The sequence below is a fragment of the Scyliorhinus torazame genome, chromosome 6, assembly GCF_047496885.1.
Source record: "Scyliorhinus torazame isolate Kashiwa2021f chromosome 6, sScyTor2.1, whole genome shotgun sequence".
Taxonomy (NCBI): Eukaryota; Metazoa; Chordata; class Chondrichthyes; order Carcharhiniformes; family Scyliorhinidae; genus Scyliorhinus; species Scyliorhinus torazame.
The window spans coordinates 178752671-178896849 of record NC_092712.1 but is presented as its reverse complement, the minus strand read 5'-3'; positions in this window follow the sequence as shown (position 1 = coordinate 178896849).

The following is a 144179-nucleotide window of genomic DNA, read 5'->3' as shown; positions in this document are numbered from 1 at the left end:
TCAACCTTACCTGATCCGCCACCCTCAGGTGCGTATCCTGAAGCATGGCCACATCTGCCTTCAGCCTCTTCAGGTGCGCGAAGACCCGGGCCCGATTGACCGGCCCATTCAGCCCCCTTACATTCCAGGGTATCAGCCGGATCAGGGGGCTACTCACCCCACCCCCCCCCCCGCCGACTAGCCATATCCCCTCCTAGGCCAGCCACTCCTATGCCCGCGCCCCCCGCACGGCCCTTTCCCCACAGCGGCAGACACCCGCCTTGACCTCCTTTACCAAATCCAGCTCCCCCTTGGCCATTCCAGCAGCAACCCGGTGCCCCCCCCCTCCCCCCGCCCCCCCCCACCCCCCGTCCCAGCTAGGTCCCCCCCGTAGCTGCATTGCTCCCCCCATTGCATTCCCGTAAGTCAGCTGACTCCTGCTGACCCCGGCCACTCCCGCCGCTCCATCGACCCCCCCCCCCCCACCGTGTGGAACTTCCCCTCCCCCCCCCCTGTCCACCAGCGGGATCTCGTCCATTCCACTCTCAGCGTGGGAGACGAAACCCGCGCTTGCCAGCTCTGGCCTCGCCCCTTCAGCCCTAAACATGGGGGGAAAAAGCCCGTGCTTTCCACTTGCCCGTCCCCGCCTCCCTTGGCGCAGCACCCTTTCCAGGCCCGGTCCCACTACCCCCAACTCAGGCCTCTACCCCCCTGCGGGGCCCCATCTTCCCGACCGACCATCAACCCCCCAAGCAGTTTACTTACCCCCCCCCCCCCGCACGAGCCCGCCCGGCGGACCTAATTAAAACAATGCCCAATCAACCCCCAAAAAACAAAGAACCCCCCCTCGAAACACAACCCAACAATCCCTACCATCCCTCCACCGCGACCCCTCATCCCCGACCCTTAGTCTGAGTCCAGTTTTTCGGCCTGAACAAAGGCCCACGCCTCCTCTGGGGACTCGAAATAGTGGTGTTGATCCTTATAGGTGACCCACAGACGCGCCGGCTACAGCATTACCGAACTTCACCCCCTTCCTGTGCAGCACTGCCTTCGCCCGGTTGTAGCCGGCCCTCTTCTTCGCCACCTCCGCACTCCAATCCTGGTAGATCCGGATCTCCGCGTTCTCCCACCTGCTGCTCCGCTCCTTCTTGGCCCACCTTAACACAAACTCTCGATCAGCAAACCGGTGGAACCGCATCAGCACTGCCCACGGCGGCTCGCTGGGCTTGGGCCTCCACGCCAGCACTCGGTGGGCCCCCTCCAGCTCCAAGGGCCACTGAAAGGCCCCCGCTCCCATCAGAGAGTTCAGCATGGTGACCACGTAGGCCCCCACGTCCGATCCCTCCAGCCCCTCCGGGAGACCCAGGTTCCGCAGGTTTTTCCGCCTCGACCGGTGTTCCATCTCCTCGAACCTCGCCTGCCATTTCTTGTGGAGTGCCTCGTGCGCCTCCACCTTCACCGCCAGGCCCAGGATCTCGGCCTCGTTCTCCGAGACATTCTGCCGGACCTCCCGGATCGCCGTGTAGCCACCTAAATTGGCCAGCTCCCGATTTAAAATGGCGAACGGCAAAGGCTGATGGGAAAGTCAGCCAACAGAGACAGAAACCAACAGCTGCAGGTTTGCTGTATATTTACCTCTGAAAAGGCCAGACAATATCGATACCAGCGACCATCAGCAGAACAAAGTAGCAGCCATCTGCATACTGATGAGCAATCCCCGGGAACAATAAGTAACATTTTGGACACACAAAGCAAAGCCAGACTCCTCGGCGCCAGCAGGAGCCAACACAAAGGAGGTGAATGAGCACCTCAAGACCGCCCATCAATCAGGGAACCGCTCCAGTATTGGAGAAAATCGAACCAAGTGATTGGGACAAAGTCCAATCACTTGGGACCAGGTATAGGGTCCGCCCCGAAAGGCGGGAAGCCCCTGGGGACTATAAGAGTTGAGCCCCAAGTTCAAATCGCTTTCCCTTCACCTCTCTTCACTCTCTTCACCTCTGCGTCCTGCCCGGGTCACCCAGCAACACGAACCAACATTGACCGTGACCGGTGCAGTGACCCCCGACAAAGTAAGTCTTAATTCAACGCTTGCTACGAGATAGGTGCTCCTCGCTACCAATCCGTACCAACTTCGAATCCCGCAGACTCAGAACCCGAACGAAAGGCCATTTGTTCCCCTGACCTGGTGAGCCAGTCTGAAGTTAAGTATAGGCCTGTTAGTTATAGAAGTAGCTTAGACGTAGAATTTGTGCATGAGTAGCGATTACTGTTTATAATAAATGTGCTTTGATTTGAATCTTACTAATCGGTGAACTGGGTTATTGATCATTACTTGGACTTGAACCTCGATTCGATATCATAAAGAGACCTGGCGACTCGAGAGCAAAGGTAATAAAACAGAGCAATTGAACCAAGGAGAAAATCAGCAACAGCCGCCCCTTGGGCCGTCTGGGTCTCGAGCAGCTTAATGATTGAAGCCTTCATTGGCTCCAGCAGCTCTGCTTTTAGTTCCTTAAAATAGCGCTGGAGAATCTCCTGCTGCTCTTGCGCCCACTAGCACCACGCTGCCTGGTCTCCGCCCGCCGCCATCTTGGTCCTCCTCCCTCGCACCTTTCTTTGCTTCAATGCCACTTTTTTAATCGCCCCACTCCTGGTCCACTCCAGTCACTATCGGGGGAATGTTGCTATCCCCTTCCCACACCGGGAAACATCGAACAAGTGCCGTTACGGGCCCTGAAAACAGACCAAAAGTCCGTTTTTAGCAGGAGCTGCCAAACGTGCGACTTAGCTCCACATAGCCGCAACCGGAAGTCTCCGTCAGGACTTTTAACTTACATATGCTTCACCTCACCCTCAGCATTGCTACAAGTCTCATACTCACATTCACTTCCATACTTTCACACCCTTCCAGTTATTCAACTGTGGCATGCTCGGTGCCCAAATACATTATGCCACACTCATTGATGCACTCCTCTCTCTTTTTCAGGATGAGGAAACAATACATAACTAGCGGAATACAGGATATGGCTGCAAATCCTCACCCCTATGGAGTAGACGATACTCAAAAACCATTGATGCAACTACCATTGAAGCATATGACTAGTTGTGGGTCTGAAACAATGGAAGACAGCAAATTGCGAGGACAGTCAATACTGAGGAGGACTGGAACAAATTACAAGAGGACATAAATAAACTTACTGTATTGGCAAATAATTGGCAAATGAAATTCAATACAAATAAATGTAAAGTACATTTTGGTGGGAAGAATGACTAGAAATGTGCAAATTAAAATGGGATATAGGGACAAAGGGATACATCAATCATCAAACCAAGACGTGGCTAATTTCCAGAGGCACCAAATTAATAAGTAGAGAAGTTATGCTGAATCTGTATTGCACCTTAGTTTGACCACAACTGGAGTACTGCTTACAGTTCTGCTTGAAAACGTTTTTTGGAGGCACAGCAAATGGTGCAGAGACGATTTACAAGGATGATAGCAGAAATGTGTGGGTACATATAGCAGGAAAGGATTGATAGGCTGGGGCACTTTTCTCCTCAAAAGCGTTAGCTGAGGGATGACCTAATGGAGATCTTTAAAACATAAAAGGTTTTGGTAGAGCGGATACAGAGAGAATGCTTCCTCCTGTGGGGAAGAGCACAAGTAAAGGCCATAAATATAAGATAGTCACCTGCCATTGCCTGAAAATGAAGTTGTTGTTACTTTCACTGCAATTGGTAAACATGACTGGCTGAGAGATGTTGCTGCAGCTTTTGCGCGAAAAAGCTGCATCGCTTTGTGACAACTTCTCCCGAGAAGTTTAGCTTTCTGACACATTGCTCCTTGGAGAATTGGAGGCAGGTGACTCCAAACTTAAGTTTGGTCCTGACATTTAGCTGGGGTGATAAATGAACAAGTGTGGGGGTGTTTTCTGTAGCATCCAGGAAAAATGGAAAATGTGGATTGATTGACTGATTGATTTATTGTCACAGGTACCGAAATATAGTGAAAAGTATTTTTCTGCGGCCAAGGGAACGTACACAGTACATACACAGTAGACAAAAAGAATAATTGACAAAGTACATCGACAAATTGTGATTGGTTACAGTGCGGAACAAGGGCCAAACAAAGCAAATACATGAGCAAGAGCAGCATACGGCAGTGTGAATAGTGTTCTTACAGGGACCGGTTAATTAGTCTGAGGGAGAGTCGTTGAGGAGTCTAGTAGCTGTGGGGGAAGAAACTGTTCCTATGTCTGGATGTGCGGGTCTTCAGACTTCTGTGTATTCTGCCTGATGGAAGAGTCTGGAAGAGGGCAAAGCCTGGGTGTGAGGGGTCTCTGACACTGTTGTCTGCCTTCCTGAAGCAGCGGGAGGTGTAGACAGAATCAATGGGAAGTTGGCAAGCTTGTGTGGTGCGTTGGGCTTAGTTCACCACACTCTGCAGTTTCTTGTGATCTTGGATGGAGCAGTTGCCATACCAAGCTGTGATGCAGCCAGGTAGGATGCTCTCTATGGCACATCTGTAGAAGTTTCTTTAGCTTCTGTAGGAAGTAGAGATGTTGTTGGGCTTTCTTGACTGTTGTATCAATGTGAGTAGACCAGGACAGACTGTTGGTGATGGTGGCCCCTAGGAACTTAAAGCTATCGACCATCTCCACTTCGGAGCCATTGATGTAGATGGGGGTATGTATCGTGGTACTCTTCCTGAAGTTGATGATCAGTTCCCTGATTTTGCCGACATTTAGAGAAAGGTTGTTTTCGGTACACCATGTTTACCAAGTGATCTATCTCCCTTCTGCATTCTGATTCGTCGTTGTTTGAGATACGACCCTCCGCAGTCGTATCATCCTCAAACTTATAGATCGAATTGGAGTTGAATCTTGCCACACAGTCGTGTGTGTATAAGGAGTACAGTAGAGGACTGACCACACCTCCTTGCGGTGCCCTATGTTGAGGACTGTTGGTGAAGAAGTCAAGGATCCAGCTGCACAGGGAGGGGTTCAAATCCAAGATTGCAGAGTTTGGTTATTAGTCTTGTTGGAATAATGGTGCTGAAGGCAGAGCTGTTGTCTCTGAACAGCAGTCCAATGTGGGTGTCTTTGTTGTTGAGGTTTTCGAGAGTTGATTGTAGGGCCAGAGAGATAGCACCTGCTGTGGAACGGTTGTGGCGATAGGTGAACTGCAATGGATCGCGACCTTCTGGGAGGCTGGCATTGATCCGTCTCATGACTAGCCGCTCGAAGCATTTCGCGTTAACAGATGTCAGGTCGGTAGTCGTTGAAGCAGGCTACCTTGTTCTTCTTTGGTATTGGTATTATGGTGGTCTTCTTGAAGGAGGTGGGAACCTCGGAGTGGAGAAGTGAGGTGTTGAAGATGTCTGCGAATACACTCGCCACATGGTCTGCGCAGGCTCTGAGTGTTCACCCAGGGACTCCGTTGCAGCCCGTAGCTTTCCGCGGGTTCACTTTCAAGAAGGCAGCTCTTACCCTGAGGCTGTAATAGTGGGTATGGGTGTGTCCAGGGCTGTTGGGCAGATGGCACTGATGTATTGGGTGTCTTTTCAAAGCGGGCATTGAACATGTTCAGTTCACCGTGGTGGGATGCTCTTGCCAAATTTGACAACAGGATTTCATTTGTTTTTTGGCCTCTCTTTCCCAGTCGACAGCCAACCAGATTGAAAGACTGTCAGGGAGGAAGGCCTGTGCTAAAAGTCTGCTGCCAGGGAGCAAAGAGGAGGAGAGAGGGAAGAAGAAATTGCAGTTGCAGAGGAGGGACTTTGAAAAAAGCCCAACAAAGCAATATAGAGCTTCCAATCTGAGTACTTGCAGTTGAACTAATCTTTTTATCAATGCAGCCATTTGCAATTTTTAGACCATATGTTGCTCAGTAATACTATAGGCCCAGTACTATGTGTTACATCTGATTTTCCAGCTGAGAATGACTTTGGAATTTTATTGATGTCTTCAGACCCCAATTTGAATAATCTAATGAGATTCCCGCCTGTTCCTGTGGGTATCTGGGTCACATTTCAAGCCCCAACAAAATATCAATAGGGTTTTTTTAATGAATTCATGGGATGTGGGTGCTGTTGGCTAGCCAGCATTTAGTGTTCATCCATATTTGTCCTTGAGAAGGTGGTGGTGATCTGCCTTCTTGAACTACTGCACTCCATGTGGGGGAGGTAGACCAACAGTGCTGTTAGGGAGTGACTTCCACAATTTTGACCCAGCAATAGCGAAGGAACTGTGATCTGAGTTTGCCGTTGTCGTTTCCAGTACCTGTGTCGAGGCCTGATGGTCCGTCCACTTTCATTCCTTATTGACTTTTTTTGCGATTTGGTACAACTGAGTAACTTGCTGGACCATTTCCGAGGACATTTAAGAGTTAACGACATTGCTGTGTGTCTGGAGTCATATGTAGACCGGATCACGTAACAACGGCAGATTTCCTTCCCTAAAGGGCATTCGGGAATCAGGTGGGTTTTTCCGACAATTGACCATGGTTTTATGGTGATCGTGAGACTTCCAGTTCCAGACTTTTATTGAATTTAAATTCCACCACCTGCCGAGATGGGATTTGAAACCAGGTCTCCATTGCCCTGGGTCTCTGGATTACTAGGCCAATGATAACACCACTATGTCAACAGAGCATTCAATAGGGAATTAGACTGTTACATGAAAAACAATAATTTGCAGGGTCATGGGGAGAAGGTGAGAGAATGGCACTAATTGTTCATTCAGAAAGCCAGTACAGACATGATGGACCAAATGGCCTCTTTCTGCACTATAATAATTCTGTTAGTACAGCACTGGGATTTTCAGAGTGGAACTGACTCATTTGTGTTTGCTGGAGGCAATTAAACCCAACCCCTCTTAGGTCCTTGCAAAGTGGCTTTGGTGATTACTTTCAAACCGTACGACTTTGCAATATTCTGGAGATTTAAATTGTAAAAGAACATTCTGGGATTAACAGCACAGATTTAGTTGTATTTGTCCAGCCACAGGTTCAGACAGATATAGTTTAGGAAGCTGTAACTTTGTAACAAAAAATGCAACTGTCCTTTACTGACCACAACATTTCTTCAGAGAAGCGTGGAACAAGAGAGGCTTCTTCTGGTTCCCATTATAAACCTGAGCTCAGAATCCAGCCCTTTCAGTGTCATGTTTCTAGCTAGGATGCCGCATCTCTGCTGGGCAGAATACTTAATGATGGAAAATGAGCAGCTAGCCTGCTTCAGGACAATAAAGTGCACCTGTACTCATTCAGCCATGCTGCATAAAATGTTCAAAGTGGACCAAATACGATGCACCATATTCATTTTAAAAAGCCAAAGCATTGCGATCAAAGCAGATTGAACGTCCTTGAAACCCAGTCATTGCTTTTGAAGTTTCCGCCTGGTATTCTTCAGGTATAATTGATCAAATGCATTTGAATCAGTACATCACATCAGAAAGCTACACCATTACTTTAAGAAAAACATTTTCATCCAAGTACAGGCTGGAAATAGGCACATCACTGCTGACGTGAAAAGGCTGCCACTAGAATTCTATATGAAAACATTTTGGGCGGGGTTGTCCCATGCTGCCCGTAGTAGGTTTGGTGGCAGGTGGGAGCAGAGAATCAAGCACGATGTCAAAACCAGAAACTCCCCAGCGTAAAATCACATTGCAGTTCTCCCAATGGCGAGTTAATGGCTGGTCGGTCTTCCCACTGGCTGGTAGCGTAAATTCCATTTGCATTCATTTGCATCTCATGAATGCTCAGTAAAACAACTGCCCACTGGCATCTCATCAGGTCTTTCAAACTTGTGTTATGCCAGCGTGAAATTAGATAACCCGATTGCGAAAGAGTGGCGTGCACATGGTGGTCCTCATTTTGTAAGAGACTTTGGGTGAGTGCAACACTGCTATACATACTGCACTTCTCCTGATGTGTTGTTCACCACTCTGCTGGGGCAGACCGGTTCCTGCACTCCATCGTGCTGCTGGCTGCATGGACCCACCTGTGTCACCATCATAGATCAGGACTGAAGCTCGGGTTGGGGAGTACAGGGGTCTCCTAACCTACACACCAGTGCCTATCTGGACAGGACTGTGCAGCCACTGCAGCAAAGGTCCGAAGTTCGGCCGGAGGTGGAGTGGGAGTTGAGGCCGGCCGGACCCACCCTCAGATGTGAGAAAGGCAAGGTGGCAATGTAGAAGGAGGGCTGGTAAAGGGGGGAAGGGGGAGATGAAGGGTGAGGACTCATGCCTGCAGGTAGAGGGACAAGGAGGTGGATGAAGTGGATGAACAATGGAAGGCAAAATGAAGGCTGAGGGGACGGAAGCTGGACCTCGATAAGGCTGCCTGAAAAGCTCACAAACAAGGAGATCGAACAGATACCTCTCCTTGACCTCCTTGTTTGTGAGCTTTTCAGGCAGCCTTGTCAGGGTCCAGCTTCCCTCCCCTCAGCCTTCATTTTGGTCTTCGTTTGGTGGAAGAAGATGTCCGAAGACTCCAGATGCAGTAGGTAGATGTCTAAATGGGGCATGGGCTCCTTGCAGGTGATGGTTCGGAGGGATGGTGGTTGAATTGAGGAACAGACTTCTTATTGAAGCTGCTCGTATCTTTCCTCTGGGTTGCTGACAGTCTGTATGGTCTGGTGAAGACAGGTGGGCTGGAGAGATTGATATGAGGGAGTTGGATTGGTGTTTAAATATGGTGCTTGAACCATCAAGTCTGCCAACTGAGAGCAGGCAGACGAATCAGCTGCCAGTCCGCTAGATGACGAGGAGAGGAACCAGCCTGTGCATAATTAATGAGGTTGCAAGCGCAGAATCTGGCACTGGATCCGGCCATGCTGGTCAATAGGAAAGACCTGGCAGAACTGCCCACCACCGCACTTGGTCTCAAAATGGGAGAATTCCACCCTTTATTTCAGCTGCAAGATATGCCATGGGCTGGATTCTCCAATGTTGCAGCTGTGTCCGGAGGGGGCTAGCAGCCGCACCACGTAAAGCCACCGGCTTTACCTGCAGATACAGATGCAGCATGACCCGGCCTGCCAGATAGTGCGCCCCTGTAACTCCACTTGCCACACCCGGATCACCCCCACCCAGCCCACCCAGCCCCTGCCAAAGCCCCTCCTTCCAGTGGAATGGCTCCCCCCCCTTGACTGTGGTGGCGCTGGACACAGTCCGCAGCCGCCACGCGAGGCCCCTGAAAACTGAGAGGACACACGATCGACGGGGGCGGAGCATCGGGGGAGGGCCTCAGGTGATGTCCTGAGGCCGTCCCAACAGTGTGCGGTCTACTCCTCGAGTACGCTGTTTTTGAGGGGGCGGAGCCTCTGAAAAACTGCGCCGCCCTCGATTTTGGCGTAAAAACAGATTCTCCGGCCAATCGCGGAACGCAATTTTGGCGTCGGTAATCGGTGAATCCCGCCAATGGGGGATCTAACGCAATTTACTTTCTTACTGGATCAAAGGTGAACTAACTTTTTTTTAAAATAGTTTTCAGTGAGTTGATTCAGAGACTATTTTTAATTGTTATTGAACCATTATTGTTATTAAAATCATCATGGGCGCGATTCTCCACTCCCACGCCGGTTGGGAGAATCGCCTGGGCCGCCAAAATTTCCGGGGACGCCGGTCCGACACCCTCCCGCGATTCTCCCAAGCGGCGGGAACGGCCCGGTCGAGTTTCGCGGGCCGCAGGCCGGAGAATCGCCGGAGACACCGAAAATGGCGATACTCCGGCACCCCCGCTATTCTGAGGCCCGGATGGGCCGAGCGGCCAGGCCAAAACGGCAGGTTCCCCCCGGCGCCGTCCACACCTGGTCGCTGCCATTGTGAACGGTGCGAGAACGCTGGGGGGGCGGCCTGCAGGGGGGGGAGGGGAATCCTGCACCGGTCTTTACCTGAAATGTGGGGTGGCCCGTGATCGGTGCCCACCGATCGTCGGGCCGTCCTCTCTGAAGGAGGACCTCCTTCCTTCCGCAGCCCCACAAGATCCATCCCCCAGCTTCTTGCGGGGCGGACTTAGAGAGGACGGCAACCACGCATGAGCGGATGATGCCCGTTATGCGGCGCAGGCCGCTTCCTGTATGCGGCGCCGCTTTTACGCGGGCGACAAGGCCTGGCGCGAGTAGATGACGCGGCCCCGATCCTGGCCCATTGTCAGGGCCTGAGTCGGTCGGGACCGGGGCCGTTCCGCGCCGTCGTGAACCTCGACGGCGTTCACGACGGCGCGGCCACTTCGGCGTGGAATTGGAGAATCGCGCCCCAAATATCTGCCAGAGTCCCTCGACAACGGTCTCTGTTGGAGTGAGTCATTTGAAGACATGGGCGCGATTCTCCCCTAACCGGCGGGGCGGGCCGTACTGGCGCCGAGGAGTGGCGATAACCACTCCAGCGTCGGGCCGCCCGGAAGGTGCGGAATCCTCCGCACCTTCAGGGGCTAGGCTGGCGCCGGCGGGGTTGGCGCCGCGCCACCCGGTGCCAAAGGGCCTCCACTGGCCGGTGCAAGTTGGCACATGCGCAGGAGTGCCAATGTGTGCTGGCGTGATCCCACGCATGCGCAGGGGGGTTCTTCTTCTCCGCGCTGCCCATGGCGGACGTTTACAGCGGCCGGCGCGGAGGGAAAGAATGCCCCCACGGTACAGGCCTTCCCGTGGATCGGTGGGCTCCGATCGCGTGCCAGGCCACCGTGGGGCACCCCCCGGGACCAAATCCCCCCGCTCCCCCCCGAGGACTCTGCAGGCCGCCCGCAGAGCCAGGTCCCACCGGTAAGGAGCTTGTTTGATTTACGCAGGCAGGGCTGGCTGAAAACGGACAGCTACTCAGCCCATCGCGGAGCGGAGGATCGCCGAGGGACCACTGCCAACAGCCCCGACCGGCGCGAAGCGATTCCCGCCCCCGCGAAAAGCCGGCCCTGGAGAATCAGCAGGCGTCGGGTCGGGATTAACGCCGCCCCCCCCGGCGATTCTCCTGCCCGCCCATTAAATGTCACTAGGCAGTCAAATAGCTGCCATTGAAGTCAATATTCACTTTCACACCATTTAGCAGACATTGAATTCAGACAGCTGGCTACTTCTACCCTGCGATCAGTGTGTGGCTTTGTTTAGAATCAGCTATTGAAAATCAATTTTCTTGTCTGAATGGAAGGTGACACAATAAAGCATAATGAATTAAAAATAGATTAAACACAAAATCATAGTAAATGAAAAATAGCAGTTGTTTTACAGCTGTAAGATGGCAGTCTATGTATTTGTTAACATTGAGAATATCTGCATTTGTACACAGAAACAGCAGAATACTGTCGGATGCACACTCAGAAGCACAAAATGCAATCCAGGTATTGGATATAATGGATTTTGTGTATCTCACTGTAAATGTCTCGACTGTAATTGTAAGTCATTGCTGTCTGCTGCAAACAATGACAAACAAGGTGTGTGTGTGTGTGTGTGTGGGGGGGGGGGGGGGATCTTCTGGCCTTGTTACACTCACGCTCAAGCAAAATGAGGTCGGTGAATAGTGGTAGAGGCCGAAAACTAGATCCTCGCCAGGCGTCAGTTTGTGATGAAATCGGGATCTCGCAGTAGCATGGCGAGAAACCAATCATCATCACCTAGTCCCATTTCCATATAATTAACAAGAGACACCCTTTATCCAATGGCCTCCTGTCATTCAGCGGACTCCCCAGCAAGTGGTCATGCTGGTGCCAATTAGTACTCCTTTTTAAAAATATGAAGCTGGCGGAAGTGCTTCTGTGGGGAGCTGAGGAGGTGAGTAGCCATCTCTGCTCACAGGCAAAGAGCCCGGGGACGCTGGACTTGATGTCCCTGTGCTCGGCGGGGGTTGGGGAACTCTCATCTGAGGGTGGGGGACCTTCGAGGGGCTGGGCCGCCATGGGAGGATGGGGGGTGCTGGGGGGCAACCGCTCACGGCACCACCATGCCAACCCCTGGAACGTGTGCTGTGCACACGTCCCATTGAGTGTCCATGGCAGCTAGTCCTGGGGCAGTCGGTCATCCCTGTCCTCTTCGAGTGTACACGTGCGTGAGCCTCATCTGGTGGTTGCACGCGAACTGTATGTTGAGGGGTGGAACCCCTTTCGGTTAACATTGGGCACCCCAGATGGCCCAGTGTGTGCAGGGCCACATGCGTGGCATCTATGACCCCCTGGACTTGGGGCTTCCCGGCGATGGTGGAGAATCCTGCAGCCCAGGCATGTTGCTGAGCCTGGTCCATGTCAAAGACAATGTAGTTTTCCGCTCGGGCATACAGGACTAACGTGACCTGCTGGAAGCACCTGTGGGCTGTGGCCTGTGAGATACCACACAGGTCCCCATTTGCGCACCGGAATGATTCTGTGGCGTAAAATTTCAGGGCTGCAGTGACCCTGACGACCACCGGGAGCGGGTGTCCTCCTCTTCCATGTGGTGCCACGTCTGTGCTGTTGTCGTTTGATGCATTGCGGAAGAAAGTGACAGAGGCATCCTACTGGTTGTGCGTAAGAGTGTTTATTGTTCGATACAGGCCCTCACTCTCCAGATGGTGCTGCCGCCACCCACCTCTCCAACCTCCACACTCCACACCCCCCCCCTTACCCCCTACCTACACCATCCACCCCTCCTCCAGCGATCCTTGATGTGCTTGGCCCTCCTAGGTCCACCACTACATCTAGGTGTCTCCACAGGATGCACATCTGAGGTGGGGGCAGCCAGCTGCTTACCGCGTCCTGTGGTCTTCGGTGCCCCTGGCGGGCGTGCTCTGGTGCCGGAGGGCCCCGGCTCACCGGCCGACAGCACATGCACAGCTGTGCCGTCCCACATGCTGACCCCGGGACGCCGCCTCATCAGAGGGGTTGAACTCGCGAGTGCTGGTGGCCACCATCGCCGCCCCATGGGACGGGTCTGAGTTGGCACTCCTCCCGGTCGGAGATGCAAAGCCGAATATATAGCAGAATTGACCGAGGAGAAAGCAGAATTGACCGAGGAGAAAGCAGTCACCAACAGCGAGGTTGGCCTGTGCCACACAGGTGTGGATCCACTGCCCATTCACCCAGATGACCTGTCTCAAGTGAGTTGTTCATGTCAGGCAAAATAGTCCGTCACTCTCACTGACTACATGTCCATTGTCTTGCAGGATTTCCATCTGATGGGGCTGGGCCATCCAGAGGTATTCACCTCCCTGCCACCAAGAGAACACCTCGGAGGAGAGCTATGAGGAGACCACTATCGAAGCATCAGCACTTTCACACACAGCATCGACCAGCGCAGAGACACACACCTCGGTGGGCAACATTTTTGGACAGGCTTCTGGGGTACAACCCGGTGAGCACCACACAGTTGCTGATGCACATAAGGTGGAGGCAGGAACATTCAAGGGAGTCAGCAGTCGGAGGTGTGCTGGATCCCAGAACTCAGCTGAGACCCAGTCAGTTGCTGGAAATGATTATCTCAGAGCTTATGCAGATGCTAGGATATGGTTGTGAGATTCAGGAGGAAATGTCAGCAACATTCTGGTGGGTGCATGGCTGAGTGGAGGAGTCCCAAAGGCTACAGGCACAGGAGGTGATGCTGACAATGCGTGGCACTGAGGCCAACACTGCTCGGGTGGCAACCGCAGTGGAAAGCCTGCAGCATGAGGTCAGTGTCTTGAGTGCTGGTGTCTAAGGCATGGCTCAGTCTGTGACGGTCATGGCTAAAAGCCTCAACATCATGTCTCAGTCGCTGAGGGACATTTCTCAGATGCAGGTGGACATTGCCAAGTCACTGCAGAGTACGATCATGCCACAGAGGAGCATCGCTGAGGGAATCAACACCATGGTGCAGACAACGGGGAGGTGCCAGGCCCAGCGGAGCCGGATGACACAGAGGCCCACGGGCTCACTCCAGCTGCCTCTCTCTCCCGTGCAGTCCCCCAGGGCGCTAGTGTACCCTCACTGAGGAGGAAGCGCTGGAGGCCGACTCGGGGTCGGTCACCAAGGAAACTACGGCAGTCTCCAGTTCTCCCGAATCCCCCCCCCCCTTCATGACACTGGCGCATTTTAAGGGCAGCAGGCAGAATAGGGGGGCACAGCTATGCCAGTGACACTTGTAAGTCGACTGGGGCCCCTCCAGCCCGAGGCGCTCCAGAGGACAACAGCCAAGGGCATCAAAGGCCATAGGGCAGGCTACCTCCACCTCTGATGTGCATCTTGGGAGCACATCTAGATGCAGCAGTATAATATGTAAGATAAAGATGATTTAGGATCACTGAGTGGCCACTGGGGGGGTCTGGGCGGGGTGGGGTGGGGGCTGTTGGAGGTCGCTAGCTGTTGCTAGGGGCAATGGAAATGTCAAATGTGAACTATTAAATCATGTGACAACTGATACATGTGAAACCTCTGTCACATTAATCTTCACAGTGGGCCTGCCTGCACATCCACCCTGTTGTCCTCCGCTCCCCCCAATCCCCGTCCCTCAGGCACAGTAGTTCAAGCTTAAAAGCTCCTGCTTTTCTGAGGATAGTTCAGGCAAACTATTCAAGCTTCAAGGTTTGATTGAATTGTGATATAATAATCATAATCTTAAACAGAGCACGTGTACCCATGGGAATGCACTTGGGAATATTCTGGGCTGGATTCTCCGCAGCCGCGTGCCGAATTTGCGTTTGGCGCGGAGGTGGAGAATCAAAGTTTACGACGGAATCGGGCTCGGTGCCGCTCCGGCGATTCTCCAGGCCCCGAATATCTGCGCGACCGCGGATTACGCCACATGGCTGGGGGGCCATTGCCAGAGGCCCGCCCAGCGATACTCTGCTCCCAGCAGGCCGAGTTCCCAACGGCGTGATTCTAACCACGTATGGCCGGTTGGGAACCTCACGTGGCAGCCGGGGCAGCGATCGAGCTGGAAGGATCCTCGGGTGCGCGGCCGATCGGGGGGGCCTTGTTTCTTGGTGTTGGTCCGCGATCTGAGTCCGCCACAACGCTCGGCGCAGTCGCTGGAAGCTGCCGCCTTGTGCATGCGTGGAATTGGAACTGGATGTGCGGGGGCCCATATCCGCAGCCAAAGCTGCGTGAAGCTACCCGGGTCCCTGCCAGCCCCCTGAAGGTAAGTAAATCGGGATTTTTTTTCTAAGTAACTCGGGAGTGCAACAGCTGCGTTGGGACATAGCCCCATTTTCGGAGAATCCAGCCCTCTGTTTATGAATGGTCAACAGTACCTTTATACAAATAACAGTCCACATATCACATTAACCATGAACAGACAGGGATTGGTGCAAATATTGGTGCAAACACAAAGCCACAACAGTGTGTGGTATTATAGGTATTACGGTACCTGAGAGGCTGAAGTACCATTGGTAGAACCTATATGCTTGCTAGAGAGTATAATAGCTCCACCCTGATAGGCGGGGTTTAAGAACCAGTGCCATCCCAGCAGCCCTCATTCTGTACCTGAGCTGCTGGGGGAAACATCTAGCTTATTAAAGCCTTCAGTTGTACTACAACCTCGTTTTAGTGGTCATTGATCGTGCATCAATTTAATAAGCTAGATTTTAACAAGAAAGGATGGAGCTCCGAATCAAGCCGGAGTGTCGGCAACTTAGCCCCCACGCGGTGAACTCAGCGGCGATCTTTAAGCACTGTGTTTTAAAGGGTATCTCGAGACGGCAGAAAACGCACCCACGGGAGAGCAGAAACTGCACGTCCTGCACTCAAGGGTGAGCCCGGAGATCTACACCCTCATCGAGGAAGCGGAAGACTTCGATGTAGCAATCGAGCTGCTAAAAGGACACTATATTCGCCCGGTAAACCAGGTCTACGCCCGGCATCTGCTTGCAACAAGACTGCAAACCCCTGGGGAATCATTGGAGGAATTCTACCGCGCACTCCTGGTGCTGGGCAGAAGCTGCGGCTGCCCGCAGGTTTCAGCGAGCGAATACACGGAACTCTTAGTCCGGGACGCTTTCGTGGCAGGTATGCTTTCATCTCAAGTCCGCCAGCGCCTGTTAGAGAAAGACACCCTGGGTCTTAGGGAGGCACGGGCCCTTGCAGGCTCCCTGGACGTGCCGTCCAGGAACGCCCATGCCTACGTTCTCGACAGCGCGGCTGCCCCCTGGGCAGCGTGGAACCCCGCAGCGGCCGACCCAGAGACTTCCCCCGTTCACCCGCAGGCCTGCGCTGCAAGGTGGCCTGCCGACCCCCAGGGGCCCCGCTGCTACTTTTGCGGGCAGGCCAAGCACCCCCGCCAGTGCTGCCCGGCCCGCGCATCCACCTGCAGGGGATACGGCAAAAAGGGCCATTTCGTGGAGGTATGTCAGACCCGAGCGGTGGCTGCGGTCTCCAGCGGAGAATCCGGACCGCCACCACAAACCTCTCCACGGGCCCCGTGTGGCCAGCAGTCGCCGCCACCCCCATATCCCAGGGCCACGTGCGGACCCCGGGCGCCGCTACATTGTTCCACGGATGCCACGCTTGAGGGATGGGCGCCGCTATTTTGTGCACCCCAGGCCATGTGCGACCAATGGGAGATGCCATCTTGGATGGGCCACCAGGACCCCAGCTCGGCCGACCACACACTGCCTGAACAGAATTTTCAACTACTGCGATTGGCCTCGGTGACTCTGGATCAGTCTCGACCTCGAACACTCTCAACTGCTACAACGACCGTTTTCATCAATGGGCACGAGACGTCCTGCCTAATTGACTCTGGGAGCATGGAGAGCTTCATACACCCCGACACGGTAAGGCACTGTTCCCTCCTCATCCACCCTGTTAATCAAAAATCTCATTGGCCTCTGGTTCCCACTCAGTGGAGATAAAGGGGTTTTGTGTAGCAAACCTCACAGTCCAGGGAAGGAAGTTCAAAAATTTCCGTCTCTACGTCCTGCCCCACCTCTGCCCGGCTACACTCCTGGGTTTAGACTTCCAGTGTAACCTTTAAAGTCTGACCTTCCAATTTGGCGGCCCTATAACCCCCGTTACTTTCTGTGGCCTCGCAACCGTTAAGGTCGACCCGCCTTCCCTGTTTGCGAACCTCACCCCGGATTGCAAATCCGTCGCCACCAGGAGCAGACGGTACAGTGCCCAGGACAGGATCTTTATTAGATCAGAGGTCCAAAGGCTACTGAGGGAAGGGGTCATTGAAGCCAGTAACAGCCCCAAGACAGCTCAGTAGTGGTGGTAAAGACCGGGGAGAAGCATAGGATGGTCATCAACTACAGTCAGACCAGCAACAGATTTATGCAGTTGGACGCGTACCCTCTCCCCCGCATATCAGACCTGGTAAACAGGATCGTGTATTATAAGGTCTTCTCCACGGTGGATCGCAAGTCCGCCTACCACCAGCTCCCCATCCGCACTAGTGACCGCAAATGCACTGCCTTCGAGGCAGACGGGCGGCTCTATCACTTCTTAAGGGTTCCCTTTGGTGTCACTAATGGGATCTCGGTCTTCCAGCGCGAGATGGACCGAATGGTTGACCGGTACGGTTTATGCAAAGAAACAAAATACACACTAAACCTGAAACAGTCAACATGACCAGCATCCAGATCAACCTGCCGCTCCCTCCCTCTCCCGTGGCTCCCAGCAGCAAACTAACCACAAAGTCACACTGACGCTTAGCAGAGCAGAAGAGTGAAATAGCAACCTTTTCCAGATGCCCGCCACAGCCAAAAGGGGTGGCAGCAGACAAACACACGGCCTCCAGACATTAAATAATAAAAAAGGCAACAATACAGTGAAGTTACCTGCGTCTGAATGAACCCATTGCTCTCTCCTCCTTCCAGCAGTAGACTTACATCAGTGGAAAGTCACTTGGGGATAGCGCAACAATACATTGGAAAGTCACATTGATGCAGAGCAGCGCAGAAGAGTGAGAGAGCACCCTTTTCCGGACTCCCGCCACAAACAAAAGAGGCTGCAGCAGACAAACACATGGCCTCCTGTCATTAAATAACAAACAGGCAAATACAGTGAAGGTGCAAAATCCAAATCACCCCACCCACTGCTCTCGCCCCCTCCCCCAACTTCCAGCATCAGTGGAAAGTCGTTCAGGGATGAGCAAAACAATACACCGGAAAAGCCACGCTGACACCGAGTGTGGCAGAATAGCGAGACAGCACCCTTTCCCCCTCTCCAGCAGTGGCAGTGGTTCAGGACTCGAGGCCACTGAGGCAAAAGGGGGTGCAGCAAACAAGTCCACAGCCTCCACACATTAAACAATGACAGGACAAAAGCAATCACGCAGCTTCCGAACAATAAACGTAAACAAGCAACAATAAGGAAAGGGATCAGCAGTTGGCACGTCCCCCCCAAACCTGAAGCAGTAAACATCACGAGCACAATAAAGCCACCAACAAACTTCAAAGGTATTTCGTCATGACCTTCAAGTTGCACAGTTGAGGCAAGCAGCCACCCTTTCATTCCTGTAGTACCAGCATCTGGTCACCAACTCCACTCTGTCCTTGGTCCAGGCCACAGAAGTAAAAGAGCTGGTAACAAACAAATTCAAGGCTTTCAGATGTGAAACATTGGACAGTCAGCAGTAAAATAAAAGCACCAGCAAGCTGCAAAACAGTTCTTCATACCTTCAGGATATTGTGCAGTTGAATCAACCACCAGCCAGCCCCATTGTCAGCACCAGCAGTAGCTGCATCTCACTCTCTCTCCTGCTGCACTCCAGGCAACAGAAGCAAAAAGGGGTGGCAGCAAGCAGACACAGTTGCAAGTGGCAGCAACAGCATTCAAGTCACTCTCCCTCTCTGGCAGCTCCCAGCAGCGGACTCTCAAGGCAGGAAGAATCATTACCTGAAAGCCATACAAACTCAGAACATAGCAGAGGTGTGAGAGAGCACCTTGTCTACTTCCTCAGACCAGTAGTAGGCCAGCCAATCCTCCCCTTGCCTGTCTCCAGGTCACAGAAGCAGATGAGGCTGCAGCAAACACACGCAAAGCCTCCAGGTAGCTGCAGGAGCATTTGGGTCACTCCTCCTCGCTCTCCCCCTCTGGCAGCTCCCAGCAGCAGACTCTCAGGGCAGGAACAATCATTACCTGACAGCCACACTAACACAGAGCACAGCAGAGGAGTGAGAGAGAACCCCTCCCTTTTCTTCAGACTGGCAGTAGATCTGTTTACAGTCACCCTGCACCTTATTGAAGGCCACAGATGCTGAACAGGCAGCAGCAAACAGAAATCTGGCGTTCAGGCATTGTGCAGCCAAAGCAGGAGCAGACATACCTTACACGGCCACTTGAGAATACTTTGTTTAACAGTCAACAGTAACAAGATTTGAAAATCAACTACGTAACATTCCATGATTATCACACTAATCATTAAACAACAAGGAGACAACCCCATTCCATGGGGCAGCACGGTAGCACAGTGGTTAGCACAGATGCTTCACAGCTCCAGGGTCCCAGGTTCGATTCCCGGCTTGGGTCACTGTCTGTGCGGAGTCTGCACTTATCCTCGTGTGTGCGTGGGTTCCCTCCGGGAGCCCCGGTTTCCTCCCACAGCCCAAAGATGTGCGGGTTAGGTGGATTGGCCATGCTAAATTGCCCTTAGTGTTCAATAAGGTCAATTAGGGGTTACTGAGCTCTTTCCAAGGGCCGGTGCAGGTACGATGGGCCGAATGGCCTCCTTCTGCATTGTAAACTCTATGAAATCTGTAAATTCTATATTGGTACCAATACAAAGCTATAACAGCTCATTTTCACAAAAAAAACGAAACACATAGTATGTGCTATCATGTCCAGAACTTTGTCGCAGAAATGATCTGTCCATCAATGTGTTACTTGTTCCATGTATCAGTGTCATTCTCCGTCCAAGTGCCGCAGCTGTGCAGGCCTCCCACACGGCCCAATCTCACCAGAACCAAATCCTGGCATCCACTGGTGCTCGAGGTGCAGTTGAACATCCTTGACTTCCAACGTGTTTAACCAGCGGTGATGTGTCAGTTACATGCAGCACTCACCACACCAGCAACAAAAGCATCAGCAATCTGCAAAACATTTCCTCAATTGTATCACCTGGTGGCCCATTTGAATCAATGTCGCACACCAGGTCCCGCAGCGTCTTATTGCTCCAAAACGGATTGCCTTCTGGACTCATATGTTCCCCTGAGCCCAGTGTTCAGGATACAGGTATCTTAGAAAAAAATGTCCACTATATTTAGAGCTGGCTTGAAGGCCTCAGACGAAATATCCCCCTCTCCCGGACCATGGACGTCCTCTGACCGGGAAAGCTTCAGCCCCCGAACAAGCCTAACTCCCCTGAGGAGACCCCCATCCCCCGAACACTGGGGAAGCAGCTCCAGTGTTGTATGCCAGAAAATGGAAATGGTTAGTCACCTCCTGAGATCCCCTCAGGAGTACTAAACAATGCCCGCGTGACTTCACGCTGAGGCTGTTACATTCAACTTCAGCCTTGGTAATTAGATGGAAATTGGTACTAATTGAGGTTAATGCGAGGCTCGCAATATTTGGGCGTGATCCAGAACGCGCCATCAGGAGCGGGCTGGTTAGATGGCAAACTGATTTGCAACCGGCATGAACTCGATTTTGGCCTCTCCCTCAATGTAACTGTTGTGCCCAGATCCGCAGTGGGCGCAACGCAATGGTTAAATCGTGCCCTGTATGTTTGTTCGTAAGTTGAATGAGTTTGAATGTTCTGGGAAAACAGAGAAAAGATTCTTACATTTCTGAAACCGGACCATCCAGAGGAAACCCACGCAGATAACATGCAGGGAGAACATGCAGACTCCGCATAGACAGTGATCCAAGCTGGGAATCGATCCTGTGACCCTGGCACTGTCAAGCAACCGTGCTAACTACTGTGCTACCTTGATGCACGTGTTTGGGCCAAGGCCGAGTTTAGCTTCTCACGGGCTGGACTGCAGGTACCGGTGGGCCATGTTCACAGGCTCCTGAGAAAGTGCAACTATGTTGAACATGTGTGTGCCGGAGCCCCTGTCTATCTGGCTGCTGTGCTCAAGTATCTGATCGCTGAAATTCTGAAGTTGGCCGGTAACGCAGCCCAGGGCAACACGAAGACCCGCATCATCCACAGGTACCTGCAGCCGGCCATCTGCAATGACAAGGAGCTCAACAAGCTGTTGGGAGTGGGGTGACCATCGTCGAGGGCCGTGATATCCAGACCGTGCTGCTGCCCAATGAAACCAGCACTGGGGCCTCGAAGGGCAAGTGAAGCGACCATTCTTCAATCCAATAACCCAAAGACTCTTTCCAGAGCCACTCACAGAGTCTGGGAAAAGAGCTGGTTTCTGCCTGAAAGCGTCTCATTTCAGGGGAGTGGAATAGATATGGAAGTGGTGCCAGAAACAACTTTGATTGTTCAGGCATAAAGGGACATTAAATTAGTTGCAGTTTAAATATTTCTAGATTTGAATGATAATTAAGATCATTATCTTACATTTTAAAAATTAGGTTTTCACTACAATGAACAGGGTGGGTGAGTGTTTGTTGGCTTGAAAGAAATAATGACTCAACTGGGTTACAATAGGTCAAGTTTTTCTGGGAAGCCAAATTCTGCACATGTTTGAGGAGGATGCAATGATTTAATTTCACCGAAATTAAGTGGTGTTTTCCTATATAGTCTTTGATATGGAAACCTGCTGAAAAGAATCTCGGAACAATGTGGAAAAGACATCTGCCCACTCTGCGCTGCCTACACAGACGTTGTAGCAGACACTAATGGAAGCCTGTGTGGGAAGGCCGAGTGCAGTGGGAATTTAGTGTCTCTGAGATTAGTGTCCAATACTTCAGCAATCTAGCTTTCGGCCTCTGTACCTTGACAATAAACTCAAAGTTATCTGCAGGTCAGCATTGAGGTATATGAGGAAAATGTCTGCCAACATAGCCGAGGACAGATATTTTTAAATAATTGGGTGAAAGCTATCCTTGGACTGTGTTACTTATAAATATTCCATGAATTGTGGTTTGTTACCATAATGTCAGGTGATGAATCGTTAGTAGCTATGCCTCATTAAAATTAAAGCCCTGGTCCAGGTAAAAGCTTCATACAGTCAACAAAAAAAGGTCATACTTTAATAAGATGGACCCTGATAACCCCTGTACTGATGGTATCCAGGAACTCGTAATAATGGGTGAAGTGACTCCAAGAATCCAGTCATCCTTGGTGACAAAGTTGGCTCGTTAGCTCCCTTCTTTCTGTCTTGACATATTCCAAGTGGAATGCCGACGAGTGCACCCACGAATCTGGGACAAACTAATTTGTGCAGTGGGCTTGAAGTAGGTTCTTCAGCACCTATCGCACCTCTCCCTGTAGATTTGCAATTTAAAATAACAACCTAAAACATCAAACACTTGTACAATCATAGCAACAGCAACAAGAAATCAACCAGCAAATATCTGTAAGCGCATGATGATCCCTTTAATTAACGGTGGTGGGGGTATTGTCCTTGTCGAATACGTGTTCAGCTGAAGCATTTGCAACACTCTTCCTCCAGAAGTGCCAAGTGGAGTTCAGAAGAGTGAGAGGGGATCTCATAGAAAGTTACAAAATTCGAACAGGATTAGACAGAGTTGATTCAGGAAGAATGTCACCGATGGTGGGGGTGTCCGGAACTAGGGTCATAGTTCGAGGATAAGGGGTAAACCTTTTAGGACTGAGGTGAGGAGAAATTTCTTCACCCAGAGAGTGATGAATGTGTGAAATTCACTACCACAGAAAGTAATTGAGGCCAAAACATTGTGCAATTTCAAGAAGGAATAGCTCTTGGGGCTATAGGGGTCAGGTGGGGGGGGGGGGGGGGGGGTTGGATTTGGGTATTGAACTTGATGATCAGCCATGGTCATAATGAATGGCGGAACAGGCTCGAAGGGCTGAATGGCCTCCTGCTGCTTTTATTTTCTATGTTTTTATTATCCATCTTGGCCTTCTCCGGAGGGCCACAGCATCACAGATGTCAACCTTCAGCCATTTCAGGTGACTGCACGTGATATCAAAAAATGGTTTCTTTCTACACTGTTGCCCAGTCCTGGCGGTGGGGCCCATGGCTCTCTCGGTCTCTGCTGCCTGTGCCTAGGGCTGGTTTATGTCCCCAGGTGGCAGCTCCTTCCCACCCCAGGGAACAGGGTGTCCCACCTCTCCTCCACTACATCCAACAATGTCTCCAGCTCCGCATCTGTGAATCTCGGGGCCGATCTTTGGGGTGTCATCTTCTTGGCTGGAATGAGTGTGTGTGGGGAGTGGGGTGCTTATTTGAGGCTGCAGCCTGTCAGGCTCTCCAGTGCCCATCCCAGCCCCGGCGAAAATATTTCAGCATTCGTTGGAATTGCACTAGTCCCACATGGCGCCAGTGCTAGCCCATTAATATGCCCTGAATCGCTCCGGGCCCCGCACCGCTTTTGTCAATGTAGAACTCTCGCGATTCAGTCCCAGCGTCAGCGCTTAGTCCCTCAAATGGAGAATCTTTATTTGTGATTGGTTCAGCATGTTTGTCTGTCTTTCATTGTTAGATCTATAAAAAGACAGAGTAGAAACGTTAACCTGTTTGTTGCATGGAGGGCTAACCTGCCATACATTTCTGGTGTTTTTTACATTTTAAAAAATTATTCTTCTTGCAATTATTTGCAAGAACAAAAAGGTTTACTTGCATTATTTTTAATCTGGTTTGATTGTTTTTTCTTAATAAAAATACAAATAAAAGGTTTTACTTAAATTTACAAGACCATCAACATACTTCTGTGGTGTTTGAACCTCGATCATAGAAACCGATAACATTGAATGAATATATAGGGAACAGGTGACATAACAATGGAAGGCACATGGTGCTGTGTGCTGATGAAACCTTTTGTACTACTTTAAATAATTCCTGTCCATATCGTACCTCTAAATATGGGCCAAAAAGCCAACTTTGCTGAGAATTTTCACTTCTCAAAGATCATACTGGAGCACAGTAAAAATCAAGAGCATGATAACTACCTAAATTATGTTCACAACTGTCTAGTTTCCACCTCAGATCTCAGTTGGAGTTGATGGTTCATCTTCTTTTTACTCCAACTTTGATGTTAAATTTCCTTTTGAAAGGTTACTATCGAATCTACTTACCTCAGTACATTCCCGATCAAGGCAGCTTGCTGTCATGCCTGTTACCTTAGATAAGTCCTCCATGAATTCCCCAAAGTCTTGTTCACTGTCTCATCCTTCTTTACTGCAATATCTTCCTCCATTCATTATCAAATCTTATATTTTATTTTCTGATGTTCTCACTCCATTCTCACCTCTCTCAATTTAAAGTCTCTTCACAATATGATCATTCAAACATTGGAGTAGATTTTTGCCTTGATTACTTGGGCCTAAAGAATGATCTGTTGTTCAATGAGGAGAGGACAGTCAAGCTTGGAGTATTGTGTATCTTGGATGAGCTACGCCTCATTTTTCTTCAGGTTATATTTCTGGACAAAATATCAGCTCATGATTGTACAATCTTCCTTGGCCAATTTTGCTCTAAATCAAGTCAATGATTCACACATTAGTATTTAAATATAAAAGCAATTCAATTGTTTTGATAATCTTCATGGGGCCTTTTTACTTTCTTTGAAAAAAAAATGGAGGAAAATCTATCCATAATCTTCATTTTTTTTATTCTTTCATGGGTGGTGGGAGCTGCTGGCAAAGCCAGCATTTGCCGCCCATTCCTAATTGCACTTGAACTGAATGATTTGCTGGACAATTTAGGAGGGTAATTCAGAGTCAACCACATTGCTGTGCAATGGGAGTCACATGTAGACCAGGTAAGGATGGCAGAGTTCCTTCTTTAAAGGCTATTAGTGAACCAGATGCTTTCTTTTCAATGACAATTGATGATAGTTTCATGGCTACTGATACCAGCTCTCAATTACAGGTTGAATTGATTGAATTCAAATTCCACCATCTGCCTTGGTCCATGTCCCCCAGAAAATGAGTCTGGACTTCCAGATTACTGGTCCATTATTATGCCACCACTTAAAGTTAGAAGCACTGGACTAAAGGAGTTTCATCATGGCTAAACTGAATGGCTCAACCTTGCTCAGTCAGCTGATTTAAGCCAATTTGACAATAGTTGAAGCACTAAAATTGTAGTCAATGTCCCTCGGTTAAGGAAGTGAAAAATAAGCACTTTGTGTTCTTGGGTCTGACCCTATCCAATGAACTATCTTAGAAATTGTGCTCTGTGTATGGCCAGTGAGAATTGGATCAGCCTCAGCACTAACACCCCAATGCCCCCCAGTAAAATAACCTGCCGTCAGTCGTGACGGCTCAGTTGCAGCTTTGATGCTGCAAATTATCGGTTCAGTCCTGTCGTGAGTGGATATACCATATATATTCAAGTAAACGTCGACCTCCTATGGAAGTCAACTCCATGACCTTTGGCTAAAAAAACACCATAATTTTTCATGTACCTCGATGTAACAGTTGGTCCTGTTTTCCAAGGATCAAATTGCATTGTGTTCATTCATTGCTTATTGGTAATTAACAATGGTTCATTAATTTAAAGGCACACATGGTAACATTTAGCTTTTCATTCGCTATTTCCAGTGACAATCTCCCAGCAAGACATTTGTGCACCACATGATCTATATGATGTTGTCAAGAAAGAATACCAAGCATGTCGCTCAATTTAAACTTTAGAAAAGGTGACAGTGGATGAACGGGCGTTGGAAAATTTTCACATGATCACCCATGGAATCATCTGACTCTACATCCTCAGAGAAGCGATGAAGGATGGCATTTCTGAATTCAAGTCCAGTGCTAGGTGGTGCACAACATTTATGAAAAGGTGTGATTTAACACTCCTTCAGAGAATTAAAATTTCACTGCGTCTTCCACCTGAATTTGACGATAAAATAATCAAATTCTTAATTTTACCATCCAACCTCAAAAGGCAATGTGCCTCAACGACTATCGTCCAGTGGCCTTGACATCAATCATAATGAAGTGCTTCGAGAGGTTGGTCATGAGGCACTTCAACTCCACACTCCCAGAATGCCAAGCTCTATTGCAATTCGGGTACAGCCGGCAGGCAAATGTTAGAGAATTAACATGAATTCTATAATGTGTTGTTTTTTGTTTTATTCTGTTGTGCTAGTTTTTTGGGGGTCCAAATCAAACATGCATATAAATCTCTCAAAAACATTACTCATGTAAAGGTCAATCTCCTGATTTTTGGCCAATAAAATTGATTACAAGAATTTGACTTTTACTCGAGTATTTATGGTAAATTTTTTGCTATGTTTGTTTGTCATTTTGGACATATGGCTGTCATAGTCACTTGTCTGTGTTTGATTGCATGAGTAGGTTTACTATTGATGCTCACTGTTGGTTACTGATCTCCCCCCTCACTCCTAGCCTCCAATCTCCCTCCTCTTCTGGCCCAGCCTCCCAACAAGGTACACCATGATTACAAATCTCCATCAGCTTCCTCCGTTCCTGCCTGGTGGCCAATGTTCCCTTTAGCTCCATCCTGAATGTCACCCCGCAACCCGTCACCGCCCCCCCATCCCAGCATGGATTATTCGAGTCCGCGCCGGCTCGGAGAACTGGAGTTGACGGCGAGACGTCCGCGATGCCAGTCCAATGCCGGGACCCGATTTTCTGGTGACCAAAGAATCACCGCCAGCTACGCGTGCGCTATTGACGCGGTGCCAGTCAGGGGCCATTGAAAGAGGCCCCTGTGGCAATTCTCCACGGTTGACCAGCCGAGTTCCCGCCGGCGTGGTTCTAACATGGTTCCACCCAGCGGGAGCTCGGACCCACGGCCGCGGTGGCCATCCTGGTGGGGAGCTGGGGGATCAGACTTCGGGGGGGGGGCTCCACGACAGCCAGGCCTGTGATCAGGGGCCACCGATTGGCGGGCACGCATGATCTGGGGGGGACTACCTTCTTCCGCGCCGGCCCGCTGTGTGGCTCCACCATGTTGCATGGGCCCAGCGCGGAAACAGCCGCCGCGCGCGCGGACCCGCGGCCTGCCGCCGCGCGCATACACGGACCCGCGGCTGACAGTGCAAGGCCGCGTATCGTCGCCGGCGCTGCATCAAGCATTCCAGCGCCATGTTGACCCCCTGTGGGCCACGGAATTGCTGGGCCAGGAAGTACGTTGACGCCGGCGTGAAACACTCCGGTGTTTACGCCGGCGTCAACACTTAGCCGCTGTATTGCAGAATCCTGGCCAACACCTCCAGCCTCCAATCCCATATCCCAGGATAGCTTTCTAATCACTCCCCCTCCTTGCGACTTCTCCACCTCTGATGTTCTCCAGGAGGATGAAATAACCCTATCTCCTATTGGTTTCTACTATCCTGAAATGTGTTAAAAGCTTCTGTGACAAAAGATCAACTTGTGATTACTTATTCTACAACAATGACTGCCGGACATGTTAATCAAATTCCTTTTTGGGAATATATAGACATGAGGTTTTACAGAACTAGTTTTGCCATGCCAGAGAGAGAAGTCTCTGAAATTCTGAAGTGAGGACTAAGGAATCTCTCTCTTTCTTTCTCTCTCAAGTTAAAAACACATTATGTCGCCACTGTATAAAAATCCAACCCAAGAGATAGCGACAGACCATTGTAAAGAACCTCAGGAGAAACCCATCAATTTCTGGGAGATGGATCAGAGAATTAAGGGAAGGAAATTGTTTCTCGCAAAATGCAGTTACCTGGACTTCAACTCAAGGATTTTAAATGGAACCAGCTAATTTCAAACAGCCACAACATTCAACAATATATGCCTCAAGGACAAGCAAAGGACTTAATTGTATATTCTTTTAACTTTTATTGAGACTCTAACTTTTTTTATGTAAGGTTCCTTCTGGCTGACTCCCTTATTTCCCCTTTCTTTATTTTTGGTCCATGGATGCTTAATGGACATGTAGCTTTAAGGCAAGCAGCAGAGAGAAGGAGAAATTTGAGTAGTTCTATGGTTCTATCCTTCGGTTTCCTCCCACAGAGCAAAGATGTACAGGTTAGGTGGATTGGCTATGCAAAACTACCCCAGGTGGAGTTATGGGGATACTCATAATTTGGGGGCTTGGGTCCAGGATCTTTGGAACGGTTACAGTTTAAATTTAAAAAAGGTACCAGATTTGTCGTGATATAACAGGGTGGCTCCGGAAGCTGATGAGAGTTTTCTTCAGGTGGACGACTTGTCTCTGGTTTATTTAAAAGGGCTTCGATAAGACAAGCTAGTCGAATTGGCAGGTGAATTAATAACAGAGCTACCAGCTAAATCTAGGAAAGTAGAGATAACTGAAGTGAGTGCTCCAGTTAACTGAAGGGAGTGTCTAAGAATTATGATGAGATAAGAAAGGGTCAATAGGAATTCGTTCCCGAAGCATATAGGCAAATGTTTCAGAATTTAAGGAGACAGCAGGGACAGACATATGCCGAATTCAAAAGGGTTAAGCAAAACAATTTTGATCGGTGGGTATGAGTATTCGGTGTTGCAACTGCCTATGAGGCTCCAAGAGAGGTCATTCTCTCAGAGGAATCTAAGAATTCCCTACCTTGTATAAAAGGAACCCATGTTGAAGACTAAAGGGTGATGACTGTTAGATAAGCAGCAATTATGCCTGACGATTCTGAGCTGATCCATAAATTTAAACCTTTGTTCCATCACCTCCATAATTATGAAAAGGATAGGTAGTGGGAGAGTGAAAGGAAGGCAGGTGGCTAAGGTAAGGAATGGATAGCTGGGAATGCTCCGAGATCTCCTCCTCAGACCACAAAGGAAGGTACTGAGGTGAGACTCGAAAGCCTCGGTGTTACCATTGTATTAAAGTGGGGCATACATTTTCAGCATGTTGGAAGTTGCAAGGAAGGCCCATGGGACTTGTTGGAGTTCAGAAGGAGGATTCTGAAAAGGAAACAAAAGTGGGGAATAATACAGGATAGACTTAGCTCTAACTAGACTTCGGAAAGCTGTTGTTGGAGCAGGTGTGATGAATGAGGTAGAGGAGAGATTTGCAATGTTTTTGTCTAAGGGCAAGATCATCCCATTTTCATTAACTGATGTAGCATAACTCAATATTATTTTTGAGGGAGACAGGTGCTACTCAAACTCTCTTAGTAGAGAAGGATTTGGTTTTCCCTCCAGAGAGTTCAATGAAAGCTAAGGTATTAGTGAATGGGATAGGTGGGGATTATATCCCTGTTCCATTGTAGAAAGTACAATTGGAGTGTGATTTAGTATCATAGATTATAGAATTTAATAATAATAATCTTTATTATTATCACAAGTAGACTTACATTAACACTGCAATGAAGTTATTGTGAAAAGCCCCTAGCCACCACATTCCGGTGCCTGTCTGGGTACAATGAGGGAGAATTCAGAATGTCCAATTCACCAAACAAGCACGTCTTTCGGGACTTTTGGGAGGAAACCGGAGCACCCGGAAGAAACCTACGCAGACATGGGGAGAACGTGCAGACACCACACAGACAGTGACCCAAGCAGGAATCGAATCTGCGACCCTGGTGCTGTGAAGCAACAGTGCAGTGCAGAAGTAAGCCATTCAGCCCTTCAAATCTGCACCGCCCCTTGGAAAGAGCACCCTACTTAAGCGGACACCTCCACCCTAATTTCGCAACCCAGTAACCCCACCTAACCTTTTTTGACACAATTGGCAATTTTAGCATGTCCAATCCACCTAACCTACACATCCTTAGACTGTGGGATGAAACCCACGCAGACACGGGGAGAACATTCAGACTCCTCACAGACAGTGATCCAAGCCGGAAACGAACCTGGGACCCTGGTGCTGTGAAGCAACAGTGCTAACCACTGTGATACTGTGCCACCCCCGGTCCAATAGTTGTCGGGATGGTTAAGAAATTCCCAATGGATGGATTAGACTTACTTTTGAGGAATGACTTGGCAGGAGCGAAGGTTGTAGCTTCACACATGATCACACAGAGTCCAAGGGAAGTACCGTGGATAACTCATGAGATACAAAGGGTAGGGCAGGTGGGAATTACGGAAACTCATTGGGCATTAAATGACTCAAAGAAAGAAATGTTGAAAGACATTAATGACACATCAAATAAAAATGGTAGTGAATTGGATTCTGCTGCTGATGAAATTACCACCTCTTGCAGTAAACCTGTTGCCATTCACTTCAGGTGCAAATATTTCCCAAGGTATTTTGCGAAGAATTATTGGTTAATTTACTTGTGTTGCGACTCCGGGTCAAGTGGAGCTGGAATTGACTGTGCACTAGCCCAGGACGTCGTAATACTTACTTATGAAATGTGTGTGTGTGTCATCACATAGAATTCATTGAATTTCTACAGTGCAGAAGGAGGGCATTTGGCCAATCAGGTCTGCACCAACCCTACGAAAAAGCACCCTCCCGAGGCCCACTTTCCCATCCCATCCCCTCAATCCTGTAACCTCATCTTTTAACATTTTTTTAGAGTAGCCACTTAATTTTTTCCAATTAAGGGGCAATTTAGCGTGGTCAATCTACCTTTCCTGCACATCATTGGGTTGTGGGGTGAAACTCACGCAAACACAGGTGAGAATGTGCAAACCCTACACAGACAGTGACCCAGGGCCGGGATCGAACCTGGGACCTCGGTGCCGTGAGGCAGCAATGCTAACCACTGTGCCACCGTGCTGCCCCTTTTGTAATCATATCTAACGCTTGGACGCTAAGGGACAATTTAGCATGGCTAATCAATCTAACCTGCACATCTTTGGACTTTTATTATTTTCCTCTGGTTTAGCAGCTTAAAACTCGATTCTTTCTTTGACTCAAAAACCCGGTTTGATTGGCTCCTTTTTAAAAAGCAAATAATTTTGAATTGGTAAAAGCATCTTCGTGAAAAATAAATGTAAAACCTTTGTTGTGACCAACCAAAGAGGTTAAATAAAGTGGAGCCAGTTCACCCCACCCGATCCTAACAATGGTGGCTTAGTTCAGTTTCTGGTCAATGATAATGACCAGGATGTTGATGATAGGGGATTCAGTCATGCTAATGTCATTGAATGTCCAGGGGAAATGGTTAGCCTCTCTATTATTTTGGACTATCTTTACCTGACACTTGTGGGGTACGAACATTACTTGCTATCGATCAGCGCAAGTATGAATATTGTTCAGGTTTATGAAGACAAACTGCTTCAGTATCTGAGCAGTCAAACATTGTGCAATAATCTGCGAACAACCCACTCCTGACATTATGCTGAAAGGACCATCATGATGAAAGAACTGAAGGCGATGGTGCCCTGAAAAGCTCCTGCAGCAATGTCTCAGGACTGAGATGATTGACTTCCAAAAACCATGATAATCTCCCTTTGTGCCAAGTATGACTCCAACCAGTGGAGAGTTTTCTCCCATTGATTTCAGCTTTGCTAGTGCTCCTTGATGCAACGCGCAGTCAAATGCGGCCCTTTTATCCATATATCAATACTGCAGCACGGTAGCACAGTGGGTGTGACTGTTGCTTCACAGCTCCAGGGTCCCAGGTTCGCTTCCGGCTTGGGTCACTCTCTGTGTGGAATCTGCACGTTCTCCCTGTGTCTGCGTGGGTTTCCTCCGGGTGCTCCGGCTTCCTCCCACGAGTCCCGAAAGACATGCTGTTTGGACATTCTGAATTCTCCCTCTGTGTATCCAAATAGGTGCCGGAGTATGGCAACGAGGGGCTTGTCACAGTAACTTCATTGCAATGTTAATGTAAGCCTACTTGTGACAGTAACGATCATTATTATTATTGTTTTGTCCAAAGCTGTAATAAAGTCAGGAAATGAGTGGCCCAGGCAGAACCCATACTGAATGTCAGTAGGCAGATTATTGCTGAGCAACTGCAAACAGTAATTGCACTGTCAACAACCCCTTCCATAACTGATAATATTGAGTAGGCTGGTGGTGCAGCAATTGGCCAGGTTGTATTTGTCCTGCTTTATGTGGAAAGACATATCCGGGCAATTTTCCACATTGCTGGGTAGATGCCAGTGTTGCAGCTGGATTGAAACATCTTGGCTCGGGGCACAGCTCGTTCTGGAGCACAAGTCTTCAGTATTATTTTGCTGGAATGTCTAAGGGCCCATAACTTTTGCTGTGCTCATATCTTCAGCCACTTCTTGATATCATGTGGAGTGAATCAAATTGGCTGAAGACTGGCATCTATGATGCTAGAGGCCTCAGGAGGAAGCAGAAATGGATCATCCACTTGGCACTTCTGGTTGAAGATGGCTGCCAATTCTCTTGCCTTTTGCACTGATGTGTTGGGCTCCCCCATCATTGAGGATGGGGATATTTGTGGACCTTCCGACTCCCATTCCAATATAAGCTATTGGTATGCATTATTTCCTGTTCGTTAGCATCTTCAGGCCCAGGCACAATCCCTGCCTCAGTTCATCTGCTGCTGAAACCTTTGCCCATGCCTATGTGAAGGGACTATTTCAATGCACAAAACTTTTGACTAGCCTCTCACACTCAACCTTTCGTAAACTTGAGTTCAGCCAAAACACTACTGCCTTTACCTTAACCAAATCCCATTCTTCTGGACTTACTGACCTACATTGACTCCCCAAGCAACATCTTTATTTTAATATTCTCATCTTTGTTTTCAAATCCGCGCCATGACCTTGCTCCTTCATCCCTGTAATCTTCTCCAGCTCGATAATCCTCCGCAATAGCTGAGCTTCTCCAGATCTGACCTCTTGAGCAGCCCCAGTTAAATTCTGCACCATTGGTTGTTATGATTTCAGCTGCCTAAGCTCTAAACTCTGGAATCTTAAATGTCTCCCAATTCTCCTTCAGCCTTTAAGATGCTCATTAAAATCTACCTCTTTGACCAAGCTTTTGGTCATCTGTTCCAAAATCTTCTTTTGTGGTTCAGTTTCCTGTGGGACTGTGTTAAAGGCACTAGACAAATACAATTTGTAGTGAGGTTCCTCACAGATTGACAGAATTGTTACGGCACAGAAGGAGACCATTCGGCCCATCATGTCTGCACCAGCTCTCCAAATGAGCACCATGACTTAGTGTCATACCCCTGCCTTTTTTCCATACCTCAGCACATTATTTCTATTGAAGTAATCATCTAATGTCCTCTTGACTGCCTCGATTGAACCAAGAGCATAACATTGTGAAGATATATTTCATTCTATTACTATTTCATCTATTGCTTTTAATGATTATTTTTATAAACAAACAGAATATATAAAGAAATTAAGTACACACTCAGTAGGTCAGATCACATCCATAGAGAGGGAATACATGTCAACATTTCAGAATAAATGCTGAGTTTACACAAGCCAAAACTCATGGAGACCTTGGCCGGGATTCTCCCCTACCCGGCGGGGCGGAGGGTCCCGGCGGGATGGCGTGGCGGGAACCACTCCGGTGTCGGGCCGCCCCAAAGGTGTGGATTTCTCCGCACCTTTCTGGGCCAAGCCTTCACCTTGAGGGGCTAGGCACGCACCGGGGTGGTTGGCGCGCCGCCCGGCCGGCGAGAAAGGCCTTTGGCGCCACGCCAGCCGGGTCTCAAGGGACTGTGCCGGGCGGCGGAAGTCTGCGCATGCGTGGGAGCGTCAGCGGCTGCTGACGTCATCCCCGCGCATGCGCAGGGGGGTCACTTCCACATTGGCCTGCCCACGGATCAGTGGGCCCCGATCGTGGGCCAGGCCACCCCCCGGGGCCAGATCGTCTCGTGTCACCCCCAGGACCCCGGAGCCCGCCTGCGCTTCCAGTCCCATCGTGAAGGTAGGTGGTTTGATTCACGCCGGCGGGACTGGCATGACAGCAGCGGGACTTCTGCGCATCGCGGGCCGGAGAATCGCCGGGGGGGGGGCCCGCCAACCGGCGCGATTGCCGCCCCCGCCGTATTTTCGGTGCCGGAGAATTCGGCGGCCAGCGGAGGCGGGATTCACGCTGCCCCCCAGCGATTATCTGACCCGGCGGGGGGTCGGAGAATCCCACCCCTTGGATCTCTAATAATTCTGGCTGCACTACATGCCTTTAGCACTTGGCTGAGTTTATGCCCTCAGAACATGTTCCTCAAGTTGGATGATTTGTAATAAACAAATCTCTAAACTATCTAACAAATTAAATCAGAAATTGTTATGGTCTTAATAATTAATGAGACCAGAAAATAAAAGCTTTTTAGGAGCAATATTCGCCAAGGCTTGTGACTTTATGTAAAATTACATACGTAATCATAATCGAAAATTCAGATGTTGTCAAACTATGTTTGGACAGAAATATAACTCCAAAGTCACTATCATTATAATAATAATAATCTTTATTGTCACAAGTAGGCTTACATTAACACTGCAATGAGGTTACTGTGAAAATCCCCTAGTCACCACATTCCGGCGCTTGTTCGGGTACATAGATTATCATAGAATTTACAGTGCAGAAGGAGGCCATTCGGCCCATCGAGTCTGCACCGGCTCTTGGGAAGAGCACCCTACCCAAGGTCAACGCATCCACCCTATCCCCAAAACCCAGTAACCCCACCCAACACTAAGGGCAATTTAGGACACCAAGGGCAATTTATCATGGCCAATCCACCTAACCTGCACATCTTTGGACTGTGGAAGGAAACCGGAGCACACGGAGGAAACTCACACAGATACGGGGAAAACATGCAGACTCCGCACAGAGTGACCCAAGCCGGGAATCGAACCTGGGACCCTGGCGCTGTGAAGAAACAGTGCTGACCATTGTTCTACCGTGCTGCCCCATCAATTTGGATATTGTAACATTTTGGCAATAAACCTTCTTACATATTTAAATGGTACTATTTTAGTTGGTCCCTGCGGAAACTCTTAACCCTTTCACCCCTTTGGAGTCAGATTTCCTTTGGAAGTATACACAAGACATCTGAGCACACCATGCAGGAAGGAGCTTGTATTTCTTTTTGGCGTATGTGTGTGCTTTGTTCCCCCTGACTTTCCACCTTTTCCTTTCCTTACAATTACATAATAACTCCAAAAATCATAATCCTCTGATTGAGTATCCAGGACTCAAATGTAAGAACTATTAAACTTCCTTAGAATGTGCAAATCTCCAACCCTAAATACAGCAATGGTCATGGAGTCAAAAATCTACATTATTGTAGAACATTACTTCAATCGTTACGTCCTGTGAATCCATCATAATACAGCTGTTATCTTCCTACATTATCATTTTACACACTGGCAACTTTCTCCATTGTGAAAATGCAAGCCTGCATGTGTTATAATTGTTTCTTTTTGTGACCCTGAAATCATTTAACTTGCTACATTAATTTATAGTAATCCTTGTGTTCATTTGTAGCAATTTGCCTTGGTTGTTGCAAACCAGATTGATTATATAATCAATAAATCTGGTTACGTAGAACTGACAGCTCAGGTGAATTTTCCTTTCTAAGTTATGTATGAATAGTGTAATTAAGTGAACAATAAATCTACAGCAAAAGATGAATGCTGCATACTATGCTAATTAAAGTTCTATAATACAGGAAAGTGATGTGTGTTATATAACAGGTTAAGAATATTCAAAATTTCTGGTTAGTGGAATTGCAGATAGCGATGAGGACTGTCAGAGGATACAGCAGGATTTAGATTGTTTGGAGACTTGGGCGGAGAGATGGCAGATGGAGTTTAATCCGGGCAAATGTGAGGTAATGCATTTTAGAAGGTCTATTGCAGGTAGGGAATATATAGTGAATGGTAGAACCCTCAAGAGTATTGAAAGTCAGAGAGATCTAGGAGTACAGGTCCACAGGTCACTGAAAGGGGCAACACAGGTGGAGAAGGTAGTCAAGAAGGTATACGGCATGCTTGCCTTCATTGGCCGGGGCATTGAGTGTAAGAATTGGCAAGTCATGTTGCAGCTGTATAGAACCTTAGTTAGGCCACACTTAGAGTATAGTGTTCAATTCTGGTCACCACACTACCAGAAGGATGTGGAGGCTTTAGAGAGGGTGCAGAAGAGATTTACCAGAATGTTGCCTGGTATGGAGGGCATTAGCTATGAGGAGCGGTTGAATAAATTTGTTTTGTTCTCACTGGAACGACGGAGGTTGAGGGGCGACCTGATAGAGGTCTACAAAATTATGAAGGGCATAGACAGAGTGGATAGTCAGAGGCTTTTCAATTACTAGGGGGCATAGGTTTAAGGTGAGAGGGGCAAGGTTTAGAGTAGATGTATGAGGCAAGTTTTTTACGCAGAGGGTAGTGGGTGCCTGGAACTCGCTACCAAAAGAGGTAGTGGAAGCAAGGATGATAGTGACATTTAAGGGGCACCTTGACAAATACATGAATAGGATGGGAATAGAGGGATACGGACCCAGGAAGTGCAGAAGATTGTAGTTTAGTCGGGCAGCATGGTCGGCACGGGCTTGGAGGACCGAAGGGCCTGTTCCTGTGCTGCACATTTCTTTGTTCTTTGTTCTTTGTTCTGAACAAATATGCAGATTAAATTCACACAAAAATGTGAACATTTATAATCAACATGCTGGAATTATTGCTCAGCAGATTATTAATGCAAACATTATCACTGTTGAGTGAACATTTTAGCACACCACTTAAGTAGGAGCTAGGGAGTCTAAAATGTAGTGACACTGTTAATACAATAATTAAAAACAAACATATTAAATACCGGGGTTCATTTCCAGATGGATAGAATTGAATAACAAAGTTAAGTTAAACTTGTATAGAATCTTGGTTAGAGGGCACTGGGACTTATCCTCCTTCAGGTACTATGCCCAAACAGAGTATTCACAACCTTGAACTGGTCCATGGTTATGCTTGGTGAAGTATTGCAGTGGTTTGCTGTCATGATATGCGGAAACACACATAATGATATACAGACAAGTAGCTAATGGACACAGAGAACAGGGCATGACCAATAAGCAGGCAGGACACTCAGGGGTGGGATCTGACTATAAAAGACACGATGCACTCATACTCCGCCTCTTTCCACTGATGAACATCTAGAGAGTCAGTCAAGGGTGTTGTTACAATCCCACACTTCCTCCACGTGGCTCAGAGCTAGTCTGGTTCAGTCAGACAGAGTAACCACACTGAAGTTAGCAGAGAGTCGAACTCACAGAGAACTGTGTTAACTGTGCTATTAGTTCAATAAACCTGATTGAACTAGCTTCAAGGTCCGGAGTATCTTTCTGATCTAAGCTGCATCTAGTTGCAGTCAGTGTTAGACCAGTGTACCTAACACGACATGATACCAGGAGACTACGAATTTAAGGTGGCTTACCTCAGTCCGTTCCGTGACGACCAGCAAATGTATCCCGGCACCTGGGGAAGATTCAGGCTCCTCACAAGCTCAGGACCTCCAGCAATCTCAGTGCCAACTGGCGGACATTCAAGCAAATGTTTCTGCTGTACATCGCAGCCTCAGACCTCGAGGGTGCGTCTGATGCAAGAAAGATCGCGCTTCTCCTCTCAACAGCGTGTGATCAAGCCATCGAACTCTTCAACTCATTTAACTTCACCGAAGGCCAGGACAAGACAAAGTTTCAGACCATCCTGGACAAGTTCGATAGTCACTGTGAAGTGGACACCAATGAAATCTTCGAGCGCTACATATTCAAACAATGTCTTCAAGGTAAAGATGAATCTTTCAATGCCTTCTTAACTAGCCTCCGCCTGCAAGCGCTGTCCTGCAGCTTTGGTGATATTGCTGACTCCATGATCAGAGACCAAATCGTGTTTGGAGTTCACTCTGATCCTCTGAGAGAGCAGCTCTTAAACATCAAGCATATAACACTGCCAGTCGCGACTGAAACATGCACAGTGCATGAGCATGTAAAAAAATCAGTTTTCCCAATACAAATCGGCTGAAAATGAGAAACTTGCCTTCCACGAGGCAGTGAGTGTGCAGGCCATCTCCCGGATGCAGCGCCTCAGCATTGAAGACAGCGGCCATCTCGCGTGCTTTTCCCGGAGCCACACGCATGCGCGATGCGAACGGGATAACGAAGCGGCCTATACACACACTGCGCATGTGCAATGACGTACACCGCGTCATGACGCCGACATCATGACGTGCCCGAACTGTGGCAACGCCCACTTAAAGGGACATTGCCCTGCAAGAGGCAGGCGATGTTTAAACTGCGGGAAGCCTGGACACTATGCAGTCTTGCGTAGGTCTGCACCACCAATCAGAGGCCAGCCCCATTTCCGACGACAGCACATCCAGAATGTGAAACAACGATTACAGGATTCTGATCCTGGCAGTACAACGGATGAGAGGATGAGTGCCTGGAGTCCGCCTACCAAGTGGGCATCATTACCACACATGAACAGGCCACACCTAACTCATCTCGCATTCAGTCCATCCTCGCTGTGGGTTCGGAGGACGAGTGGCATGCGGTGATGCAGGTCAACCGCTGCTCCATCCAGTTCAAGCTCCTCTCACAGGCAGACTTTAAATGCACCAAGAAGTCCCCCAAGGTCTTTCCAGCAGCCTGCCAGCTCCTGGACTATAACTGTAACGCCATCACGGCACTGGGGTCCTGCCATCTACTCGTCTCCAACCAGAGTACCCATGCACGGCTAAGGTTTGAAATTGTCAAGCCGGACAGGGCATCCCTACTGGGCGCGCATGCCTGCAAAAAGCTAAACCTGGTGCAGCGTAGTTTTCAACGACATCCTCCAACGTGGATCTTCAAGCTGGTATTGAAGACATCCTCGCTCAGTATCCAGATGTGTTTGACGGGATGGGCACTTTGCCATAACGGTACAAGATCCTACTGCGACCTGATGCCAAGCCAGTGGTCCGTGCACCGCGCCGGGTCGAGGCTCCACTGAAGGAGCGCCTGATGGAACAGCTCAAGAAGCTGCAGCAGCAGGGGATCATTTCCAGAGTAACTGAACTGACTGACTGGGTCAGCTCGATGGTGGTGGTTAAAAAACCCTCTGAAGACCTGCGCATCTGCATTGAGCCCAAGGATCTCAACCAGAATATAATGCGTGAACACTACCCCATCCTGAAGCGGGAGGAACTCACCAGTGAGATGGCACATGCACGGTTTTTCACCAAGTTAGATGCGTCACATGGATTCTGGCAAATCCAGCTGGATGAGTCCAGCAGAAGGCTCTGCACCTTCAACACACTGTTTGGCAGGTACTCCTATAACCTTATGCCATTTGGCATCATCTCGGCATCGGAGATATTTCATTGCATCATGAAGCAGACGATGGAGGGCATCGAAGGGGTTCGTGTGTACGTGGACGACATCATCATATGGTCCACGACGCCTGAGGAGCATGTTTCCCGTCTCCAGCAGGTATTCCGCCGTGTCCACGCCAATGGCCTGAAGCTGAACAGGGCCAAATGTTGCTTTGGCATGTCGACACTCAAGTTCCTAGGAGAACAGATCTCTCAGCAGGGCGTATGCTCCGACACAGACAAGGTCAAGGCCATCGCAGCCATGAAGGTCCCGGAAGACAAGAAGGCTGTATTGCACTTCCTGGGCATGGTCAATTTTCTGGGCAAGTTCATCCCAAACATGGCCTCACACACCATGGCCCTACGAAACCTAGTGAAGAAGTCCACTGCCTTTGAATGGAAGGCGGCCCATCAGGCAGAGTGGTTGGAGCTGAAAGCCAAGCTCCCCACTGCACCCGTATTGGCACTTTTCGACCCAGACAGGGAAACGAAAATCTCGACATATGCAAGCCAGGATGGCATTGGCGCGGTCCTGCTGGAACGTAATGACACTTCATCCTGGGCATCGGTTGCCGGCGCATCAAGGGCAATGACGCCCACCGAACAAAGGTATGCACAAATCGAGAAGGAATGCCTGGGCCTTCTCATTGGCATTCTCAAGTTTCACGACTATGTCTATGGCCTGCCGACATTCACAGTTGAGACGGATCACAGTCCCCTGGTCCACATTATCCACAAGGACCTTAATGACATGACGCCTCGGTTGCAACGCATCCTCCTCAAACTCAGAAGGTACGGCTTTGACCTAGTCTACACGCCTGGCAAGGAGCTCATCATTGCCGATACACTGTCCCGCTCCACCACCCTGCCTAATGAACCACTGAACGTCATCCGGCAAATTGAGTCACAGGTGCAGCTGTGTGCTAGCACCCTCCCGGCATCTGATGAGAAGGTGATTCGTATCCGTGAGGAGACAGCCAAGGACCCCCTCTTGCAGCGTGTTATGCAACACCTAGCCAATGGCTGGCAAAACGGGCAGTGCCCTCAATTTTTCAATGTAAAGGACGACCTGGCGGTGGTTGATGGTATCCTCCTAAAACTGGACCGGATTGTAATTCCACACAGTCTCCAGAACTTGGTGCTCCGTCAAATCCATGAGGGCCACCTGGGTGTGGAAAAGTGCAGATGCAGAGCCAGGCAGGCTGTCTACTGGCCCGGGATCAGCCAGGACAGCGCAAACATGGTCCTTAACTGTGCGAACTGTCAACGCTTCCAGCCAGCGCAGAGTAAGGAGACACTTCAGCATCATGAAATCGAAACCTCTCCGTGGTCCAAAGCTGGCATCGACCTCTTTCATGCAAATGGTCATGATTACTTGTTAATCATTGGTTACTTTTCCAATTACCCTGAAGTCGTGTAGCTCTCAGACCTCACATCTTGGACCGTCATCAAGGCCTGTAAGGAGACGTTCTCCAGGCATGGTATCCCACTCACTGTCATGAGTGACAATGGCCTGTGCTTCAGCAGCCATGAATGGTCTCAGTTTGCCCAGTCGCATCAGTTCAAACACATCACTTCCAGCCCACACTATCTGCAGTCAAGTGGAAAAGTTGAGAAATGGGTGCACATAGTGAAGCAGCTCATCTACAAGGCCGCGGATTCTGCGACCCCACTGTCCATTGGCATGCCGCCAGCTCAACTCCTGATGAATAGGGACCTGCGAACGACACTTCCAGCCATACACGTGCCCAACCTGGATCACCTCCCGGTGCTGCAGAAGGTGCAGCAACTCCGAGACCTGCAAAAACAGGGCTATGATGCTTATGCCACCAATTTGCCCGTGTTATCCCCGTCAGACACTGTTCGGGTCAAGATCCTTGATGGAGGCTGGTCAGCTCCAGCTGTCGTTGTTCGACAGGCTGCCCCCCGCTCGTATGTTGTGCGTCTGGCTGATGGTTCTGTTGTGCGACGAAACAGACGGGCACTGCGCAAAGTTGCCTGCCCACAACCACATTCTTCTCCATTTCCTTCTGTTGTTTTGCCACCTCCTGATACCTCGACTCATGAGGCCACCAGTCAGGCTTCAATCCCGCCCACCAAGGCGCTGTCGTCCCCACCACCACTTCTCCGGCGGTCGACCAGGATCAGACGCAAGCCATGGAGACTGGACTTATGAAAATTTGTTCTGTTTGCTCTGCTCTGTGTTCTCACATTAGACAGCTGTCTTCACATGTACATATGTTCACATCCACTGCATGTATATATGTTAATATTGACCTATTCTTGTAAATACGTTCACATGTCATCCAAACATTAAAAAAGGGGAGATGTCATGATATGCGGACACAGACATAATGATATACAGACAAGCAGCTAATGGACACAGAGGACAGGACATGACCAATAAGCAGGCAGGACACTCAGGGGTGGGATCTGACTTTAAAAGACACGCTGCACTCACACTTCACCTCTTTCCACTGATGAACATCTAGAGAGTCAGTCAAGGGTGTTGTTACAATCCCACACCTCCTCCACGTGGCTCAGAGCTAGTCTGGTTCAGTCAGACAGAGTAACCACACTGAAGTTAGCAGAGAGTCAAACTCACAGAGAACTGTGTTAACTGTGCTATTAGTTCAATAAACCTGATTGAACTAGCTTCAAGGTCTGGAGTATCTTTCTGATCTAAGCTGCATCCAGTTGTAGCCTGTGTTAGACCAGTGTACCTAACATGACAGGTTGCCATTGTATTCTGCTGACCAGGAACCAGACTCCACCCCCCCGCCCCCTATTCTTATCCCTTAACAACAGGCATAGTGGAAGAATTTCCAGGCTGATAAATCAACCCATTTGACCACATTACGAACGCACCTTCCATAACCCTCAAATCCTAAAGTGCGCCTAGAATCCAAAGCTTCTGGTCTAGAGGTAAGGGCACTATCACTGCACCACACAGCAGCTACTGTGAAGAATTATGATATCCATAGATTATTAAAAGGCTCTGGAGACACTGACAGAAGTGCAAAAAGGATTGATAAGGGAGAGGTGAGATCCAAGAGGTCATAACTATCAAGAAAGATCATTCAGATTGTTCAGAGCTTTTTCTCTGAAAAAGAGAAGGCTGAGGAATGACCTGGGCAGAATTCTCCGGCAGAGGGATGATCCGTTTTGCCAGCGCCCGGGGGTTTCCCAACGGCGTGGGGCTGCCCCACAGTAGGAAACCCCATTGACCGGCCGCATAACGGAGCATCCTGCCGGCGTGGCGAGGCAGAAATGGGGCGTGGTGGGGCAGAGAATCCAGCCTCTGAGGTATTTTTGTTGAATAATTTGATAGAACCGACATAGATGTTTACACTTGTGTGAAGACCAAAATTTGGCCTCATAAATATAAGGTAGATAAGATAATAAATCCAGCAGAATTTTTTTAATTCAGAGTGTGTTTGAAATTTGGAACTCATTCTGACAAGGAGTACTGCAGGTGAAAACTATACATACATTTAATGGGAAGCTAGATAAAAACATGAGGGAGAAAAGAATAGAAGGTTATGATGATAGGTTACAAGAGGGGTCGGAGAAGGCACGAGTTCAGTATAAAATTGGCATGGACCTTTTGGGCTAAATGATGGAAAGGCTGGGAGGGAGGAAGTATCTATGGGGTGCAGTCCTCGTAAGGAGCACCTGATGTGGAAAGAAGGCCATTGAAGGATTTCTTTCCAAGTCCCAAGGCCCAAGTAGGATGATTTGCTAAGCTTCCTCCCTATCCCTGAACTCTTCCCAAGGAAGCAGCCATTAAATGGTCATTAATTGCCGACTGAAAGGCCTCAATTGGGGATAATAGAGGGTAAGCTGGCCTGTGCCTCACCTATCCCATATAATTGCAGACAGGTAAGGGTGGACAACAAGACAATGGGAAGGTCATCCGGGGAATTATAGGCCCCCTTCTCCTGCAAACCTGTAAAATACTGCTTCAGGTCTTTTGTTGCCCCATACTCTCTGTTTCACCTCTAGTGACTATTCATAACCCATTTCATTTGAGGAAAAGCGCACAATCTTAAAAGTATTCCAACTAAGTGATTAAGGTTGCTAAAGAATGAGTGTTGGTCAGCTACGATAGCACAGTGGTTATTACTGTTGCTTCACAGCTCCAGGGTCCCAATTTGATTCCCGACTTGGGTCACTGTTTGCGGAGTCTGCACGTTCTCCCCGTGTCTGCGTGGGTTTTCTCCGGGTGCTCCGGTTTCCTCCCACAATCCAAAGGTGTGCAGCTTAGGTGGATTGGCCATGCTAAATTGCCCTTAGCGTCCAAAAAGAAGGTTAGGTGGGGTAGGTTCATAGGATTATGGAATCTACAGTGCAGAATGAGGCCATTCGGCCCATGAAACATGCACCGTCACCTGGAAAGAGCACCCTACTTAAGCCCACGTCTCCTCCCTATCCTCAGCAACCCCACCTAACCTTTTTGGACACTAAGGGCAATATGGCATGGCCAATCCACCTAACCTGCACATCTTTGAACAGTGGGAGGAAACCGGAGCACCCGGAGGAAACCCATGCAGACACGGGGAGAACGTGCAGGCTCCGCACAGACAGTGACCCAAGCCGGGAATTGAGCCTGGGAACCTGGAGCTGTTAAGCAACAGTGCTAACCACTGTGCTTCCATGCCACCCCTTTTTTGCTATCGAATGGGTTCGGTGGGTTTACGGGGTTAAAGGGATAGGGTGGTGGAGTGGGTGTCGGGTGCTATTTCCAAGGGCCGGTGTAGACTCGATGGGCTGAATGGCCTCCTTCTAAATTCTATGATTCTATAATTTGACTGTTGAAACATCACAACCGAGGCCCTAGATATAAATGGAACTCTGACCAATTTGCACTTTTCTTTCACAAGCAATTGTAATACCCTGTCACTTGTGGCCACTTGGCCACTGCTATCAATCCAGGGATTGAATTTGTGATCTGTCTGGCCTCTACTGTTCAGCTTCTCACCGCCTTAACGTAGAAATAACTCACATTTTTACAAAATATTTTGTTTAAACAGCAGGTGACCATGATATAACCGGGACAATAGATTATAGAAGTTACTAAATCTCAAACATGAGAGCAGCTGAATTAACATCCTCACCTCAAAAAGCAAGATTGATGACTGAAGCACCTGTATTTAGTGACGTAATGTCCGGTGAATATTAGTTCAGCTGTTTCCCATTGCTTGTTCCAGTAATTCCTCTTGGCCCACATATCCCAAAGAAAATCCAAAACTCACTGTTTAAGATCAACAACAATGGATGGAACAAGCAAGCCTGACCTGTTCAGCAAATAGACCACCTCATGTAATCTTAAGCAATATCAACCAGAGGATCCCAGCTTTGATTTCTGATCTCAGTTGATTGCAGGGATTGGAAATTACAAATGCTGCCAATGCTTCTATGCATGCAAAAGAGAAAAAAAAGTTTTGTGTTGATTTTAGTTGTGCCTCTCAACATTGAACAAGATCGGGATTCAACAAAACTATTGTTGCTAACTTTCTCCTTGGTTCAATTGCTCTGTTTTATTACCTTTGCTCTCGAGTCGCCAGGTATCTTTATGATACCGCCACGAGGTTCAAGTCCGAGTAATGATCAATAACCCAATACACCGATTAGTAAGATTTAAATCAAAGCACATTTATTATACACAGTAATTGCTACTCATGCACAAATTCTACGTCTAAGCTACTTCTACAACTAACAGGCCTATACTTAACTTTGGACTGTCCCACCTGGTCAGGGGAACAAATGGCCTTTCGTTCGGGTTCTAAGTCTGCGGGATTCGAAGTTGGTACGGATTGGTAGCTAGGAGCGCCTATCTCGTAGCGAGCATTGAATTAAGTCTTACTGTGTTCGGGGGTCACTGCACCGGTCAAGGTCAATGTTGGTTTGTGTTGCTGGGTGACCCGGGCAGGATGCAGAGGTGAAGAGAGAGTGATTTGAACTTGGGGCTTAACTCTTATAGTCCCCAGGGGCTTCCCGCCTTTCGGGGCGGACCCTATACCTGGTCCCAAGTGATTGGACTTTGTCCCAATCGCTTGGTTCGATTTCTCCAATACTGGAGCGGTTCCCTGATCGATGGACGGTCTTGAGGTGCTCATTCACCTCCTTTGTGTTGGCTCCTGCTGGCACCGAGGAGTCTGGCTTTGCTTTGTGTGTCCAAAATGTTACTTATTGTTCCCGGGGATTGCTCATCAGTATGCAGATGGCTGCTACTTTGTTATGCTGATGGTCGCTGGTATCGATGTTGTCTGGCCTTTGCAGAGGTAAATACACAGCAAACCTGCAGCTGCTGGTTTCTGTCTTGTTGGCTGACTTTCCCATCAACCTTTGCCGTTCGCCATTTTAAATCGGGAGTTGGCCAATTTAGGTGGCTACACTATGATAGCTTTGAACGCTGAGAAAAACTTGCATTGTTCCTATGACAACTTCATAACACCCCAAACTGCTTTGTAGCCAATGAAGTACTTTTCATCTAAAGTGTAGTCATTGGTAGAATGTAGGAAATATGGAAGCCTTGGTGGCGAGGCAATGCCCCAATACCGACGAGGATGGATGGGAATGGGGCCGGATCATCCTCATGCCTGGTATTTAGTGACGTAATGTGCACATTGATGAGGGGGTGGGGGGGTGACGTGAACATTTAGCAATGGGTGGGGGAGATTTCCCCTCTGGGTCATGGATTGGGGATGTTGCCCATGTCTGCGGAAGGTCATGATGTCTGTGGTTGGGATATGAGGTGGACCCTCAACTAAACTTTGATATCTGGGTTTCCTTCAAAAAGGTACCCGCTCTCTGAGGAACAGATCTTGCCAGCGTCTTTTGTTCCACACTCCAGAAAAAACTCTGCACGTGGGATAATTAAGTGAAAATCTTCCCAAGCTCCAATAAAATGACTATGTGGATGGATAACGATCTAGATCGTGCCCAAACACCCGGCGGGAATCACCCCATGATTCGCATACAAAATGACACTTCATTTTTTTTTTGGGGGGGGGTGCGGTACGGTGGCACCGTAGTTAGCACGGCTGCCTATAACGCTGAGGACCCGGGTTCGATCCTACTCCCAGGTCACTCTCTGTGTGGAGTTTGCACATTCTCCACGTGTCTGTGTGGGTTTCGCCCCCACAACCCAAAGATGTGCAGGTTAGGTGAATTGGCCACAATAAATTGCCCCTTGATTGGAAAAAAAATTGGGTACTCTAAATTTATTTTTTTAAAGGCTGGTTTTTTGGAGAATTTAGCCCAGCATTAACATTTCAGTTCTAAATTAGGCCCCAAACCATTTCTCTCTCCATAGATGCTGCCAAACCTGCTGAGTTTACCCAGCATTTTCTGTTTTTATTTATGAATAGACTTCATGATGCGGTTGATTATATAAGAGTATCAAAAGTAATTTCAATACAAATAAACCAAACAAGTCTAAATACAAATTGTGCACAAATTCAAAGAAATCTCTCGCACTAATGAGAAACATTCATCATGTTTATGACTTATGTGTCAACCAAAGTTTTATTTGATGTCCTTATGCTCCTGTATATCAGAGCATTACCATCCAAGATAGCTTTGCCTTCACAGTGCATGCATCAATGTGCACTAAATTGCCAAACAGTTTATTGCTCGAAATGTTAACCTTCAGTCGTTTCGCAGACAACATGATGAAGGATTTTTCTGAAGTGTCTCATGATAGCTATCAAACTTGTTTATGTGCTGTTTAGAGGATGCTCACTCCCAAATTAATTTGTTGCTGTTTGTTGTTTCTGTGTGTAAAGAGCCGAAGTACAATCAATTTCCATCTGTTCAAGCTTCTTCACAGTCCATTAATCCCCCAATCCCCCACATTATTCTACTCAATAAAGATTAAGGTAAAGGTTTTCCAGGTGCCTTTAGAGGTAGCACTAACCTCAGTAACAATAAAAATGTTAATATTAAAAGCAAACCACAATCATTTCTGCATACAAAAAGGCTGAGAGGCTCAATTCACAAAGACAGGTAGTAAAAGATGTTTTATATTTTGTTAGTATTTGGGATGTGTGCAATGCAGGTAAAGCCACACTTATTGCAAGTGCTTAGTCCTGAGAAGGTGGTGGTGGACCTTCTCAGTGAACTACTCATCTAGCATTGGTATTCAAATCATGGTATTAGGGAGGGTATTTTAAGATATTGACCCAGTTACAATAAAAGCACGGCAATTATATGGTGATCTGATTTGGTGGGGCATGTTGTTTCCATGGCAATTCTCCTCTTGTCATTATCATCTATATACTGTTTAACTGCATTGTGCAGTCCAAGTAAATTCAAGAAGTATATTTTTACAAATAAGAAGCTTGAAAGATTGTTATGTTTTTGGACAGTCTCTTTAATTTCTGGCAAAATAGAGGAATGAAGGGGGTCATATGGTCTGTTCTGAACTCTGCCTGTTACAACCCACGTGGAGGTCACGACGTGTGGACCATCCAATTCCCCGGGACCTCGACAGAGTACAAACTTCCCCGGTAACTTCCACTTTAATGAGGGCCGCCCACAGAATTTAAAACCCCGGCCTGAGTATAGGTTGGGACGCGAGACCCTTTGAGGTGTTAAATAGTTCAATGTCATAACAACAAACATTTAGTTTTGCATCCTACCCTTCGTTCCATGTGATCACTCTGTGCAGATTCTACACTGGCGATGAGGATCAGGTGGAGCTGTTGTCGGCGCCAAGTGCTGCAAACTCAGACCACTTTTTGTCGACCTCAGGAGGCCACTCTTCAACCGGCAGAGATGCCTCACATTGGAAAATTGGAGCAATTTGATGCAGGTACTGATGATCGGGGGCAGTACATTGAGCGAATGCTATACTCCTTTAGAACAAACACTATAATCGGTGATGAACGGAAAATGGTAATCCTGCTCACGGCTTGTGGAACTGCCACAGACAGTATCATTAGAAGTCTGACCTACCTAGATGCACTTGACATGCGGTCTTTCGCCTCCTTAGTGGCCTTAGTCGGAAAACATTTTACCCCCAAGCCACTGATACTTGTCCGCCTTTTTCGATTTCACATAGCCATTGAGAGTCATTGATGATTACCGACTTTTTGGCCCGCCTGCGAAAACACGCTGAGTCTTACGAGTTAGGGACGACATTGAATGAAACCTTGAGAGACCGTTTGGTTTGTAGGGTCTGTAACGCAGCAATGCCACGGAAGTTCCAGCGGAAACTCACTTGGATTTGCAGCAAGCAATTGAGATAGCCATCTCTCACAAAAGCGATGAACAGGGGGTCCAGGATCGTACACGTGATGAAGCCTGATGACTCCGTACACCTTTGATGTGATTATAAAATGATGGTAACCTGTCTCTCATTTGGTTCGTTACCCTATTCCACACACTGAGGAATTATACGTAAAGCGTAGTGGCGGTCACACCTTTACGAAGTTAGACATGAGCCACGTGTACCTCCAGCTGATTTTGGACTCCGGCTTTCAATGATTTGTGATGATTAATATGCACCGGGGGATGTACAATATACTCGGTTGCCCTTTGGGGTCTCCTCAGCTTGTGCTATCTTCCAGTGGGTTCGATTCCCGGCTTGGGTCACTGTCTGTGCGGAGTCTGCACATTCTCCCCATGTGTGCGTTGGTTTCCTCCAGGTGCAGGTTAGGTGGATGTGCAGGTTACAAAATTGCCCTTAGTGTTGGGTGGGGTTACTGGGTTATTGGGATAGGGTGGAGGTGTGGACCTTGGGTAGGGTGCTCTTTCCAAGAGCCGGTGCAGACTCGATGGGCCGAATGGCCTCCTTCTGCACTGTAAATTCTATGATAATTCTATGATAATTAGGCTTTTAATTCCAGTTGTTGACCCACTTCGACCCAGCCAAGCTGCTCATATGACGTGCGATGCATCTCCTTACGGGATTGGGGCTGTTCTCAGCCACTGCATGAAAGACTGGTCGGAGCACCCCATTGCGTTCGACTCCAGGACACTCGCGGATGCAGAATGGAACTATGTGCAGATCAAGAAGGAGGGTCTGCCATGGTTTTCGGGGTGAAGAAATTTCATCAGTATGTTTATGGACATACATTTACGATGTTCATGGACCGCAAGCCTTTTTTAACGAGGACCGGGCGGTCTTCCCCAGAGTATCCGCACGAATGCAACGCTGGGCCCTGCTGTTGCCTGCATACAGGTACATACTGGAACACAGTTCAGGGACAAAGATTCCCTATGCAGGTATGTTAAACCAACTCCCCTCCCCACCCAGGAGGTTGACATCTGTCCCTGCCGGCAAAGTCTTTGCCATTTGCATTTCATGGACTCTTTATCCATAGCAGCATCTTGCATTTGGGTTTGGACCCAGATAGACCTGCAGCTGTCCCGTGTCAGGCACATTGTCATATGTGGGACCCAACACCAGATGACTGGAGGCCTTTACGACCAAAATCCCAGAGCTGAACATCTAAGATGGCATTATCCTTTGGGGAACATGGGTTGTGGTTCCAGAGCATGGGCACAGCCTGCTCTTACAGGACCTCCTCCACGGGCACCTGGGAATTTCCAAATTGAAGATGTCGGCCTGCAGCTACATCTGGTGGCCCGGAATAGACGCCGACATTGAGAAGTTGACCCAACATTGTGTGCCATGCCAGGAGCACCAGAAGTTTCCACCGGCGGCGCCCCTCCACCTGTGGGAACGACCGGGTCAACCCTGGTCCCACCTCCACATTGAATTTGCAGGACCGTTTCAGGGATCCATATTCCTCATCATAGTTGATGACCACTCCAAGTGGATGGAGATACACCGGATGCAGGCAACAGACATTCAGCACTCACGGCATACCCGAGGTGCTAGTTTTGGATAACAGGATGACTTCACAGGGCTGAGTTCAGCTTATTTATGCACTCAAATGGGTTTCACCACGTGCGCACTGCCCCATACCACCTGGCCTCGAATGGGTTAGCTGAGCGGTCAGTCCAAACATTCAAACAGGGAATGGGGAAGCAGACCTCAGGATCTTCGCAGACATGGTTGTCCCGGTTCCTTTTCTGCTATCAGACCACGCCACCCACAACAGGGGTTGTATCATCTGAGTTGCTCATGGGACACCACCTCCGCACTCAGCTGAGCCTGGCACCCCTGGACATGGTGGGAAGGTCCGCTGTGGCCAGATCAAGTCTGAGGCCGACATAGGCTGCCGAAGGAGACCTGATAAAGGTTTACAAAATTATGAGGGGCATAGACAGAGTGGATAGTCAGAGGCTTTTCCCCAGGGTAGAGGGGTCAATTACTAGGGGGCATAGGTTTAAGGTGAGAGGGGCAAGGTTTAGAGTAGATGTACGAGGCAAGTTTTTTACGCAGAGGGTAGTGGGTGCCTGGAACTCGCTACCGGAGGAGTTGGTGAAAGCAGGGACGATAGTGACATTTAAGGGGCATCTTGACAAATACATGAATAGGATGGGAATAGAAGGATACGGACCCAGGAAGTGTAGAAGATTGTAGTTTAGTCAGGCAGCATGGTCGGCATGGGCTTGGCGGGCCGAAGGGCCTGTTCCTGTGCTGTACATTTTTTTGTTCTTTGTTCTTTGTTCTTTGTATGCCCCTAGGCCACTCAGTACATGTCCGGGATTTTGGCGATGGCGCCGCATGGATCCCGGGTGTGGTATTGCCACAGACTGGACTGGTCGCATACAAGGTGCGAGCACAAGGCTGCGAATTGAACAGTCAGGTGGACCATCTCCACAGCCGTGTCCCTGATCTGCCGGACTCACTCTTGAATACCCCTGGCACAGCATATTCCGCCTGCCCACTGCTGCCACTGATCCCGGCCCCATTGGCCATAGAGCCCCAAGATGCCGAGGTGGAAGACCCGTCCGACATGGAATTTCAGCTATTGGAAGAAACCACCAAGCCGATTCCCGATTCCATGCCAGCCGCACCGGCCCCACCAGTCGCTCCATGCAGAAGCTTCAATCCCCTGTCCAGTATACCCCTCCAGACCCCGCGCAGATGATGCCTGAGCACCATCTGGTTCCCCATGACCTCTATGAACTTCCCTGGTAACAGGGCGAGCCTACCCCTTTAACGAGGGGAGCCCACAGAGCATAAAAACCTTGGCCTGAGTGTAGGTCGGGAGGGAGACCCTTAGGGGAGTGGAGTAGTTAATGTGTGTATCGATAAACCTTTATTTTTGCATCTTACCCTTTGTTCCATGCGATCACTCTGTGCGGATTCTACACTGCCCTACAAATGGCTTGAATGGCTTATTGTTAAAATTTAAAGACGGCTCCAAACTGATTTAATCGGGAGAATGTGTAAGATATTTACACCTGTGGACAATGACAAGGTCATTTGTGTTGACTGTGGGTAGGCTATTTGTCTCAAAGTCCCACAGAAGGGTGTTATGAATGTCAGGCTTTGTGAATGATTATACTTTGAATTTTAAGATCGAGTAGAGTTGGGGCTGCGGAGGGTAGCTAATTAGCGTTTCTACCAGGACACACAGACCATGCGATTCACATTGTCATGGAGATGGTCTTTGACAAGGGAAGAGTGCATAGAAAGACATTGTAATAGCGGTTTGCAGATTTCTTAAGAAATCCCGAATCTGAGTGAGAGAAAGCTGTGAGATCGAGGCAGACAATCTTTATAATTCACCACAGCATGTGGGTAGACGCTCACGCTCAGATTGATCAGACAAGGTCATGAGGATTTGAACAATGCTGCAATATTCACCTATCTTTGGTGAGAGGGAGGGACCTGCAGGTTTACCCTCTCTGTGAAAGTCTGCTCGGGCATTTGACTGTTATCTGACTGGAAAAAGAAAAAGGAAGCAAGCCATTGGATGTTAAGAACAGCTTTGGACTGGTTCCTGGAGAATGACGTATCTTCTTTCAGGCCAGAGTAAAATATAGCCATGGAGGGAATTTTAGGTCCATTTTAAAAGTTAAATGGGGAAACCTTTTGTAGTTTCGATGATAAGTTACATACAAACGCCTCCTAACTCGCTGACTTTTCTTGGTGCGAAAGCCACTGCAACCTTTAGGCCATTGAGTTAAAATTACAATCATATCTCAATAGACATTATCTGGATCAAATAAGCATTTGTACAAAAGAATTCCTTGTCCTTGTCACCTCCTCAGACCAGCAGGTCAGAAATGGGAACCATCAGCTCCCATAGGTTTCATAGCGGGGAAGGAACCTGGGCAATTTAGAAGTACTCATTTGCTGGCCACTGAGTGTCTTGGATTAAAATGATCCCTCAATTAATAAATCTTCAAATAGAAATGAAATACAAAGGAAATCACCTCAAAATTGTATCTTCCATAGTGTTTAAAAGAAAATGTAGCACAGTTATTTTGGACTGAGGTGTCCAGTGAACCATAGAAACATAGAATTCCAACAGCACAGAAGGAGGCTATTTGGCCCATCAGGTCTGCACCGGCCCTCTGAAAGAGCATCCTACCCGGACCACTCCCCCCCCCCCCCCCCCCCCCCACCCCCTCTTCCTGTAAGCTCATCTAACCTGCACATCCTTGGACACTGAATGGCAATTTATCATGGCCAACCCACCTAACCTGTACATCTTTGGACTGTGGGAGGAAACCAGAGCACCCGGAGGAAACCCATGCAGACACGGGGAGAAAGTGCAAACTCCACAGGTAGTCACCCAAGGCCGGAATCAAGCCCGGGTCCCAGGCACTGTGAGGTAGCATTTAAACACGTTATAATGCCATTATCAGGCTTTCCAGCTCCACTGTCCCCCCACATTTGGATCTCCACTTGGCCGATGTTCACAACAGGTCTGAAGCAATGTGAAACATAAAATCATAGAATCATAGAATTTTCAGTGCAGAAGGAGGCCATTCGGCCCATCAGGTCTGCACTGGCCCTTTGAAAGAGCAACCTACTTCAGCCCCTTACCAGCATGATGCCTTCGGATCGCTTCCGGCATTGTTGTTTTCAAAGTATTGGAAAATATGACGGGAAAAGCCACAGTGCAATGGCAGCGCTGCTTATCTCGCTGAAGCCAACACTTTGGAAAAAAAAGAAAGATAGCGCCCAATAATCAGAGAAATTAAAGGGATGTAATAAGAAAGGGATAAGTTCACGGAAACACATTTTGAGGGTACCGCTATCTGACTGTGACTTTATCCTTGCTCGATCTGTAGCCTTTCCAATAGCTGTTCAGACCATCCTTCTCCAAATCTTCTCCTTCATTGTGCAGTTGGATGGGACATACTTCACCCGGTTTCAATTTTATCTATCCAGTTGTAACAAAGGAATTGCCTCCATCATCTTTTTTTCTTTCATGCGATGGGAGCATAGCGGACAAGGCCAGCATTTGTTACCCTCCCTAATTGCCCTTGAAAGAAGTGGCTTGCTGGGCCATTTCCGAGGGCAGCTAATAAGCGACCAGGTTGTTGTGGGTCAGGATTACCTGTAGGATTTCCTCCCCCAAAAGGACATCAGTAAAACAGATGAGTTTTGTTTTAAATACAATTAGTAATAGGTTCATGTTAACAATTTCTAACACCAGCTTTTAATTCCAGATTTGTTAATTGAATGTAAATTCCACCAGCTGCCATGGCAGGATTTGTAGCATGTGTCCCCAGAGCGTTAGCCTGGGCCTCCATGATTACTGACCTAGTGATATTACTACACAATCATCTCTCCTAACTCTCTCTGTCTTTACATTTCCTTATGTGGTTCAGTGTTGAGATTTGTTGATGGTAATGCTTCTGTAAAGCACTTTGGGTATTTTACTATGTTAAAGACACTGAATTGATGTCATTAGTGCCAAACATCCTTTTGCAGTTCAGAAAGCAGAAAACAGGTCTGACAGACATAATCGTATTGTTAGCTATATTAATGCAAGCCTTAATGGTTGAAACAAAGGAGACAAGGAATGGATGTTCTTTACAATAATCACCAACTTCCTGTTTTAAAGAACTGCAGCCGCACCATTAGGACCAGTGGCAAGAAGGTATTCCCAGAAAACAGAATGGTGCTGCCGCTGCAGGCTGCCGGCATGTTCATGCATGCCACGGACCCGGCAATTCTCCGGCTGTATCAGCAGCTGGAGCTGGGTGCTCTACGCTACCTGCCTGCTAGCTCCCTACCAAATTTTTTGGTCGTAAAACACCACCGTTCTCACGCCGGCGTCAGAACATGGCCTGAAAATCGGAGAATCCAGCCCATTAAGCATTTCCAACATTATCTGCTTTTATTTTCATTTAGGCTGACATTTCAATGTATTACTGAGCAATGCTGCACGGCCAGAGCTGCTGTTTTTTACAGATGAGACATTAAACCAAGACCCCCTCTGCCCTCTCAGGTGAACCTGAAAGATCCTATGGCACTATTTTGAAGAAGAGCAAGGTGATTGTCCCCGGTGTAATGTTTGCCCCTGGCCATTATCACATCATTGTCTGTGTGTAACTGGGTTGTCACATTTCCTACAGTGCTGAACTTCAAAAGTACTTCACTGACTGTGAATTACTTTGGGATGTCAGGTGGTTATGAAAGGTGCTAAATAAATGCAAGTCCATCTTTTGCAGTATCTTATTGTTGCTAGGTAAGAACAGAGCAACATCCCACAAATGCCAAATGGATAATTTCTTTTAAGGAGCAATTTAGCGTAGCCAATCCACTTACCCTGCACACGGAGAAAATGTGTAAACTGCACACAGACAGTAACCTGGGGCTGGGATCGAACCCGGGTCCTCGGCACCGTGAGCCAACAGTGCTAACCACTGCGCTAAGATGCCACCTGATGCCAAATGGATATTGTGGTTGGACTGGAATGCCAGACTAATTGGCCGTGATTCTCCAATCTCGCGGCCAAGTTCAGACGCCGCGTGAAAAGCGGCACGAGCCACTCCGACGTCAACGGGCCTCAAGTGGCAGGGATCCACCCCTTCCTAGGAGGCTAGTACATCACCGGAGTCGTGTCCGCAGCTCCGGCGTCTGAAAGCTTGCGCGCCATGCCCGGCGCGCATTCGCGCATGGGCGCCATGGCTGGCGCGAGTCCGCGCACGTACGTGCGTTCCCGTTTCCGCACTGGCTCATGGGCAATATGGCGGAGCCCTACAGGGGCCTGGCGCGGAGGAACGATAGGCCCCCACGGAAATGGGGGCCAGGACACCGTGGACGCCCCCCCCCCCCGGGGTCGGATCCCCCCCCCCTCCCAACAGGACAGCCCCCGCAGACAGAATTCTGAGGTGCCGCCGGGTGGAACCATACGTAACCCACGCCGGCGGGACTCTGCCGAACTCGGCGGGCACTCGGCCTGTCGAGCCCGGAGAATCGCCGGGGGGGGGGGGCTGCTTCCAAAGGCTATGATCCCGCGGGTGCCCGAGAATTGGCGCCGGAGATTCGGCGAGCCGGCGTCGGGGCGGCGTGGCGCGATTCTCGCGTCCCCCCGCGATTCTCCGAGCCAGCGCGGGGTCGGTGAATCCCAGCCATTATGTGTCCATGTTGAGTGGTGTTTGAACCCACGATGTTTAGATTTAGGTTGAAAAGGCCACAAACTAAGTCAAGCTGGCACTAAGTTAGGACACACCAAATTATGAACCAATAGGTTAAACTGTTCAAGGTATCCAAAAATGAAAAGGGATGGGTAAGGGATTGCTAGCCTAGTCCTCTGTATGTCTTGCAATAAGAGTACAGAAGCTGCTGAATACTAAAACAGACCACATAAATGAAACAAAAATCAAAGCTTTTTGTTGCTGAAGGCAGATTCAGTGTGCACCTGCTGCCACTGGCACAACGGCAAGATAAGGCGGATAAACTATGTGACCTGTACGAGCTCTTGTTAATTTAGCTTTACTATAATTTCTAAATTAGACTCTTGCCTTTCTGATTCCTCTTTTGCCCCTGGAGCAGATGTTTGAAGCAATTGGTGAGCAGGTGAATGAGCAATGCCTGCTGCTAAGGGATTGCTTATTGTTAAACAGGATGTGAACAGTGTAATTTTGCCCATAGGTTATTCATGCTGTTTTAGCAAGTTGGAGTCCCTGTCGTCTACAGAACTCAAACCTGCAACAGTAACAGTATTCATTAAGTCAGCCTCACAGTTCAGCATTTAATCAGTGGCTTCACATTTGTGTGCTAAACATTTCAAGCCCCCACCTACCCCCAAAGCCATATTTATGATAAGATAGTTCAGTTTTCTGAAGAGCAGATGGTACCACCACAAATTGCTAGATACAGTTCCTGTGTTGACTTCAGAATGGCTACTGAGGTCACAGGTATATACTCGATCAAAGCTCACGTTTGCACATAACCCACACCTCCCCTTCCCTCCACGTCCTCCTCTACATATACAGTGGGATTCAATGCCATTTGCAACTGCTCGACTACAGTATTTAATATTACTTTGATCTGCAATAAGTTTTAATAATTAGTAAGTTTAGCACTGGGTTGCAGACTACAATCGATCCAACTGATAGGTAGCATCAAGTTTGACATTGCCTGTATCGCTTTGAATGGACAAGAGTTAATTGTGTATTACAGTCCCTAGATCTGATTTCAGGGAGCAAACCACTTAAGACTCCAAGGACATTCCCAGGATTTCTATGGCACCATATGTACTATTTCATAAGTAATAACAATATATCAAACATTAAAATAGAAAAAAAATTGACAAATCCTTTTCAAATGACCAGAGCTCGGAAGACGTCATATGAACTTGAAACACTAACTATGTTTCTCTCTCTCTACAGATGCTGCCAGACCTGCTGAGTTTATGGGTGCGATTCAGCAACAATGGGTGGATCGCGCTAGAGCCTCAAATCAGTCTCCGCGCCGGGCCGATGCCGAGACACTCGACTCGCTCCGCCAGCTGCGATCTAAATCTCACCCTCACTGGCGAGATCCATATTGCATTATTTAAATGCGCCTAACGGCTCAATGAAATACCCAAATGTCACATTCACCGAGCGCCGGGACTCAACGGCCTTGCCTGGGCGATCTCGCCAGAGCACGATTAAGTACGGGTTCACACAAACATGGACCAGGCGTAATAGCACCTGGGGGATCTTTGGAGACCCCTGGGTGGTCGGGGGGAGGGCAGGGTGATACCCTGGCACTTCCCTTGGCCCCTGGGCATCTTGGCACTGCCAGGTTGGCACTCAATCAGTTCCACCCTGGCACTGCCAGGGTGCTGGGTTGGCACTGTCAGGCTGCCACGGACACTGCCAGGGTGCTCAGTTGGCACTGTCAAAGTACTCAGGTGCAAGGTTGGCACTTCCAGTGGTCGGGCCCAGAAAGGCCTTGCCAATTATGGGGGGACTGATGGGCCGGGGGGGGGTTCCAGGGGCCTTGCCAAGGTTGGGGGTAGGGTGAGGTGGGTAGGGACAATAAAGTAGGGCGGAGGGTCTGAAAGAAGAGGAGGGGGGAAGATCAGGCTTTGATCAAAATGGCTCCCTGATCAGAGAACAGCTGTTTCTGCTGGCACGATCAGCTCATCAGCAGGAAATCACACTTAATGCGGTGTCGGCAGAGAGAAACAAAGAGGGCAGAAGAAACGGCAAAGTGCCGTTGAATAGTGAGGTGTTTCTCGGTGCTGCAGTCGCCAACAAACTCCCTGCTAAATGCGCCCAACAGCAGACTTAGGGAGTGATCTTCTAAAGGGAACAAAGTCCCTGAGCGAGCATGTTTATCCGCCTGTTCCCCAGCACTCGCAGTGCTGAGAAACACATGGCTATTCAACACGACTCATATTGAATAAGGGACCTGAACGAGGAACACACGGCCAAGGCTGCACATAGCCCCCGATCTCTGAGGCCCCAAAAAGAAACTGTGACCACCCCCCAGTCCCTCGGCCCCCGACACCGGGCAAGCTCAGCCAGATCATGCATGTGCAAAAAAAGCCAGCTTGGCACCCTGGCAATGCCACCCAGGCAGTACCAGGCTAGCACTCAGGTGGTACCAGCAGTGCCAGGGCATCATCCTGCCCAAAGGGCATGCAGCTGGGGGCCTCCGGTTCCCGTTTGTGGGGACCAGTCCCAATCAGCGCTTGCCCTATGTCCTGAGGTGAAGGGATTGAATTCCAAAGCCTCAGAAACCTCAGGAATCTGCACATTAGAGTAAGGCTTACTTGAGGTGAATCTCGCGAGGCGTTGCAAGTCAGGTAGATCCTGGAAGCGGGATCTCCCGGCTTTCACCAGCCACGCTGCACCGCTGTGAGATGCTTTTCCAGCACACAGTGGCCGGAGGATCATGCCCTTAGTTTTAAGTCCACTGAATCACACCCTTAAGTGTCATTTTGGGCGAGTTAGGCAGAATGTTTCCTGCCAGCTTTTTGGATGAGATCCAGACCTGGATTCACCCACATTTAGTCATTTTATTGGGCCCTGGGAAATTTTTCAAGTAGTAAACTGCTGAATCTGCCTGAAAGACCTGCTCCTCAGAGATCGGGCACCATTTTGAAAGGGTGCCTCAATCACTAAGTGAGCTTGAAGACCCCCCATACCACTCTACCCATGGACAATGCCACCTCCCACAGACATGGGCATTACCCCACACCCCAAAAACAGGGGCACCACACTATGGGGTCACTGAGGGACTCCCCCCTTTCAGGACCCCTCCTTCAACCCCCCAACCTTTATGAAGCCCCTTCATGCCACCCTTCACCTGCCCCCACACTTCATACTCCCTCATTCTCCTTTTTATGGACATGGCCCCTCCGGCCCTGACCCTTGGTCGTGCTAACTGGGCACAGCCAACTTGGTACCCGGGCAGTTCACCTGGCACCATAGCAGTGCCAATCTTGCACGCTGGCAGTCTCGGTTGATGTAGACTTTTGGCAGGTGAGTGAAGGTGGTGCATTGAATGGAGGCTAGTTGGTGAGATGTGGCATTTGAGCATCCACTGATGTTGACCACTCAAGTGTGGTTATTGGACTTCTCATGGCACTGGCATGCAGGCCTTTGGGACTAGATCACTGGCATTGGCCCCCATTGCCACCTACTCCCAATCTTCTCAGAACTAGACTTGAGGGCCCACTGGTCCCTGGAGTGAGGAGAACCTCCTTCCTCCTGTTGACCCCCTGCAATGAGATCTCAAGCATGGTATCTAAATTACTTGGGGCTGATCGCTGGCCTATTATGCCATTTCTGTTCATTTTTCCAAGTCCTCCACTTTTACTCAGTAGTTTCAACTCATGATGCAGCCAGATTGCATCTCATTGTTGGCCTTCAGAGATGTGGATGGGGACATTCTACCACCGCGTTGCCGTGGCACTGATCGTGGCATGCTGGGTGGAGTGCTGGAGAGACCCAAATTGGGCTTTGCACTGGACGCGAAACCATGCACGAGTCACACGACTCATGGCACCAGCGTGATCTGGATCATGCCCTCGCTGGACCTGATTCAGCTAATAAAATTTAAATAGACGATTAGGCTAATTTTAATATGCATGGCCTACTTGAGGCCACATTCTCCCGGCACCAGGGAGTCACTGGCGTCACCGGCGAGGCCTCACCTGGGCACCGATTTGTACTGGTCCTCACAAGAGGAGGCCAGGCGTGATGGCTACTCCAGGGGTCTCGGAGGCAATTGGAGGTTGGCAGTGCCAGGCTACCTGGATGCTAGGGAAAGTACCAGGGTACAGCCCTGCCATCTTCCCAACCACTCAGGGAGGCTCCATTGAAGTTAAAATCAATATTTTCCCTTGTTATTTACTGTGTACTTAGTGCAGCGAGATTTTATGAACAAAATTTTCAGACCCTCTGAAATCAATACTTGCAACTTTTTTCCAGCGTTCGTGAGACAAATGGCAAATAAATTAAACTTGACAGCTTTGTTGATGTTGAGTGCTTAACAGGACCCATATGTTTCCTAAAAGTTTCCTGTCAAATGCTTGTAAATAGAGTCAGCGACTGGAATTGAAATGCATTTGATGATCATCCAACATTTTTGGATTTTTGGGATGATTTGAAAAAATGGGGTTGTATTGGTACTGAGAAAATTGTACAGCAAGATGTTCGCAACCAATAATCAGGGCTATCCATTTTGGAAAAGTGGAATAAATGTTAAATTTGCTGCATGGCTGCAAAAATGGTATTTGGAATTGGCAGGCCATTATAGAAACTGGAGCTGTAAAATACCTGCCATTAGGCTACCTCAAGGTGGTTTGTTGAGGGTGGTGTCTATTAAACATAAGAACTTCTGAAGCAGCAGTAGAAGTACAGCAAATGGCTACTCGAACCTGGGACTGGATTCTCCACAGCCCCACCCCAAAATCGCGTTTGGGGGCGGAGAATCCAATTTGGCGCCGAAATCGGGCCCGGTGCCAGTCCAGCGATTCTCCGAACCCCGGAAAGCAGCGTGTGCGCGCAGTACTCCGCGCAACTGGGGAGCTATTGCCAGAGGCCCGCCGAGCGATCCTCCGCTCCCGACTAGCCGAGTTCCCGACGGCGTGGAACTAGCATGGTATGGCCGGTCAGGATGGTTGCGTGGCGGCTGCGGACTCAGTCCACAGCTGCCCTGGTGGGGGGGTGGGGGCATTGGGCACTGGGGGGAGGGGGGGCTTTCTGGGCGGCCGGGGGAGAGATCGGGTTGGACGGATCATCAGGCACGCGGCCGATCGGGGGGCCTACATTTCGAAGCTGCTTCCGCGGTGCATGTCCGCCATGGCGCTTGGCCCGGCCGCTGAAGACCGCCACCGTGCGCATGCGCGGACTCCAGATCGGAAGTGCAGGGGCCCGTATCTGCACCTAAGGGTGCATGAATCACTCTGGGCCCTTGCTAGCCCCCTGCAGATGAGTGAACCGAGTTTTCTTTTTTATTGGAAACTCGGGAGTGAAACGTCAGCATTTATACGCCGGTGTCGGGAACATAATCCCATTTTGGGAGAATCCAGCCCAAACTCTGCCATTCATTTAGATCATGGCTGATCTGGTCTTGGCCACAACTCTACGTTCCTGCCTATTCCCCATAACCCTTGGTTCCTCTCTGGTTAATGATTCTGCCGAACACAGCCTTGAATATATTCAATGGCCCAGCCTCCACTGCACTCTAAGTTAGAGAATTCCAAAGATATGTGACACTTTGAAAAAATAAACTCTTCCTCAGCTCTGTCTTCAGGGAGACTATTTATTCTGAAAATGTGTCTCCTAATTCTAGATTCCCCAACTAAGGGAAACACCTTCTCAGCATTTACTCTGTCAAGCCACCTCAGAACCTTATATAAGATTTCAATAAGAACACCTGTTATTCTTCTTAACTCCAATGAGCTTTGTTAACCCTGCACCTGCCTTTCCTCACAGAGATTGGGTGTAAATCGCTTGTTGTCAACTTATAGAATTTACAGTGCAGAAGGTGGCCATTCGGCCCATCGAGTCTGCACCGGCTCTTGGAAAGAGCACCCTACTTAAGCCCATGCCTCCACCCTATACCTGTAACCCAGTAACCTCACCTCACCTTTTTGGACACTAAGGGCAATTTAGCATGGCCAATCCACCTTACCTGCACATCTTTGGTCTGTGGGAGGAAACCGGAGCACCCGGAGGAAACCCACGCAGACTCAGGGAGAATGTGCAGACTCCGCACAGACAGTGACCCAAGCTGGGAATCGAACCTGGGACCCTGGGACTTTGGAGGTTGTTATCCTCAGCAGTAAGCCTAACTGCAATTTTGGTTTTAACATTTTTGGAGTTCAGAGGAAACAATGAGACGCACATGTGAAAAGAAAAGGGTGTAGAGAAAGAACTTGGATAAGATTGGAAAATAGACAGGGGGATTGCACCCATTCATAGCGTTGTAGATATTGTGTTAGATTCGTGTTGCCTGATCTTTTCATTGATTTCTACAGCCAGCCAAAGGCCCTCCAGACACATGACAGCGAGGAGAAATAGTGGCAGATGGTAATACCATAAGACCATAAGTCATAGGAGCGGAAGTAAGACCATTCGGCCCATCGAGTCCACTCCACCATTCAATCATGGCTGATTTCAACTCCATTTACCCGCTCTCTCTCCATAGCCCTTAATTCCTCGATAATCAAGAATTTATCAACTTCTGTCTTAAAGACACGCAACGTCCCGGCCTCCACCACCCTCTGTGGCAATGAATTCCACAGACCCACCACTCTCTGGCTGAAGAAATTTCTCCTCATCGCTGTTCTAAAGTGACTCCCTTTTATTCTAAGGCTGTGCCCCCGGGTCCTAGTCTCCCCTGCTAATGGAAGCAACTTCCCTACGTCCACCCTATCTAAGCCATTCATTATCTTGTAAGTTTCTATTAGATCTCCCCTCAACCTCCTAAACTCCAATGAATATAATCCCAGGATCCTCAGACGTTCATCGTATGTTAGGCCTATCATTCCTGGGATCATCCGTGTGAATCTCCGCTGGACCCGCTCCAGTGCCAGTATGTCCTTTCTAAGGTGTGGGGCCCAAAATTGCTCACAGTATTCTAAATGGGGCCTAACTAGTGCTTTATAAAGCTTCAGAAGTACATCCCTGCTTTTATATTCCAAGCCTCTTGAGATAAATGACAACATTGCATTTGCTTTCTTAATTACGGACTCAACCTGCAAGTTTACCTTTAGAGAATCCTGGACTAGGACTCCCAAGTCCCTTTGCACTTCAGCATTATGAATTTTGACACCGTTTAGAAAATAGTCCATGCCTCTATTCTTTTTTCCAAAGTGCATAACCTCGCACTTGCCCACGTTGAATTTCATCAGCCATTTCTTGGACCACTCTCCTAAACTGTCTAAATCTTTCTGCAGCCTCCCCACCTCCTCAATACTACCTGCCCCTCCACCTATCTTTGTATCATCGGCAAACTTAGCCAGAATGCCTCCAGTCCCGTCATCTAGATCGTTGATATATAAAGAGAACAGCTGTGGCCTCAACACTGAACCCTGCGGGACACCACTCGTCACCGGTTGCCATTCCGAAAAAGAACCATTTATCCCAACTCTCGGCCTTCTGCCTGACAGCCAATCGTCAATCGATGTTAGTACCTTGCCTTGAATACCATGGGCCCTTATTTTACTCAGCAGTCTCCCGTGAGGCACCTTATCGAAGGCCTTTTGGAAGTCAAGATAGATAACATCCATTGGCTCTCCTTGGTCTAACCTAGTTGTTATCTCTTCAAAGAACTCTAACAGGTTTGTCAGGCACGACCTCCCCTTATTAAATCCATGCTGACTTGTCCTAATCCGACTCTGCACTTCCAAGAATTTAGAAATCTCATCCTTAACGATGGATTCTAGAATCTTGCCAACAACCGAGGTTAGGCTAATTGGCCTATAATTTTCCATCTTTTTTCTTGTTCCCTTCTTGAATGGGGGGTTACAACAGCGATTTTCCAATCCTCTGGGACTTTCCCTGACTCCTGTGGCTTTTGAAAGATCATAACTAACGCCTCCACTATTTCTTCAGTTCTCTCCTTTAGAACTCTAGGATGTAGCCCATCTGGGCCCGGAGATTTATCAATTTTTAGACCTCTTAGTTTCTCTAGCACTTTCTCCTTTGTGATGGCTACCATATTCAACTCTGCCCCCTGACTCTCCTGAATTGTTGCGATATTACTCATGTCTTCTACTGTGAAGACTGGGCAGCACGCTAGCATTGTGGATAGCACAATTGCTTCACAGCTCCAGGGTCCCAGGTTCGATTCCGGCTTGGGTCACTGTCTGTGCGGAGTCTGCACATCCTCCCCGTGTGTGCGTGGGTTTCCTCCGGGTGCTCCGCTTTCCTCCCACAGTCCAAAGATGTGCAGGTTAGGTGGATTGACCATGATAAATTGCCCTTAGTGTCCAAAATTGCCCTTAGTGTTGGGTGGGGTTACTGGGTTATGGGGATAGGGTGGAGGTGTTGACCTTGGGTAGGGTGCTCTTTCCAAGAGCCGGTGCAGACTCGATGGGCCAAATGGCCTCCTTCTGCACTGTAAATTCTATGATAATCTATGAAAAGTACTTATTTAGTGTGGTGGTATGTATTAGGTGTAATATGGTACCTGTGAAGCCGAGAGGCTATTGGCTGACAGGTCCCGGGTCCTGGTTGGATCTGCCGACTTCTGGCTCCACCCTGAAGGCGGAGTATAAGAGCTCGAGTTCTCCCCGCAGCCTCATTATGTTACTGAGCTGCTGGGGAACAAGTCTTGCTTAATAAAGCCTGGATAGAGTTCATCGCTTCTCGTCTCGTGTAACTCATTGTGCGCTACATTTAGTTCCTCAACTATTTCCTTGTCTCCCATCACTAGATTACCAGCGTCATTTTGGAGCGGCCCAATGTCTACTTTTGCCTCCCGTTTGTTTTTAATGTATTTAAAGAAACTTTTACTATCATTCCTAATGTTACTGGTTAGCCTACCTTCATATTTGATCTTCTCTTTCCTTATTTCTCTCTTTGTTATCCTGTTTGTTTTTGTAGCCTTCCTAATCTTCTGACTTCCCACTACTCTTTGCCACATTATGGGCTTTCTCTTTTGCTTTGATGCATTCCCTGACTTCCTTTGTCAGCCATGGCTGCCTCATCCCCCCTCTGATAACCTTTCTTTTCTTTGGGATGAACCTCTGTACTGTGTCCTCAATTACTCCCAGAAACTGCTGCCATTGCTGTTCTACTGTCTTTCCCACTAGGCTCTGCTCCCAGTCGATTTTCATCAGTTCCTCCCTCATGCCCCTGTAGTTACCTTTATTTAACTGTAACATCTTTACATCTGATTCTACCTTCTTTCTTACAAATTGCAGACTGAATTCTACCATATTATGATCACTGCCTCCTAAGTGTTCCCTCACTTTAAGATCTTTTATCAAGTCTGGCTCATTACACAACACTAATCCAGAATGGCCTGTCCCCTCGTGGGCTCCATTGCAAGCTGTTCCAAAAAGCCCTCCTGTAAACATTCAATGAATTCCCTTTCTTTGGGTCCACTGGCAACATTATTTACCCAGTCCACCTGCATATTGAAGTCCCCCATGATCACTGTGACCTTGCCTTTCTGACATGCCCTTTCTATTTTGTGGTGCATTTTGTGCCCCTGGTCCTGACCACTGTTAGGAGGCCTGTACATAACTCCCATTATGGTTTTTTTGCCTTTGTGGTTCCTCAACTCTACCCACACAGACTCCACATCATCTGACCCTATGTCATTTAGTGCTATTGATTTAATTTCATTCCTAATTAACAAGGCAACCCCGCCCCCTCTGCCCACCTCTCTGTCTTTTCGATAGGTTGTGAATCCCTGGATGTTTAAATGCCAGTCCTGAACCCCCTGCAACCATGTCTCTGTGATGCCTACCACATAATACCTGCCAGTCACAATCTGGGCCACAAGCTCATCTACCTTGTTCTGTACACTGCGCGCATTTAAATATAGCACGTTTAATTCTCTATTGACCGTCCCTTTTTGTTTTCTTAGTGTGGTGGACCTTGGTTTACTGAGCCTTTCCATACACTGTGTCATATTTTGTGAGATGGGGACTATCGTAACCTCTCCTGAGTTCTGTCTTTTCGTGCTTTTTTGTATTCCTAAGCAGCTACTTTTCCCACTGATTACTTCACCTCTTGGTTCCCTGACTTTCCCTTCCCCCCCCCCCAATCTCTAGTTTAAAGCCCTATTGACGACCCTATTTACTCTTTTCGCCAGAACACTGGTCCCAGCTCGGTTCAGGTGGAGACCACCCCAACGGTATAGGTCCCCCCTGTCCCAAAACTGATGCCACTGTCCCATGAAAATGAACCCCTCTTTCTCACACCACTCTTTCAGCCACGTGTTAACTTCCCTTATTCTTGCCTGCCTATGCCAATTTGTACGTGGCTCGGGCAGTAATCCGGAGATTATGACCCCTGAGGACCTGTTTTTTAATTTGAATCCTAGCTCTTTATAATCTCTAAACAGGTCTTCTTTCCTAGACTTGCCTATGTTGTTGGTACCGACATGGACCACAACAACTGGATCCTCCCCCTCCCTCTCCAGTGTCCTTTCAAGCCGGTCAGAGATGTCCCGCACCCTAGCACCGGGCAGGCAACATACCATGCGTGACTCTTTGTCCTGCTCACAAAGGATACTATCTATTCCCCTGATAATAGAATCCCCTAAAACTACAACTTGCCTATTTACTCCCTCCCCTTGACTGTCCTGCTGAACCATGGTGCCTTGGTCAGCTGACTCATCCTTCCTGCAGCCCTGTTCGCCATCCACACAGGGAGCAAGTGCCTCGTACCTGTTGGACCGGGTCAAGGGCTGAGGCTCCTGAGTTCCTGACTGCTGGTTCCCTTTACCTGCCTGACTTGCAGTCACACCCTGCTGTCGCTAGCCACTGGCAGGATTTAAACTACTTACCCTGACAGGTGTGACTGCCTCCTGAAACACAGTGTCCAGGTAAGTCTCCCCCTCCTGGATGTGCCTCAGTGTTTGAAGCTCAGACTCCAGCTCATCAACTCTGAGCCAGAGCTCTTCGAGGTAATGTTAGGAATGTTGCTCGAAAAACGTCTGCACGTTCTCCTTGTGTCTGTGTGGGTTTCCTCCGGGTGCTCTGGTTTCCTCCCACAGTGCAGGAAGACATTTAATGGTCTCACATGACTTGTCAAAATCAGTGATATTATCTTCAAATGGCATAACCTGCCAACTACACCAATATCCTCACACTTTTCAATTCACTCCATCTCCATTATTTGCTTAACAACATTCGCTATCAAACAAGGCTTAAGCCTAGCATTGCTCTGCATTATCCACACAATTAACACTACTACCAGCCTTACATCAATACCTCGTGGTTTACGCACACTGCCAGTCGTGACATCACCAAAATATGTTGTACGACACTCACTGACTGACACACTTCCTTCTTTCCTGAAGGAGAAGGTAATACATAACTGCAGGCAACAGCAATGACCTGGAGATGCACAAACATGCCTATAAGTTTAAATCCTCATGGAGCAGATTCTGCTGACTGTCAGAGGAAGAGGCATCACTGTGGCTGTGGCCATTGGAGGTAATAAGTGATGAGGGTCCACCCATTCCATATTGGAAAAGAAGGATCCAAGCTCTACATAAAACTCTGTGCCAGTTTATTCCTGCTCTCCTCTGTGTGCCTTAACGTTGAGTGCAGGCTGTCTACCCAGCTGGATAACTAACCATCCTTCTCTCATTCCCCTTTTTCCTGACTGCACCATCTCTTCAGGCTGAGAAGCTACAGAGAGCTGCTCCTCGAAATACCACAGTCCAATTCTTTTCGCTTCCTCTTTTCAGATACCGAAGAACTGGAACCCGCCCAGTCAGTGGAGGAAGAGGAAGAGGACAATGACGATGAAGAAACACCATTACTCAATCTTATGTTCACAGCCACCAACTCAGATACTGACACTATGAGTATTTTAAAGGTAAAATGGAGCAATGATGTGCACATGGTGGAACAGCAGACACAGGTGCACAGGAGCCAGGACGGGTTTGGCACAGGAGGCTTGTGAAGGATCTACCACAAGATACAGCTCACCTAAGGGTGATTTGAACACCAGTTCTAATTCAGATGAAAACTTTGATGGGCCAGAGTACATAAGAAGGCAGCAAGATGTGTGAACATCCAAATGTTTGATGCGCTGAAAAGGGTAGACAGCCTGCACTCAACGTTAAGGCACACGGAGGAATGCAGAACCACACTGGCACAGAGTTTTATGTAGAGCTTCGCTCCCTCTTTTCCAATATGGAACGGGTGGTCACCTCCATCATTACACCGAGAACCCAGCATGATGCAAAATCTGTTTGCCAATATCGCAACTTCCAATCCAGCACAAATAGCTTCTGTTGTCGAAGGAACTGCTTCCACCAAAGGTCTGAGATTACAGTGGAAACCCAAACTTTTACCATCATGGACCTGGGCATCAATGTTCAGAGAGGCTCAGATGCTCATTTCACCATCTGAACTATTTGTCGGGTTCCAATGATATGTAGGTGAGGTGACTGCTGAGGATGATTTCTGCCCAGAAGCTTCTGGATAGGACAGGATATTTCAGATGATCGAGCTTTGGACAAGTTTCTGGCTCGTGGTTTCCTCTACTTGCACTTCCTCTCTGCCTTTGATAAGCACTTGTTTTCAAAGGAGGCCACATCATCAAATACTGTTGGCACTGAGAGCTGCTGCAGAATGAATGAATTATAATTACTGCCTGGATACTGTATTCCCTGTGGTCACAACCCAGCTGCACATGGAGGATATGGAATTGCTTTACATTCACGTACATGGCAAAGTGACATGAGGCGCATGCAAAGAAATGTGGTCAATGGCAGCCTGTACCATGGGGAAGCGTGAAAGACAGGCAAAACCTTGTACTCACTCTGTTTGCTTGTCTCTGGTAAAGGGAAATAAGGTGAAGCTGCCTCTCTTTGTATTTGCAACCTCAATGATCTCTATTATTCAGCAGTGTCTAACTAGGAAGGGGCCTGGAAGGGGCCAGATGCATGAAGTCGTCATGGTCGTCTTCACGTCCACTGGCAATGCTGTCCTTGCCCTGCTCTGAGGCTGCAGTTGTGACTGCAGCATATGGTGGATTTCACTGAAGATGTCCTTTGTGAAGCACAGATATCTTAAAGTTAGCGTAAGGGTGGTAAGTTAATAATATTCTTATATAAGGGCAGCACGGTGGCTCAGTGGTTAGCATTGCAGTCTCACGGCGCCGAGGACCCAGGTTCGATCCCGGCTCTGGGTCCATGTGGAGTTTGCACATTCTCCCCGTGTTTGCGTGGGTTTCGCCCCCACAATACAAAGATGTGCAGGCTAGGTGAATTGAACATGCTAAATTGCCCCTTAAATTGGAAAAATATGAATTGGGTACTCTAAATTTAAAAAAAAAAATAGTATTCTTATATAAGTATGATTTTTTTGTTAAAAAAAGGAGTAAATAAGGGGCTTTAGGGTAGTCATGGCAGGAGAACGTTTGGGGACAATGGGACCTGTACCTGAACCAAAATGGCCCCAGTGTCCTTGCAGGGAGTGTTATCGGGGAGGGTTTAAATGAACTTGGGGAGGGCGGGGGGGGGGGGGGAATCCTGAGAGAAAGTTCAGCAGGGGGGGATGCACAACCAAAATTAGAAGAGACAGCAAGTGAGTCAGGTAGGCATAGAAGTTATAGACCATTTAAGTCACAAGGGAGTTTGGCAGTATTGGATGATATTTATTTTCAATGCAAGGACTCTGACGGACAAGGCAGGTGAGTTAAGGGCACAAATTAAAATATTGGGGTGTGATGTTATTGCTGTCACTGGGGCATAGTTGAGAGAGGGACTGGATTGGCAGCTCAATATTCCAGGATATAGGGTCTTCAGGCGAGACAGGTAAGGAATTAAAAGAGAGGGTGTCGCAATTTTGATCAGGGAATCAATTACAGCAGTAAGGAGGGGTGGCATCTTAGAATGCTCTCCAAATCAAGCTGTATGGGTAGAACTTAAAAACCAAAAAGATGCAATCACATTGCTGGAAGTGTTTTATAGGCCTCCAAGCCATGTGAGAGAAATAGAAGGGAAGATATGTAGGCAAATTTCAGACAAGTGTAAAAGTAATAGGGTAGTGATAGTGGGGGATTTCAACTTCCCCAATATTAACTGAGGGAATCATAGTGTGAAAGGTTTACAGGTAGCAAAATTCTTAAAATGCATCCAGGAGAACTTTTCAAGCCAGTAAAAGGTCCTATAAAAAGAAGGGGCAGTCTTTCACTTAAAGGTAACCAAGCCGGAAATTAAGTATCAGTGGAGAAGCATTTTGGAGACAGTGATCATAACTCCATTAGATTCAAGATTGTCATGGAAGCCTTGGGTGACTGTGTGGAGTTTGTACATTCTCCCTGTGTCTGCGTGGGTTTCCCCCGGGTGCTCCAGTTTCCTCCCACAGTGCAAAAATGTGTAGGTTAGGTGGACTGGCCGTGCTGAATTGCCCTTAGTGTCCAAAGTTTTAGGTGGGGTTACTGGGTTACAGGGATAGGGTGGAGGCATAGGGTACTCTTTCGGAGGATTGGTGCAGATTCGATGGGCCGAATGGCCGCCTTCTGCACTTTAATGATTCTCTCAGGAGAAGGATGGGCATGAAAATAAAGTTCTAAACTGGGGAAGGCCAGATTTAATAAGATTAGGTATTTGACCAGAGTCGACTGGGAGCAGACACTTTTAGGTAAATCTGTGACAGAACAGTGGGACACATTGAAGAAGGGAAAAGGGAGCATACAGGGCCAACATGGTCCAATCAAGAAAATGGGTGGGACCAATAAATCTTGGATATCGAGGGATATACAGCATTGGATAAGCAAAAAGGAAGGCTAATGGCAGATATCAAGGGTCAAAACAGCTGAAGCCTTATAGGTGTATAGAATGTGCAAGAGGGAACTTAAAAAGGAAACTGGGAGACCAGAAAAGGGGACATAAAATGGTACCGGCAGGTAAAATAAAGGAAAATCTTAAGTTGTTTTACAAGTTTGGCACTGTAACACAGTGGTTAGCACTGCTGTCTCAGAGTGCCAGGGACCCAGGTTCAATTCCAGCCTTGGGTGACTATCTGTGTGAAGTTTGCACATTCTCCAGAAGCTTGGAAGCAACTGGATCTGCACAAGCTTTCAGTCACCAAAAAAGTACTTTAGCACCAGCCAGGTCACACCCTGAAGATTATTGAAACTTTAGACAAGTATCTAAAAGCCCCTATAAAATGTAATCAGCAGCCAGAAGAAATAACCCAGCAACTAGCCTAAAAGTAGATCATGATATTTTTTAAATAGCATTGATGGGACGGGGTCCTGCATGCCATCTCATGTTGTTTTCAGCTGTGCAAAGTTAAAAGAGGGCATAGATTGGAATGTGGAGCTCAGAATTAGCAGTGCTGATGTCAAATCAGCATTGCACATTGATGGACATCATGGTCTGCCCCCTTTGTATGTTTCTCATGGTTGTTCGGTGTGCATGGCAAATGCCTATATAAATAAACATCCAGAAGTGAGCACTTACATCAGGATATTTTTCATCTTTACAAGGCCTTTTAGACCCAGGTAGCCCTATATAAGTTGCATACTTTTTGACTGCATCTGGAAGCAGTTGCAAGATCTTTGAAAGGTTTAATGAACCCGATCTTGCTGGAGTGAGTGAGTGAGTGAGTGAGTGAGTGATGGGACTGGACAGTAGGGTTGGGTGGAGTCGGTTCCAGTCAGGGGTGATGGAAGATGTACATAAAAGGGATAAAGAATTGAGAGAAGATGTACACTACCATGTCAGAAACGCCTGGTGCTGTACTGTAGGGATTCTATGATGTAACTGTGATACAATGTTATACGACCAAGTTCTATGTCATATGGCCCAGCTCTTTAGGGAAGGAAAAGTCCAACCTCGTGTTGGATCAGTAAGATGTACATGGAGCTGGAAATAAACAATTATGGTGAAACAAACTAGAGTCTGAAGTAGCTTTCTTAGAAAAACCATCAAACCTGAAAGAACACCATCTAGATCCTGAACACAAAATGAAACTGGGGATGGCTAGCTGGGTGGGTTGTCGGGTTGAGGGGAGATTTGGGTAAAGGATTAGTCAGGTTGGGTTAGGGGTGCAGTCATGTTGGGGGATGGATGGCAAGTCAGCTGAGGTGGGGTGGATTGAGTTACGCTGTTAATTCTCAGGTAAGTATTCGGGGTAAGTTCCGCATATCTAGCCCAAATCTTTGATCTGAGATCTGTGCAAGAAACCCGTAGTATCTGGGGCTATGGAAAATCAGCCCATTGGAAGTTTAAACTTCCCAGGCAATTACAACACTTGTGCACGCATCAGGACTTCCTCAAGGTCCCAGTGTGCACCAGCAATTTAAGCTCAGTGCATCAGCGGTCCTGATATCAGATGATTAAAAAGGAGTCTGAGGAATGGCAAGGAAACAGGATGAATTAGATCAAATATGTTACAGAAAGAGGAATAAAGGGATGAAAAGAAAGATTGATTTAAGCAAGGAAGAAAAATAAACAGAATGGTAATATCAGAAAAAAATGTTTTTAAACCTCTCTGAATAATTCACAACCTAAGGAATGAGACTCCAGCTTAATTCTATCCCTTTCTTGGCTCGAGAGATTGATTTACATTGCACGAATAATTATTATATTGTTAAAAGAATCCTTGTGCTGTTAGGGTTTTTCAAAGTGCCTGTTGTGACCTGAGGCTGGGTCACGGGTGGGTGTCAGGAGGGTCACGGAGTGATCAGTCACACCGTTCCCATGGTGGTCACGATCATGATAGAATCACCCAATGACAGCTACCAGCTCTTAAATGAAGAATGCCATCCGCTGCCACCTTTTAAATGAAAATAAATGAGGCTGTGTGCAATCTTCCGGCTGGAAGCGGCAACAGTGCGAAGGTCACATGCCCTGCACATAACTTGAGATCAAGTGCCCTGTATGGGCTTTTGGCGCCAAATCATGTAGGGTGGCTGCTTCCATTTTCTAGCTGCTGGCAAGCAAGACAAGTGGACTGTGAAGATGGATTGTTTTCCTCCACATAAAAGATGGCAGAGACTCAAATAGGCAGTGTACCTACTAGACAGGATCTCACATCTGAATCTGCTGGGGGGAGCTGCCCAGGAGAGTCCAGGGCAGGCCACAGCCATGCTAGTGTTGGCTCGATCCAGAGCTCCAGGACCTCTGGTTAAAATCCTACAAGGAAGAAACATAAGTCAAGAACAAAGCAGTATAAAGATGATTTCTTCAGGTATGGTTTTGTCAATTATGCCAATGGAAATAAGGATGCAAAGTCCATGTGTGTTACATGCAGAGAAGTACTTTTCAGATTTGGAAAGGAAAGCGGTGGGTGAAAAATTCCTTTTGAGATTGAGACCCCAGAGTCTTGTTGCTGACTCCAAATTAAAAGACCTTTGATACCACGTTAAAAACATGGCAAAAGCACATGGGGCTGTCAGCATTCTGGAATAGCATCCCCAAGCAGTCTCCAGTGCTGAGTAAATCAGACATTTTGTTGCTGTGCCCGTCACGATGACCTACACATCCGAGGTTGGATTTTCTGTTTTCCCAACGATGAAGACGGCACAAAGGAATTGGCTGAAGTCTGCACCTGATATGTGCATTGCCCTCTCCTCCTTTGAACGTGATTCAAGTGACTTAATGAGGACCAAGCAGGCTCCCCTTTCACATTAAAGGTAAGTGAATGTGGTGTGCCACGAAGGTCAATCGGCGTGGATCGCGAGGTCAGCCAGCGTGGGTTGCAAAAGTCAGCTGGTGTGGGTCGTAAAGGTTGGTCGACGTGGATCCCGAAGTTCGACCGGTTGGTAAAAGTGTGTCCCAGGAACAAAAGTTTGAAAAACATTGATCCGACAGACTTACTTTCTGTCATGAGTTAAATTGCAAATGAATGTGCAAAACCAACAAATTCTTACAATTATCTGGCTGGAGTGAGGCTAATGGTGAGATGCAATTTGTGCAAACAAGACATTCAACGAACAAGATCTGGCAATTCAAAACGCGTTGCCCATCTTTTACTCTCTGAACTTGCTGGTTGATTTGTTATTAAAATGGAGTGTGTCATTAATCATAGATTATCATAGAATTTACAGTGCAGAAGGAGGCCATTCGGCCCATCGAGTCTGCACCGGCTCTTGGAAAGAGCACCCTACCCAAGGTCAACACCTCCACCCTATCCCCATAACCCAGTAACCCCACCCAACACGAAGGGCAATTTTGGACACTAAGGGCAATTTATCATTGCCAATCCACCTAACCTGCACATCTTTGGACTGTGGGAGGAAACCGGAGCACCCGGAGGAAACTCACGCACACACAGGGAGGATGTGCAGACTCCGCACAGACAGTGACCCAAGCCGGAATCGAACCTGGGACCCTGGAGCTGTAAAGCAATTGTGCTATCCACAATGCTACCATGCTGCCCACGGTAGCATTAAAACACGTTCCCAGCAAGATCTGGAATTATCAATATTTTAGACATTGTTTTGTCAGCCTACAGGCTAGAAGTAGCATGCCTTTAAACATCACTGCTCTGTTTAATTAAAATTGATAAATATTTAATAAGTCAATTTCATGCACATAAGAGTAGTAATTGTACCATTAAGGTGTTCAGATAGTTTGAGCCATGGCCTATTCATATCTGAACAGTTACCTGATAGGAGAGCCTTTGGCGAACATTCAAGAAGACAAAATGGCCTAGCAGCAAGACTACTAGTGAGACAGGAGGGTGTTGTTTCGGTGTCACATATTAATATCACAGGTTCAAGCCTGGGCATGGACTGCAATCCAACTTCTGCTTTATATACAATTACAGGAGTTACAGCCATTCTTTCTTAGGATGCTGCTGATTCCGTGTTCCCACCCAGAAAACAAACATTGCTAATCCATCTTAGTCATTATCTGCCTTCCAGCTAGTCATCGCTCCTCTGTATTACTGGAATTCACAAAGCAGTTGTCAGCTTTGAAACAATTCTGCCACTCTTCCCAACTAGTCATCAATCAGCTAAAGTTTGAAGTTAGTGGAAGTCTATATAATATGAAAATTATGTATTTATTTGGACAAATTTATGCAGTGTATACATTCATCGAAGTGAGAAACTAACAGGAGGAAGAGTCGAAACTAAGAATGGCCCCAGGAGCCAATATTTTAGCTTTAGTGCATATTAAGGTCATAGGTTTGTTGTGAATCCAATGATATATCCATTGCGATAGTTCATTTACTCCTTTTTATTTAAGCATGATCAGTTCACACATTGCCCACGACAATATATCTGGGCGAAACATTCATCACTTACATGCATAAATATGTACAAATTAATGCATCTTCATATCTCTGTGAAATTAGTCAGCACAATGTTAATAAAAATAAATACATTGAAACACTTTAATGACATAAGCAGCATTTGTGGAAAAGATTTTCAAAATTACGTCCCGCACCTATAATATAGAATGTTCCTTGATAGAGGATTAATATATTCCAATTTTAATCAGGCATTACAGATAGAATTGTATTATTTTTCACTTTTTAACGTATTCACTATGTGAAGGAATAACATATGAGGGGAAAGCTATTTATGTCAACCAAAGCATTTCAATAAGTATCATTGCAGAATTTTTCTGTGCTCTGCATTTCATGGATATAATGTATCCAGTTTAGCCTGTTAACAAGGAGGAATTGTGCCTCTTGATTCCCCTAACGCACAGTTCATCCAGAAATCCCAAAGCGTCAATCATAAATTTATGTACTGGGCTTATCCTGATAGCTTTGTGTGTAATTGTACCACCTAATGTAGCAATGAACCAGAAAGTCAAAGAAAGTATCAGTTTCATTTTCCAATCTGTACTGCGTTAGCTGATATCAATCAGGGCAACAAATAGAGAGGTTATAATTGGCTTCGGCACCCCTAGGCTAGGGAGAGAGGAAAGATCAAATTAGATAGCTGCTCTCAATGGCTATCCAGAATTCAGTGCTGAGAAGTGCCTGTGTGTGAACCATGGACAAGGATACTATAATCGCATGAGATATCACTGAGGAGGCTTCTTGTACAACAAAGAGGTTTAGTGGAAACAACATTGAGGTTCAACTGTATACAGGCACAGAGTTATGTCAAACAGGTCTTTACTCCTCGACTCCTGGGTCCACACTGCCCAGGCCCCTGCTCCCAGGGCCCTGCACCTTTTCCCCATTGGCCAGGGTTTCCACACTCCCACGTGATAAGATCCAAACGGATCACATACCCCATGAAAAGTCGTCCCAGGCCTGGGTTTAGAGAACCGCAAAGTGTATCATGGATTTCACCTGACCCACAACTTTTAATAGATTGTGGTATGGGGAGCACACGGCCCATTCTACAGGTGTGGTACAGCAGAAATGGAAAAGTATTTTTTTAAAGCAAAACAATGTTTATTCTATGAACTCAAGTTGACCTTTTTAAAACATACAGTGAACATCTTAGCAACCATTAATTCAAATACAACCCCCAAAGACTACAACACTAAGTAATCCTTTAAGCTTTCCTTTTAACATCCATGAGACTTAAAAAAGAACTTTTAACAGAAGCACATCAGGTTAAAGTCACTACTGAGAGCAGTTATTAGTTTTAAATCACCAAAGGATCGATTTACATTCTTTAGATGACAGAGAGAGACTCATACACCTTCTGGCTGTCACTGCAGCTCTGAAAACGAAACTAAAACACATCCTGCAGCAAACAGCCTAAAACGAAAGTTAAAAGCTGACAGACAGCCCAGCTCCACCCACTCTGACATCACTGCAGTAGTAAACACCTATTTCTTAAAGGTACTCTCACTTCAAATATTTATATACATACCAATTTATAAACACCCATTTTTTAAAGGTCCTCTCACATGACAGAGACTATAATAGCATGAGGTATCACTGAGGAGGCTTCTTGTATAACAAAGAGGTTTAGTGGAAACAACATTGAGGTTCAACTGTATACAGGCACAGAGTTATGTCATACAGGTCTTTACTCCTCGACTCCTGGGTCCACACTGCCCAGGCCCTTGCTCCCAGGGCCCTGCACCTTTTCCCCATTGGCCAGGGTTCGCAAGCTCCCACGTGATAAGACCCAAACGGATCACATACCCCATGAAAAGTCAATCTTTAAAGGGGCCACGCAATCACAGACACAATCAGGTTTCACTGTACAAAGGAAATAAAGCTAACAATAAAAGTGAAAAATAAAATTAATAACATACGAACATACAAATCAGTAGCAGGAGTAGGCCTCTGGGCCTTTCAAGCCTGCTGCACCATTCAATGAGGATCATGGCTGATCTAATTGTAACTTTGACCCCACAGTCCTTTCACCAACTTGTTAATCATGAATCAATCCAGCTCTGCCTTACAGAATCTGCTTCATCTGCCTTTTGAGGAAGAGTGTTGCAGAGACCCATGACCCTCTGAGAGAGAAAAGTTCTCTTTACTGTCTTAAGCAAGGTTCTGATTAGTCTTGTTAATCTGTGGCTGACATTTGCAAGGTGGTTTAATCGGGTAGCATTTGGAATCAAAAACATAGCAGGTTATACTTAACCTACCCTGCCGATCGGGAACAGAGTGACAACAGGGATGGGGGAGGGGTGAGCATTGAAATCAAGCACTCAGCAGTACACCCCTTTCCCACTAGGTTCCTGCTGACTACCATTTTGATGGTTCACTGCAATTTGGTGGTTAAGCCACCCATTGAAAGCTGACAGGACCCTTATGTATTTATGCAAATCAGGGTCCCATGATTGGATTATATCTCAGCTCTGAGTTTTCCTGCTTACTACTCCTCAGAACAGTGAACCCTGCAGCTCCATTCATTCCAACTCACATGCCCATCGGAACAGCCAATGCCCACACTCGCCCACCATTGTCATAAGCTCTGATTGCAAAGGGCCTGACAAATATTGATTTTTACAGGTTCAAACCACAAGGCAAGATGTTTGTTCTCTGCTCGTTCCTTTTGCCAGAGAAGACAGCACATAATCAAGTAGAGCAGAGAGTGGGATGAGGGCAGTGATGGACTTCTGGTGTCAGACATCTGTCAGTCATTAATAACCCACTGTGAAGGATGGTCACCCTAGAGGTGCAGCAACGAACTCCCATGCAAACCTGAGTCTCCTGAGGCATTGGTGCTCAGACATGGCCAGAGAGATGAGCCCAACATAACGGCCACCGCTGCCCTCCTCTTCCACCACCACACCAGCTGTCCTCAAATGATCACCAAATACAACCTCACTCCTACCAAGCACTACCCTCCCAACCCTGTTTGCAATTATCCTTGATTGTCCGCTGAGGGGTATCTGTGCAGGAGTTTTGAATAAGGACAAAGATTTTAAATTTGATGCACTGGGGGATAATCATGACCTTGAGCACCAAGGAGGACAAGGACAGCAAGAGCATGGAACACCACTACCTGCAAGTACCCCTCCAAGTCACACACAATCCTGACTTGGAACTACGGACGTGATTTAAGGGGAAAAAAGGTCCCATTTTGGGCAGGTTCAGAAGGATGTTTCTCACTGTCAAACGGGATTCTTTTTTTCGGCCTCGGTGAGGAAAGCCCCGCTGAGACCGTACTTACCTTCATTTCCCGTCATAGCTCAAGCATGCAGGAAGAGATTGGGGCGCCATTTGTAAATGTGGCCCCAACCTCCTCGATCTCAGGACTGCCCACCGTGGCCTCCGAATCCTCCCTCCCCCTCACCAATGCACCAAATTACTTTTTAGGGGGCCCTCAAGCCCCCTCTCACACAACCTCACAAGGGCAGAGCAACCCCAGAACTGATCCCTGGCAGTGCCAAAGTGGCACCCAGGCACCTTGGCATTGCCAGCCTGGCACCCTGGCACTGTCCCTGCCAGGGTGCTCAGGTGGCAGTGCCAAGGTGCCTAGCTGGCAGTGCCATGGTGCCTGTTGGCAGTGCCAAGGTGCCTGGGTGCCAATGGGAGTGCCACGGTACCATTCTGCCCTGAGCTTGACCACCCTGGGGCCTCCGATAGCCAGTGTGGGCCAGTGCTAAATAGCGCCGTGGCAAGTTCTCTCAGGCAGCCGTTCTGTCCTGGGTCTTGGGAGAATCCAGCACAGGCATATTTAACGAAGCCTAACTGCTCACTTAAATATGCAAACCTGGGGCGGGATTCTCCGACCCTCCTGCGGGTCGGAGAATCGGCGGGGGCTGGCGTGAATCCCGCCCCCGCCGGTTGCTGAATTCTCCGACACCGGATATTCGGCAGGGGTGGGAATCGCGCCGCGTCGGTTGGCGGGCTCCCCCCGGCGATTCTCCGGCCCGCGATGGGCCGAAGTCCCGCTGCTGGAATGCCTGTCCCACCGGCGAGAATCAAACCACCTCTCTTACCGGTGGGACAAGGCGGCGTGGGCGGGCTCCGGGGTCCTGGGGGGGGCGCGGGGCGATCTGGCCCCGGGGGGTGCCCCCACCGTGGCCTGGCCTGCGATCGGGGCCCAACGGTCCGCGGGTGGGCCTGTGCCGTGGGGGCACACTTTTCCTTCCGCCTTTACCATGGTCTCCACTATGGCGAAGGCGGAAGAGACCCCCTCCACTGCGCATGCGCGGTATGCCGTGAGCAGCCGCTGACGCTCCCGCGCATGCTCCGCCCGGCAAAGTCATGTCCGCGCCGGCTGGCGGGGCACCAAAGGCCTTTCCCGCCAGCTGGCGGGGCGGAAATCAGTCCGGCGCGGGCCTAGCCCCTCAAGGTTTGGGCTCGGCCCCTCAAGATGCGGAGAATTCTGCACCTTTGGGGCGGCGCGATGCCGGACTGATTCACGCCGTTTTTGGCGCCGGTCGGCGGACATCGCGCCGATTGCGGAGAGTCCCACCCATGGATCCCACCCAGTGAGGGTGAGATCCAGATTGCAACCCAAGCATTGCAAATCTGGTGGGAGACCTTTGCAAGATTTAACAGACTCGTCGCGTCACCGAGTCGGATGCGACGTGGCTATTCGATGGGGCCCTACATTCCTTCATTCCTTCACTGTCACTCAATCAACATCCTGGAACACCTTCCCTATCAGCACTGTGGGTGTACCTACCAGACATGGATTGCAGCGGTTCAAGAAGGCAGCTCACCACCACCTTCTCATGGGCAATTAGAGATGGGCAATAAATGCTGGCCTATCCAGTGATGCCCACACCCCATGAATGAATAAATGTATCAAAAAATGAGGCTGGGCAGGTCAGCACAGTGTTGTTGGGTTAATCAGTCCGAGATGACCAAGCTGATAGCATTGCTTCACTAGAAATCCTTTTTATTAATTTTGTAACTGTGTAACAAATTATTGTAATTTGGCTAATTTATTACTCTTAAAGATTTAAATTATATAAGTTTAAATGATGCTACTGTGAATACAAATGGCAAACACTTGCATTCAATAAAGAATAATCCGCAGTACAAGCTTTAGCAAGTTAGATTTAATTTCCTTTGTGACTGTTTCCAGAGGCATTCTGATTGATTCTTTGCCCTTTTCATACTGATGTGATGAATTAGAAACTGGGACTCAGCCCACACGTTAAATGTAGTGAATAACATTCATACCAGAACTCTTACTGTGATCATATCCGGCAGGCAGGAGCCAGAGCAACTTTGTCACAGACCTCAATTTCGTTACTGAATTGGAAATTACATTTTAATTAAGTTCTGGATGGCTCTCAGTACATTTAAGTTGGGATAAATAAATTATATTGCATTACCGTACACAATTGCCAATCCAAGGCTAATTTAAAAGGTTCCTTGCTGCATTTGTCACGTCAGTACTGAAGCCACCTCTCACCTTAAGAGATAAAGTGCAGTTACAAAAGCCAATTTTACATTGAACTTAGAGCCCACCGTGAAGAGACTTTTATTGATTCTTGAGTTAATGGTATTTGCCGTAGATTAAAGTTAATGATTTGCTAAACATTATGAAACTGTTCAGAATTTATGATGCAATTTTGCATCATTTACGTATAATCGGCTGACACAGTTCTATTTACTGCAAACGCAAAGTAAGTTGTTTTGGGCATTATCCAATGAAATAATAAACACCAATATTTCATTCATGAAATCCCAGACAAACCTTCGGCTGGATTCTCCATTCCTGAGATTAAGTGTTGATGCCGGGGCAGGATGCGTGGAGTTGCACAACAGCAAAACTGGCGCCGCAGTGGGACCCATTCAGCGACTGTTGAGGGGCTAGCATCGGCGCCACGTGGAACACGACCAAATCCAATGGAAAACGGTACCAGATGCGCCGGATTTGTGATTGACATGAGGAGGCTGACAAGCTGCAGCTGCATATACACACTTCACTCCCCATACACACTCATCCTAGCAAGGAGGGCAGCCTGGAGATTTACTGACGCGGAACTGGAGTACTTGCTGGACTCCGTTAAGGAGAGGCAGGTGAACCCCTACCCCAAGGAGGGAAGGGGGCTGCCAGCCGTTGCCATTCGCCGGGTGTGCGTGCAGGTAGCAGAGGCAGTCAGCGCAGTGCGTAATACGGTTTGGACTGGACAACAGTGTCATGATATCCACATCAGCATATCATGGTGCAATCACACACACACTGATGGACTGGCAGTTGGACCAACCAGCACACACATAACATCGCAGCCAATCACCAGTGAGAGCACATGCACTAAAACAGGGAACACCACAGTTCCCGTTCATTCTACCAGGAGATAGCTCAGAGCACAGAGCTCACAGCGTGCCACTCAGACATACACCATGTGCTGAGAGCCTCACTAAGATAGTGATAGGGCTGGGTCCACAGGTTAGCTGGTGAAGCACGTACCCAAGCCAGTAGTTAGTTGTTACCGTTGTTTAGACAATAAAACAGAGTTGTACCATCTACAGCCGTGTTGGATCATTTGTGCAACAGAACACCCAACACGACATGATACCAGTAGTGGACGCTAACCAGCGACTGTGAGACCTACCTGCACCCTTTCAGAAATCCGCCAACCTGCTCCATGGAAAACATCAGCCTGCCGCAGCCGCTCCAAAACGCTGGTAATCTTGGCGTAAACTGGAAGCTGTTTAAACAGTGCTTCCAGCTGTTCCTAGAAGCCACAGACAGGGAGAATGCATCGGACACTAGGAAGATCGCCCTCCTCCTCTCCATGACAGGGTAATACGCCATTCACATCTATAGCTCCCTGGCATTCGCGGAAGGCGAAGACAAAACAAAATATAAGACGGTGCTTCTGAAGTTCGATGAACACTTCAGCATGGAAGTCAATGAGAGCTTCGAGAGGTACCTATTCCAGCAGCGCCTGCAGGGTAAGGATGAGCCTTTCCAATCTTACTTGACACACCTCCGTATCCTCGCACAGTCCTGCGGCTATGAGGTCACCTCCGACTCCATGATACGGGATCAGATAGTTTTGGGGGTCATCTCGGACACCCTATGCCAGCAGCTCCTTAAAATAAAGTGCCTCACCCTAGCGACTGCCATCGAGACCTGCGTCCTCCATGAGAATGCGACCAGCCGGTACTCCCAAATCCAGGCGGCCGAATCGGCACGGCACGGGTCCTACGAGGCGGAGCGGGTCCAGTCGATCGAGTTCCTCCCGGCCTGCGGCCCAGATGAGGGTGGCCATTTTGCGCGCTTTCCGAGGCCTCCCGTGCTTGTACCCGCCAAAAGAGGGGACGTTGACGCAGAGGGACGTGATGCGCAGGCGCGCTCTATGCAGGACCGCACCACGCATGCGCGGTGGCGCAACGAACGCAACGAACGCCATGACGTCACGACATGCGGCAACTGTGGCTCCGCCCACTTAAAGCGGCAATGTACGGCCAAAGCGCGTCAATGCCTCCGCTGTGGCAGGACGGGCCACTATGCTGCCTGCTGTCGAGCAGCTCAACCTGCCAACTCTCCGCAATTCCGCCAGCCTCAAGGGACGTGCGGGCGATTCAGCCCCCCTACACTGAGTCATATCCAGATAGTATGCAGACCAGCGATACCGAAGACAGGGAGCCCTTCCACGTTGCGGTAATCCACAAGAACCGGATGTCCCCAAGTCGGAACCACCAGCCGCTGCAAGTGCACAACATTGATCCGGGCAATGAGTGGTGTGCCACCCTAACGGTCAACCGATCCCAGATCACATTTCGCCTGGACACTGGTGCCTCCGCCAATCTCCTCGCATGGTCAGCCTTCCAGACCCTGAAGGTTAAACCACCGATTCTGCCATCCCACCGTCAGCTGGTTGACTACAATGGAAACGTCATCCCGGCCACGGGGTCCTGCCAGCTCGATGTTACACACAACTCACACAAAGCCACATTATCATTTGAAATCGTAGGATCCTCGAAGGACTCTCTGTTAGGCGCACAGGCGTGCAAGATCCTCCACCTCGTTCAGCGGGTACACACTCTGTCTCCAGAAGGCACGTCCGACTTCCCGGATGCAGACTTTAGGGCGCAGCTCTACTCGCTCCTCGCCCACAACCAGGAGGTTTTCGAGGGCATGGGCACACTGCCCGACACTTACAGAATACGGCTCAAACCGGACGCCACCCCGGTCATTCACGCACCTCGTAGAGTCACAGCACCACTCAAGGACCGCCTCAAGCAGCAGCTGCAGGATCTGCAGGACCAAGGAGTGCTTTCCCGGGTCACGGAGCCAACGCCATGGGTCAGCTCCATGGTGTGCGTCAAGAAGCTTTCTGGCGATCTCCGGATCTGTATCAACCCAAAAGATTTGAATCACAACATTATGAGGGAACACTACCCCATACCCAAACGAGAAGAAATCACGAGCGAAATGGCTCGGGCAAAAATATTCACCAAGCTTAATGCCTCAAAGGGCTTTTGGCAGATTCAATTGGATCAGTCCAGCAGGAAGCTGTGCACTTTCAACACTCCATTTGGCAGATACTGCTACAATAGTATTCGGCATCATTTCGGCCTCCGAAGTGTTCCATCGCATCATGGAACAGATGATGGAGGGCATCGAAGGGGTACGTGTCTACATAGACGACGTTATCATCTGGTCCACCACACCACAGGAGCACATCAGTCGTCTCCAGCGTGTCTTTGCACGGATACGGGGTCAGGGCCTCCGCCTCAACCGAGCCAAGTGCTCCTTTGGCCAGACTGAACTAAAGTTTTTGGGGGACCACATCTCCCGGTCGGGTGTGCGGCCGGATGCCGACAAAGTGGCAGCCATCGCAGCCATGCAGCTGCCGTCAGACAAGAAGGCAGTGCTGCGCTTTCTCGGGATGGCCAACTTCCTGGGGAAGTTCATTCCTAACCTTGCTTCGCACACAACTGCTCTTCGCCACCTGGTCAAAAAGACAACGGAATTCCAGTGGCTGCTCGCACACCAGAGTGAATGGGAGGAGCTCAAGGTCAAGCTCACCACCGCCCCGGTTTTGGCGTTTTTCGATACCACACAGGAAAAAAAGATCTCAACTGACGCCAGCCAGTCCGGCATTGGGGTGGTACTCCTGCAATGGGACGACACTGCATCAGGGGCCCCGGTCGCCTATGCGTCGCAGGCCATGACCCCCACAGAACAGCGCTATGCGCAGATTGAGAAGGAGTGCCTAGGCCTGTTGACTGGCATCGACAAGTTTCACGACTATGTACATGGTCTTCCGCAGTTCACTGTGGAGACCAACCATCGCCCCCTGGTCGGCATCGTTCAGAAGGACCTCAACGACATGAATCCTCGCCTCCAGCGCATTCTGCTCAAGCTCCGGAGGTACGACTTCCAACTTGTCTACACCCCGGGGAAGGATCTCATCATCGCAGATGCTCTGTCCAGGGCGCCCGACTCGGAGGGATTCGTTTGTCAGGTCGACGCACAAGTAGCCTTCACATCGGCCAATCTGCCGGCTACTGATGCACGTCTGGCCCACATTCGCCGTGAGACCGCGGCTGACCCCCTTCTACAACATGTGATGCGCCACATGACGGAAGGGTGGCTCAAGGGGCAGTGCCCACAATTTTACAACGACCAGGATGCCTTGGCCGTCATTGATGGTGTCCTCTTGAAGTTGGACCGGATTTTGATCCCACACAGCATGCACCGGCTTGTCCTCGAACAACTGCACGAAGACCATCTCGGAGTTGAAAAGTGCAGGCGGAGGGCCCGAGAGGCTGTGTACTGGCCGGGCATCAGCGATGACATCGCCAACATGGTGCTCAACTGCCACACCTGCCAGAGGTTTCAGCCGGCGCAACCCCCTGAGACCCTTCAGCCCCATGAGTTGGTCTCGTCCCCCTGGGCGAAGGTGGGCGTGGACCTCTTTTATGCGCTCGGCAGGGACTACATTATTCTTATTGACTACTTCTCAAGTTATCCGGAGGTCATACGCCTGCACGACACAACGTCATCAGCTGTCATCTGGGCATGCAAAGAAACCTTTGCTCGCCATGGAATTCCACTCACCGTCATGTCTGACAACGGGCCTTGCTTTGCGAGTCAAGAATGGTCTTCCTTTGCCACTTCATACAACCTCACACACATAACGTCCAGTCCCTTGCATCCCCAGTCGAATGGCAAGGCAGAAAAGGGCGTCCACATTGTGAAGCGGCTCCTCTGCAAGGCTGCTGATGCCGGATCTGACTTCTGTTTAGCGCTGCTGGCCTATCGCTCAGCCCCACTGTCCACGGGCCTCTCGCCAGCCCAGCTGTTGATGGGTCGCACCCTCAGGACCACTGCGCTGTCCATTCATGTTCCTGACCTCGACCATGCTCCAGTATTGCGAAGGATGCAACAACAGCGTGCTCAGCAGAAGTGGCACATGATGCTCGGGCGACTGATCTTCCTGCCCTGGCGCCTGGAGACAACGTCCGCATACACCTACAGGAGGGTGGCTGGTCGGCAACCGCCGAGGTTCTCCGCCACGTGGCTCCCCGCTCATTCCTGGTTCGTATGCCTGATAGCTCCATTCGCCGCCGTAATCGGCGGGCCCTTTGTCTGGTTCCGCGCTCGCTACGAAATCAGGCACCGGTGCCACGCCCTCCTGTTGTCCCTGATGTCGACTTTGTTGAGCTTCCTGCCACTCTGCCTCTTCCTCTCTCGCCCGTGGCCAGGCCCATTCCTCAGCCGGTGGATCCTTACCCACCCTTGAGGCAGTCAACCTGAATTCATCGCCCACCTGAGAGACTTGACTTATAAGCCTGTTTGCACATTGGACTCACTGAATTGTTTTACAGTACTGTTAACGAGTTTCTTTTCTTGTCGTTCATTGTTCCAGAGTTTTCTCCCGTCGTTTGTTGATTGCATTTGTTCTGTTATTGGTACAACCTCGTTGCTCTGCTGCACCTGACACCTTCCTCTGTATATTGTTTAGCCTCATGTACATGTTGTAAATATTGCACACACATACTCAGATGCACTCAGTACACATTTCTATTTATTAGCATGTAGACACATATCCTTTGTGAAAGGGGGGGATGTCATAATATACACATCAGCATATCATGGTGCAATCACACACACACTAATGGACAGGTAGTTGGACCAACCAGCACACACATAACATCGCAGCCAATCACCAGTGAGAGCACACGCACTATAAAACAGGGAACACCACAGTTCCCGTTCATTCTACCAGGAGATAGCTCAGAGCACAGAGCTCACAGTGTGCCACTCAGACATAGACCATGTGCTGAGTGCCTCACCAAGATAGTGATAGGGCTGGGTCCACAGGTTAGCTGGTGAAGCACGTACCCAAGCCAGTAGTTAGTTGTTACCGTTGTTTAGACAATAAAACAGAGTTGTACCATCTACAGCCGTGTTGGATCATTTGTGCATCGGAACACCCAACACTACAAGCAGTGCTGGAAAAACTGCACATCCTCCTCAGGGCAGCCAGGGTGAGTAGGCAGCACTGTGCCCCTGGCACTAACCCCATCCCATGCACCCATAACCCTACCCCCCTGACCCGGATGGCAGACGAACTCCCACCCTGCACCACATGCCGGTGCTCATTCTGGATGGCATGGACGGGTGCCCTGGCCACTTAACCCACCAGCAACCCACCTCCTGGACTGCATGCGTCAGACTGTCTGAGACTGTGAGGTTTCTGTTCCCCCCCCCCCCACCCAGGAGAAGGCTGCGCACAACCGCCGGGGAGCAGGAGAAGACTGGAGGATGATCGCCAGACCTGTGGCCCCTCACTGCAGCAGAGCAGAGGGCACTGGATGTGGTCGGTGGGCCCGAAGAAAGGTCAGTCACCGGGGTGGAGGTCGGCATCGGATGAGGAAGTGAGACCCCGCTGAGATGTGGTTCCCATGGCACGTGTGCCACCCCCCACACCACCACCATCCTCACACACACACCATCCCCCCCACCCACCCCCACCCCCACACCACAGCCACCCTCACAACCCGCTCCACCTCCACCAAACCCCCAACAGCCCCTTCCCTTTCCCAAACACAACCCCCTCCCTCCACACATCCCCACTCCCATCCGGCACGCAATGCGATCATGTGTCTTGTCTTGTGTCTTGGAGGAGGTGCTGATGATGGGGCGGGCCCTTCTGGTGTCCCCTGCCCCTGGCCTCAGCCACAGCCACAACTCTGGTGTCGACCAGCGACGTGAACGACACCGACAAGGGAGGGCACCCTTGACCCGAATCCCAGGACACCCCGGAACCCGAGAACATGGATGACACTGACTTCCTGTCACAACTGTCTCCAATACCCTCCACCATCCCAGAGACACTCACCTCGGTTGGGCAGTTTAGTGAAGAGGACCCTGGGACACTACCTGGTGCGCACCACACACATGCTCCATTACAGCAGGTGGTAGGAGCTGCCAAGAGGGCAGATGGTCAGAGGGCGGGCCAATCCCAGGGACTAGCTGCTGTCCAGACGGCTTTCTGAACAGTCCCATCGATTGTGGAGATGCAGTCACAGAGCCAGGGACTGCATGAGGGGTTGTCGGCGAGCATCCAGCACAGGCAAGTGCAGTAGGAGGAGTCCTACCATGTGCAGGAGCAGGAGGTGGTGCCGAACATGTGTGCCACCCAGGCCAACACTGCATGGGTGGTGTTCCTGGTGGAGGCCTTGGGGTTGAAGGCTTCAGCCATTGGTCAACATGTCCAAGGCCAGGAGAAATCTGTGCAGGTGGTGGCCGAGGTCCAGATCAGGGTTGCCCTATTACAGGGAGACATGTGCCAAAGCCACCTGGGCGTTGCAGCGGGCCATGGCTGAGAGCATCGGTGGCATTGCCCAGGCACAGGCTGACGTGGCACAGACACAGAGGGAGATGGTGCAGTCATTGGCTGATGAGGCACAATCGCAGCGTGATATGGCACAGTCCAGATAGAGATGGTCCATCCCCTGTGCATCATGGCCGCAAGCATGCAGACTGTGGTCGAGACGGCAGTGGGCCTCCAGGACTGGCAGTGCCAGGTCGTAGGGGAGCCTCAGGGGTTAGCTCCACTCACACTCCTGTCCCATGAAGTGGCCCGCTGGGCAACTTGTGGGAGGTGGGGGTGATGGTGCCTGTGCTGGTGACTTCCACAGGGGAGGTACCGGAACACTTCAGCACCTCGGACTCCCCCACACCCTCCTGTCCCTGGAGCATCACATGGACAGTGGGCAGAACAGGGCGGCACCATGCCACATGGGATACCCGAGCAGCAGCCGGGCCCCATCCAAGTTCAGTCGCCCAGAAGGTGGCCGCCAAAGGGTGGGCTTGGCCCAGGGACGGCGGTTCAGCCATCACCCGCCGCTCTGGTGTCCTCCCCCCCCTCTACCGCACTGTCCCCACCTCCGCCATCCCAGGGTTTCGATGAGACCGTGTGATGGAATGGCCAGCTCGCCTGCAGGGGTCACCCAAGTGGACGGTGGAAGTACTACCGTGGACAGGAGTCAGACATTGTCAACCGATGCAGAACACCAGAGCTCATCTAATGTTCTGGCCTTACGGGCCCTAATGTTACATCCAGGTGGATCCCCAGGTGGTACATCAGGCGTGGAGGCGGCCTGCTGTGATTCCGTCTTGTGACATGGGTCTCTGATGCACCAGGCACTGGAGGGGGAGAGTCTAAGTTGCTGCGGTGTCCCGGGACCTCCCCTGCGAGACTCACCGGCCTGGGCCCCATCACCTCCTCCTCCTCCAGGGTGCCCGATCGCCACCGGGTTACTCTATGGGATGGGGTTGCGAGCGAAGCTATCCCCTGAGGCACCCCTGCCACCTGGCACTACCAGTCCTGGAGGCCCGCTCATGTCTCGACCAGGATCTGCATGCTCATGGCTATGGAACACAGGGAGTGGACCATTTCCACCTCAGACTGCGCCACATCACGCTGTGACTGGTCCACTGCCTTCTGGGTCTGTACCACATCAGCCAGTGACTGCGCCATCTCCCTCTGGAACTGGGCACCTCCCTCTGTGTCTGTGCAACATCGGCCAGCGCCTGGGCAATGCGAGAACCAGCACGTCAGGCTCATGTTTGGTGAGACCTATAGTAATCCCTGTCCACGTGATTCCCAGCCCAGGAAACAGGAGAATCATAGAGAGCCGGCGATTAGGGTTCCGGGCCCGCTAAATGGATGCAAATGGGTCATTAAGACCGCTTTGCCTTCATTCACATCCAAATTAGTGTGGATGTGTGTCTGTCCGTGTGTGCATGTGTGTGTGTGTGTGCCTGTGTATGTGTGCGTCTGTGTCTGTGTATGTGTGTGTGTGTGTCTGTCCGTGTGTGCATCTGTTTTTTCTGTCTGTGGCTGTGTATGTGTGCGTCTGTGTATGTGTGTGTCTGTGTGACTGTCTGTGTCTGTGTGTCTGTCTGTGTGTGTTTTTTCTGTCTGTGTCTGTCTGTTGTGTGGGTGTGTCTGTGGGTGTTGTGTGTGTGTTCCCTCTCGACCTGTTTGTCAGGTGGGGATTGGTTCAGAACCTGCTGTGATGTCACACAGTTGAACACTTGTCAGTACTTACAGTCGATGTTCAAATTTGAACCATGGCCAATTAGGTGAGGTCGTAACAGGTTTCTGGCACTTGTGGAACAATATCCCAGCATGATTCACCACCTTCAGGGCAGGAAATGGGAAAAAGTGTTTATTTCAAAGAATCATTTTACACCCATAATTTTTCAAGTTAGTTACAGCTGATAGTGGCTGGTGTTCACCACTGAATTCAAAAATCTGAATGTTTACTGTCCCATTCCAATCCACTTTATTTCACCCAACTTTAGTAACTTGAGTAAGCCAGTGATGATGGAACAAAATTTATTGAACGATATGCAATATCCTGCTCATGGCAAAAACTCTCTCCCAATCCAGTCCTGATTGGGAGAACTAACCACACCAGGCCCTCCATGGGCTGGCTGTTATGTGTAGATATTAATGAGTTCCAGCTGGGTGGCCTCTGCCCCCTGCCTGGGAAGATCATACTCCACGAGTCCCACTGGGAGATCAACAATGGTTTCCCCCGGCCCTCGTGGGGGTAATGAAAACCCTCCCTCCCAAAGTCCAAAAGTTTCCCTTCAGCCACTAACGGTGGGGGCCTTCTGCACTGTTTCGTCTGAGACTGTGCTTCAGCAACGCCGCCTCTGTGTCAGGCGGTGTATATCGGTTTGTCTACCACCTTTGCCTGGCCGACCTCCGAAGTGTTATTACTGGGATCTTGTTTCCAACACGATGTCGTCCATGTGCATGGATATTTCTGTGTATATCTCCAAGCTGGAGTCATCCTCCTCCCGCTGGACTGGGCCCTAGGATGCAGTCTATTGGGTCCCTGGCTGAATGGCGGTTCCTGGCATGGAGGGGACATCAATGCTGCCAGTTGGCCATCATGTAGCTTGGGCTTCCGCTTCTTAAGGTGGTCTAAATGCTTCCACTGAACTCTCCCCTGACTCCTAACTTTGTACGAGACCAGTCCCATTCCCTCTATCATGACACCTACGAGCCAAACCCTGTCTCCAAAGTTGCTGGCATAGACCGTCTCTCCTGAGCGAAACTGCTGCGCTGGAACCCGATCGGTCATGGTGCCACTTCTGTGCCTCCTGCTGCACCTCTACTTTCCTGCTGAGGGTGGCATACGCGAGACTCAACTGGGTGCTCAGCCGTCATCAGTTGTTCTGCAGGAGCGATTCCCGTCGTCATGTGTGGCGTTGTGCGGTAGATAAAAAGGAACTGTGCCAGTCACCTGTTCATGGAATGCCTGGCTTGTATTTTTATGCCCCTTTTGACAGTCTGGACCACCCTTTCTGCAAAGCTGTTAGAAGAGGGATGGTTACAGGGCGGTTCTGGTATGACAGATGCCATTCTATTTTATAACCGTGGCAAATTCTTTGCGAGTGAAGGGTGCCCCATTATCCATTACCAGGACCTCAGGGATCCCATGGGTGGTGCACGTGCACCAGAGCGTTTCTACAGAAGCCATGGACGTTTTTGAGGCCATCATATACATGCTAAGCCATTTCTAGTGGGTGTCAATGATGACGGGTAACATGGAACCCATGAATGACTCTGCGAAGTCAGCATGCAGCCGCACTTGAGAGTCCCGGTCATTCCCATGGATGAAGGGAGGTTAACAGAGGGAGTTTCTGATGCATCTGACATGCTGAGCAACTGCATACAACCCTCTCTATGTCCCCATCGATACCGGGCCACCAGACATAACTATGGGTCAACATCTTCATCTTAGAGGCATCCAGATGCCCACTGTGTACGGCCTTCAACAGGATTACAATGCAAGCTCCCCACAATAAGACACTGTCCTCCACGCTGAGCTCCAAGAGCTTCTGGGCAAAGGGCTGTAGGGCTACAGGAAGGGCCCTCTTTGTGTGCTCAAAAACATGCGGTGGAGTTTGATGCAGTGTCCAAAGAATTCGCTACCATAAACACACATAGAAGGTTATTTGAGTACACTCGCCTCCCGTTTTGGATTTCATTGGCCCCAGAAATTTTCCAGCATCTATGGAAAATATCTTGCATGGTCTGCTGAAGATGATGTGCTCATCACAGGCACCACGGAGAAGAAGCATATGGACGATCTGCAAAAGTACTCCAGCGGTTTTCCCAAATTGGAGCAAGTGTGTGTTCCCCGCTAGACTGGTGACTTACGTAGGATACAGGGTGGGCAGGGATGGTCTGAACCCAGTAGAAGATAAGGCTCGGGCCATAAAAGGAGCCCCAATCCCGAAGATTGCCACTGAACTCAGGTTGTTCCTAGGCCTGGTAAATTATTATGGAAAGTACTTTGCAATACCACTACCACATATAGTTGAATAGCTTTCAGAGCACTGTTCCTTCCTTGCCAAGGTCATCCCCACACCCCCATTACTTGCCTTCAAACAACCGCGCAACCTCAGACAAACCATTGTTTGCAGCAAACTACCCAGCCTTCAGAACAGCGACCACGACACCACACAACCCTGCCATGGCAATCTCTGCAAAACGTGCCAGATCATCGACATGGGTACCACCATTACACATGAGAATACCACCCACCAGGCACGCTGTACATACTCGTGCGACTTGGCCAACATTGTCTACCTCATACGCTGCAGGAAAGGATGTCCCGAAGTGTGGTACATTGGCGAGACCATGCAGACCCTGCGACAACAGATGAACGGACATTGCGCGACAATCGCCAGGCAGGAATGTTCCCTTCCAGTGGGGGAACACTTCAGCAGTCGAGAACATTCAGCCTCTGATCTTCGGGTAAGCGCTCTCCAAGGCGGCCTTCAGGACGTGCGACAACGCAGAATTGCAGAGCAGAAACGTATAGCCAAGTTCCTCACACATGAGTACGGCCTCAACCGGAACCTTGGATTCATGTTGCATTACATTCACCCCCCACCATCAGGCCTGGGTGTAGCACAATCAATCACTCACGAGGCGAGATGAGATGAAGTCAATCGATGGCTTTATTACGCAGACTTGTTCCCCAGCAGCTCGGTTAAACAATGCGGCTGCTGGGAGAATCCGGGTTCTTATACTCCGCCTTACTGGGTGGAGCCAGTAGGAGGCAGATCCAATCAGGACCCAGTATCTGTCCACCAATAACCTCTCGGCATCACAGGATACCGTAATACCCTTAATACATACCACCACATTCACCCATTGCTAAAAAAGAACCCGGCGGGGTGGTGGGTCGTATGGTGGTAGGGGTTTACAAGGTCGGTACTGGGATTCCCTTAACACCATGGCTATGCATCGATATCAACTGTTAGCTATTTACAATGCCGCTTTTACTGGGCCACTGAACTATTTACAGATCTTGCTTTGGCACGCAGATTCGATAAGTCGAATGGGTGCCCTGGTCGTCCTTGCCGATCGTCTCAGCCCCGGTGGTGTTGCAGGCGCTGGCTCGGGCACTGTCGTCTCTGGGAGCGTCGTGATGTTTGTTCCTGTTTCACTACTCCTGGGCGGGCATGGGAGAAGGAACAATCCACCCGGGAAGGGAGCACCCGCACATGCTTTCGGAGCAAGATGGGTCCCGGGGCTGCCAGCCAGGTCGGGAGTGACGTTCCGGAGGAGGACTTCCTAGGGAAGACAAGGAGGCGTTCATGAGGTGTTTGATTAGTTGTGGTACACAGCAGTGACCGGATGGAGTGAAGGGCATCCGGGAGGACTTCCTGCCACCGGGAAACTGGGAGACTTCTGGACCGTAGGGCCAGTAGGACGGTCTTCCAGACCGTTCCGTTCTCCCTCTCTACCTGTCCGTTATCCCTGGGGTTGTAACTGGTCGTCCTGCTCGAGGCGATGCCCTTGCTGAGCAGGAATTGACGCAGTTCGTCGCTCATGAAGGAGGACCCCCTATCGCTCTGGATGTAGGCGGGAAAACTGAACAGTGTAAAGATGGTACTTTAATGACTGTGGCCGCGGTCATGTCGGGGCAGGGGATGGCGAAAGGAAAACGGGAGTATTCGTCAACCACGTTCAGGAAGTACGTGTTGCGGTTGGTGGAGGGGAGGGGGCCTTTGAAGTCCAGGCTGAGGCGTTCAAAGGGACGGGAAGCCTTTATCAGGTGCGCTTCATCTGGCCGGTAGAAATGCGGCTTGCACTCTGCGCAGATCTGGCAGTTCCTGGTGGCGGTCCTGACCTCCTTGATGGAGTAGAGCAGGTTGCGGGTCTTCACGAAGTGATAGAACCGAGTGACCCCCAGGTGGCAGAGGGCCTCTTGGCGGGTTCGGAGACGGTCCACTTGTGCGTTGGCACATGTGCCACGGGATAGGGCATCGGACAGCTCGTTCAGCTTTCCGGGACGATACAAGATCTCATAGTTCTATGTGGAGAGTTTGATCCTCCACCGCAAGATCTTGTCGTTCTTGATCTTGCCCCGCTGCTCATTATCGAACATGAAGGCTACCGACCGTTGGTCAGTGAGGAGAGTGAATCTCCTACCGGCCAGGTAATGCCTCCAATGCCGCACAGCTTCTACTATGGCCTGGGCTTCCTTTTCCACTGAGGAGTGGCGGATTTCTGAAGCGTGGAGGGTACGGGAGAAAAAGGCCACGGGGAAGTTGTTTCCATTACCAGGGGAGACTAGGACCCGGGGGCACAGCCTTAGAATAAAAGGGAGTCACTTTAGAACAGAGATGAGGAGAAATTTCTTCAGCCAGAGAGTGGTGGGTCTGTGGAATTCATTGCCACAGAGGGTGGTGGAGGCCGGGACGTTGAGTGTCTTTAAGACAGAAGTTGATAAATTCTTGATTTCTCGAGGAATTAAGGGCTATGGAGAGAGAGCGGGGAAATGGAGTTGAAATCAGCCATGATTGAATGGTGGAGTGGACTCGATGGGCCGAATGGCCTTACTTCCGCTCCTATGTCTTATGGTCTTATGGTCTTATGGTCTGCCCGCTTGGTTTAGGGTGGCCGCCAGAGCTGCGTCGGATGCGTCGCTCTCGACTTGGAAGGGGAGGGACTCGGCGATCGCGTGCATCGTGGCCTTTGCGATATCCGCTTTGATGCGGCTGAAGGCCTGGCGAGCCTCTGTCGACAGTGAGAACGTAGTGGACTGAATTAGCGGGCGGGCCTTGTCCGCGTAGTTGGGGACCCACTGGGCGTAATAAGAGAAAAAACCCAGGCAGCATTTCAGGGCTTTGGAACAGTGAGGGAGGGGGAACACCATAAGGGGGCGTATGCGTTCGGGGTCGGGGCCTATGACTCCATTACGCAGTACGTAGCCAAGGATGGCTAGACGGTCGGTGCTAAACACGCATTTTTCCCTGTTGTAGGGGAGGTTCAGGGTGTTAGCGGTCTGGAGGAATTTGCGGAGGTTGACGTTGTGGACCTGCTGGTCATGGCCGCAGATGGTGACGTTGTCGAGGTACGGGAACGTGGCCCGTAAACCATGCTGGTCAACCACTCGGTCCATCTCCCGTTGGAAGACCGAGACTCCGTTAGTGACGCCGAATGGAACCCTTAAAAAGTTGTAGAGCCGCCCTTCTGCTTCGAAGGCAGTGTACTTGCGGTCGCTCGGGCGGATGGGGAGCTGGTGTTTCTTGCTGCAACTTTTACAGATGGCAGAGCGGGTCGGGCAGCGCTGCCGGGGGTGTTTCGATTGCCCGCAAAAGTAGCAGCGGGGCCCCCCCGGGTGGTCTGGTGCTCCGGCCGCGCAGGCTTGCGGGGGGGTGGGCGGTGCTGGGGAGTCGGTCGTGGCGGGGGTCCACGGAGCCCAAGGGGCTGCCGTGCGGTCGGGGGCATAGGCACGGGCGTTCTGCGATGCCACATCGAGCGAGGCAGCAAGGGCCCGTGCCTCCGTGAGTCCCAGTGAGTCTCTTTCCAGCAGTCGCTGGTGAATTTGGGATGAGGTCATACCTGCTACGAAAGCATCCCGGATTAGGAGTTCCATATGTTTGTTAGCCGTCATCGGTGGGCAGTTGCAGTTCCTTCCCAGTATTAGCAACGTGCTGTAGAACTCGTCCAGCGATTCTCCGGGGATTTGTCATCTCATCGCGAGTTGGTGGCGTGCGTAGACCTGATTGACGGGCCGAATGTAGATCCCTCTCAGCATGGTGAGCGCGTCCGGAAATCCTCCTCGTCTTCTATGACCGTGTAGATTTCCGGACTCACCCTGGAATGCCGGACCTGCATTTTCTGGTCTTCTGTAGGTCTGCCGGTGGCTGTTCGGAGGTATCCCTCAAAACAGGCAAGCCAGTGTTTAAAAGTGGTCGCTGAGTTTGCCGCGTGGGGGCTGATTCGCAGACACTCCGGGGCGATCCGGAGCTCCATAGTCTTTTAAAGTGTGCGTAATAAAGTGTAGCACAATCACTCATGAGGCGAGATGAGATGAAGTCGAACGATGGCTTTATTATGCAGACTTGTTCCCCAGCAGCTCAGTTACAGAATGCGGCTGCTGGGTGAACCCGGGTTCTTATACTCCGCCTTACTGGGTGGAGCCAGTAGGCGGCAGATCCAATCAGGACCTAGTGTCTGTCCACCAATAGCCTCTCGGCATCACAGGGTACCGTAATACCCCTAATACATTCCACCACACTGGGCTTGCAAAATCCTACCAACTGTCCTGGCTTGAGACAATTCACACCTCATTAACTTGGGGTTACCCCTCTCTCTGGCTCTGTAAAGACTTAATTACCTGCAAATGCTCGCATTCAAAGTATTGTCTTGCATCTTTGACTTTTTCAATGTTTCTGGAACCTACCTCTCCATTAACCTGAGGAAGGAGTAGCTAGTGATTTGAAACAAGCCTGTTGGACTTCAACCTGGAGTTTTAAGGCTTCTTACTGTGCTCACCCCAGTCCAGCACTGGCATCTCCACATCATATATAGTTGAAGATGGACGAGTAGTGGTTCTGGGGTCCCCCACGAGACAAACCATTCGTCGGAGTAAAGGGGCATCTGTCATTCACCCAGCTTCTCATTCACTATGATCCAGCTCAGCCACTAGTCCATACTTGTGAGACGGGATTCTCCCATTCGGCGGCAGAGTGTCCACGCCGTCGTGTTTCACGCTGGCTTGAACGGGCCGCTGGGAGTACTGATTCGGGCCCCTACAGGGGGCCAGTACGGCGCTGGAGCGGTTCACGCCGCTCCAGCCTCCCATCCCAGCGTGAAATGTGCGGCATGGGATCCGCACATGCGCAGTGGCGCCGGCACCAACCTGCACATGCACGGTGACCTCCCTCAACGCGCCGGCCCCGACGCAACATGATGTGGGACTTCAGGGGCCTCATCGGACCCTCCCCCCTCCGGGGTCGGAGCACCCCCGCAACAGGCTGCTCCCCGACCCTGCGTGCAGAGTTCCCGCCGGCTGCGACCAGGTGTGGGCAGCGCCGACGGGACTCTGCCTTTTTAGAGCGGCCGCTAGGCCCCTCCTGGGCCGAGAATCACTGGCCTGGCCGTGTACAGCGGCCTGTGACCGGCGCCGTGCCAAACGCGCCGGCGCCAATGCCGCCGATTTTCCGCTCCGTGGAGAATCGCGTGCCAGCGTCGGGGCAGCATGGCCAGTTGCGGGGATTCTCCGGCCCAGCCCCGGGCTGGGAGGCTCCCACCCGTGATGCCTCCCCCTATGGCATTGGGGTGGTGCTGGGCACAGATGGGGCAGTTGCATGGAATGCCCCATTACCTTTGCCTCGAAGACCCTGGTGGATGCTGAACGATGCTACATACTATTTGGGTGAGAACAGTACGAAGTCTTACAACACCAGGTTAAAGTCCAATAGGTTTGTTTCGATGTCACTAGCTTTCGGAGCGCTGCTCCTTCCTCAGGTGATTCGCAGTGCTCCGAAAGCTAGTGACATCGAAACAAACCTGTTGGACTTTAACCTGGTGTTGTAAGACTTCGTACTGTGCTCACCCCAGTCCAACGCCGGCATCTCCACATCATACTATTTGGGTAGGAGGGCTTGCCTGTCATATTCGGAGTCAAGAATTTCCACCAGTATGTTTATGGGAGGCACTTCTCTATTGTGACTGACCACAATCACCTGCTTGGCCTTCTTAGGGAGAATAAGGAAAACCCATCTTCATCACCAGTTTAGTAACTTGAGGAAGCCAGCGGTGGTGGAAGAAAAATGTATTGAACAATAAATAATATTCTGCCCACGGCAGAAACACTCTCCCAATCCAGTCCTGGTTGGGAGAACTAACGACACCAGGTCATCCTTGGGCTGGCTTTTATCTGTAGTCTTTAATGAGCTCTAGCTGGGTGGCCTCTGTCCCTACCTGGGAAGCTCGTACTCCGTGAGTCCAACGAGGAGATCAATAATGGTTTCCCGACCTTGTGAGGGTTATAACTCAAACCTACTAATCCAAAGACAGGGACAGTTTTTTATGTTCTAATGGAGAACAGCTAACCCTCTGGAGCTCTGACTCATTTGTTTCTTTCTTTTTCCTTTCTTTCCCTCCCTATTAGCATTTCTGTGGTATGAAACCTATTCATTGATGGAGCCAGGCATTACTAAATAAACTAACTTCACTGACCAGGGGGGTAACTTGGAAAAAACAATGCACAAAGATTAACAAAGCAAGTCAAAGGCTTCCTTTTCCCTCAGTTTTCCAGCCTGTTAAAAATGCTCTTTTCCTGAAAGAAGTGTGAGATTGAATAAAAGTTTAAACAGTAACCAAATAAAGGTGACATACTATTTCTTCAGCAGAACTCTCAAAATCATCAATTCAAATCACTGAAAATACTTTGAACCACCCTACAATGAAGGGACATGTGAGAGATTTGAATATTGAATCTATTACCAGATGAATATACAGCAGAAAAAGCTTTTGTATTGTTTTTCTTATAATTGATTGAACTAAGATTGAACAATCGTTGGCATTGATGTAACGATTTACTGAAAACCTTTGGAGGACAGTGTTGATCAGTGCAGACTGAGCTGAATTTGTACGTTCTAGTGAATACCTCAATGCTGCTGAGAAACTTCAAACATTTACCTTACACATTGCTGGCCAGGGTCTGATACCAAAATATGTCTTGTAGATCTGTTGGTGGCTAACTTTGGAAATGAGAAACCTCACACACGTGGAGAAAGGAGGAAAATTACATAATAAACAATGTGTCAAATATATTACCTTGCCATTTTTAAAAATGGATTTGATGAACTGCATAAACCAGACGTTGTACAGTATAGAAGGCTGATCAACCCATTGTACACCTTCTTGTTTCTATGCAAAACCTATGTAATTAGTTACATTTGTCCACTCTTTTCCTATCACCCTGCAAATTATTCCTTTTTAAGTATATATCCAATTCTCTTTTGAAAATTCTGATTGAGTCTGTCTCCTGCCCCCATTCAAGCAATACTTTACAGATCATTCTCCGCAGTTCACTTTGGTTCATTTGCAAATTACCATTTGATACAGGGGGTTCACCAGGATGGAACACTGGGCAAGATGCTCCAGCTTTATCTGTGGCAGAACCCATTGAGAACAAGAACTCCATTAATTTTCAGCGGTACCGGAAAATCCCAGCCATGCATGAGGATGCAAGTTGGGCGCGAATCCGTGCGAGCCGGTTAGATTGCAGGGGAATCCGAAACTGGGAACCGCGCTGGATGCTGATAGGTTTCCAATGTAATCGGTCCACTCCCGTTGGTGAGATCTGGATCCCGCCGCGACATAGTGAGAAACCAATAATCACCAATTAAGCCCAATCTACATCTCATTAATGGGAAGGACCCCCTATCGAATGGCCTCCCATGATCTAACCAGCTCCCAGAGGGAGGTGACGTGAGGGCCCTTTAGCAAATTTATTTAGAAACGTGAAGCTAACAGAATGGCTACTGTGGGGATCGGAGGAGGTGAGGAGCCATCTTCGAAATCGAGCAATCAGCCTGGGGGGCACCAGGGCCCCTGCCCCAGTGCTCAGGGTGAGTGAGGGGGTCCACTGGCCCGGCCGGGGGGGGGGGGGCTGGGTCGGCCACCATCAGTGGGGGGTCGCCGCTGGCCTGGGGGGGTGAGGGGTTCAACGCCCGTGGGTCCAACGTGCCAAGCCCTGGATCATGTGCAGAAGAGGCAACTTCATATTGTGCAGGTCACTTTAACTCCCATTTACTGTGGCGGACTCTGGCTGCAGAGTTGAAGGCTATTGCTTATAGGGAATTGACAATGTTAGTTGCTGCAGGCTGTGTGTGCTCTGTACTCCTTGCTTTTGGCTGCCAAACTGCATAAAGACCTAATATTTACTTTGCTGCTGCCTTTCCTGCTTCTGAAGTCTGGAATGAGGAAAAGGAAAGTTGTGAGCAAGCCTACTACCAATCAGAAGAAGGGGAAGAGGTGCTTTCTCACTCCTCTGCTATGCTTTGTGGCATCAAGTACTGACTGTTCTTGTTTTGAGATTCTGCTGCTTGATGCTGCTAGAGGGAGAGAGAGAGGAGGATGCCTGACTGCTACTGGAGCTGTGCTTCTGCATACAGGTCCCCCTCCTGCTTCTTTGACCTGGAGTGAGGCAAGGGGAGGATTTTGGCTAGCCTGTTACCAGGCTGAAAACAGAGGAGGGTCTCCTCTTGCAGTTTATTGATATTCTCATGCACACTGGGCTAAATCACTGGCTTTTAAAACAGACCAAGGCAGGCCAGCAGCACAGTTCAATTCCCGTACCAGCCTCCCCGAACAGGCGCCGGAATGTGGCGACTCGGGGCTTTTCACAGCAACTTCATTTGAAGCCTACTTGTGACAATAAGCGATTTTCATTTTCATTTTCATTTCATTGAAATATTTTGTTCATTGACTTTTGGCTGTTTTTTGACTCATGTCTGGAACTGTGCTTCATTTAAGAATGTCTTCATTGTTGCTGTAGCCCTGTCCTAGGACTGCGTGGTGTCGGGAGACCAGATGCAGGAGAGGTGGGGCGGTGACCCATATTTGTTTGAGCATCTTGAAGGTTGAGTCGGGATGTTTTTGTGGAACTACTGTCCGCTTTCCCACGCCGGCATGGAGACATAGCCCCAGAATCGGAGAATGCAGCCCTGTGTTCTTGTCTGCTGTAGCCTCTCTTGCTTCTGAGGCCCGGAGTCCCTAACCAGCTACCAGTGCTGCTGAAAGCTAGGGATGCTCTCTCTGTCTCTTCCGTCGTGCTCCGTGTTGGTGTGACTTTTTCCAGTGGACTGTGATGCACGTTCTCACAAATGCAAACGCTAACCGGCATTCATGTGCTGTCATTCACACACCTACTCTCTTTTGCAAGCACACTTTCACAGAAAGTAGGGAGGCTCCGCGTTGGCCCCCAGCACTCCCTCAACCTGGTCGGTGCCCGTACGGTCCTGAGAGTCACCTTGGGACAAATGGGTGCTGGAGTGAGCTCCAGAGACCCCTGCATTATGGCAACTTTCCATTGTTTACACCATGGTGTTCACAACCTCAGCGATGCCCCTCTATGACCAGGCCACGCTCTGCCGTGCCTCGCCAATGTCCACCTGCAAATGGGATATGTTCCTCAGCAACTAGGGCATGCTCTGGAATGCCTCAGCCATGTCCAACTGAGACTGGGTCATGCTCCGCAGCGCCTTGGCAATGTCCAGCTGAGACAGGGACACCACTCATGCTGCTGACCACATGCGCCACACTGCAGTTGCCACCCTAGCAGTGTTGGCCTCGGTGCCATGCATTGCTGGCACCATTTCCTGCACCCTTGGGACTCCTTTGGGACTTTTCCAATCAGCGACCTGCTGGATTGTTGCTGACATCCCACTCTGAATCTCATGGCTGCAGCCTAGCGTCTGCTTCAGCTCCGGGATAGCCTGATCAAGAGGCTCGACATCGGACTGGAACCCAGCTGAGTCCTGGGATCCAGCGGACGTCTGACTGCTGTCCCCCCTGGACATTTCTACCTTCGCCTGATGTGCATCAGCAACTGTGTGGTACTCACCAGATTGTGCCCAGAAGCCTGTCCACTAATGTTGCCCACCGAGGTGTGTGCCTCTGCGCTGGTGAATGTTGTGATGACAGCTATGAACACTCAATTGTGGCATGCTCGGAGCTCTCCTCTGAGGTGTTCTTTTGGGAGGCGGGGTCACCTCGGATGGGCAAGCACCATCGGATGGAGGTCCTGCGGAAGAATGGACATGTGGTGGGTGAGAGGGAAGGATCATTATGTCTGGCATGAACAATTCACGTGTGGCTGGTCATCTGGGTGGGGGCTGGTGGATACTCACCTCTGTTCGATGTCGGTGACCGTTATAGCTTCAGTCACCCCTGCGACCTCCAGGGCCCATTCCTCATAGTGAATGTCTGGCACCCAGTGCAGAGTCGTAAAGGGGTTGAGGGGGGAGTTGGAAGGGTGGCGTCAGAGGGTGAAAGGCCAGACCAGTGCCAAGGGGCCGATTCCAACTCACCCGTGCGGTCTGTTGGAGGTCATTGATCTTCTTGTGGCACTGGGTGGTGGTCTTCCTGGCAACATTCCCCACGCTGATGGTCCCTGCCACTGCCTCTCAGGCGGCACTGGCTGCCCTGTGGCTGACCCTCCGACCCCCTCGGGGGAACAGGATACCCCACCTGGACTCCACCACGTCCAACAATCAGGTCAGGTTGGCATCACCAAATCGTGGAGAGAGTCTGCACAGTAGCATGGTTGCATGCTGTCAGGAGTTTGCACTGCGGGACTGTCCTAAGTGGTACTACCCCTTGTTAGCAGGGAGCTGTCGGATGCATTCCAGGTGACTCAGCTGGTGGGAAACTCATTTCCGACATGAAGCCCGTGGGGCATTATTACCAGCCATAATTGGCATTTGATACCAGTGGCGGTCTCGCCAGGTTGGCCATCGGGAAGCACCCGGCAATTCTCGCTCTCTACCGTACATAGAACATAGAACATTAAAGCGCAGTACAGGCCCTTCGGCCCTCGATGTTGCGCCGACCTGTGAAACCACTCTAAAGCCCATCTACACTATTCCCTTATCGTCCATATGTCTATCCAATGACCATTTGAATGCCCTTAGTGTTGGCGAGTCCACTAATGTTGCAGGCACATGGAAACCTTTCTGCTAGATTGTGCCCTATATTTCTGAGAACACACTTGTACTATTTCCATTGGAACGGAGATTAATATTTATTATATGTTTTCTAAATTAGGAAGCACTTGATAGAGTGAATAGGGTGTGGTAGTCGGTATTAGGGGTATTACAGTACCTAGGTTGAGGCTGTAAGATCATTGGTGTGGGAGGTACCTGAGACAGGAAGCTCATTGGTGAAGCCTGCCTGCTGGTCCCGCCCAGTAGTCGGAGTATAAGAGTCTGTGTCTCCCTAGCAGCTGCATTCTGTACCTGCGCTGCTGGGGGAAACATCTAGTCCAATAAAGCCTTCAATTGTCATCCAATCTCGCTTCTGGAGTCATTGATCGAGCATCATAGGGAAATACATTTTCCACTGGTTTGGGAGTTAGGATCATCAATCAAAAATTATTGCTAAGAAAGTGCTAAGAGAGCTGAGGAGAAATTTGTTTGCACACATAATTATTAAAGCATTTTTACACATAAGGAATGGTTAAGGCAGAGACCATGGCCGGGATTCTTCGTTTGGGAGACGCGGGACTGAATCGGTGGTGTTATGAGCCACTGAACGTGGTGCTGGTCCAGGAGAAATTGAGGACTCGTTAATGGGCTAGCACCAGCACTACATGGAACTAGTGCAATTCCAATGCATGACGACGCCCGATTCGTTGGGGTCAGGATTAACACTCGAGAGCCTGACAAGCCTTAGCCGTATGTAAGCACTCCACTCCCCACACACACCGCATTCCAGCCAAGAATATGGCACCCCGAAGAGCACCATCTTGTTTCGCCGGAGCAGAGCAAAAGACTCTGCTGGATGCTGTGGAGGAGAGGCAGGACACCCTGTTCCCCAGGGTGGGAAGGAGGCTGCCACCTCCGGGCCTGGCCGTAAGTGGCAGAGCCCAGGACCGGCCAGCAGTACCGTACAAAGCTTCATGACCTCCTCAGGGTCGCCAATGTGGGTAAATAGCACCATGCCCCTGGCGCCAACCCCCATCCCACACATCTGTAACCGCACCCCCCACTCAGAGGGCAACTGAACCCCACCCGTCAGCAGTCTGCTCGCTCCCCTCCCTGCACCTCATACCAACACCCACACAGCCCGCCATGGTCGGTTGTACACAGAGGCCACTAGCTGTCCACTCCCTATGCTTCCCGACTGCCTCACACTGTGCATTTTCTGCCCCCCCCCCCCCCCCCCCCCCCAGGAGAAAGCAATGCACAATCGCAGAGAGAACAATCTGGAGGGAACCCATCGGAACTGCGGCCAGGGTGTCGGGCAGTCGCCAAGGCGGAGGTCGGCATCGGGGAACCAAGTGAGCCCCCGCTGATTTGCAGTGTCCCTTTGGCACTCATGGCACCACCCCCAGGCCACCGCATCACCCCCGCACCAACCACCACCCCCAGCACACCACCACCTTCACACCAGCCCTCCACCACCCCACCCGCGATCCAACCATGCGTCATGTGTTGTGCCTTGCAGGATCACCTGGCGATGAGGCATGCCCTTCTGGTGCTCCCCGCCCAAGGTCACAACCCCAGGACACATTGAGCAGCAAGGTGGGACCGGACAGTTACCCAAGCTCCCCCAAACACCAGCCCGCAACACCCTGGAGCACGGGACCGGCGACGACACCGACTTTTTGTCACAGTTGACTCCAACACCCTCCACCATCTCAGAAACACTCACCTCGGTTGAGCATTATAGTGAAGAGGCTCTTGGTCACTATCTGGTGCACACTACACACGTGCAGTGGTACATCAGGTGGAGGTAGAAACCCCCGAGGGGCGGATGGTCAGACGGCGGGTCAACCCCAGGGACTAGCTGCCGTCCAGAGGGGCCTCGGGCTTCTGGAAAGGCCGATCCCATTGATGCTGGAGATGCAGCCTCAGAGCCAGGGACGGCATATTGACTGTAATTCCCTTATGGCTAGGGTCTGGATGGTGAGGAATTTGTTAAGTGTGTCCAAGAAGGTTTTTTGGAATAATATGTGGATAGTCTGACTAGAGAGTGGGCTATACTCGACCTAACACTGGGGAATGAGCCCTGACAGGTCATCAAAGTTGCAGTGGGGGAAAATTTGGTGAACAGTGACCACAATTCCGTAATCTTTCAGATACTCATGGAAAAGGACGCGTGTTGTCCAAGGGTTAAGGTGCTAAATTGGGGGAAGGCTAACTACAACCAGATTAGGCAGGATTTGGAGGCTGTTGTTTGGCAGAGGCTGTTTGAGGGTAAATCCACATTTGGCTTGAGGGAGTCTTTTAAGGACCAGTTGATGGGAGTTAAGGACAGACATGTGCCGGTAAAAAAAGGACAGGAAAGGCAGGATTCAGGAACTGTGGATGACCAGGGAAATTGCGAGTCAAGTCAAAAAGAAATAGGATGCATACGTGAAGTCTAGGCAACTAAAAACAGATGAAACACCTGAAAAATACAAGGAAATAGAAAAGAGCTCAAGCAGGAGTTAGGAGGGCAAAAAGGGTCACAAAATGTCCTTGGCAGACAGGATTATGGAGAATCCCAAGGCATTTTAGATGTATGTTAGGAACAAGATGGCACCTAGAGAAAGAGTTGGTCGACTCAAGGACAAAGCAGGGAAATTATGTATCGAACCAGGGGAAGTAGGTGAGATCCTTAATGAGAATTTTGCATCGGTATTCACGAAGGAGAGGGACACGTTGATTGGTGGTGTCTCAGAGGGATGTGTGAACACTTTAGAATAGGTCGTTATTACGAGGGAAGAAGTGTCAGGTGTGTTAAAAAGCATTAAGGTAGACAAATCCCCAGGGCCAGATGGCATCTATCCAGATTTCTGTGGGAAACAAGAGATGAAATAGCTGGGCCTCTAACTGAAATCTTTGTGTCCTCGTTGGCCACAGGTGAGATCCCCGAGGATTGGAGGATAGCCAATGTTGTACCATTATTTAAGAAGGGTTGTAAGGATAAGTCGGGTAATTATAGGCCAGTGAGCTTGACCTGGTGCAGACTCAATGGGCCAAATGGCCTCCTTCTGCACTGTAAAATCTATGTTCTATGATGAAGATTGTCAGAGAATACACCAGAATATAGATAGGCTGCAAAATTGGAAAGAGAAATGGCAGATGGAATTTAACCCAGACAAATGCGAGGTGATGCATTTTGGTAGATCCAATTCAGGTGGGAGCTATAAACTAAATGGCAGAATCATCAGGAGTCTAGAGACACAGAGAGATCTGGACGTGCAGGTCCACAGTTCCTTACAAGTGGCAGCACAGGTCGTAAAGAAAGCATATGATATGCTTGCCTTCATAGGACAGAGTAGAGAGTATAAAAGCTCGAAAAATATGTGACAGTTACATAGAATGTTGGCTAAGCCACATTTGGAATACTGTGTCCAATTCTGGTCACCACACTACCAGAAGGACATGGAGGCTTTGGAGAGAGTACAGAAAAGGTTTACTAGGATGTTGCCTGGTATGGAGGGTATTAGCTATGAGGAGGGATTGAATAAACTGGGATTGTTCTCCCTAGAGAGACGGAAGCTGATGTGCGACCTGATAGAAGTTTACATAATTATAAGGGGTGAACAGCTGGAGGCTTTTTCCCAGGACGGAATTGAAAATTACAAGGGGCACAAGTTCAAGGTGAGGGGGGATAGGTTCAGTGGAGATGTGAGGGGAAGTTTTTTACACAGAAGGTGGTGGTGGCCTGGAATGCACTGCCAAGTGAGGTGGTTGAGGCAGATACGTTAGCGATCTTTCAGACTTATCTGGATAGGCACATGAACAGATGGGGTATAGAAGGATACGGGCAGTTGGACTAGATAGGACATGTGATCGGTGCAGACTTCGAGGGCGGCAGGTCCTATTCCTGTGCTGTATTGTTCTTTGTTCTTTGACATGAGGGGGTGTCAGCAACCATCCAGCATCTGCAGGTGCAGTTGGAGGGGCCTGACTGCCTGCAGGTGCAGGAGGTGGTGCTGAACATGTGTGCTATGCAGGTCAACACTGAATGGATGGACTTCTCGGTGGAGGCCATGGGGGCGAGGGTCACGGCAATGGGTCTGTGTGGGCGGTGGTCGGGGCACATGACAGGGTGGCCCTGTCACAGGCAGTTATGTACCAGGGCCACCTGGACATTGCAGCGGTGCTCCAGAACGTGGCCCAGTCACAACGGCGAGGGCGTTGACGGTATTGCCTGGGCACTGGTTGTCCTGAGCCCTTCCCAGGGGGACCTGGCACAGTCCCAGAGGGAGGTGGCCCAGTCCATGTGTTCCATGACCACGTGCATTGAGACTCTGGTCGAGAAGGGAACGGGCCTCCAGGACTGGCAGCACCATGTGATAGGTGAGCCCTTGTAGCTTGCAATCCCATCTCAAGGTGTAGCCCAGGGGCCATCAGGCACCCCGAGGGAAGAGGAAGTGATGGGGTCCGTGCTGGTGACCCCCGCAGGGGAGGTGCCGGAACACCACAGCGTCTCAGACTCCACCCCCCCTCCTGTCCCTAGCCAATCAGATGGACAATGGGCAGAACAGGATGACCACCACACCACTTGGGACACCCAAGAAGCTCACCCAGGCTCATTCGCTCTAGAGGATGGCTGCCAAAGAAGGCCGAGGTCACAGGGCGGGATTTGCAGCAGGCCGCCTCCACTGCTGATGTACCGCCTGAGGAACCACCAAGACAAAGCATTAGGGCTTGTAAGGCCAGAAAGTTAGACATCAGTTAAGATGACATGGGTGCAGCACATAGGATAGCGATAGCAGCTAGGGCACCAACCTGTAGAAACATGTTCGCCTGTTCACAATAAATACCTGTTCACAAACTTTCCAACCTGTCTTGGTGCTCTGTCAGATGGGTGTGAAGGATGAGCTGCGCTGGGCTGGGTGTAGAGAGGGTACTGAGGTGGGGGGCAGCCATTAGACCTGGGCATAGTCCGGAGCCCCAGGTCAGCCACCACACATCACCCCAGTACCCAGCACGCCCCCTCTTCCTCCCTCCTCCACCCCCCCCACATCGGACCCCGACCGACCTCCGCCACCCAAGGGTTCAATGGGACCATGTGATGGAATAGCCAGCTCGCATGCAGGAATGACCCAGTTGGATGGTTGGAAGTGCTAGCCTGAGCAGGAGTCAGCCGTTGTCAAATGATGCGGAGCATCAGAGCTCACCGCAGAACGGGTTGTTATCATCCTTCATCCCATGGATCAGACCCGCTGTTACTACCAACCCAGGGCCTGCACCCTGTATTGTGGTAGGTTTGAATCACAGAGGGGGTTGCAGGCAAGGGGCGGGGGGTGGTGTGTGGGGTGAGGTGTGGCTTCCATGCCCCTGGCCAGTCCCTGCCATTAGTCAGTGAACCTGGAGGCGATCAGAGCGTCCCGGGCGTGTTGGCCCTGGTCACACTTTGTGTGGCCTCCAGTGCCTATCTGGGCCCCATGTCCCCATGCCCTGGCCATCCTCCCCTCACCCGCATCCTCCTCACCGGACAAGGCCTGGCGTTCATCCTCCTGCTCCAACACGTCGCCCCTCTGTTGCACGATGTTGTGAAGGATGCTGCAGGCCGCCAAGGTGTGGGCGACCCTCCCAGCACCATACTGGAGGGCCTCTCCAGAGCGGTCCAGGCACCTGAAATACAGAAATAGAAGAGCCTTACTCAAAGTCAAGATGACTGAACCTTTTAGATATCAACCAATTGTGAATGAGGACAGAAACGACAAAGACGAATATGGATACACAGGAAGAGACGACAACAAATCTCAATGAAGATGTTCAGGCTGTGACTCCGATTCCACAGCAATCTGTATCAAGTCAGACTAGAGTACTGAGAAAGTCGCAACAAATTAGGAAGAAGCCTGATGGGCTAAATCTTTGAACATCTTGCATGTGTATTGAAACATTTTTTTTTTTAAATTCCCCAATTCATTTTTTACAATTAAGAGGCAATTTAGCGTGGCCAATCCACCTAGCCTGCACATCTTTTTGGGTTGTGGGGGCGAAACCCATGCAAGCACGGGGAGAATATGCAAACTCTACACGGACGGTGACCCAGAATCGAACCTGGGACCACGGCGCAGTGAGGTAGCAGGGCTAACCCACTGTGCCACCGTGCTGCCCTATGTGTATTGAAACATGAGCGTCATCTAAGTGAATGTAATTGCAAATGTACATTTTGAAAGTAATGTAAACTTCAAAACTTGCAAAAGAAAGGGGGATGTAATGATCTCTAGTCTCTCATCTTTGTATATATAGTATGTCATCTTTGTATATATGAATGTGGAATAGTGTGTAATTACAGCATCCAGCCACTTGATGGAGTAAGAGCACATCTCACAACCCACAGTAGTTCATGTGATCTGGGAGTGAGTTAGTAGAGAGGGTTGGAGACAGTCGTGTTTTTCAGTAGTTCTGAGTATTGTAGTTATTTGATCTAATACTTCTCTTTTTCGGCATACTTAAGAATTCACAATTATTGCCTAGTGTAAATAAATTGACTTTGATTTAGTGCAAAGTCTTTATGTTCTTTACAGCAACACTACAACCTTAATACTATTAATTTAAACAAACAAAGAACATCACAGGAGGAGCAATAAGCATGTCCATCACTACAGCTTTAAATGACGCGTTCTTCATCAAGCAGCAACTTTCTTATAAAGGCTTTGAGCAGACCGAACGCTGGGCTGCAGATCATCATGGGGAGTTTGTTGTGGTACTTAGATTTTATGTATATACTTTGGGTGGACCTCATTTACCTAAACAAGATATGGAGGCAAATCCTAAGGCCAAAGAATCAATCATTGATACAAGCTGGCAATAACACAATTCATATTGTGAATTAAAAAGAAAAAACATAAATACTGGAAACCCACAATAAAAGGAAAAGATGACAGAACAGACACTTTCAAATAGTGCCAAGTATCTTATACATCTATCTGAGCAAGCAGGTGGAGTATTGATTTAATGCCTCTTTCAAAATTAGATATCATCACAAGCTCACAATGGAATAAACAGAGATTACTGGTTCACGCACCAAAGATAATCTTGCCAATCACATAAACTCGCCTTCAAGGTTTTCTTTGAAGTTTATTACGGATGGATTGATGTAAAATAGTTTTAAAATGCTATGTTTCACTCCATATTTTTAATAAGATGAAAAAGTGACATGTTTAATGAGTGGACATTATGAGAACAATCTAGTGTAATACATTTTATGCACAGTGGGATATAAACCCCCCACAGAAACATTACAGCACTGCTTTCCAAAACAGACGCGCCATCAAGTGATCAGCTTCTAGCCACTTGACAGCAGGGAAAGAATATAGAAGCACTAACATGTTGACGGTAGAATGCACAGAAGGTTGAGCTTGCGTTTAAAATTAACCCTTAAAGATTGATGCTCACACATCTTTATACATTACATGGCAAAAATAGTGGGCGGGATTCTCCGTGGGCCAACGCCAAAATCGGTAAAGGCAATTGGATGGCAGCTCGGTTGTGAAGCCAAATCGTTGCGGGCGCTAGACGCATGCCAATTTTCAATACTTCAGTGCATCGACAGCGGCGTCAATGCGTTCTACTCTGCACGTACAGTAAAAGCGTTTGATATTATTAGCGGGACTGACCTGGTATTCTCCGGGATCTCCTCGATGCTCCGCCACCACCGGGGAAATTTCCGACGGCGGGCAGTGGGATAGGGGTGGGACACCGGAGCGCTGAGTGCTAGCTGAATTGTGGTCCCTGGGCCAAGCCCACCCACAATGTCCACCCATTCCCCCAACTCACCCCACCCGCCCCCCACACCCTGAGCCGCCTCTGCAGCCAGACCAGCCCATCCCTCACATCCTTCTGACAGAGCACTGAGGCAGGTTGTAACATTATGCACAGGTGTTTCTAGCCCCTAATATTATACCATGCCCTGCACTCATGCCAACCTTTCTGGCCCTATGGACCCTAACGCTACACCGAGATGGATCCCCAGGCGATATATCAGGAGTGAAGGCGGCCTGCTGCGATTTCCGCACTGTGAACTGGGTCCTCTTTGGCCGTCTTTTGGGGCAACCGGACCTGGATGGGCCCGGCTGCTCCTTGGTTTTCCCAGGTGGCATGGTTCTGCCCACTGCCGACCAGACATGCCAGGAACAGGAGGGGGGAGTCCGACAAGCCCTCATCTCGCCCCTGACAGAAAACACACAGTGTTAGACAGTCGGACGCATGAAGCACAGGGCGTGGGTGGTTGGTGACCTTCGCAGCCAGGGCACCCGGCCATGCCGACCATTATGGGTGCTGGCAGGTGGTGCAGTGTGTGGTTTTGTCACTGCCCGGGGGGGGGGTTTATGGTTGTGTGGGACGGGGGTTAGTTCCAGGGGCATAGTGCTGCTTACTCACCCTGGTTGGTCCTAGCGGTGTTGCCCATGGCACTCATGACCTCTCCCCCTTGCTCCCAGGCCCAGTGCAAGGCGGTGACCCACCTCCCCTTCACTGCGTCTGGTAGGGTCTCCAGTTCAGCACCAGTGAATCGGGGTGCCACTCTTCTTGCTGCCATCCTGTTGGGATGAGTGTGTGTGTGGGGAGTGGAGTGCTTATATGCGGCTGCAGCTTGTCAGCCTCTTGCGTGCAAGGCAAACAAACAGCACAGGTTCAATTCCCATACCGGATGAGATTATTCATGAAGGCCCATCTTCTCAAACTTGCTCCTAGGCTGAGGTATGGTGACCCTCAGGTTAAATTACCACCAGTCAGCTCTCCCCTTCAAAGGGGAAAGCAGCCTATGGTCATCTGGGCTACAGTGACTTTACTCACCTTTCACTAAAGCAAGCACAGCTTTTTAAAGTGTCATTATTTGGTGATAAGAAATTGCCTTAAGAAGGCTATTTCACATATGGTTCATATTGTGAACTATGAAAAAAAGCAAATTCTGGCAACCCACAGCAAAAAGAAAAGATGATAGATATTGGGAGAATTTCCTATTTCTCTTTCAATAATAAAGATGTAGATGATGTGATACACTGCAATCTGCTGCCACCATACATGTTGAGGGTCTCAATGTAGACCTTAAGGGATCTGTTTCTGTGCTAGCTATGCTGAGTAAGATATTGAGGCTGACAAGGGTTCTGGTCGAATGTAAGTATCTGAAGTTTATTATGAGTGACAAATTTATACAGCTCAGCGCAGGCTTTGATCTGGCCTGGATCCAAACACAGACTATCCTAACTGTTGTCCACCCTTGCCCACTTCCCACAGTGGTCACTGGATTGCATTTAGAAGCAGGAACCCAAACTAATGAAGGTAAATTGTAGCCCCCATCCCTATTTAAATTCTGTCAGAAATCAACAAACGTAGCATTGGGTGATCGAATGTGAGACCTTTCTTTTTGTCTAGCTTGGTTCCTGAACCATAAGAAAACCATAATACATCAGATTAAAAATTAAAAATCAGACTTAATCACACGGGAACTGAAAAACAACTAAAATTAAAATTGACCCGAGTGTATGTGGGGCTTTCCTATAGATGTCTAAGTAGTCACTGACATGCTGTTGTTTCAACATTAAACTGTTGTAATATTGCAATTCCAGAAATATATTCAAGGTCATATTAGTAACAGCACATCCACAGAACAAATAAATATATCTTATCTGTAAGAGTTACTGTCATTTATTTGCTTGGTTGCTTGAATAGCAGTTGACAAACCAATCATAAATGTAATCGTCATATGGTTTACGTCTTATAGGTCAATTAATTGCAAAACACATTCTCATATGTGAGGTAACCTTTCTTTTAAGTGTTCCAGTAGTACCTTAGTTGACAGTTTCACTGCACAGATATACTGCCGCATCATGTCTTTGTGCAGCTCAGCACTCCACCTTGACCATAACACGATTGAAAAGCTTTTATAGCACAAATTTGGTTCAGCATTTAAAAGTTGGTTAATGCTGGCACCCTGCTCCCTTGCCACACAAAGCACTGCTGCATGTTCCATCCATTTCATTACTATTCACTTCTCACATCCATCTATTGCTATTCATTTACCTCACCATTCAGTGATCTCATTCCGCCTTCCCTCTCCCCTTCACTGTTATCCACTGAGCTGTTTTATTGTCACCACACTGTTTCAATGCCAAGTTTTCCCACTCCCCACATTTATTTGCCCTATCCTATCTGAGTCAATTGGCTAATCAGGAGAAAGGATAGTGGCGAATTGGAAAAAGAATCATGTTGAGCAAGAGGGAGTTAAATAAAAGGACCAGTAAAACTAGGCTGAATGGTAAGAAGAGTAACAGGTTGAACTGAAGGAGCTTGATGAGAACGGTGTCCCTGTGAACTGAGTCTGAGGGAGGGTGGGCAGAGTTTCTCTGTGAACTGGGCCGTGGAGGGCTGGGGTTGTGGGAGCTGGGGTGGGGGGGGGGCGGGGGCGTGGTTGTGGGGTGGTGGTGGTGGCTGTAAAGTGCCTCTGTGAATTGGGCCTGATGTGGAGTATCTCTGGGAACTGGGCCAGAGGGGGAAGAGTGTCTCTGTGAACTGGACCAGAGGGGGTAGAGTGTCTTTGTGAACTGGGCCAGAGGGGGAACAGTGTCTCTGTGAACTGGACCAGAGGGGGGGAAGAGTGTCTCTGTGAACTGGGCCAGAGGGGAACAGTGTCTCTGTTAACTAGGCCAGAGGGGGTAGAGTTTCTTTGTGAACTGGGCTGTTGGGGCGGGGGGGGGGGGGGGGGGGGGAGGCGGGGGGGGGGGGAGAGTGTCTTTGTGAACAGGGCCAGAGGGGGGGTAGAGTGTTTCTCTGAATTGGGCCAGAGGGGGGAGAGTGTCTCTGTGAACTGGCCAGAAGGGTAGAGTGTCTTTGTGAACTGGGCCAGAGGGGGAACAGTGTCTCTGTGGACTGGGCCAGAGGGGGTAGAGTGTATTTGTGAACTGAGCCAGCAGGGGTAGAGTGTCTCTGTGAACTGGGCCAGAGGGGGTAGAATGTCTTTGAAATGGGACATTGAGATGTTGATTGTGGGAAAGTGAACTGTAAATTTAGGAATTGGTAATCTGTGTGATCCATTAAAAAGTCCAAATACCACTTTTTTTCAAATTGTAAAATATAAATATGATGAAAATTAACAGAATATCGGATTTTTCGTATGAAAAAAAAATTTGCAAGAGAGCTTGAACTTCGATGCTCCAAAAATGCACAATCGATTTTCCACATTTTTATTTCCCATCAAAGCATTCACATACTTATGATGTTTAAACATCAAAACAAAAAAGTATGGATTACACGTACAGTTTACATGCGAAATCCTTTGAAAATATTTATCAAAATCATGCTTGACTTGTCTTTTTTTATGACCATCAACGTTTTGGAAGCTGTTGGCCAGATTGTTAATTTTCGAGGTTTGTCTGTATGAATTTCATATCTTAAATTGGAAATCCCGATATTCAGTTAATCAGTTTCAATAGCTACATATAAAGATGGCATTCTGGACCTGAAATGATTTTAATTCAGAACGGAATCAACTTAATATAATTACGAATTTGATCCTAAAATTAGGAGCAAAAAGGAATATTTTCTCTTTCCAATTGTGTTTGAATATACCTCAGACCCTGTAGTTATGGCAAAGGTTCTACAGAAGGGTCACTGATTTTCAGCCCTGTGATGTTTACAATTCTAAAGCAAAAGTGGTGGGAGTATAAGAGATGGAGCTACGACTTTTACTTGTGACACAGTGTGATGATATGAATAAGGCAAGTTTGTACATAATGTTATGCAGGTCCTCCGGCCACTAGGTCGCATTGTAAACCCATCATGTGACCCTGTGATCTGGGAGTTGGGAGTAGGACCTGCTGGGAGATGGACGTATTTGCAGTAGTTCCACAATAGTTGTTTAGTGTTAGTTGTTTATTATTTTATTTATCCTAGTTATCTTACCACACATTTGTTCGACAATAAATTATTTTAAACTCCATGTTCTGTAGTTCATCATTCACTTCGGCCAGTCTACAGAACATGACATGGTATCAGGGTTGATTATTTAACAAGAACTTGAAGATTCTGTACAAAATAATCTGAACCACTAAAGATAACTCTGCAAGATAAGAAAGGAAAAAAATCTTTGTGACTAACCTTGCAAGCTACTGGCGTCTTGTGCTCAACGCGCGGTAAGATATCAAAACCTGGAATGGAAGTTATCGAGGCACCTCAATAGCTTTGGTTTACCGGTAATGCAGACAAAAATTGGAGGGTGTTTAAGCAATAGTTTAAACTTTACGTTGCAGCCCTTGTGAGCTTGCTGCAAAGCAGCTCGACATGTTGAATCAAGTTTTGGCACAAAGGCAGAAGAGGCGGCAGACGCCATTACTGTGGTGCTGCAGCTGAATAAGAAACATGCTCCCAGTGTGGATGCCCATTTTGAGCGGCCGACCCCTTCCCACATTTTGTGTCCGCAATGTAGCAAACGGCATATGCCATGGCAATGCCCTGCTTATGGAAAAACATGTGCCATCTGTAATGGCAGGAATCATTTTGCAACCCAATGTCTCTGTGGAAAGAGACATTGGAAAAGGACTGAACAAACAAAGAGTACCGGGGCTATTGATGAGGTGTGCCTAGGGAACACATTCTCTGTAGACGTGATCTCCAGCAAAGACAAGGAGACTCAAGTTATATCACATACAAATGTTTTTGTACCAATCTGCAGCAATAGTGAATTGAAGACAGATAATCATAAAGATAAATGGATGGTGCCGTTAAAGATAAATGGCAGAGTGTTAACAGTCAAGCTTCACACTGGTGCGAGGACCAGCTTCATCAACCAGACATCCTGTCTGATGTAAAAAAAGCTGTGAATTCAGCCAAAAATAGTTGCCAGAACGGTATTATTAAGAGATTATAATGGTAACAAAATCTTGTCGTTAGGATCATGTGAGTCATAACCAAAAGCTACAAGTTGAAATTTTCTGTGGTGGCAGCAGACTGCAAGTTTTTAATTGGAGTTGAGGTGTGTGAGGAGCTACAGCTCATCCGATGAGTCTATAGTGCAGACAATGCTACGACATGCTCTCATCCCTCAGGAGACTCCATATTGAATGATTCCCCTGAAAGTTACCAAGGTTTTGGTACATTATACACAAGTACCTGATTCAATTGAAGGAAGATGGAAAGCCTGTAATTCCTGTGCCGAGACGTGTGCCGAGACGCCATTAAGGGATAAACTGAAGGCAGTTAGGGAGAATGATTGCCTTAGGTGTCATTAAGCGTATTGATGCCCCTACATCCTGGGTTAATTGGATGGTATATATAAAGAAGCATAATGAAGAAGCTCCACAATGGAAGACCTGTATTGACGGTGTCACCATAACAGAAGACACTAAGAAGGACTCAATGTTGTAGAAAGTGATAAAGTATATCCATGGAGTTTGGCCCAGAGAATCCTGCTCTGGTTTCAGCAACATGAAAGCAGAGTTGAGTGAGCACAATGGAAAGATAAAGTGCTAAAAGAAAGCCAAAGACACGGTCTATTGGCTGGGTATCTTCAGGGACATCACCACAACGGTTGGAAACTGCACACGGTGCAGCAGAGTGAACGTCTATACACAGTGCAGGAAGCAACCAAAAGGCACATGGGGCGAATTGCTTCAGTTCAAGTGTTGGAGAACTCTGCTAATCCAGAAGCAGAGAAGCAACCACTCTGAGTAAAAAAAAAGGGGGGCAAGGGAGAGATTTCAAACCAAATCCACAAAGAGGTTTGCTGATGAGTCTGCAAAATGCCTCAAAGCATGTGTGATGCAATCTGCAAAAGGAGCATACAACAGTCCTAAAACATCTGAAGAACACACGGAACAAACACAACAAGAAAATGATACATCAATGCATGAAGAGAATCAAACGCAAGTGTTATAACCTGCCTACTTACCATTGGCTGGGGACTAATGACTATCCCACAATCCTGTGGGAGTATGAGCTTCCCCAATGAGGGGGGCGGAGAAACCATTAGTAAACTCCTAGTATAAATAAAGCTGGCCAGTTTAGGAACCAGCAGGAAGGAGTGTGCAGCAAGGGAAGTTGCTGCTGCTGTTATATATATATGTCATTGTAAATAAATGTTATTACTTTGTATCCTTAAAACTCGTGCTGGATTCTTTGTGGCCCTCACAAAACTGGCGACGAAGGTTAAAGTGAATAGCTGTCTACACTGCTGAAGCCACCTCCCTGGATTTTTGTTGGATACAGGTTGGAAGTTGTTTACTATTATACCATGCCTCTGTACGGACGTTTGGATGTTTTTGATGCTGCGCTGGAAAGCTGGAACCAGTACACACAACGGATGCGTTACTATTTCCGGGCAAACAATATCACCGAAAACGAGCGGCAGGTGGTCACATTGCTCACCGCCTGCGGCCCGCATACGTTTGGGGTGATTAGGAGCCTTACGTACCCAGCTGCGCCGGACACCAAAACGTTTGATGAACTTGTGAATATAGTGGGGCAACATTTGATAGTCCAGCGTTACCGGTTTAATACCGCTGAGAGGAACCCTGGAGAATCCCTTGCCGATTTTCTATCCAGGCTACGCAGGATTGCGGAGTACTGTGACTATGGTGAGACCTTGTCAGAAATGTTACTCGACCGTTTGGTTTGCGGTATTAACAATGCGGCCACCCAGAGAAAGTTGTTAGCTGAGCCAACATTGACTTTTCAACAGGCCATTCAAATAGTATTGTCCCAAGAGAGCGCAGAACGAGGAGTGCAGGAGCTACAGGGAATGGAAGTGCATGCCTTGGGGCACAACCCCTTCCGTCCGACAACGTCCCCCCCGCACTCCTGCGGTACCTTGGGCGAGGCAACGTCCCGACCGACGCCAGTGGCCGTCGGACATTCCTCCCCGAAGGGAGCCTTCTCCAGAACCAATGGATGAGGAGCCATGTCCGTGTCAGACTTGTAGGCGCCGACCCCGTCGCGGACGGCGGTCCTGGGGGCGCGCCGTCATTCCGACCGAAACTGGGACTAGCCCAGGGGCCGTAACTGGGACCAGCCCAGGGGCCGTACCTTCCATGTGGATGAACCTGCGGCGACTACTCCTGAGGACGTGGAGACGGAGGACAACTGCCTGCAGTTGCATTGTGTGGCAGCTCCCCGTGTGGCCCGCATTAAGGTGACAGTACGGGTCAATGGCCACCCACTTGAGATGGAGTTGGACACTGGCGCAGCGGTCTCCGTGATTGCCCAGAGGACATTTGACCACATCAAGCAGGCTATACAGACCCTTACATTAACCGACTCACAGGCCAGGTTGGCCACCTACACGGGGGAACCACTGGACATTGCAGGAACTACAATGACCCCTGTTGTTTATGGACGCCAGGAGGGGTGTTTCCCACTTATCGTGGTGTGCGGCCATGGGCCCAGCCTGTTGGGTCGGGACTGGTTGCGCCATTTGCGGTTGCAATGGCAGCACATCCTCCAAAAAGTTTCTGAAGGGTTGACTGAGGTGCTAGGACGATACCCAGATGTATTCCAGCCTGGTTTGGGGAAGATAAAAGCCCATATCCAAGTCGAACCAGGAGCCACACCGCGCTATTTCCGGGCGCGCCCGGTGCCTTATGCCTTGCTCGAGAAGGTAGAAGGGGAGCTCACTCGTTTGGAGAGTTTGGGTATTATCAGGCCCGTCTGTTTTGCTGACTGGGCAGCACCAATTGTACCTGTAATGAAGCCAGATGCCACAGTTCGCTTGTGTGGCGACTATAAACTGTATAAAATATACGGTTTCCTGACTCGACCGATATTCAATGCCTCGCATAGAGGATCTCTACGCGAAACTTGCAGGTGGACTCTCGTTCACAAAATTAGATATGAGTCACGCCTACCTGCAGTTGCAGCTGGACCCTGCCTCCCGACCATATGTAATGATTAATACACACCGGGGCCTGTATGAATCTACATGGTTGCCCTTTGGAGTATCCTCTGCCTGCGCAATTTTTCAACGTGTTATGGAGGGCATTTTGAGAGGTTTACCACGTGTTGCTGTCTACTTAGATTACGTTTTGATTAGAGGGACGTCGGAGCAGGAACATTTGGAAAATCTGGAGGCTGTCCTTAGACGCCTTTCGGAGGCTGGAGTCCGTTTACGTCGCACAAAGTGCGTATTTCAGGCAAAGGAAGTAGTCTACCGAGGTTATCGGGTGGACCGCGAAGGTTTGCACCCCGTCGCAGAGAAGGTGCGTGCAATTCAACAGGCCCCCCGCCCCGACTAACACTTCGCATCTTTGTTCTTTTCTCGGTCTCATAAACTATTACGGGAAGTTCCTCCCCAATCTGGCAACTACGCTGGCCCCTTTGCTCCTTCTGCTAAAGAAAAATCGCACCTGGGTTTGGGGTCAGCCGCAAGAAACCGCTTTCCGGCGGGTAAAGCAACAATTGTCGTCGTCTGGGTTACTAACCCACTATGATCCTGGAAAGCCTTTGCTCGACACATGTGATGCATCCCCGTATGGTATTGGGGCCGTCCTGTCCCACAAGATGGAGAACGGGGCCGAGCAACTGATAGCTTTCGCCTCCCGCACATTGACTGCAGCGGAGAAAAATCAGATCGAGAAGGAGGGCCTGGCAGTGGTTTTTGCTGTGAAACGCTTCCACCAGTACGTGTATGGCCGCCATTTCACTATCGTGACTGATCATAAGCTTCTGCTGGGACTTTTCAGAGAGGAGAAGCCAATACCGCCCATTGCTTCTGCACGGATCCAGCGCTGGGCTTTGTTGCTTGCTGCATACGAGGATTCTCTGGAGCACAAACCAGGAACGCAGATAGCAAATGCCGACGCACTGAGCCGATTGCCCTTATCGACCAGCCCCATGTCGACCCCCACGACCGGCGAGGTGGTTGCAACCCTAAATTTTATGGGCACCTTGCCTGTCACGGCATCACAGATCCGTGAGTGGACCCAGACGGAGCCAGTCCTGTCAAAGGTTCGGCACATAGTCCTGTATGGTGGGCAGCATAGACAGCTCCCAGGCGAGTTGCGGGCATTTTCCTCCAAGCTGTCAGAATTCAGCGTGGAAGACGGCATCCTCTTGTGGGGGACGCGTAAATTTGTCCCGGAAAAAGTCCAGGAGCTGATACTAACAGACTTGCACAATGGGCATCCAGGTGTGACCAAAATGAAAATGTTGGCCCGGAGTTATGTCTGGTGGCCAGGCCTCGACACCGACATTGAGAAGGTGGCCCAAAACTGCTCCATTTGCCAGGAGCATCAGAAGCTTCCGCCGGCCGTGCCCCTACATCACTGGGAATGGCCAGGGCGGCCTTGGGCACGCTTGCATGCAGATTTCGCAGGCCCTTTTCTAGGATCCATGTTCCTTCTATTAATTGACACCCAGTCTAAATGGCTAGAGGTGCATAAGATGCAGGGGACAACGCCCTGCGCAACAATTGAAAAGATGCGTTTGTCGTTTAGTACGCATGGCCTCCCCGAGGTGCTGGTCACGGATTATGGCACTCTATTCACGAGTGAGGAGTTTGCGAGGTTCATGAAGATGAACGGCATACGCCATATCCGCACTGCCCCTTACCACCCGGCTTCAAATGGGTTGGCAGAGCGCGCAGTGCAGACATTCAAAAGAGGCCTAAAGAAGCAGTCTTCCGGATCAATGGACACGAGACTGGCTCGCTTTTTGTTTACGTATAGGACCACCCCCCATGCGGTGACTGGGGTAGCTCTCGCAGAACTCCTAATGGGCCGGAGACTTCGCACCCGCCTTAGTATGGTTTTCCCGGACATTGGCGCAAAAGTACGCCGCACACAAGAACGGCAGGGACAGGGATTTTCTCGGCATCGGCCGATTCGGCAGTTTGCGCCCGGTGACCCAGTATTCGTGCGGAATTTTGCTGGTGGTGCCCAGTGGGTTCCTGGTGTAATCTTTCGCCAAACGGGCCCTATATCTTACCAGGTGCAAGCCCAGGGTCGTCTCCAGAGCAAACATGTAGACCACGTTCGGTCCAGAAGACTATCCCCTTAAACGATTCCCCGCCCCCGGAGCTCATTTCTACAGCCGCAGAGACCAGAGACAAGGGAAGGTAGTCCTCACAATCTTCCACTGGTGCCTCACTCGAAGTCTGCGCAGGTCGTTACAGAACCGAATGAAGATAGAGACGCTGACATGACGGAGGCAGCAGACTCTGACTCCGAGATGGAGACACAGGATGCATCAGAGAGGGAATCCTCGGGTCCACGGGCCGTGGATGTACAACCGTTGCGCCGTTCATCACGGAAGCGCCGATCTCCATCTCGTTACACGCCGCCTGATCCAGCGCCGCGTGCAAATGGTGTCCGGCCTGCGGCAAAACGAGTCCTATGCCCTCCTTCGCCAGGGTCTTCGGTGGATTCCTTGGACTTTGGCGGGGGGATGGATGTTATAACCTGCCTACTTACCATTGGCTGGGGACTAATGACAATTCCACAATCCTGTGGGAGTATGAGCTTCCCTAATGAGGGGGGGCGGAGAAACCATTAGTAAACTCCTAGTATCAATAAAACTGGCCAGTTTAGGAACCAGCAGGAAGGAGTGTGCAGCAAGGGAAGTTGCTGCTGCTGTTATATATATATATATGTTATTGTAAATAAATGTTATTACTTTGTATCCTTAAAACTCGTGCTGGATTCTTCGTGGCCCTCACAAAAGCAAGCAACAAATATTAAAGAACATGAAGAACCTGTGCCAGTCCAGCAGACACTGAGAAGATTCACAAGAATAAGGCGCAAGACAGAAAGACTGAACTGGTAACAGACTGTAAAATAAAATTTAAAAATCCTGAACATGTATATAGTTATGCATATCAAGATGAAATGTAAAAAGTAATTTACTGTTTGTAAATAATTTTCTTTTACAAAGGAATGGCGATGTGATGATATGCATAAGGCAAGTTTGTACATAATGTTATGCACAACCTCCAACCACTAGGAGGCATTGTAAACCCATCACATGGCCCTGTGATCCGGGAGTAGGCCATGCTGGGGGATAGACTTATTTGCAGTAGTTCCACAATAGTTGTTTAGTGTTACTCACTTATTATTTCATTTATCCTAGTTATCTTATTGCGCTGTTGTTCGACAATAAATTATTTTAAACTACATGTTCTGTAGTTCATCATTCACTTTGGCCAGTCTACAGAACATGACACACAGTGCATGAGTAGTGTCCCTCCTTCTGAGCCCGAAGCTTTGTGTTTAAGTCTCACTTCAGGATTTGATGGCTAAGAGAGATGCGTTCATAACATGGCCAAGCAGGTTGATTATCCACCTGAAAATCCTTCATGCACACATCAATGACAGGCAGTAAGAGCAGGAGAGATTCCTGCTCATCCATGTGATAGGAAGTTGGAGCCTCTGTCATCACTGTCCATAGATCACACATGTTGCCACAGGAATGTAAGGTGCCTGAGTGATCTGTATACTACTGCTACTTTTTCTAAAAGCTATGGCACAATGTTGATTGTAGGGTGGGGGTGAGGGAGTGTACTTTAATTGAAAACTCATAGAGTGTACAGTTTTTCTTTTTAACATTCTACTAACCTCTGATGGGGATATGCTGGATTGGAGAAAATGGGAAAACAACAAATTATGAACATAATTAGTCACGCAGGCCAGCCCACTGAGTTTTCAGTGCGCAGTGCTAATGTGCTGAAGTGCATATTTTTTTTCCATCATGGCATAAATGAGCTGATCTATTAGAGGGCCATGTGCAGTTTTCCTGATCTCTTGATCTCTGCCAGTGTAAACTGAGAATGCCACCATATTCCCTAATGAGAGAAGCAGAGAAGGTGTACAGTGACCAACTGGCAGATTCATGGTCTGTTGGTTAGGATTGGATTTGGGTTTTACTTCGCGAAGATCCAAATATCATTGGCCCCAAAACTAAAATTCTGAAGAAAAGGGGTCATCACTTTCACCATCCATTTGGATACTGAAGTCCAGCCATTAGTTCGGAGAACTGCTCTTAATGTGAATAAAAATAATTGCATGAATTGGTCAAAATAAGCTTTATCAATGAAAATGTCTCTGTTTTGAAATGTAAAATATTTCTAAACTATATTGTTGGAATTGCAGCAAGATCAATGCACAGCGATGTATAACCATGTTTGCTCTTTCCGTTAAATTTTCTTTTGACCTTGACTTGAGAGCCCGAGGTAAAGCAAATACAAAGTACTATCGATAAGCATCGCATGAAACTGTCAAAACATTCTCCCCTGGCTGTGAAAGTAGCATTGAGATAAATCTCACTAATCAAATTCTGGGTCCCTTGCAGGACACTTTTGTTTCTTTTATAGGTTTGATCAGCTGTAGAAGAAATAAGAATGACCTTGAAGTAAATAGAGTTAAAATGAAAGAATATTCCTAAATTCCTTCCTCTGCCTCAGCACTGCGATACAGTACGCCCAGGGTGTGCTGTGACAATCCATGCCAAGCAGTGTCTAAATTTGATGTATCAGAGCATTATCACAGCTTGGTTATATCTCCAGCACAAGCTGACCCCCCTACCCGCTCCCACCACCCCCACCCCAGCCCCACCCCCGCCCCACATAGACCAGTAAGAGTAGTGTAGCAGTCTTGATTTTGGTCTCAAATCTTACTGATTGCTGCTGTACAACAGCCTGAAGATTTACTGTGTGAGTTTTTGAAAAGTTTGAACATATCTGTTAGATTGGCTTATCTTCACCTTGTTGCTCGGTCACTCAGAGCCATCAAACAGAGAAGTTTCAATGCAAGCTCACCCACTCACAATGTTAAGAAATTGTGCAAGGCAGCTTGGATCACCTCATTCACATGAGAGATGTGTCAACACAGAATGCCCTAGCTATCGTTCAAACTGTCAGAATCCTGGGGCAATATAGCAAGAGCACAGGTTTCTTCCCCTTGGTCTTGACTTTAGTTCAGTGTTCTTTCTTCAGAGGGGAATAGGGTGAGGGCACCTCAAAGAAAAGATAGCAGGTGATTTGATAATTTAGCAGTTAAACTTGAAACTGCTTGGCAACTGGATAGGTAACAAATTATTTATGGCATCAGCAGTTCCTGGATAAAATGTAATCAATGGGTCTTCGAATGGTGTCATGTTCAAGGTACAAGTGTACCTTTGAACCTAGGTTGATTGACAGCTCTGTGTTCAGAAGCGTATTATACCGTGACAAGAAGGACAAGCAGTTAGCCAGTTCCACATCACAGCAGCATGATGAGACTCAACAATATCTAACCTCCATATTTATATACAACCAAATCTTAGTTGTAGAATGTAGAAAATAGAATTCTGAGACGCAGCCCAATTTTCTGACCCAGCCTCCCTTTGAATGGAGTTTCCCGCTGAGGCTGTAGGATTGGTGAACATGCTTTTTAAAAGTGTGTAAGAATATTCCAGATAATCTATTGCACTAAGCTTGGAATGTTACCAGAACAGTCAGACCTTTACTGCCCGTAAAAATTGAACAAACATTCCAATACCAGATAATTAGGTCAGAGCAGTGCCTCAGGTATACAATGATATTCTGGCCCCACATAGATTCAATGCAGGTTCTTTTAGTGCATTAATCATAAGTTTAAGCAGATCAGCTTCCTAAGCACACAGTACAGCATCAGTTGTTCAATGAGGTAAATGTTAGGGAGAGTATAGGATTACTGTTCCTTTCATGCCAAAATATTGTTCCTGGTGTAAAAAGAGATTGTTAGTTGTCATTTTCTCTGTTCTTCTGTAACTTAAACGGCTGCATTGAACTGTTTATAAAAAAAACTGAAAAGATATTTGTTCACCTGCCCAGATCTGCCATTGTCAACATCACGACTTCACACAAATAGGAAAGAAAAGAAGCAGCCATTATCTGTGACACAGGATTAGACAGCAAAACAAAACTGCATGCCACAGTGACTCTCCAGTTTCTGTTACAAAAACCCGATGAAACCAAAAGTCAAACAAAGCACTCGCATCCTATCTGCAGGTGTAAAAGAGCTATTCAAACAACAAAGGCCTCACTGTATTCTACCATCTGAACCTTCAGTGCAATACACTAATAGGTAACAAGAAAAAAACCAAGACAGTTCAGGGTCAATTGTTTTATTACGAAGAGCTTCCTGCACATTAAAAGCTGTATAAAGCATTTCATTAAAGGTAACAGAGGTAAGTGAGTGCAAAGAATTTCTTTCCTCACTTTTTCATTCAACTTTGTTATTTTAATTTCCTTTCACTTCCATTTGTCCTTTTTTAAATGGAAACTCTGATTTTTATAACTCAATGGAATCATGCATTACAAAGGAGACCATTCAACCAATCGGGTAGAATTTTCTCAAACAAAGGAAAAGGGCGGGATACACCGTTCGCTGACGCCAAAATCGTGTACGGTGATCGGCCGGAGAAGCAAAGTTGACGGCGAAATCAGGGGCGGCGCCGCTTTCGCGATACTCCGCCCCCTCCGTATTGGCGGCCTCAGGACGTTACCTGAGGCCCACTCCTGATGCTCCACCCCCAACCGGCCGAGCTCCCGATGGCGTTGGTCCCGTGTGCTATTTTCTGTTGGAAACTCGGCGAGCCGGCTGCAAACTCAGCCAACACCAACACCATGTTGCACGGCGCGTCCGCTGTAGGCCGCCATGTGCATGCGCAGCCATGGACCCGGAAATTCTCCGGCCGCATCGGCAGCTAGAGCCGGGGGCTGTATGTTGTCTGTCTGCTAGCCCTCCCAACAAACAGAGGATCGGTGGCGTTTTGCACCGATTCTTCGGTCATAAAATGGCACCGTTCCCACACCAGCATCAGGACATAGCCTGAAAAACGGAGAATCCAGCCCAAATTGTCAGGTTCTGACTGAAAACTGGCATGTTTCTCCCAAGAAAGGCAGCCAACTTTTCACTCCAGATCTTCTGACACTTTGTCAAAAAAAATGGTGTGTGTTTTTCGCCATCTTTCCGGCAGGGCGGGGCTTAATAAAGCCTGGCTCCACAGAGATCAGGGCACCATTTTTAAAAGGTGTACCAATCGCAAAGTGAAGCTGAAGGCCCTTTACCCCAGCAACCCAACTCCCCCGTTGCACTCCCCACCCCCACCACACCCTCTCCCATGGACATCGGGATCCCAGCAGACAAGGGGCACCCCTCCAACACAGAGGGACAACTTCCCCCGCCACGAAGTGGCCGGGTCACCCACCACCCACCGTCACTGCTGCTCCCACAGTACGCAGGCACCAGGGTGATCGGACACTGCCCCACCCCGATCTTCACCGGCAATGGTGCACGTCCCCATCCTAAGTCTCCACCCCGTTGTAGCCATCTGAGATGACCACATGCAAAGGACCATGTGAATTATGGCCAACCCAGGACTCAGACAGATACAGAGCTTCTGTGTATTTGAAACGCAGGTAGCTAGACCTGATCGACACCCCCGCTCGTTTGCATTCTAATGGGCCATTTCCCCAGGACAATAGGACTGCACTCAAGAAACCGATACAGCCACAGACTGATCCGTGCCACTCCTTTACTCAGAGAGCCCAACTGCCAAGGTCAATGACCACTAAGGACCCGCCCAGCCACCAAGGCACCTGCCCCTTTACTGGCCAAAATCGAAGGCAGTGATATAAGCCCTGTCGAATTATTGGGTCCAAGATTAAGGACCACCCCAAAGAGCTCGAAACCCTGGAGGGATAAAAGGGGACACAGCCATGTGTTCAGACTCTTTTGGACCCAGCCTGTGCCAGCGTCCTTTGGATCCGGCCTGTGCCAGCCCAACTGCAGCGTAACGACCAGACAGTCAAGTTCAAGACCAACGATTGCTACCTGACGGATGGGCCCAGCAGAGACAGAACCACTTCTTCAAACCAGCCATGTGAGATCAAGATAAAGGCCTTATCCACTTGCACAGTGCCAGTCGCCTAAAGGTAAGTATAGGTTATTGTAGCTGATAGGTGTAGTTTAACTTGTGGTATATTGTGCTTGCATGTCGAAGTAACCCTTGTGTATAAATAAAACATCTATGAACTTGAACTGACTAACTGGTTGTGTGGTCATTTGACCGATATACGGGAAAGCCTTGTGGTTCAGTAAGAGAAACAGAAAAACCCACAGTATTGGCGATGCTGTTGGGACATAACATCATATCATAAAAAGAGCCTCAGTATCATATTGGTGACTCTAAAGAGCAACATTATTGGTGACACTCGTAGGATAGTATCACATTAAATTGGCAACACCCTCCAGTGCCATGCAGGCACAATCCCCTCCCCCCTCTCATCCCCACATAACAGTAACTCCAATGGTGTTCCCTAGAGTCTCTGCTTCTGGCCCCATTCCCTTTCCTGCTCCTGGCCCCACCCCATCAGTGCCAATGTGGTTCACAATAGTGAAAGCGAAAGGATAATTGAGCAACTCTGGGAACAGTTGGCAGCTAAGGAAAAGGAGATGGCTGATGTCAAACATGCACACCAATCCTGTTTAGTTCACCTGAGCAGCTTTCAGACCCAGTACAATAAAGCCGACCAAGATACGCAGCGTGCAGTCCTGATAAGAGAAGAGACAGAACAGCAGGTAGCACAGTTAACGAGTGAATGCGTGGATTTAAAAGCAGTTTTGCGAGCGCTCCACAGCTCCATGAAAGAACAGAGACAGAGCACAGTAGACCACGCGAAATGCAGACAACAAATAGAGCAACTACAGTCACTGCTATCTTGCAGAATGGATTTAGATATACCTTTGGACAAAATTTAGATGAGGAAGATGCTCCCGATTGGCAAGAATTAAATGAAAACGCCCAAAGATATGTAGAGGATACAGGAAATCCCAAAAAGGAAATCACCCGCACCACCGACTGCACAGGCAGCACACACCCCCATGAATCCGGTTACCACACAGCGCAAGTCATCGGATCAGGATAAGCCTGATTTTGTTTACACCACCCCACTCTCCATAACCCAGTTGAGAGATGCTTGCATCAAAATTGTTCCATTCCACCCCACCGCAGACCCGCACAGCTTCTTTGAGGAAATGCGCCTATAAAAAGTTATGTACGGTCTAGACGAGAAAGAGGAAGTATGAGCCTTAGCTCGTCCGTAAGATCAGCTTTGCCAGAACCCCAAAATCTAGCAGGAGGAACCCTACAGGAAATGAAAACGGCCATTTTAGCTGCAATCGGGTACAACAAGGGAGAGCCGGTAGAAGGTTTAAACCATTGTCGGCAAAAGAAGGGAGAGCATCCAACCACATTTGCAGGTTGCCTTTGGATCCATTTTAAGGCAGGATTTGGGGATTTGAACCATGCACATCTAAATGAGGACAACACCACTAAATGGTCCCGCACTTTAGTCTTGCATGCCACAGAAGCAGGCCAAAAGGCTTGTGTGAATTACGACCCCGCAGACCACACACGTAATGAAGTTTGGGTATTAAAGAGACTCTCCAGAGCATGGGAACAATCCCTACACAGACAAGCAGATCAGGAACAGATAGAAGCAAACATGCACCCAGTTAGAACTAACCAGGGACCTGCATGGATAAACGAGGGTAGACAGGAAGGACAGCACCCCAGAGCACAGGCACCACGAGATTGTTACAATTGTGGACACATGGGACATTACGCCCGCGATTGCCGACAAAACCCCCCGAACCAGCAACGATACCAACAACCAAACCCCCCCACCTAGGAACAATGTCATGCCCATACACAGTGTTAGTGCCCGGTCAGACAATTCAGCGGTCAATTCCACAGATTGACGGTGTTCGGACTCCCCGACTTGGGTCTGTGACATACTCTGGGACAAATCAGGCAGACCAGTAGTCACAGGCACAGTCCGGGGATAACCAGTCGAATTTCTTTGGGACACAAGAGGGTCCCACACCACTTTAAACTCCTCCACCATGTTTCAACGTGACAAATGGCCCACCACTGACACCATCACCCTTAGTGGATTTACCGGACACTTACAACAGGGATACATCACAGCCCCCGTAGATATTTAGATAGGGAACATAAGCACCAGGCACCCCGTTGTTTTAGTCGACTTGCCCCAAACAGCCAAGCACATTCTAGGAATCGATTTTATGAGCTCCCATAATCTTTATTTGATCCAGTGAATAAATGTGCCAAAGCAGCTCGGGCCCCCGCTACGCTCACAGTCGGGGATTATGAACATAGGATTTGCTCAGTAGGAGGCTATTGATTTGATCCGCAAACAATTAGTACAGACCAAACAATTAGAGAGGTCCTCGTGAAACACATAGCTTTGTTCGCACAACACAAACACGATTGTGGGAAGATCCCAGGTACGGTCACAATTTCAGGTCCCAACCCAAAGCCACAGAAACAATACGGTTTCCCACAGCAAGCCAAGGGTGAGATTTCTAAAGTTATCAATAGTTTATTAGACCAAGGAGTAATTCAGCCCGTAGCTTCAACAAATAATGCCCCAATTTGGCCGGTAAGAAAACCCGATGGTTCATGGCAATTAACGATCGACTACCGAGAACTTAACAAGGTTACCCCTTTAGCAGCCCCCACCGTTGCCACGAGTCCCGAGACCATGCTCAAGCAGGGAGTACAGGCAAAGTACTTCACAGTATTGGACATCAGCAATTTGGTCCATCCCGTTAGACAAGGCCTGTCAGTATATGTTTGCGTTTACATTTCAAGGGCAGCAGTACACGTGGGCATGTCTCCCGCAAGGATTCCACAACTCCCCCTCCATTTTCCACTGACAATTGGCCAATGGACTTTCAAAATGTTCCCGCCCCGAATGCCTTATGCAGTATGTGGATGACTCACTCCTACAGACGGACACAAAAGAAGAGCATGTAAAGTTCTTTTCGGAATTACTAGGTCTTTTGCAATCCATTGGATGCAAGGTCAACCCCAAAAAAGCCCAGATCTTAAAAGAAAAGGTTCATTACTTCGGCACCATTATCACCCAAGGGAAGAGAGAAATTGAACACAAACTAATCAAATCAATCACTAAATTGCCCCTGCCCCACAATGTCACTGCACTCCGGTCATTCCTAGCTTTAGTAGGATATTGTAGGAACCATATAGATGGTTTTACCACAAAAGCAGCCCCACTCTCAGAACTCCTTAAAAAGAATGCCCCATGAGAATGGCTTCCACAGCACACAGACGCCATTGAAGATTTAAAACGCGCCCTAGGCACAACCCCTGCTTTGCAAGTTCCGGACCCACAATCGCCCTCTGTCATCGAAGTGGCAACCACCGACCGAACCCTATGAGCAGTACTCCTGCAGGAAAGACATGATCCATGATCGCTCAGCACCCGTAGCCTATGCCTCACGGGTTTTGGAACCCGTAGAGCAAGAATTCTCAGCCTGCGAACGGCACTTGCTTGCAGTCTTTTGGGCAGTACAGTATTTTGCATACATCACAGGCCTTAACCCAGTAACGATCTTCACCGAGCACACCCCAACGCAATTCTTGTTAGATGGTAGATTAAAGGATGGTTCAGTCAGCCAAATCAGAGCAGCTCGCTGGACACTGCTGTTACAAGGAAGGGACATTACATTCAAATGTACCGAGGCCCACACATTTCTGGTCGACAATCTTCAGTATGCAGGGACCCCATATCAGTGCCAGATCATAGCAGCCCAACACCACACAGGACCCTTTATTCCAAGGTCACGAAACCCATGTGCAGGCTGTAAAGCACAGCATTCCCAAACCACAGGGAACGCTTAAAAAATTTATGTAGACGGTTCCTCCACGATCGACAATGGAAAGAGAATAACTGGTTGTGGAATTTACGTAGAGGACGCGCAGGGTCGCGCATTAGAAGAAATCTCTTTAAAATTGCCCGGCCACCTATGTTCACAAGCAGCGGAACTCGCCACCATAGCATATGTAGTGCAACACCCAGATTCTTTCCCAACCCCCGCAGACATACATTCGGACAGTCTATATGTACGCAATAGCTTGACAGAATTCCTGCCCCTATCTAGAGGATTTGTTTCAGCCGATAGAAAACCACTACCCTCTGCCCTATTGTTGAAACACATTCTCAGGACAGCCTCAGACCGCACATACGGTATAATTAAAGTGAGAAGCCATCATCGCTCGTCCCCACCCGGTAATGTAAAGGAAAACGCCATCGACGAGTCCCTCCCCTTCCAGGTCGAGAGCGATGTGTCAGACGTAGCTATGGCGGCCACCCTCAACCAAGCGGGCAGACCCGTGGCCCTCTTCTCCCGTACCCTACATGCTTCCGAAATCCTCCACTCCTCAGTCGAAAAGGAGGCCCAGGCCATAGTAGAAGCTGTGCGACATTGGAGACATTACCTGGCCGGCAGGAGATTCACTCTCCTCACTGACCAATGGTCGGTTGCTTTCATGTTCGATAATGCACAGTGGGGCAAGATAAAAAACGACAAGATCTTGCGGTGGAGGATCGAACTCTCCACCTTCAACTACGAGATCTTGTATCGTCCCGGGAAGCTAAGCGAGCCTCCTGACGCCCGGTCACGCGGCACATGTGCCACCGCACAAGTGGACCACCTCCGAGCCCTCCACAAGAACCTCTGCCACCCGGGGGTCACTCGCTTTTTCCATTTCGTCAAGACCCGCAACCTGCCCTCCTCCATCGAGTAGGTCAGGACTGCCACCAGGGACTGCCAAATCTGCGCGGAGTGCAAACCGCCCTTCTACCGGCTAGAGAGAACGCACCTAATAACGGCTTCCTGTCCCTTTGAACGCCTCAGCATGGACTTCAAAGGCCCCCTCCCCTCCACCGACTGCAACACGTACTTCCTGAACGTGATTGACGAGTACTCCCGGTTCCCATTCGCCATCCCCTGCCCGACAAGACCGCCACCACCGTCATCAAGGCCCGCCATAGTACCTTTGCACTGTTCGGGTTCCCCGCTTACATACACAGTGATAGGGGGTCCTCCTTTATGAGCAACGAACTGCGTCAATTCCTGCACAGCACGGGCATCGCCCCGAGCAGGACAACCAGTTACAACCCTCGGGGTAACGAACAGGTAGGGAAGGAGAACGGAACGGTCTGGAAGACCATCCTACTGGCCCTACGGTCCAGGAACCTCCCAGTCTCCCTCTGGCAAGAAGTCCTCCCGGATGCCCTCCACTCCATCCGGTCACTACTTTGTACGACCACCAATCAGACACCTCACGAACATCTCCTTGTCTTCCCCAGGAAATCCTCCTCCGGGACCTCGCTCCCGACGTGGCTGGCAGCACCCGGACCCATCCTGCTCCGAAAACACGTGCGGGCGCACAAGTCGGACCCATTGGTCAAGAGGGTCCATCTGCTCCATGCTAACCCCCAGTACGCCTATGTAGCGTACCCCGAAGGCCGACAAGATACGGTCTCCCTACGGGACCTGCCGCCCGCCGGAACCCCATGCACATTCCAGCAACCAGTCCCACCCTTCCCTCCACCGTAGCACCTTACAGGAGGATCGGTCCTTCCTCCGCCCCCGTCTAGGCCACCCCACCCACCGACGCCCCCCGCAGGCGCTTCCTTCCCAGGTCAGCCATTTTCCCCACCAGCGCCATCCAGGGGTGACAAAGCTGCCATGGAGATCAAAGCCATGCTCCCGGAGTTACGGATCCCCGGGCCTCCACTGGAGTCACCACCGAGGCTCCGACGATCACAGAGGATGACCAGGGCCCCCGATCGACTGATTGCTTCATTTTAACTGTTATCTGTAAATATAAACCACCAAATGTACATAGCTACCAGACTTGTAAATAGTTACTTAACACTGTACGGAGGTATTACGGTACCTCCATAACTAATTATACCATGTTGTTATGTTTTGTAGATTCTGGCCACCACCCCCGCTGGACTTTTGTTTAATAGGGGGTGAATGTGGTATTATAGGTATTACGGGTACCTGAGAGGCTAAAGGTTGGTAGAACCTGTATGCTTGCTATTGGCTAGAGTGTATAATAGCTCCGCCATGATAGGCGGGGTATAAGAACCCGGGCCGCCCCAGCAACTCTCATTCTGTATCTGAGCTGCTGGGGGAAACATCTAGCTTATTAAAGCCTTCAATTGGACTACAACCTCGTTTTAGTGGTCATTGATCGTGCATCAATAATCAAGACCTTTCATACTGTGAAGAAATGCTCTGAGTGCTATAAAGAGCAACGTTTTCAATGTCCAATAATTTTATTGGCACATAGGGCCAAATTCATGAAAATTGATATTTATCATATTGAACTGATGAATCCTTTTATTCTACATTGCATGAAATGGAAAATTATTGGACCAGAATATGAACCAGCAATGACAACAGGTTATATGGTCATATTTAGCTTTGACAGAACACCAATGCATCTTGGTTCGTGTGGGAGGAGGAGAAGGTTCTTCCTGCATCAAGGGACTATTCATGACTCAGGCTGAGATACTGCAGACCTTTCCTAGAATAGGGTCCCTATCTCCAAAGCAGAGCTTGCTTATGACTGCAAAGCTTGTCTGGGACTGCAGAGCTTGCCTGGGAGTGTTGTCCCCATCTCCAAAGCAGAGCTTGCTTAGGATTGCACACCTTGGGCGTCATTCTCCGACCCCCCGCCGGGTCGGAGAATGGCCGCTGTCCGCCGTGAATCCCGGCCCCGCCCCCGCCGAAGTCTCCGCTCCCGGAGATTGGGCGGGGGCGGGAATCCGGCCGCGCCGGTTGGCGGGACCCCCCGCTGGATTCTCCGGCCCGGATGGGCCGAAGTCCCGCCCAGGAATTGCCTGTCCCGCCGGCGTAAATCAAACCTGGTATTTACCGGCGGGACCAGGCGGCGTGGGCGGGCTCCGGGGTCCTGGGGGGGGGTGCGGGGTGATCTGACCCCGGGGGGTGACCCCACGGTGGCCTGGCCCGCGATTGGGGCCCACCGATCCGCGGGCGGGCCTGTGCCGTGGGGGCACTCTTTCCCTTCCGCCTCCGCCACGGCCTCCACCATGGCGGAGGCGGAAGAGACTCTCCCCACTGCGCATGCGCGGGAAACTGACAGCGGCCGCTGACGCTCCCACGCATGCGCCGCATTTCCGCGCCAGCTGGCGGGGCTACAAACGCCATTTCCGCCAGCTGGCGGGGCGGAAATCCCTCCGGCGTCGGCCTAGCCCCTCAATGTTGGGGCTAGGCCGCCAAAGATGCGGAGACTTCCGCACCTTTGGGCCAGCGCGATGCCCGTCTGATTGGCGCCGGCTTTGGCGCCAGTCGGCGGGCATCCCGCCGTTGGGGGAGAATTTCGCCCCTTGTCAGGGACTGCTGAGCGTGCCTGGTAGTGTGGTACCAGTCATCACTGCAAATCTTGCCTGGGACTGCAGAGCTGGATTGAGAGAAGGGTCCAAGGCCAGGATTCTGCAATACAGCGGCTAAGTGTTGACACCAGAGTGTTTCATGCCAGCATCAACGGGCCTCCTACCCCAGCGATTCCATGGCCCACAGGAGGCCAGCACGGCGCCGGAGTACTCCACGCAGCGCTGGCGCCGATACGCAGCCCACCACTGCCGGCCGCGGGTCCACGCATGCGCGCAGTGGCTGGCCGGGTGTCCACGCATGCGCATGGCGGCTGCTTCCGCGCCGGGCCTGCGCAACATGGCGGAGCTACACAGCGGGCCGGCGCGGAAGAAGGTAGGCCCCACCCGGATCATGCGCGCCTGCCGATAGGTGGCCCCGATCGAGGGCCAGGCCGTCGTGGAGGCCCCCCCCGGAGTCTGATCCCCCCCCCCCCCCCCCACCAGGACGGCCACCGCGGCTGGGAGTCCGGGCTCCCGGCGGATGGAAACATGTTAGAACCACGCCAGCAGGAACTCGGCCAGTCGATCGCGGAGAATCGACGCGGGAGCCTCTTTCAATGGCCCCCAACCGGCGGCGCGTAGATTGCACGCGAACGGCTGGCAGCGATTCTCCGGGTGCCGGAGAATCACGTCCTGGCGTCGGACCAGCGTTGTGGGCCGTCTCAGCGATAACTCCGATCATCCGTGCCGGCGTGGGCTCGGAGAATCCCGATCCAAGTCTTTATTGCAGAGCTACCTACAAATGGGTGGAAAATAATTGTAGCAGCCACGAAAATATACATGGTTGGTAGCTTCTAATCAACGATGAGGCACCAATATATTTGCTTATGTTATTCATTACACTGCAATCCGAGTGCTGAGAGTTGCAAGGGTTAAATAACAGGGAACTATCTTGGATGAGGTGATCTCTTTTAAATGCATTTTCAATGTACTCAGCAAAACACCAATATGAATTTCGGACTGGACTTTTTAGAATCGTTAGAATCCTTCAACCGAAGAATTATTTTTGAAAAAACATACTTTATTCATAAATATTCTAAAAAGACATTACAAAGCAATTAAAAATGGTCATTAGAGCAATTTACATGGTAGCATTTGTATCATATGAATAGCAGGCAATGAGCTTCTCCAATTGGAACAAACCCAACCACGTTTCAATGGCCTTCAATGACACAACTTCATTGCTTCGTCTCCCATCAAGAACTGGAAGCTAAACTGGACCACCCAGAGCAAAACTGGCTACAAAAGCAGGTGGTTAGTACACTTTGACAAGTGTCTCACCTCCAGACCGCTCCAGGACTCTCCATCAGCAAAGCTTAATTCAGAAGTGAGATGGAATATAAACCACTTACAAGGATGGGTGGAACTGCGGCAACATTCAAAAAACTTGAATTACCGAGAACTGAGCAACTTGCTTATTGCTCCTGCCAATTTCAGCCTATATCCACTCTTTCATTAAATGATGCCCTGTGATTTCAGAATGATTACCTATAGGGTGCAGAGGAGGTTGTGGGGGAGGTGGCACAGGGGATCCGGCATAAAATTCTGAATACTATCTAAGTTATGTAATGTCACTGATTGATCATAGATCATCATTTGTTACTTTGTTACTGAGTCAATATTGTGGAATTCCCAATAATTTCTCATTGTGGGAACATTATTATCACAAATTCTGCTTCAATTCATAGAGAAAGCCTACCATCACCTTTCAGGGCACTTAGGGACAAACAATAACTATGGCCTTGACTGTGTTGACTGCACACAAAGTACAAGCTCATTTAAATCACATTTTAAGACATTAGAAATGTGTCAAGCCTTCCTATAAAGCTGGGCTGCATATTGGCAAAACAAGCATTCTTCAATTTTCAATAAGTCTATAATTTCACTAAAATGAAAAGCAAAGGGCATGCAGTTATATGGCACCTTTCACAATCGCAGAACTTCCGAAAATTCTTTACAACCAATGGCATATCCAGAAGTGTAGTCGCTATTGTAATGCAGGAAAACCTATGACGGAAACTTGATCATGAACATAATGAGGGATAAATACCGTATGCATACTGTAGGCATGGCGGCACAGTGGTTAGCACTGCTGCCTCAGTGCCAGGAACCCAGGTTCAATTCAGATCTTTGACGATTTGTTGTGTGGAGTTTGCACATTCTCCTCATGTCTGTGTGTTTCCTCCTAGTGTTCCTGTTTCCTCCCACAGTCCAAGTAGATGTGCAAGTTAGGTGGATTGGCCATGCTAAATTGCCCTTAGTATTCAAAGGCTAGGTGGTGTTACGGGGATAGTATGGGAGTGCACTTGGGAGGTTTGGTGTCGACTTGAAGGACCCAATGGCCTCCTTCTGCACTATCGTGATTGTGTGTGTGTGGCAGAAATAGAAATTAACTTTATGAAGGGCTCTAACAGAAATGTTAACATGTCTGTTCTTTCTATAAGTGCTGAATATTTTTGGCAGTTGTTGCTTTTGTGTTTCAGATTTATAGCACCTATAGGTTTTTTTGCTTTTTGTTTATATGAAATCTTTGTTATGGTTATGCATAATTTAAATAGTTTGTGTTTAGAATCAAAGTTATTGCTTCATTAAGTACAAATGGATGACCAGAGGCACTTCATCCATGAGAAGCAGGCAGGTTTGTTGTCATAAATTATGAGTTTTTTTAATGGAGGGAATTGTGTTTAAAATATTAAAAATACAGTGTTGGAAGGTAAAATGCAGTTTTGGTGTTCCATCCTGACATAGTTTTGCTGAAATTGAGAAAAAACAATCTATCTGGATAGGACATCATTTCATTGTCAACCAAGATGTGAAAACAGTTTCCATTTTCTTTGCCTGACTTCATTAAAGAACCTGATTTACTTACTAGTATTACAGAAAGGAGAAGGAGAACCTGAACTTCTTCATCCTCGCCCCATAAACAGTGGCATTTTTGATCTTTTTTTAAAGTTTCCTTGATTCCCCAGTTTGTGTGATCCAATTTGATACTAACTTGTGTTATGATTAACTCAGAAGGTTAGTTTATTCACATTCAAACCCAAGGGATCACAATGTTCCACTCATACACAGTAAGTGCAGGGGGGTGGGGGGAGATAGTGCTGATGTCGCAATTTGAAGTTGTGTGATGAATGGAGGAATTTCAGATATATTGTAATATACATAGTTGGTGCGGGAAGGGTTAGTGTGCATATGACTGCTGCAGTAGTCCTTTTAAAAATCCTGGTTTGCAAGGCAGCCAGGCTTTTTGGAGACAGAGGTGCAACTAAAACATTGGGCTAAAGGTTTGGGCTAATGGACTTTTGTTTATATTAAGAGGGTTCCCTGTGGAGTAGATAATTAGTGGTTCAGCTCAGTAAGATGATGTTGTTAATGGGAGGAGCAAGGGACTGAAGCAGTTTCTGCAGTTTTAAAAGTTCAGTTTTAGATTGGGATGGGTCCAGACAAGCAGCTGCTCTCAATACAATGAGGTTAAATCCGTCTGTGGACACACTAACAGTTTCTTTCAAAAGAGTACAGTAAAAGATTTGACTAGGGACAGACTTAAAGAAGCTGATCTCAAGACAATGATTTAAAGGCTGGCAGTTTGAACAGTTAGTTGAGACAGGCAATAATCTGCAAGCTGGGCCCTGTATCAATCAGGGAATAGTGTAGATGGGCTTTAGAGTGGTTTCACAGGTTGGCGCAACATCGAGGGCCGAAGGGCTTGTACTGCGCTGTAATGTTCTATGTTCTATGAAGTGTATGGCTTTTTCAAAGTGGTTTATCCAAGACATCTGTTTACAGCAAGTATTCCTGAGCCTGTATTTGAAAGTGGATGTTGACCTGATATTGGTGTTGTTTGAGGGGAGATAAAGATAGTGGTTATGATTGTTTCATTGTATTGCTAAGCATTGTTTAACTGGTAATTGAAAATTATTTGTCTTTGTGATGTGAAAGTTAGTACAACTGTGTTAGTTCTAAAGTTTGTTTTAATATACCATATCCCACTTTGTGCATGGAATCACTCCTGAAGCAAGAATCCTTTCCTCACAGTCTTACAAATTGAATAAAATATTGAAGTTTCTGTTCGGTATCCTAGCAACTGTTGGGGTCTGGTCCAGGATTGTAATGGTTGATATACAGAGATTAGGTCAGTTTTGCAGGCAATGGCAAGAAATCTTCCAGCAGAAACAGGCCTCAAGGGATCGGCTGTTATTCTGTTTCTTAGTGTTCATAGGTTTGATGTCAAACAGTAGACTCGTTGTGAGGCCAAAGATGTAATATTAAAACTGTCCAAAAGGCCAGAGACTTGGGCCATATGATGTCATCCATAAAAGTGTTCATTTCAGGTTAACAAACAGTTTTTGGGCTGGATTCTCTGGTCACCGACGGCGCAATTGCTTTCGGCGACCGGTTGGAGAATCCAAGTTTCCAACCAAATCCGGGGTGGTACCGCTTTTGTGATGCTCCGCCTCCTCTAATGCGGTACACTCAGAGAGTGCGCCATGTCACGTATCGACAGCCTCAGGACAATGCCCGAGGCCCGCAACCTGATGCTCCGCTCCTGACCGGCTGAGTTCCCGATGGCGTGGCACACGTGTGGTCTCACTCGTTGGGAACTCAGTGTGGCGGTTTCAGACTCAGTCCAGCGCCACCACAGTCAGGGTGAAGGCCGATCCATGGGCAGGGGGGGACATTATTTGAGGCTGGGGTGTGCTTTGGGGTGCGTGAGCCGGCCAAAGGGGGGAACTAGTTCGCGGGCCGGGTCCGCGAGCGGCTGCCGCCATGTAACACGGCGTGGCTGCTGCAGGCTGCCGTCGTGCACATACGCACCCATGGATCCGGCAATTCTCCGGGCATATCTGCAGCTAGGACTGGGTGCTCTTCACTGTCATCCTGCTAGTCCCCAGCAAAACGGGGAATCGGTGGCCGTTTTGCGCCAGTTTTTCTGTTTTACTGTTTTACCATTCCCACGCCGGCATGGGGACAGAGCCCCAGAATCGTAGATTCCAGCCCCCTGTCTTTCGGGTCAGAATCCATTGTTCCTCCTTAGAGGAGAGATGAGGTAGTTATTATCACCTCTTTAGGTATGAAACATTTTAATCTCTCTGTTTTGTGATGTGTTGCGGGCCAGGTTTAGAGAACCCAAAGTGTATCATGAAGTTCACCTGACCCACAACTTTTACTAGATTAAATATACAGTGAACATCTTAGCAACCATTAATTCAAATGCAACCTCCAAAGAATATAACACTAAATAACATTAAAAACTTCCCAAACAACATCCAGAAGACAAAAAAAAATACCTTTTAACAGAAGCACATTAGGTTTACATTCACTGCTGAGAACATTTATAATTCTGAATTCACCAAATGACCAAGAGATAGTCTTTTGATGGCAGAGAGAACAGCAGTACACCTGCTTGGTCTGGCTTCAGCTCCAACACTGAAAACAAAACTAAAACACACCCTGCAGCAAACAGTCTAAAACGAAAGTAAAAAGCTGAGAGACAGCCCAGCTCCACCCACACTCTGACATTACTGACAAACACCCATTTCTTAAAGGCACATTTCTTAAGCACCCATTTCTTAAAGGTACTCTCACATGACAGATGTTTCAGGTTAAAGTACTAGTTCATCTGCACTTCTTCTAATTTTGTTAATTACAAGGGTTCCATATAATGACATGATAGATTCCATAAGCTGAGAGAGGAATTATTTTGTTCTGGTAACTGCTACTGGAACTTTCCAGAAAATGTGGTCAATACTGTGGTCATGTGACCTGATGTCAGCACGCTGTCCAGGGCCAGTTTTTTACCAGCAAACGAGGGAGTCCTCCCACCAGAAGCGCTGGGCAGAGTGCGGGTCACGCGCCCCTTGCGCTGACATCACATCTTCTGGCCGTGAGAGAAATGTCTCCATTTTGCAGCTGCCAGCCGTGCTGGTATGAACTTCAGGGCCTCTGGTGAACAACCCATGAAGAAGAAGCTGAAAACTGGAACAAAGCAACATAAAGATAATTACTTGAGGTATGGGTTAGTCTGGATTATCCACTGCAAATCAGGATTCAAAGTTCATATGTGTTATATGCAGGGAAGCACTGGTAAATGAAAGTTTAAAACCCTCAAAACTTCAAAGGCATTTGAGGACTGAACATGGCAAGTTCGAGGACAAACCTCTTAATTTCTTTCAGCGGATGCAGTGAGATCTTAAGTCATCAGCTGAAGTCATTATCAGAAATGTAGCATTGAATAACAAAGCAAATGAGATCTTGAGGACCAAGCAGGCTCATCTGTCACAATAAAGGTAAGTGAAAATGGTGGGTTGAGAAGGTCAGCCAGCGTGGGTTACCAAGGTTGGCCGGCATGGGTCACAAAGGATGGCCGGTTGGCAAAAATGGGTCCCGGGCAAAAAGGTTTGAAAAACACTACCCTATCTCACTTGGGGTTCAGGCAGGAGGTTTATATGCCCGTCCATCCCTAATGGACAGGATCAACCTGACGGTGATGTCTGCCTTTGGAGCTAATGGATCCTCTTGGCAGGCATTGGGGTCCGGCACATAAGCAAGCCCAGTGCCTCTTGATCCCATGTACCCAAGCATTGAGCCTTGAATGTTGAGTATTCATCCCATTCCTTGAGAAGGTAGATCCCAGGATGATCCAGCCTGAGTGAGGATCGTGCCTCCTAATCTTGCCTCCATGATTTGGAGAGTAATTGTGCCCTCTAACATTCCTGAGACTCATACTCGTCAAAATAATTGGCATTCATGAGTTAATCCTTAACAATGTCAGCTGTCCACAGTCTCAAGTCCCAAGAATATGGGTTAAAACCCATGTTTCAGGATAAAGCTTAGGTTCAGGGTATCGAGGGGTAAGCATAATTTCTGGACCGCAGCACCTGTCATAGAGGATTCATTAACCCTCAAGTTATACATAAGTGTCCAGTTGACCCTGCCCATGAGGGATGGAAACCATTGAAACAGCCTGTCGGAACTCCAGTATATATCAAGGGAAGAGACAACCAGATGGGAGGACACAGGTGACTCTGAAGGGGTGAGGCATTAACCAGGGCCGGTCAGGCGATGAAGTTGGAACGGCACCAGACATATGCGTGAGCGCTAGCCCCTGGATAAGTTGTAGGTATGGCTGCTTCCAGGACCAAGAGGACAAAGGGTGAGGGGAGGGTGTGAAGCTCACCGGCTGGGACACCAACCTGACTGTCTCTCTCTCTCTCTCTCTCTCCTTCTCTCTCTCTCTTCCTCTGATATTAGAATGGAGCCTGTGGAGCTGGAAATTCTCCTCAGCACACTGCTGGAGGACCACAGACTCCAGCATGAATGAACATCCGCACCCAGGGAGAACCCAGGGACAGGCATCTGGGGAACGCAGGAAAGGCCCAACACTGAATCTAGTGCATGCCGACCAGGGGGTTCACACACAAAGAAGAAAGCCGATAGTTTACAGGACCCGGATCTTCTTTATGGAACTGTCGGATAACATGTGCGACAGGAGATTCTGCCTCAATAGGGAGACAGCGCGGCGGCTGTGTGACATTCTATCCAACTTGGTGTCACGTGGAATAGGAGGACACCCACTCCATGTCACCATGAACCTCTACGGGATGAGATTGTTCCAGGGCTCAATGGGGGATCTGTGCAGCATCTCGCAATCATCTGTGCACAAATGCATCCATGAGGTATGCCAGGGCATTGAAGTACATAGATTTTGACCAGGACCACCCATCACGATGAGACGGCTGTGGAATTTGGGACCATAGTTGGAATGCCACAGGTGCAGGGAGCCATCGATGGTACTCATCTGGCTATTCGCACCCTGAGGAATTAGGGAGTCCCTTATATTTACAAGAAGGGGTTCTACTCCCTTAATGTCCAGATGGTCTGTAACCACCAGATGAGGATCATGCATGTGTGTGCATATTTTCTAGGGAGTGTGCATTCTTGGGCAGTCTCAATCCCTTCGATATTCGGGAACTATCCAGGCTACAAGGGTGGCTCATTGGGGACAAGGGATATCTGCTGAGGTCTTGGATATCTGAGACCAATGCAGAGGTCCGGTACATCAAGGCGCACAGTCCAACACGGTTTGTGATTGAGTGGTACTTTGGGCTGCCGAAGATACATTTCCGCTGCCTTGACAGGTCCAGTGGGTCCCTGCAGCATGGTCCTCAGAGGGTCACATGCATCGTCGTGGTCTGCTGTGCCTTTCATAACTTGATACAGTAGTGTGTCGATGTCCTTGAGTATAACCAGAAGGAGTGGACTGTTTCCTCCAATAGGGAGGAAGTCCAGGAAGGAGTGGAGGGAGAGGCCAAAGAGGAACTGAGGATGGGGGCCAGGTGGGGGCAAGGGTTGATTGGACAGGAGAACCAGGGGTGCCCTCATCACTTCCAACTTTGCACAATAGAACCATCATATTGTCCGAGTGCTCTACAACCACTCCCCCCCCCCACCCCGCTTATCACCCATGCCACCAGCCAGAGCCTCCGTGACCAGGGGAGTAGGTCCGCTTGAAATCAAATTATCAGAATGCTGGGCGTGGGGAGTTTGTTGCGTCTGCTTAGCCTTTCAATGCAGGAGGGTGATGACAACTCTGACTGAGGAAAGCTCTGATGCTCTGAACCTTTGCTTATGCCTGACTCGTGTCAGTCTGCTATCAGCACGCTGACTCCCCGGCTCACATGCGAGTGAAGTTCAGGCCTGCATCACTTTGTCTCGTAGCACTAGATGGGGATTTGGGGAAAGGGTCTAGGGTTCACTGATTAATGCAGAGTCCTTCCAGAATGTATGTTACTCTCAGTTTGAGTGGCATAACTGTTTCCCTTACATTAAGTGCCTGTGAGAAAAGCTGTGTCCAGATGAGATGAAGATCTATTCCAATGGGAGAGGGTCAAAGAGAATGAGCCCTTAAGGTTGTAAACAACAAGAGGTTTCAATAAGGTGCAATTGTGACATTTCGTTATGTCCCCCAACTATCTGAGCTTAACTTCATAATTTCATTATGTCCCCTACTCTGTGCCCCTTCAACTCCTTAGCTTTGTGAACCCTCCCACTATGTCTCTGTGTAGACCTAGAATGCACATCAGAAGTGGATGCAGCCTACCTTCCACGCCCTGTTGCCTGACATGCATGTAGCGGGTGTCCTCTAGAGGGTCAGGACCTGGAGGGCCCGAACTTACTCTTGGATGGCACTGGTGTTCCGCATCACCCTGTTCAGCCCACTGCCATGTTATGCGCTAGTGGTAGGCTATATTAGGGGTATTGCGGTACCTAGGTGGGATGTACCTTATACTGTAGTATGAGTGGCAGAACCTGCCTGCTGGATCCGCCCGGCAGGCGAGATTATGAGTCTGTGTTTCACCCACAGCAGTCATTCTGTATTGGAGCTGCTGGGGTAACTACTTGTTCATTAAAGCCTTCAATTGGACTACAATCTCGGTTCAGTAGTGATTGATCGTGCATCAATTTAATGAACAAGATTGAAGAATGGCTACTCTCCGCATCAAGCCAGAGTGTCTACAAATCAATCCCCACGCGGCAAATGCAGTGGCAACTTTGAAACATTGGCTGGCATGTTTCAACGTGTACATCTGGATGGCCCCGATTACCCTCATGGAGGAACATAAAATGCAAGTCCTCCACTCAAGGGTGAGCCCAGAAATCTACACACTTATTGAAGACGCGGACGGTTTCGAGGACGCAATGACTTTGTTAAAAGAGCACTACGTCCGCACTGTGAATCAGGTATACGCTCGGCATCTTTTAGCTACCAGACGGCAGATCCCAGGGGAATCACTGGACGATTTTTATCACGCATTGTTAGTGTTAGTTAGAAACTGTAACTGTCCACAAGTCTCAGCAAATGACCACACCGAACTCTTGATACGGGATGCTTTTATTGCGGGCATGCTGTCCTCTAAAATCCGCCAGCGACTGCTGGGAAACGATACGCTAGGGCTTAAAGAGGCACGGAAACTTGCGCATTCCCTAGATATAGCCTCCCACAATGCCCAGGCCTACGTTCCCGACTGCGCGGTACCCGTATGGACAGGGTAGACACCCCCCGCGGCCGATTCCAAAGCACCCCTAAATTCCCCAAAAGCTTGTGCAGTGCGGCAGCCAGAAACCCCCCGGGGGGGGGGAGGGGGGGCAATGCTATTTTTGCGGGCAAAACAAACACCAAACACCACCGGCAACGCTGCCCAGTCCGATCCGCAATCTTCAAGGGCTGCGGGAAGAAGGGGCACCTCGTGTCAGTATGCCAGGCCCGGTTGGCCGCCGCTGTCTCCACAGGCGAAATGGGCCTGCTGCCATTCCTCTCCTCACAGGCCATTTGCGATTCATGGGGTCAGCCATCTTGGATGACGTCTCAGGACCCTGACTCGGCTGGCCATGTATCGCCTGATGAGATCTCCCAGCCGGCCATGTGCAATTCATGGGGGCAGTCATCTTGGATGACGTCTCAGGACCCCGGCTCGGGTGGCCGTGTATCGCCCAACGAGATCTCTCAGCTTCTCCCACAACTTGCCTCAGTGACA